Source organism: Mesoplodon mirus, assembly GCF_964341445.2.
Source record: "Mesoplodon mirus genome assembly, chromosome: 17".
Classification (NCBI taxonomy): Eukaryota; Metazoa; Chordata; class Mammalia; order Artiodactyla; family Ziphiidae; genus Mesoplodon; species Mesoplodon mirus.
Genome location: NC_138993.1, coordinates 7,151,191 through 7,295,369, shown reverse-complemented (window position 1 = coordinate 7,295,369; position 144,179 = coordinate 7,151,191). Strand labels below are relative to the sequence as shown.

At 41.6% G+C, this 144,179-nt stretch overlaps 1 protein-coding gene across 4 annotated transcripts; it reads left to right on the top strand.

Moving 5' to 3' along the window:
- Window positions 1-67,433: 67,433 nt before the first annotated feature.
- KATNAL1 (katanin catalytic subunit A1 like 1) lies at window positions 67,434-131,909 on the top strand. 4 transcript variants are annotated; one of them, XM_082602489.1, is made up of 11 exons: window positions 67,434-67,829; window positions 80,128-80,300; window positions 82,111-82,271; window positions 97,167-97,335; window positions 114,013-114,140; window positions 114,537-114,642; window positions 119,053-119,211; window positions 119,946-120,072; window positions 121,367-121,501; window positions 127,400-127,526; window positions 128,905-131,909. In XM_082602489.1, exons 2-11 carry the CDS (start codon window positions 80,139-80,141, stop codon window positions 129,101-129,103), a joined length of 1,473 nt encoding a protein of 490 aa, XP_082458615.1. In that variant the 5' UTR covers window positions 67,434-67,829; window positions 80,128-80,138; the 3' UTR covers window positions 129,104-131,909. The 4 variants fall into 4 exon arrangements, with proteins under 4 accessions (XP_082458615.1, XP_082458618.1, XP_082458616.1 ...); XM_082602492.1 differs by lacking the exon at window positions 67,434-67,829 and adding an exon at window positions 68,157-68,203; XM_082602490.1 differs by lacking the exon at window positions 67,434-67,829 and adding an exon at window positions 68,303-68,376.
- The last annotated feature ends 12,270 nt before the right edge of the window (window positions 131,910-144,179 follow it).

Below are 144,179 nucleotides of genomic sequence, written 5' to 3'. Positions count from 1 at the left end.
TCTGAGACTTTTTCTATTATTTAAACATCACACTTACAGGACTTATCCTCTATTTTTCTTTTCTCTAGCATTTTCTGTCCTTTTGCTCTAGTTTCTGGGATACTTCCCACCCACTTTTTTTTCCAGCCTCTCTATTTAATTTGTCATCTGTGCACTCATGTTTTTAATTCCCAGAGCTCTTTCTGCTGTTGTTCTCTACACGTCTCTTTTTTTAATAGCACTCTGTTCCTTTTGCATACCTCCTCTGTCAACTCTCTGAGGATATTAATTATTTGGGGGAAAGTTTTCTTCTCCCTGCATAAACTCCCAGTTGCTTTTTTTCTCTTGTTTGTTTTCTATCTGTCTTCATGATAGAGTTAGAACCAAAAAACTAACTGGAAGCTCTGAGCTCCAGGCAGGATTTGTTGAGTGTGAGCTTCCCTGTGGGGCAAGCTGGCTGGGTGGACCATTTGTTGAGCATTCCCTAACTTCAGTATCTTGGGCCTGTTTTTCTTGGGCTGGTCAGATTCTCCATAGCAGAATTTTAGCCTCCTGCCTGGAAGCTTTAGACCTGACTACCCGTGTTCTGGGAGCTAAGCTGGGGGAGGCGGGAGGGAGGTCTCAGCACTCAGCGTTCATTGTGTGTACAGTCATTTACGCTTCTTGGTTTTCACATGATACTTTCAACTTCCCAGCCCACACACTTCTATCTTGCACTCTTAAGAGCGTGAAATCTCTACACTCTAGTCGGATGGGGAAAAGCTGTCTCTCAGTGGTGCAGAGTGGGGAAAGCAGTCTAGAGATCTGTGTCTCCGGGGTTTTCACCCAGGCCTTTAGCCACCCTCTCTGTGTCCACATCTCCAGAGGCACCTGCTGCTGTTGGTTCCTGGGCTTCGTGAAGGTTCTGGAGTGTGAAATGAGTTCGTCCTTAGCTTTATCTACTGCCGGCTCCAGGCCTGTCGACCCTTCATCACTGACACGTCCGCCTCCCGGCTTCTGTAATGTCCTTGCTATTGTCTCTTCTCCTGTCCTGCCTGTCCTTGTGGATATGTCTTTAAAACATCTCTTTACTATAGTTTTAGTGTGTTTTGGGAGGGAGCAAGTTAGACGTATATATACTCTCGCATCCGAAAGTGGAAGTCTAGAATGTTGTTGTTGTTTTTATCCTAGCCAAGATTTAAAATTTCTTTTTTTTTTACAGTCAGACGGTCCTGGGAATTCCAAAATGCTACTTTAACAGTTTACTAATTAGCAATTATTTGCACAATTATTAGCAATTAGCAATTATTAGCAACTAGCCACAATTAATCAGAACAAGTACAAATCATGTCTGCGATCACAGAAACTTCTATTCCAGTGTTTTATAGAAGAAAGAATATAGGTTGGTACCCAGCCATCAGAAGTTCAGATCCCAACCTGGTCACTTAAAAACTCCTATAGAAGGTATTTTTTTTAACAACAGGAATGATAACTCAAGGCTCAAATGGGACTTGGACAGCATCTGGACTTTGCCAGGCCTCAGGTGGACATAGGACTTACACAAAGCCACACAGAGCAGTTGTTGAAGAGCAGCTTTAGAGCCCGGGACCCAGGTTCCGTTTGTTCTGTACCACAGTGCCCTTACTATCATTACCAAGTAACATTTAAAAATACTTTATTTTGAACTAGATAAAGAGTCATAGGGCTTCCCTGGTGGCGCAGTGGTTGAGAGTCTACCTGCCGATGCAGGGGACGCGGGTTCGTGCCCCAGTCCGGGAGGATCCCACATGCCGCGGAGTGGCTGGGCCCATGAGCCATGGCCGCTGACCCTGCGCATCCGGAGCCTGTGCTCCGCAACAGGAGAGGCCACAGCAGTGAGAGGCCCGCGTACCGCAAAAAAAAAAAAAAAAAAAAAAAAAGACTCATAAAAAGTTGCAAAATAGTACAGAGAAGTCCCACGTACACTTCACTCAGCTTCCCCGACAATACAATTTTATATAACAACAGTCCATTGTCAAAACCAGGAGCCTGATGTTGGTACAGTAATCGAGTCAGATGCAGACCTTTAAGTCACATTTTAAAGACACACGTGTATTCTGCTACACAAAAGCCAGACAAAGACCTAGTCTTTTCGTATTAAGGAGCTTATATTCTAAATAGACATACAAAGATAACTCACCAAATAACACTCAAGCACAATCCAAAATATATTTTAAGACCTTTTTTCGGAAAAGTGAGAGGTGGTGGAGAAGCAAGAGGTGGGCTTTGAAATCAGACAAATCTAGGGCTGAATTCAGCTTTGCTGCTTAAGATTTGTGTGTCCCTAGTCAAGGAATTTCTTTAAACCTCCTTTTGTTGATGTAAAAATGGTGAATATTATTACTACTTCTTGCTATGGTGAGAATTAAATTATATAATTATCGTCTAGAACAGTGCTTGACACACAGCAGATAATAAATGGTCACCATAATAATTATCAATAAAATCATAACCCTTGATAATCATAATTCTCTAGTTGCCCACTTGATCTTAAGTCCAGCTCAGATACCATATTAAGGTCTTCCTGCCTCTTAATTTACTCTGTGAGGGTTTAGGTAGAAATCAAAGAATCAGCAGCAGTTCCTTGTGAAGAAAGGAGGCCTGGAGAGGGCAAAATGAATCCCCCAAATTGGCAACACAGCTGGGTCCTCAGATCCTCCCGTTTCCCCCTCAGCGTTGGACTAATGTATGGGAGGGCTGTCAAACATGTAACTAAACGAAGTCATTTACCTTTTCTTTTAAAAACATCTCTGGAAAAGGGACTATGATGCTTTTGGGTGTAGTACAAGGTAGGGGTGCATATCTGACAGCCAAAAGGATGATGTTTATCTCTCACTCACGTTATCAGTTTACAGGTAATTCAACTCTAGCCCAAGGTAAGATATTTGCTCCCCGATTCCACATACAAGTCCAAGGGTCTCACACCAAAGGGAACATTTTCATCACACGTTCAGTAAAAATGCTTTGAAATCTAGAACCCCATGCAGATTCTAAATCGAACTTTATTAGCTCATCTGAACAATAACACAGTTCAGTGTGTGAACTAGTGAGCCAGGGCTTTTCAAAGGCCCACGCTTGGGCCTCACTCAGCAGGTGGTTGTCCGCTGGGTATCCTGCTTCACATCACACCTGATCTCCCCACCTGCCTGAATTTCTGGCTTGAATTTCCTGCCCTTGGCATCTACAGAAAGGGGGGCTCACAAATGCAGCAGCTGCCAGTTTGGCCTCACAGCAAGGAAGGAGCTTTGCCTGGAAATGTGGCCGTTTGTTCAAGTCGTAAAGTCACGATTTTCCTTTGGAGGTTGCGGTGTCTCTCCAGTTACCTGGGACTAATAGGCCTCAGACCAGACTAGACAGAAACCTCATGTGGGTCCATCCAGGCAGACTGATGGTAAGCCAGGACCTGAGATAAAGGGAAACGAACTTTGTGATCCTGTCTCTTCTCATTCCTACTGGATGTCATTGGAAGGAATAACTGCCAGGCCTTCCTTTATGTCTCCAACCCTGTCTCCCCCACCAACCCACCTCCCCAAAGACCACAGTTCCTCCTGCCTGTTTATCTCTTGTCTGTCTGGGGTTTTTTAGAGGCTCAGGTACAGCTTTTTGTAGTTTAGTAGAATTGCTGATTCAAGAAAATCTCTCTTCTATGAATCATGCAAATCATATAACCAGAACATCCTAAAAGAAGTTAGGCCACGTCTAAATGAACTGTGCGGTACGTGCTGTAATAGCAATGGAAACATGGTTTATTATGGGCTGAATCGTGTCTTACTCCCCAGTTCATATGTTGAAGCCCTAACCCCAGAACCTCAGAACATGACTGTATTAGGAGACAGAGTCTTTAAAGAGGTGATTAAATTAAAATGAGACCATTCGGGTGGGCTGTCATCACATATGACTCATGTCCTCATGAGAAGAAGTGGCTAAGACACAGACATGCACACGTGCAGAGAGAAGACCGTGTGAGGACAAGGAAGAAGGTGGCATCTACAAGCCAAGGGGAGAGGCCTCAGAAAAAACCAACACTGCTGACGCCTTGACCTTGGACTTCTAGCCTCCAGACTGTAAGACAATACATTTCTGCTGTTTAAGCCACCAGGTCTGTGATGCTTTGTTATGGGAGCCCTAGCAGACCAATCCACGGTTTACTCATAGCTGCACTGTGATTTTCAATCAATCAATTCACAAAGGTTATTGTGAATAACCTTTTTTTTAAAAAAATTACCATGTAAATTGAGTGACTTTTTGTTTTATTTTTCCTTTTTAACAGCTTAATCGAGGGATAATTAGCATACAATAATCTATGTATACTTTAAATGTACAATATGATAAAATTTGACATCTATCTTCACTCATGAAAACATCACCATGATCAGGATAATGAACGTATCTGTCATCTTCAAAGTTTCCTCCAGCTCCTTTGTAGTCTCTGTCCCTCCTCCTTCCCTCACTTCCAGGCCATCACTCAATCTCCTTTCTGTCACTATAGATTAATTTGCCATTTCTAGAGTTTTATAGAAATGGAATCATATAGTATGCACTCTTTTTTGTGTAACTTCTTTCACTGTGTATAATGATTTGGAGATTCATCCAGGTCGTTGTGTGTATCAATAGTTCATTCCTTTTTCATGACTAAGTAGTATTCCTTGGGATGGACACACCACAGTTTATCCATTTACCTGTGAAAGGACATGTTAAAGTTTGTTTTCAGTTTCTTTCTAATAAAAATAAGTTTTCATTTATTAATAGGAATATAAAGTGATGAAGTACCACATTGTCTTTACTTACTGCCTTATCCATGTTATTTTATTTTAGAAATATGAAAATAATTATAACTTTTCTGCTGATGATAAATTTCCCTATTGTTTTCCTATAAGGGTTTAATTTCTTAATGTTGGAGTATCCTAGAACGGGGGTTTCAGGAACATGATCTTGATTTTAGTTGATGCTTGACTGTACCAAGTTATTATCTTCAACCATAATGGTTTTATCTCCTTTTTTCACCTGGTTTAATCAATTTTTTTGTTTATAATTTTTTGAGACTCTGAATAGAGCTGCTGTAAACATTTATGCACAAGTCTTTGTATGAACACATGCTTTTCTTTCTTTTGGGAAGATACATAGAAGTGGCATGGTTGGATTATATGGAAGGTGCGTTTAACTTCTTAAAAACTGCCAAACTTTTCCCAAAATGGCTACACCATTTCGCATTGTCAACAGCAGCATATGAGAGTTCCAGTTCCTCTCCATCTTTGCCAATACTTAGTATGATTGGTCTTTTTGATTTTAGCCTTTCTAATAGGTATGTAGTGGTATATCATTATGATATTAATTTGCATTTCCCTAATGATGTTGAGCATCAATCGCTGCCATTCGTATATCTCCTTTTTAAAATTATTTATTTACCTATTTATTTTGGCTGCTCCGGGTCTTAGTTGCAGCATGTGGGATCTTTGTTGTGGCATGCAGACTCTTAGTTGTGGCATGTGTGCGGGATCTATTTCCCTGACCAGGGATCGAACCTGGGCCCCCTGCACTGGGAGCACGGAGTCTTACCCACTGGACCACCAGTGAAGTCCCCATCATGTATCTCCTTTTAAATGATGTGTCCACTCAAATCTTTTGCCTATTTTTAACTTGCGTTGTTTGTTTTCTTCCTATTGAGTTTTGAGAGTTCATTATGTATTCTGGATACAGGTACAGATACATACTTTGCAAATATTTTCTGCAGTCTGTGATTTTTATTTTCATTCTCTCAGTAGTGTCACTCAAAGAGCAGAATTTAAAATTTTGATGAAATCCAATTTATCAATGTTTTCTTTTATGGAATGTGCTTTTGGTGTCATATCTAAGAAATCTTTGCCGAATCTCGTCCCCAAAATTTTCTCCTATGTTTTCTTCAAAACATAGATTTAGGTTTTACATTTAGGTTTATACCCATGTTAAGTTAATTTTTATATATGGTATGAGGTATGAATCAAAGTGCTTTTTTTTTTTTTTGCATGTGGTGGTTCAGTTGTTTCAGCATCTTTGTCATATGTTAAGTTGTGTATTGGATAGCTCCACTGGGATATCTCATGGGTACCTCAAACGTCAAAACAAAACTTATCATCTTCCCTCTGGAATTCTCTGCCCCAGCCAATGGCTCTACAAACCACACAGTAGCCCAAGCCAGAAACTGCCAGTAGAAAGACTCAGATTTTGGGTTTAAAACCCAGCTGTGCCTCTTACTAGACAGGAGACGTTTGAGCCTCCATTTCCCAACCTGAAAAATGGAGGTAATAATTCTACTTCATAGGGTTGCTTTCAGAGCTAAATGACAATGTTATTTGCTCAATAATGTTATTTATTGTCATCATCATCATCATCATCTCTGGTTACCCCCTCCTTCTTTACAGTCACTGTTGTCTACTTACATTTCCACACATGCATCATTCACCGTCTTTTACATTTCTTTGATTCTGCTATTACTTCTGCTGGAAGGTTTTCCTACATTCTAGACCAGTGATCACTAAAAGTGTCACCCATAGGGGTGCAGGATGAAAACATTAGAAGTTTTGTTTTTTGTTCATTTAAAAATCTCATCTGCTAAGGTTCTGTTTATATGTGTTTTATGATATATTAATAGAGTATTTATAAAATTTAGGAATAAGTGTAACTCTTGAGGGTAGATGTTCAAAAATTTTGAGAAGGCTGTATAATAAAAGAAGTTGGGAGATCACCATTTTTGACTGGGTGAAGTGAGTGTATTTTGTTCTTCTCCAGAACATCCTGCTGTTTTGTCATAATTGATTGTGTTCCTTATGGACAACATGAGAGCAGGAACTGTGATTCAGTCAGGGTTAAGTTGCAGACAACAGACTCCACTCTAGTTGGTTTCAGCCAAAGTGGATTTATTGTAGGCTGTTGGCTTGTAGCACAGGTTCTTAAACTTTACATGCGTCAGAATCACCAGAAAGGCTTGTTAAAGCCAAGATTACTGGGCCACACTGCCAGAGCTTCTGATTCAGCAGGTCTGGGGTGGGGCCCAAGAATTTGCATTTATAACTAGTTCCCAGTTACTGATGATACTGCTGGTCCAGTAATCTCCCTCTGAGAACCACTGGGTTACAGAATGGTGGCTGGAGAAGGAGGCTCCAGGCAGGGCATCCAGGTCCAACTCCCACAGCCATGCTGCAAAACTGGCCTGGGCAGGTAGTGGCTGCCCAGGCCACACGTGCTTCTGCTGCAGACAGGAAAGCTGCTGAACCAGGAAGCTGTGTTGGTGCTGCTCGGTACCCATGAGGTTAGAGATTGACTAGACATTAGTGCCTTTGTCACCCCTGCTGGAGAAGCTCCAAAGCACGCCCACCTCTGTGCTTCCGGAGGGCAGTGTGGTAGCCACGAACAGTCTCACACTACATCCTGCACCTGGAGCAGGGAGTAAGCCTGGAAAAAGATGCTATTGTTCTTATAATTGACCTGGGAGGTTCCTTACGGAAACCCCAGGGCAGGGGAGTTGGAAGATGGCTAGCGTTACGGACTTGAGCGCATAGGAAGTCTTGCTAGAAGGAGGTTGGAGTGGTTTCGAGTGAGGCAGACCAGTATTCTTCATATTGGTTCAGGGCCTGACCCCTAGGACTCGGCACAGTAAATAACAGCTCCCTCCTCTCTCCTCCTCCCCTGGTCTGCTAGCCTCAGGCGCCCCCCTACAGCGTGCTGCCGGGTCTTGGCTGGGGGTTTGCCTGACTCCTGGCTGGGGACTTCTCTCTGCCTTTTGCAGCAGTGAGGTGGGCTCTTGGAACACGCTAGCTGTCCAGGGGGAGCAGGGTGCTTGCTGCAACAAGGCGGCCTGAACCTCTTCCCATCTAGGGGTCGGTCCTCTTGGCTCACAGGGACCTAAGTCACTGCGTCCTTCCCCAGAGTGATCTCCGCAGCTTCTCCCTCCACAGCCCCATCCCCAGAGCCTGGAACCCCAGTGTGCCGCCTCTGTCCTGAGAGTCTCCGGGACTGACTCCATCCCTAGGAAGCAGGCCAGATATCCTGTCGTGGGTGAGTTACAAAGGGGTTTGGAGCAAACCCTCTCTCCCAGGGGCTTGCAGATCTTACAGTTGTTTCCAGGGTGCCTTTTGGGCAATCGATGCCAATAGTCAGGTTGCCTGTTGACTAGGTTCGGCCAGGGTGTCTCTTCGGCAGCTTCTAAGGCTCCTGAGTACGAGCCCGGAGGTGCGGGTCGGGGGTAAAGGCAGACGTGAGCAGGGCTCGGGTATTACTTTCTCTAAGCCTAAGTTCCAGCCTCTTCCTTTAAGGCCACACTGCAGTGTCTGCCACAGCCTTTGCCGCCCATGACATCAGCAAACTGTTTTAAACTGTTGGCAGCGCTCATCAGGTCAGAAGCCAGGCTTTAAACAGAGAGGCAGCGTGACACAGCGGGAGGAGCCCGGGCCTTGGAGAGAAAAAGTCCCCGGGACCGAATCTTCTCTCATTATTGATTGTGTGACTCTGGACACATTTCTTAACCTTTCCTTGCCTTAGCTTCTTCACCTGTGAAAGAGGAAACTCTGCTTTAGAGACTTGTGGAGATGTAATATGAAGTGCTTGATACGTACATCAGATGGCAGCAATTATTAATATGATTAATATTTAGAGCAAAGCCCTCTGAAGGTGGTCGCAGACCTCATAGCTTACTTGATGTGTTCACAAACCCATGTGGGCACATCACATAAGCTAGGGGTCAGTATATTTACCGTCTGAGTGAGATGGAGATTGTATTTGTAAACTTTACTCATTTGCTGTAGCTCAAATCCTGTCTGGACTAAGGCAGGGCATACACATTATTTTTTAGGTTATAGATTCATTTAGTTAGGGAGCTCTTCCCGTGTAAGGCGCTGGTGGTCCCGATCTGAAAGAGACAGGGCCTGCCCTCAAGGATCTCGCAGTGAAGGAGGTGAGGCCGACACACACACGTCTAATCACAGGACAGTGAGATGTGTGTGGTCACCGGGAAGAAGAGGGGTGGCCGAAGCCCAGTCCTGCAGGTCTTTGCACGCCCTGCTGAGGCGCTGGGACGCCATTGTGTGGGTGGTGAGGAGGCTGCTAGGAAGGCAAGTTGGTTGGATTTGCATTTGGAGCCCTCACTGCCGGAGCCGCGCTGGAGGGATGGGGAAGGCAGGACTGCAGCACAGAGACCGCCGGTCCAGGGGGCAGGGGTGAGGAGACAAAGCCCAGGGGTGGATTCCAGGCTGGCGAGAGGTATACTCAACAGCACGAGGTGACTGACTGCACGTAGGGACAAAGCCAAGAGGCGAGGACACGGGTGACGTCCGGGTTTCTGGCTCATGTGACGAGGTGGGTGGTCGTGCTTTAGTCCACATTGTCTTCGAACACAACAACAACAAAAGTCATGGGATATCTCGGTAACTCTGGTTTCCTGTGGGTTACTTTTTTGTTTTTTTTCCCTTTGGCTGTGCTGCCCGATCAGGGATTGAACCCTGGCCCTCTGCAGTGAAAGCACGGAGTCCTGACCACTGGACCACCAGGGAATTCCCGGACTGTGGGTTACTTTTGGGAAACAGAATTTATTTAATTGTCCCATCTTTTCTGATGAAATTCTATCCCATAACTAGTAGAGCCTTTGAATAAGAGCAGATAAGGGCAGGAGTCTCCGCCTTTTTTCTCCCCCCAGGAGGAAACACTTCAAGTAAAGTATCTGCTGTTGACTCACAGAGCTTTCTAGAGAACAGAGGGGCATGAGGGATTGCTTGGGCAAGGGCGGCACCACGTGAAGCTTAGACAGCTCTCGCCAAGCCACTGTGCCAGGTGCAAACCCCATAGGTTATGAAATATTTCATACTTAAACAGTATGGGAGAAATACAGTGAAGAGAGAGAAATGTGTTTTTAAGGGGGTCTGACCAGATATTGCTCAACTGATTGGCTTAGAGACCAGGGACAATTCTGGCCAATGCATTTAAGGAAAAGCAATGAAAAGAAAAACAATCAAATTGTACTTTTCTCAGATTTGGTTAAACTTGGAAGCTGTTCTCTCAGTTTGAAAGAGAATTTCTTCCAACTAAGATGAATGTTGAGTTTAATTACAAAGAGCCCAGGTAAACTAAATATCTACTGTCCTGAATTTCAAAAGGTGAGGGAATCCATGTTAGGAGAAGGAGGCTCTGGCTGAGTCTGAGACAAATGACTCAAATGTCTTTTGTATTGTTGAGCCTGAGATTTTAAGCTTCAGAGCATATATGCTTGCTGTTTTGTGTGTGTGTGTGTGTGTGTATTTATCTCACACCAAGGACTGAAATCACAAAGAAGCCCCAGTTAGCAGGTGTAATGATTATGCTACAAATGCACTGGCATACTGTGGATTGTTGCCACGTGGTTATTTTCTTCAAACATATCTTTCAGGTATAATGTTCTCTTCCTGAAAGCAAACAACTTCTAATAGTGGATTCTTGAGTGTATCATTAAGCCTCTCCAAACACAAATATATCTACTACATTTTAATGGCCCGCACAGCTCTTTTTCTCCGTGACTGGTGATACGTGTAGCAGTGGGATCTCAGAAGTGTTAATGAAGTAACTATCCCTGAACACTGAACAGTCAGAACCAAGCCTTCCAGTCGACACCAAAGCGTGCAGTGAGGGGAAGGAACGTTGCTGGTCGAATCCCAGCTCAGTGTCTTGTTAGCGGTGCTCACACGGAGCACCCTGGGTGCGGGTGTGTCTCCGGGCTCCGGGGCGCCTGGAACTCCACAGCTGGTAGGTTGAGAGATGTGTGCGCACTCTGTTCAAAACAGGAGGTGGAACGGGACAACAGTTGAAAGATGACTTGTAATTTGTAACCGACGCGCTGTGCTCGAGGAGCCCCGTGTATTTACAGTCTTTCAAAGCCGAATGCACAGGCTCCCAAGCCTCCTTAATCATCCAGCTGCCACGCTCCTGTTTATCATGCTGTTTGTCACCACAAAACCTGAACTCCGGTCGGTTTTTCCTTCCCGAGTTTTCCCTTGCATTAGAAGGACTACTTTTCTAACTTAGAGCAACCAATGTCTGTTTCACACGGCTGGTTCCCGGGGGCTGTAATTGCAGAAGTATAACCTGGCAGTTAGCTCACGTGGCCCCAGAAACCGCCAGGGCACCAACGTGCTTCCTGCCAGACAACCTTCAGCAGCTGAAGGCACGGGCGCCCCACCTGCAGCCACAGTCTGTGTGCACAGGTCTCTGGTGGTCCCGGGGCACCGTGGAGGCGCCCGTTGAAGACATGGAGTCAAAACTCAAAACCCTGAGCCCCTGCTCTGGCACTCCATCATCTTCCTGCTAATGGAGTGGCTTGGTCAGGTTTTAACTGGCAAGGGTTCTCGTTTACATTTGCTTTGGTTTTCGTAAAGAGAACTGTTTTTTAGTATGAGACATTCCCTACTTCCGAATTAGCTTAGATCACGCTTCCTACTAAAAAGATAAGCAATATTTGTATAAGGCTGCAGAGCGTCTTGCCCAGTTTAACCCTTGGGAACAGAAGCCTGGCTCCGTGGCTGAGGGGATCTGGGCCGTGTGCAGCCTGTGCGGTTGAGGATGTGGAGGCTGGGGGCGCTCGGCTCTGGCCTGGCTCGCGTCTCAGTCCTTCCTTATCTGTAAAATGAGGTTGTTGGGAGGAGTTGCTGAGATACACACATACGGTGTGTGACGGTAGCTGGTACTTGGGTAACCCTCACGACATCCCCAGCGCTGTTGTTTGTTAGCTTGTTGATTCCTCAGAGCGATCCTGTGATGGAGACAGTACTGCTCTCATTCCCATTTTACAGATGGGAAGCTGAGGCACAGAAAGGCACAGAGAGTGACTTGCCCAAGGTCCCACAACCACTAAGCGCCAGACCTGGGATTTGAACCCGGACCCGTCTATGGAGCCCATATTCTCACCCATGACATTAAATTGCCCTTTGTAAGATGGTTGATGAGTGCCACGCACTTGGTAAATACCCAACTAAATATCAGAAAGGGGGAGCAGAACAGATTTCCAGGTCAGAAGCCATGTTCCTCCTCTCTGACACTGTGCTAAGAGGCAGGGCCGCCCTTTGAAGCCCCAGCAGTACTCTCTGCTTCTCAGAGGGTCAGGCTGGGCAAGCAGAAGTCCGGCAGGGTGCCAGGCCAATGGTCAGGTGGCTGCTGAATGGGGCCAAGCCAGTGGTGGGGCACTCAGGCCATGGAGGAAGCCAGTGGGGGGCGCATGAGAGCAGAGCTGGGCAGGGAGGGGACGCCTGACCTGTGTGTGTGTCTAGGGAGGTGACAGAACACCTCAGAGGGCTTCCGGTCCTGGGAAACAGAGCTTGGTGGGGTGCTGGGTCTTGGCTGATGTCTCTTGTACGTCCACACGTGGAGACGGAGAAGGATCATCAAGGCTGAATGAGAGAGAAGGCACTGTGCGTCCTCCCCTCCCCCAGGCCTCCGTTTTAGAGACTAGGGGAGATGTCTTAATAGTCAAGAGACACCCACAGGATGGACACCAGGTACAGGTTTGTGGGTGGTCACGACTTTGATACTTCCTGGTGGAAGGCCGGGGAGGCCAATGCTTCTGTGCTGCAGTTTGCTTTACATTTTCACCCTCTGTGAAATTCTGCTCTGTGACTGGCCATTCAGAGATAGTAGAAAACACAGTCCCTGCCCTCAAGGAGCTCACATTCACTGGAAGAGACAAACATAAACAGGCAGTATAAATCGATAGGGTGACCTGGGGGCAAGCACTGGGGATCATGGGGACTTTGGGAAGGGCATCTAACCCTGGGAGGGGAGAGGTGGGATCAGAGGTGGCTGGTGGTATCTGTTGAACGTCAGCCTTCAAGGCAACAGGAGGTGGTAGTATGATCAGGTTTAAATAACAGGGAGGCAACAGAGAAACAGTTTTGTCTTGATGGGGCTTAAAATACCAGGCAAGGCGAGGTAGGGGATAAAGGTGGGGAACACAGGGCTTGTATATGTGTGAAGGAGCTTGGGCTCTGTTGGCTGTCCAGCATTGATGGCGTCATTGGTTATGTGAGTTGCTTTGTAAATATATAGATCTCTCTGACAGCATTACGGAGGATGGCATTCACGGGGGGAAAAGGCTGAGCCCAGGAGACCTGTTGCAGTAAATCCAGATGGGATGATGAGGACGTGAGCTAGGACTGTGATCATAGGAAAGCCAGGTAAATAAAATGAGCAGGTCTCGATGTTTGATCAGCTATGGGTGAAGGGTCGTGGGAGAGAGAATGAGAATTCAGTGATGGCGCCCAGGTTCCTAGCTTGGGCAGCCCGGTGGATGGTGGTACTGCCCACTGAGTTTGAAGTTATAGGAGGAGAGCTGGGTTAGAACAGGAGATGACGAGCTCAGTCTTGAGTATGTTGAGTTGGAGGTGCCTGGCGGGTGTTTAGGTAGAAGGTCCAAGGGGCAGTTCCAGAAGCCGAGGCTGTATCATCAGCGTCTAGCACCTGGTTGAAACCTCAGAGGAGAGACGGGCTCAGCTGGGAGCAGACGGGGGACTCTGGCAGGACCAGCGATGTGATGGCATCAGCTCCAGGCTGAGTAGCTCAAGGCACTGGTGCCGACCAGGCTCCAGTGGGCAGAGATGCTCTGGTCCACACTGGCTTTGCTGGAGGATCGGTCACAGGGGCCTCTTTCAGGGCTTGGGACATCGTATCCCAATGCTGGTTGTCTTGCAGGGCAGGGGAGAAGGGTGGGCTCGGGGAGGAGACGAGAGTCACAGCCCCCTGCTGGCCAAAGGGACTGTTTAAAATGGGAACATTTCGATCATTGGTGAAACATCATGAAAGGTCCTGATCGTGGGAGTCTAGGTGGAGGTTCTTAAAGCAGGTGAAGGGGTGGAAATCACCTGTGAGGCCCTTTCATACTGTGCGTGGCCTCCTCCTCCCATGGGCCTCTGAGACTCTCACAAGCCAGAGGCTTGAGACAGGCTTGGGGGTGAGCTGTCCTCAGGGGAGGTAGTGGTATGGGTCCATTTTGAAAAAACTCCTGGGGTGATTCCGATACAGCCTCATGGGTGAAGGGTCCCTGCTGTGGGGGAAACACAGCTAATGGGAGAGAAGGCTTGGCACCTCCTTGTATTGTATGTTGTATCTTTAAATGGAACCATTTTCCACCAACCCTTCAAAATGTCCTCCCCCAGCCTAACTGTACGTCCCACATTTGGAATTTCTACACTTCTATTATTATTTTTTTTTAAAGAATCAATTTTATTTATTTTTATTTTTGGCTGCATTGGGTCTTCGTTGCTGCGTGCGGCTTTCTCGAGTTGCAGTGAGCGGGGGCTACTCTTTGTTGCGGTGCGCGGGCTTCTCATTGCGGTGGCTTCTCTTGTTGTGGAGCACGGGCTCTAGGCACGCAGGCTTCAGTAGTTGTGGCTCTCAGGCTCAGTAGTTGTGGCTCACTGGCTTAGTTGCTCCGTGGCATGTGGGATCTTCCCGGACTAGGCATCGAACCTGTGTCCCCTGCATTCTTAACCACTGCGCCACCAGGGAAGTCCCTAGAATTTCTACACTTTTATCCACACTGCAGTAAAATAATTATATAATCATCACTCAGCCACACGGCACATTCAGAAGGCAAAGGAGAGCACCTGAAGCTGTGGTGCTCTTTGTAGAACACCATGAAATATTGATGTGTTTGTTTCTATTAAGTGATCTAAGAACAATCTTATGGGTGGAAGGGATGACTATAATATATGTATGCAATCTAAAAGTACCACCAACTATCCTGAAAAAAAAGCAAGCTGTCACACCAAGCCTAATTGGTTATTTCTGTGTTTTTCTGCTCATTTTTATTAGCTCTGCTCATTTATTTGTTTTATTGTGTCACCGTTCACTGGCAGATAAGGGGTAGCAGTTGCCAAAGTTTGAAGAAAAATTTAAGAGACAAATTTCAAATGAATCTATTGAGGTCAAGATGCCTTTGGGACACCCAGACGCTTCTACCGCCCCTGAAAATTTGTAATAACTGCAATTATTTAATTTTACCTGTAGAACTCCTGAGTCTAGCTTATGGAATAAATTCAGGAGCATAGTCTGAGAATCACTGGCTTAAATGATCACATTTATTGCTTCTTTAACTGTCACACAGCAATTGTGTTTACGTATATATATATTCCTGACCCAAGTAATGCATGAGCTTTGTGGGGACTCCAGTCAAAATGAGAGGTGCACCTCGTGTGTTCTGACTCTGGAGATTTGGTCCCTGGGTTCTTTCCACCCCAAACACCTTCTCCTCTCAATCCACACCAAACAAGAAGCCTTCCTTCCAGGCTCAGCTTATAGGCCACTTGCCAAAATCATCATACCAAGAGCTGAAGGACTTACAGAGGCCTCTTCCAGGTGCTGGCGTGCACCCAGAACGTCACAGATGGCTCCAGCTTCTGCCTGAGTACCCGGGGGCCAGGGAGCCCAGTCCTTCCTAAAGAAAAGGTTCTCATCTAGCACTTTTGGTTTTTATCTCATCTTCTAAAACCACCCAGCTCTTAAATTCTGTTTTGGCTTTGCCGTCAGCACTTTCCCTTCTCATATTATCGCTACTTGGTACTTACCATGTCACACAGTGGTTAGGGCTCAGCTTTTGGAATCATTTGGGCTAGAACTCCCAGGTCATAATTACATTCACTATTTACCAGCTGTGTGACTTCAGCAAGTTACTTAACCTCTCTGAGCCTTAGTGATCACATATGTAAAGTGAGAATAACATTAGTGTCTATTTCAAGGATTATTATGAGGCTGAAGGTAATGGAAGGAAATGTCCTGACAGAGAGGAAGCTGTCAATTTTGCTTAGGTATTATTATAAGTATCCCCTCTCCTAGATTTCAGAATCGTTGAGGGCAGGGACCTCTTCTTGGATATCTTTGAATCCCTCCATAACAGTCAGCAAAGTGCACGTATGAGGAATTTAATGACCGTATGACATGAAAGAGGCTGGGCTGAACCGGAGAGACAGGAAGCTGAGACAATTATTTGAAATACGTTAAAGTCATCAGAAGGCTTAAAAATGTAACACAATGCTCCTGTAAAAGAAATGTGCAGAGCAGAATGCAAAGAGCAGGGACAAGTTGGGACAGGAAGTGGAGGGGAGATTGGGAAAGGTCATGCAGAATCAGGTCAAGTTCTGGAGGAAGGAGCGAGCGCTAATTAAAGGGGTGAAGAGGCCGCGTGATGCAGCGAATGCCAGCAAAGTGGGAGCTGGGCTGCTTGGCTGACCTAACGCATGGCGATAAAAAAGGAACACAGTCTTTCCACCACACAAACTGTTTTATAAGCCTGCAAATATCCAAGGGTCTTTTCTCCTCCTCTCATCGCTTTATAGGTGAGGAGTGTGATGGCATGCTTCCTTCTGTGAATTAACCTTAGAACTGGCTTCTGGCCGCAGTTTAGGCTGCAGCGCCTTCCTGCAATCCCTTCCTCTCTGCAAGCCTGTAGATGCTCATCCGGGAGCAGGAAATGATTACATGTTTGTGCTTTTCTGCGATTAGTCTTCTAAAGGGAAGAACAAAACAAAACAAGAAGGCTGGATGTTTAGGGAGAGTCTAAAAACATTTAAAGACTAGCTAGTAATTCAGGCAAAGGAATCAAAAGTAGAGGCCGGTCACTCAGGTTCTCTGGATTGAGGATTTGTGGGAATTCATCTCGGGCTGGCTTACGTTTATTCTGCGCTTCAAAATGACTTTGAAGGCTTATTTGGGAATTCCAGCCCAGGTGAGGCGTCCCTTGCAGACCCTTGACTGTACAGTATATCTTCTGGAGGGAGAAGACTGCTGTGGGAGAGCCTGGGACAACAGGCAGAGGGGACAGGGCCACCCACAGATCACTCACCCTGGAGATGGCTGATGAGCCTGGCGGGGCCGCCCTCCCGCCAACCCTCCCGCCACTCCCAGTTGCCTGTGCTGCCTGTGGGGGAAACGTGTGTTCAGTCAGTGGAAGGTGTTACGTGCTTTGGTGGGTGCAGGAGCCTGATCACACAGCCTGTCGCACTGGCAAATGCTGCAAATCAGGCCTACATTTTCCCCTCGCAGAGAATCAACTGTTAAACATTGACCAGCACACCACTGTGTGTAAACAAGATCCAAGAGGAACCAGTTAACCTGCTATGGTGAACAAAGAGTTTGGCATAAAACTGTGGACAAATAAGCAGATAAGGTTAATTGTATTATGTGTCCCTTCATTAATGGAAGCCTGATAGGAATTTGACCTAAAGTGACTCAGCAGTTAGTTCCCTTTACTGTATTGAATGGAAGTAATCGAATGGACTTTTGTTATTTCTTTTTTCTTTCTTTCTTTTTTTCCCCCCTAAAACAGAGGCCTCCAGTTGCAAAACTCCCAGTTGACAGATTACACATGCCTGATGGTCATGAAAAGTCCATGAGTCCAGTGTAAAAATTCAGAGCATTGCTTGTCACTGGTGGCCCCAGACACCTCGTTGGCAGCTCAGGGGGGTGGGGAGGTCCTGGAAGTGTGCACTGGAGTCTGGTGTTTTTGATCTTGAAGCAGAATCTGACCTCTCTCTTTTAAACCTTTTCCTTCAGTAACCCTCCGTATGTAGAAGTGCTGTTGAGGCCCGAGAGCAGTGAGTTGAACTTCACGGTGGACTTTGGGGAAAGGGCCTTTCTGTGGTTTTGGGATCGCACTCCCTACGTACCCCGAATTGCAGACCTCAACGTCCACTCCACCAGCTGACCTACTTTTTCAGCTGAAAGACTATGGCCTGGCTTCCTACAGTCCTGTGTCTATAGATTCCAGCCAGGTAGGTGCTGTTGAGTTCATTTCAAAGACACGGCATGGTATAACCGAAAAAGGACGGAATGTGGAATATGGAGTTTGCTGTCAGAAGACAGGTTCAAGGCAAACTAATGTAGGCTATAGCAGCCAGAAAGTGGTGGAGGGTTTCCTGGGAAAGGGCACAGGGCTGGGGAGGATGGGGACGGGTGCTACAGTTCGCTGGGTGAACTCCGGAATAACCTTCCTGATTTCCCACCCACCCAGAGTTTGTGGGTGATGGAAATGTTCTAGACCCTTTTCAGGTGGTAGTTACCCAAGTATATACATTTGTCAAAACTCATCAAACAGCCCCGAAGATCTGCGTATTTTACGAATGTAAGTCATACAGCAGTTTTTAAGAGGGTCGGTTCAACTCCTGGCCTCTCTCTCACTCCCTGTATAGACAAGTTCTTCACCTCTCTGAGCCTTGCTTTCCTACCTGTAAAATGGAAGGACCACTCATCCCCGCGCTGTGGGTGACCGTGGACCTTAAATGAGACCACGTGAGTCCAAAGTACTTGGAAATGATGCAAAGCCTTTACACCGGTGGCCACTGTTGTTATTATGCTTCCCTTCTGAGAAGATTATCGAGCTGGTACAAATCTGTGGCCTCTGCTTGGCCACTTCCCTTGGAGAGTAGTGTTTAGCTATTTTCAGGAGACGCTGGCGATATCAAAATGCTGCAGAAAAGCAAGTGGAATATGGATTTGCCAGGGAGAGGAGAGAGGGCTGGAAGGGAACAGCTGGGGAGACAGCCATCAATCCAGCTCGGCAGCAGGGCCAGATGGATGCCGAGAGGGAGCTGCTAAATGCTTGTGAGAGAGTCGTGACCAGGAAAAGCAGCGCGAGTTAAAAAAAAAAATCACATCTTGCCAAACAAACTGGGTCAAATTCGTGACGGAGTTAGTCACTGAGCAGAGATGGGAGAGCACATTCCGGGGGAAAAAGCAAAAGGTTCAGGGACCGTGGTGACTCGGCCAGAAGTGACAAAAGCCGCTTTGGCCTCCTGGCCTCGTTTGGTCGTTAAGTGAAGGATTCTTCTTGTGGCTCCCTGCAGTGTGTCTTGTTGGTATTTGGGGTTTGAACTTGATCTTTACTCTTAACAGCAATCGCAAACAACCTTCACATTGGAAGCAAGAGCACAGCACACATTTTAAAATGGAAAATCTTAGCAGGCAAGTGAAATGGAGACAGAGAAGCTATTCCGGAGTTCACCCTGGGAATTCAAGTGGGAGGGGACCACTGCCTGAATGCAGCCAGGCTCCGGAGGCAAAGTCTTTCAGTTTAGAAGCTTTAAAGTCAGAGCAAAGGGCAAATGCCGTTTGACAACCAAATCCTATACGATGAATGGATAATGCTGAAATCAAATTTTAAATTGTTAGCCACTAAAAGTTAAAATAGGGAAAGATTGAACAGGAAGAAATAGTCTACAAGAGAAATCTGATGTGTGAAATTTTGATTTTATCCTCATTATAAAAATTTGGTGCTTTCTGCTAGAGATTTCTGCCAAGAAATGTGATATGTTGAAAAAGAAGAGGAAATGTACTGTAGATGCTGTGACTATAAAAGGCTGTTTAAAGTGATAGGAATCAGTCAGGGTTCTCCCAGTGACCAAGGTTATCAAATTAGGATCTAAAACTACCAAATCTGGGTGAGAAACAAAACAAAACAAAACAACAAAACAAAACAGAACTTCAGTAAAAGCAACATCTAAATCTACCTTAATATAACTTACATTTCCCCACAATGTTTTTCTTGTCTTTGGACATGTCAGGTCTCTCCTGTTGGTAATTCCCTCTTCTAAGAGCTGTCCCTCTTGCAGCAAGGCAGGGAGTAGGGGAGAGGGGATGGGGTGAGCAGGTACTGTGAGGGAGCGGGGGTGTCTTTCTTGTGACCCCCGAATCCAAAAGAGGGCGCCATGAGATGCCGCCACACGCATGTGGGGTGCATCAGTATGTTGGTCCATTGCTCAGGATGCAGAGCAAGCTAGGCGGGAGGAGCCTTTCCACCCAGGCCTCCATCTCACGGGAAATCTGATGCCTTAAGCCTCCACCTCAACACTCAGTGACTTCAACCTCTAGCTGTACCACTCTGTTAATTAGCACATGGAATCTGAGACAGGCTTTTGCATCCTGAAGCAGGCTCCAAGGACTTCTTCTGCCCTTTTCTTCCAGGCCTTCCGAAATAGTTGGAGATAACAGCTTCTCCCCAGGTCACTTGTGGGCCGTGAACTCTGTGAGAATCCCTCATTTCTCCCTGGCTTTGGGGCTTCCAGACTTGGGTTTGAAGCTCAGGTCCATCGCTTATTGACCAGTTAGGAAACCTCCGTGAACACTGATTTTCTCGCCTTGAAGGGAGGCACAGAGTAAGTTAGCAGCCGATACACATGAGCTATAATCAGGTGCTTAACATTTTTGCCAATGGATCTTCATGGTAAGTTAGCAGATCAGCAGGCAGTTATCTTCCATTGGATAGATGGGAACAAACGAGAGAGACCCATGATCCTCAAAGGCTGTGTTTTTGTCCCCAATCAACTTTCCAAGTACAGAACTGGGGGGCCATGTGATTTAATGGCAGCATCTGTGTGATCCTGCGATATAATAAGAAATCTGTATTTGGTCTTTATTCCCCAGTTCCTAGCACAAGAGCTTCTAAAACCCTTGGAATTTCCTGAGTAATAGGGCTGAGAGGAGCATCTTTTGCTACACATGATATGAGCCCCTTTCAACCACACCTGAGCTTATGCTATTGAAGTGACTTTTTCGGGGGAGGGGGCTTGAGAGCTTCAGGATGGGGGTTGGTTACCAGAGGAACCAGCTAAGTGGTTAGAGGGCTGGAACTTTCAGCCCCACCTTCTGACCTCCAGGGAGGGGAGAGGGGCTGGAGACTGAGTTAATCACCAAAAGCCAAAGATTCGATCAAGCGTACTTAGGTAATGAAAGTTCCATCAAACCCCCTAAATGATGGGGTTTAGAGAGCTTCTGGGTTGGTGAACACACTGAGGTCCTAGGAGGGTGATGTGCCCAGAGAGGGCATGGAAGGTCCACCTACCCCCCTCCCCTGTGCATCTCTTCCATTTGACTGTTCATTTGTATCCTTTAGAATATCCTTTATAATAAACTGCTACTAGCAACTAAAGTGTTTCCCTGAGTTCTGTGAGCTGTTCTAGCAAATCATTGAATCTGAAGAGGGAGTTTTGGGAACCTCCGACTTTATAGCTGGCCGGTCAGAAGTACAGGAGGCCCTGGGACTTGCAATTGGCATCTGAAGAGGGTGCAGTTTTGTAGGACTGAGTCCTTAACCTGTGGGGTCTGTGCTAACTCTGGAGAGTTAGTGTCGGAATTGAATTAAGCCATAGAACACCCAGGTGGTGTCCAGAGAGTTGGAGGATTGGCTGGTGTGGGAAAAAAACCCATACCTCTGGTGTCAGGAGTGTGAATAGAAACAGCTCGTAACCTGTGAAATAGATTTAGGTGTCTGGTTCACAATGTGCCCGACAAGGTAATCTGATGGTGTCAGGGTTCTTTAGTTGTAAGCGATGGAAACAGACGTTGACACTCAGTGGAAAAGGCCTTTGCTGGAAAGGTACGGACTAGTTGTTGGATGCTGAAGAACCAAGCCTCAGGCAGAAGAGGATTGGGCCATCAGCAGGAAGGAATGGACAGCCTTTGTGTCTCCTCCTACCCCGTTGGAACTTCTCTGCTCTACTGTTTTCTGCTACATCCTTCTCCCCAAGGCTCAAAACCCTAGGAACCAGAGTCTGAATGGCTTAAAGTGGGTTTTCTGTGCCCCCTCCCACCCCAGCAGGAGGGGGCAGGGAGAACCCTGACGGGGGTGCCCTCAAAACTTCTCAGAATAAGGGAAGAGTAATTTCCTACTGGGAAGTCAGGGTGCTTTTACCCAAAACTGTGGAAAGGCATGTTTGACAGGCTGAAGAAGCAAGAAACCTCTGGCAGGCCATTTTTAGGCTTCATTGTTTAAAAGAAAAGGACCACAGGAAAACAAGGAAATGATTCCATCTTATCCTTCCCTGGCCAGGATCAGGCCCGATTCTGGGCAGCACTCTTTCAGAGGCCTTTGACTGCTTGGGTGGTGTTCAAAAGAGTAAGTAAGATGGTGAACATCTGGAAAACACGACACCTAAGAAATGGGTAACGACTTGAGGAGACTGAACCCAAAGAAGAGAAGACCGATGGGCATCTGACGGCTGTTCTCAGGTATCTGAAGGTCTGGAATGTAGAAGAAGAAGCATTTTGTATTTAATGGCTCTAAAAGGAAGAAATAAAACCAACAAACAGACTTTAAAGGGGGACAGATGTCAGCTCAGTTCAGCATATATAAGAAAGATCTTACCAGGGCTTCCCTGGTGGTGCAGTGGTTGGGAGTCTGCCTGCCGATGCAGGGGACACGGGTTCATGCCCCGGTCTGGGAAGATCCCACATGCCGCGGAGCAGCTGGGCCCGTGAGCCATGGCTGCTGAGCCTGCACGTCCGGAGCCTGTGCTCCGCAACGGGAGAGGCCACAACAGTGAGAGGCCCGCGTACCGCAAAAAAAACAAACAAAAAAGATCTTACCAAAAAAAAAATCTACAGCTGGAAATTAAATGAGCTGGTGCAAGGTAGGGAACTTTCCATCCCTGGGAAGCCTCAGTTCTTTAATTAGCAAGAGCAATGAGCACACTCCCCGCATCAGATGACAACACACCATGTCATGGCCCTGCTGCTGAGGCCCCTGACCAAAGGCTTTCACAGAAACAGCTCTCCCTGTTTGGCCACATCTACTACAGAGCGCTTTTTCGTATGTGGAGTTCCAGATGTGCACAGTGTGAGTGATGACAGCTGGAGAGGACACGAAGGGCCTCCAAATAGCCTCTCAGACCACCTGCCCAGGGACGCATGGTACAAGCATTCCATGTGCGAGTCCTTAATTTAGAGCATTGCTCACACAAGGGCCTCTTTTGGGATGGGTTGTATTAATGTGCATCCTTCATGTACTTTTCAGTGCGAATCAAGCCCACATCTTGCTTTATCACTGAACAACATTCAGCAAAAATACATGAAGTCTCTTGGGCTATAGTGTTTATTGGGAAATTACAATATCAGAGTGGGAAGGGACTTTGTGATTAATGAGTTTACAACGCTTGAATATATCCAATAGCATTTTCGACAAGTTGATTTGTAACCTGGTCTTGATTTCCTTAAAATACACAATCTCCTAAAGTAATCCACACCACTTTGGGCAGTTTTAGTTGCTAAAATTCTTTATTACTTTGGGGTAAAATCTACCCACTATGTGCCTATATCTATCAAAGTTTAAAATGCACAAAGCCTTTGACCAGCAATTCCACTTTTAACAATTTATCCTACAGATATAATCCCCATGGGCTCAAAGACACGTGTCAGAGATACTCACTGCAGCGAAGGGTTGGAAATCATTTATTTATTTATTTATTTATTTATTTATTTATTTATTTATTTAATTTTGGCTGCGTTGGGTCTTTGTCGTTGCGTGCGGGCTTTCTCTAGTTGTGGTGAGCGGGGGCTACCCTTCGTTGTGGTGCGCAGGCTTCTCATTGCGGTGGCTTCTCTTGTTGTGGAGCACACGGGCTTCAGTAGTTGTGGCACACGGGTTTAGTTGCTCCACGGCATGTGGGATATTACCAGACCAGGGCTCGAACCTGTGTCCCCTGCATTGGCAGGCGGATTCTTAAGCACTGCACCACCAGGGAAGTCCCTGGAAATCATTTAAATGTTTAACCAGGGGATTGATTAAACAAATTATGGAATGTCTATTCTATGGAATATCAGGCAGGTGTTAAACAAGCTGTTCTCATGTACTGACAGGGAAAAGTCTTTACATCGGTTCTCTGCTCCTGGTTATGTTGTTTAGTGGGAAAAAGAGATTGGCTCCATAATACATTTGACATTTATATAGTGGAAAAGAAGGATACACATGAATATATGTTTAGGTTTTATCTGGAAAGATACTGGCAACTGTGGTTGCCTCTGAGAAAGGAAACTGTGAGATTGGGTGTCGGGGTTGAAGGGAGAATTTTATGTGTGTATGTTTATGAATTTATGTATAGGTACACATATACATATGTTTATATATATATACATATATATGTATATATATATATATATCTTTCTTTTTTCTTTTGACATTTTTTTTACCCTGCACATGTATCACTTTACTTCTTTAAAAATATGCCTTCAGGCAACAAAAGCAAAGATAGGCCAATGAGACTACAGCCAACTTAAAAACTTAAGTGCATCAAAGGAAACAGTCAACAGAGTGATAAGGCAACCTACAGAATGGGAGAAAATATTAGCAAATCATGTATCTGATAATAGATTAATATCCAGAATATGTAAGGAACTTCTAGAAATCAACAAAAAACCCAAAAAACAACCCAGTTTTAAAATGGGCAAAGGACTTGAATAGACCATTCTCCAAAGATGATATAAAAATGACCAACAAGCTTATGAAAAGATGCTCAACACCACTAATCATCAGATAAATGCAAATCAAAACCACAGTGAGGTATCACCTCACATGCATTAGGATGGGCACTATCAAAAGAGCAGAAAATAATAAGTGTTGACAAGGACGTGGAGAAACTGGAACCCTTGTGCACTGTTGGTGGGAATGTAAAATGGCGCAGCCATATGGAAAACAGTATGGAATTTCCTTTAAAAATTAAAAATAGAATTACCATATAATCCAGAAATTCCACTCCTGGGCATATACCCCAAAGAATTCAAAGCAGGATTTCAAAGAGATAGTTGCACATCCATGTTTATTGCACCGTTATTCACAATAACCAACAGGTGGAAGCAACCCAAATGCCAGTCAACAGATGAACAGATAAAATGTGGTCTATACATACAATGAAGTATATAGCCTTAAAAAAAGAGGGAAATCCTGTCACATGCTACAATATGGATGAACTTTAAGCACACTATACTAAGTGAAATAAATCAGTCACAACAGGACAGAGACTGTATGATTCCACTCACATGAAGTATCTAAAATAGTGCAAATCATAGAGACAGAAAGTAGAAAGGTGGTTGCCAAGGGCTTGGGTGAGTGGGAATTAGTGTTTAATGGGTACGGAGTTTCCGTTTTGCAAGATGTTGTACAATGATGTGAATATACTTAACAATACCAAATTGTACACTTTAAAATGGATAAGATGGTTAGAAAAAAAAAATCTGACCTCTTAAATGCTAGCACTGGGCCCACCTGATTCCACCTCTCTAAGCTGTACAGTGCACTTTCGTCTTTTTCCTACAACACGTGCATTTGAAGACTCCTACCCATGGCCCCTTGGACCAGCTGCTCTTCTCCAGGTGAAACAAGCCACATCTTTACATCATCTCTTCCGCTCTGGCCACCAGATTACCTGGCCCAGCTGGCCCAGAACCTGCAGTGGTGTAGCAGGACCATGGGCATCCTTGACAGGCTGAAGCCCATGCACGGTGGCAGAGGGTAGACCCTGTCTGGAGCAGCTAGTGCAAGCAGAGTGGTTACGATTTGCTGGAATAGGAGAGAAAACCAGTACCCTTAAATTGGCAATTCTACTTTACACTTTTTTTTTTTAACGTCTTTATTGGAGTATAATTGCTTCACAATGGTGTGTTAGTTTCTGCTGTATAACAAAGTGAATCAGTTATACATATACATACATCCCCATATCTCTTCCCTCTTGCGTCTCCCTCCCTCCCACCCTCCCTATCCCACCCCTCTAGGTGGTCACAGAGCACCGAGCTGATCTCCCTGTGCTATGCGGCTGCTTCCCACTAGCTATCTACCTCACGTTTGGTAGTGTATATATGTCCATGCCACTCTCTCACTTTGTCACAGCTTACCCTTCCCCCTCCCCATATCCTCAAGTCCATTCTCTAGTAGGTCTGTGTCTTTATTCCCGTCTTACCCCTAGGTTCTTCATGACATTTTTTTTCTTAAATTCCATATATATGTGTTAGCATACGGTATTTGTTTTTCTCTTTCTGACTTACTTCACTTTGTATGAGTTTCTAGGTCCATCCACCTGACTACAAATAACTCAATTTCATTTCTTTTTATGGCTGAGTAATATTCCATTGTATGTATGTGCCACATCTTCTTTACCCATTCATCTGTCGACGGACACGTAGGTTGCTTCCATGTCCTGGCTATTGTAAACAGTGCTTCAGTGAACATGGTGGTACATGACTCTTTTTGAATTATGGTTTTCTCAGGGTGCATGCCCAGTAGTGGTATTGCTGGGTCGTATGGTAGTTCTATTTTTAGTTTTTTAAGGAACCTCCATACTGTTCTCCATAGTGGCTGTATCAACTTACATTCCCACCAACAGTGCAAGAGGGTTCCCTTTTCTCCACACCCCCTCCAGCATTTATTGTTTGTAGATTTTTTACTTTATACTTTTTAAGGCATTTTACAAACTGGATTAAATTTACTACTCACCGCGACCCTTCGGGGCAGGCATTTCAGGAAGAGAAGGCCTCGGTCAGAGAGATCAGCATTTACACTGGTCCTCTTAAGTCCTTACTGGGTGGGCCCTGTCCACTCTGCAGCCTGCCTTTGATTTCACATTAAAAACAAACCCAAAAACAAATAAGCAAAACAAAAACAAAACCGAAACGATCATTTGCCAAATGGTCCCAAGTCTTATAATTTTGACAGATTGAGAAAGTTTTCTATAGAGGTAGAAAAACAGATTGAACTGTTCCCCATATCACAGTGCACATCCGTGAGGGCCAGAGGCCATTTGTGGGGTGCCCTTGGGTACCTAGCCCTCCCTGAGCCAGGAGAGCTGGGGCCTTGTCTTTGGCTCTGCCGGCAAGACCTGAGCCTGCCTCCACCCAAGGGTAAGACAGCCGTTAAACCTCCATTCTCCGGAAAGATCAGCTCCCTTCCCATGGCTGCCCAAGGAGCTCAGAGCATCCTTAGGGAAATCCTCCGATCTGTGACCTGTGCCCTGCCCAGGGCTCAAGGGGATCCCTCTCTTTCAGGGGCTGGAAATGGAAAATGGTGGCTGAGAGAGGGGGGACGGTGATGGGAAAGAGGGCCCCTGGCAGCCAGGACGAAAACGTGTGGTACCCAGAGGCCTCCAGCAAGCCTGGCTGGGCTGGGCTGTGCACACCCCCCGGGCCCTGGCTGTTTTCTTCCCAGTCGGCACGCGCCCCTGAGGCTGCACATTGGCCACTACTAACTTTATCTTCCCCTTTTAGGACGCTGTCCCTGGCCATTTTAACCTAATTTCATCAGGATAAACAAGTTAGGGAAGCAGAAGGAAGAGGCACATAGGAAAAGTTCCTTGCAGTCTGGAGTATCAGGGTCCCCCAGGGAATGAGAAGAGGGCGTGTCTTCTTGAACGTAGAAAAAGACATTTTTTACTGCAAAAGATACTCCCCGGTGTCCTAAACTGGCAAACGCTGGGCTAGGGAGAAAGGAGGCGGGGAGAGGAAGGTGGAGGGGTTTCTGCAGGAAGTCAGCTTTCTGGCCTCTCACTGATAGATCTAGTTACAGAGGGAGAGATTTAAAATATTTAACACGCCAGCCCGACCAACCAGAGCAGCCGTCCGCGGGGGGCCTCCGCGCCAGCTCCTGGAGGCCCTCTGCTGGGCCGTGTGTTCCCCGCTGGCTGCGCGGTGGCGGAGGGTGTTGGGCGAGCGGGCTGCGGCTGTTTACCGACCGGTGTGAAGTGTTTGCACACGAACGCGTGGTGTGGCCGCAGCGTCTTACAGCAGCGGAATGTCGGTCTGGGGGCCCCCGCATCAGAGACGCTGGCCCCGAATGCCTGATCGCCGCCTCGAGCTCCCTGGGTGCTTATTCCAAATCACTCCCAGCATCGGTGGCCGCACCCCGTTCCCTGGCAGAACCGTAGATGTTTGTTTCCCGCCCACCCCCCACCCCCCACCCCGCGCAGAGTCGGGCAGTGCCCGGATGTCCTGGGGAGCAGCTGGGTGCCTCCTGGCCTGTGGGACTCGTGTGCGTGTGGCTGACATTCGAGGAGCCGGCAGCTTTTGCTTGACCAGGAGGGATCTTTCTCTTGTTTCCTCACCCTCTCCTTCCAGGCTGACGTGCAGCTGGCACCTCCTCGCAGCGGGAATCCAGGGTTTTGTCTCTGGAAGGAGGAGGGGCCCACGCTTCCAGAGCCACTGACAGATGTCTGCGGGAAGGGGCCTCCACACCTGCCAAACCGCCAGCTTCCTTTCTCAGTCTCAAGGGCTCTGGGGAACGGGCGCATTTGGAAAATGTGTCGTATGCCCCACCGTTTCCACTTTCTCGGAAGACAGGCTATCTCATCTGAGAGTGAAAAATCAGGCAGCCAGAGCTTCCTGAGATGGGAGGCGAGAGGTGGCATGTGAGACGATGTACATGTCACCCAGGAGCCTCCCTTCCTGAGACCAGCCTGGAATGGGGCCCGGGGATGGTTAGACGCCTTGTCCTGAAAGAGGAGACCATAAAGATCCGTCTTCATTTTCACGATCTGAAAACTTCTGCCGAGGCTTGAAATGGAGCGCTGCGTTTTATTCTTATTTCTATGCATATTACTTTTCCTTCTAATGTATATCGTTTTAAAATTCACATGTTTATGAGGCTTACAGAAACGTCACAGCCCAGTGCCTCCCGCCTCACCCATTCTTACCTCCGGTTACCGTTCCCCAGAGCCAACGGCTGGCTGCGCTTTTAGTGGTACTCCTGTTTAGTCGTTCTAAACAATATGTTTATAAAGCTGCATCTTTACTTTCATAATTTTAGAAATGTTCTAAATTTGTTATTAACATTTCTAATGTTATTGCTGTGGAAGATGAGGGTTTAGCTTTCCTCCCCCCTCCTAGACACAGGTGTTCATACTTCTCCCTCACTTCCCCACAGAATTCTCTTCCCATGTTAGACGCCATCCATTATAAGATGTACCATTGTTTATGAGTCACTACAAAAGCATGAACGTGCTCCCAGTTAAACTTAGAAACAATACTTTCTTATCACATTGACCATGAGGTGCAGTCTGACTTCCAAGATGTTAAAATGTGAGAAGTATGTGCATGTTAGAATATTATAAATTATGGGACGGCGCAATTTTTGATTAAATCACTCTCAGTATTTGCATTATTTTGACTGTCTACATCGTACACTATAATTACATTTTGGTTCTTGTACATCTCCCCGCCCCCCCCCCGAGTTAATAATTGCCTTATCTATTTAATTGTGTAGTTTTTTGGGTGTTTATGAGTAATTCATCCCCAGACGCTCCTCAGCGTGATGATCACGTTAGTAATCTCTCAGTTGTGTTTCCCTCCCTGTGGGGATGTCTTCCTGGAGCTGTCTTCCTGCTCCAAACTCGGGACTGGTTTCCCCTTGGCCCACTGCAGTTACCAAGTCAGAGCTTCCCTTTAGCATCATCCTGGGAATCCTCTTTCCTTCTCTCCTATGTTGGATCCTCTGTTTCCTGGGGCTTCTCTCTTCTTTCTTAGGTAATTCTTTGTTTCGTTGAAGCACATCCTTCAGTAGATTCCTGAGAAAGGGTTCATGGCAGGTAAATGTCTGGGGACCTTGTAAGTGTCTTTATTCGACTGTTGCACTTGATAGCGTGTCTGGATATAGAATTTGACTTTGCAAATAATTTTTCTTCATGTTAGAGGCTTCCTGCCAATGTCTGGTGATTTAGTGCTCACAGTAAGGGGATGTGTGCCTGGGTGACGTTGATGAACCAGTGGGCTCCGGGTTGGTGATTCTGCAGCAACCTGGATGTTTCATTGGAGGATCCTGCTAGGCCAGTCTCTGTAAGTCTTTTCTCTTGGACTTGCCAGCTTCCCTAGAGATGAATCATCTGATCTGCCTGTGGGGTATAAGCCTCACTGCCAGCATTCTGGGAGCCAAGAGGGGGGAAGAGACTGCAGGGTGTTATAATCCAAAATGCAGACTGTCATTTAATCCTGTTTCAGCAACAGGTCACATGCCAGCTCCCAGCTGTGCCCGCTGTCCAGATGATCTCTAATTCACCCTTTTCTCCCAGGGCTGGGCAGGGGCATGGCCTGGCTGCACAGGTTTGTGGGAAGAAATAGGAGTCTCCTCGTTCCTTGCAAAAATTTTCAACACATTTGTTTTCAGTGCACCTGTACCTATATTCTGCACAAAGGGAACCAATTTCTGTTTCTTTCTAAGGTTCTGTGGAAGCTGGCTTGCTTCTTCCAGGCTTCCCTCCCTATGGGCTTGGGTTTTGGCTGTATCTTCTCTGCTAAATTAATTAACGCTCATTCATCTGCTTGTCTAGTTTCTACAATATTGTTGACATTTTTTTTTTGTCTCCTGTTGTCTCCATTCCTGTTCTCTCTTTGTCCTTATGGGGCTAGAGAAGGTGTGTTGGTAAACGTTTGACAAGTGACTCCTGGGGGGAAGGGGAGCCCTGATTTGTAACAGTCCAGTTTCTGCAGTTAAATGCTCCTACTGTGGCTATTTCAGGCAACCAAGAGGATATCACTGAACAGGCAGATGGGAAGAGATACAGAAAAGCACATCATTATATAATATTTCCACCATACAGATACGATAGACATGAACACTAGCTATAAATAACCTCAAGAGAATATATAATCGTAAAATTACTATGAAGTGATAAGTTTTGAGAAATTATTAGCTTTGTTTTCAATGTAATTTTTAAAATTGTAAGCTTATACAATTTAGCTTCAAAAATAACTGTATTTAACAACTGGTTCAAAAAATTCCTAAAAATTTAACACTGAGTTCTCACAAATCAGTATCAGCTGGCCCCAGCATACCACTGGGTTAATGCCTTTTTAACAGTTTAACTGTCATTTCAGTACATTATGGAAAAACTGTTTTTCAAATGAGAACACAAATTCAAAGAGATACATGCACCCCAGTGTTCATAGCAGCACTGTTTACAATAGCCAAGACATGGAAGCAACCAAAGTCCCATCAACAGATGATTGGATTAAGAGGATGTGGTACGTATACAGAATGGAATATTACTCAACCCCCAAAAAGAATGAAATAATGCCAATGGCAGCAACATGGATGGACCTAGAGAATATTATGCTTAGTGAAATAAGTCACACAGAGAGAGACAAATACTATATGATATCACTTATATGTGGAATCTAAAAAATAATACAAATGAATTTATATGCAAAACAGAAACAGACTCACAGAAAACAAACTAGTGGTTACCAATAGGGAGAGAGAAGGGAGGATGATCAAATTAGGGGAATGGGATTAACAAACTACTATATATAAACTATGTAAGCAACATGGATATACTGTATAGCACAGGGAGTTACACCTATTATCTTGTAATAACCTGTAATGGAATATAATCTGCAAAAATACTGAATCACTGTGCTGCACACCTGAAACTAATGCAATATTGTAAATCAACTATACTTTAATTAAATAAACTTTTTCAGTTTGCTGCTCTATAGCATACAATTATCTTTCCTCATATATTGGGGGTTTCCCCCCAGTTTTATTGAGATATAATTGACATATAATTCATATGATGTTAACACAATGGTAATTCATCCAAAATTCACATTATCTAACTATAAATCTCCAACTGTGGTGAGGGAAGGATGACACCTCAGTGGAATGGATGATGCTTGACTTGAGAGTAAAGAGAGGAGTTACAATGAGGAGGGGTAGGTAATCAATGCTGGTGGTACTCAGGGGAAAGGGCTGTCAACGAGATGGGGCAGGAGGTCCTGCTAGGACAAGGCGGTAACTGGGCCAAACTTTCTGTTTTGATTTAATCTCCATTTTTAAAAAGACCGTTTAGTGGATCTGTGTTTCTTAGCAGATCTCTGAAGTAGCGCCAGCCAACTTCTCACTCCAGACACACCTGACCGTGTCACAGCATTGAGTGACTGCACAGAGGGTTTCATTAGCGAAGCTCAAAGCATTTAACCCAAAGCGCCTCATTAAGTCTCACCACACCCCAGTGTGGGAGCTGAAGGGGAACATCATTATCCCCATTTTACAGAAGGAAGAAACAGAGGCCTTAAAGCAAATCAACAATAGCTGAGACTGGCTCGTCAGCCTGCAAATCCAGTATCATTTCATGATAACAGGGTCTTAGGCACTAATTTATGTTTTCTGCCTCTATAAGTGAGGGTGCAAGTTTTGTTCTCTGAAATATCAAGAAGTTCTTTTAAGTCTAAATTGTGTGATTCTGGTTTTGACCTTTGTTGACCCTCTCACACGTTCCTACATGCATGATTTTATAGTATTTTATGTATATTATTCAACATAACTCCAGTCTGGCTGTAGGAATAGGGGCAGGTTGGCAAGAGCAGAAGGCTGTGCCATTTGGGTAACAAGTAGAAGAGCAGATACTGTAGTTTGGTCTCCATACTGCGCAGATCACAGAGCATTAACAACGGCCAAAATAGACAATAGGCTGTTTGAGCATTTACTGTGTGCCACATATGGAACTTAGTACTTTACATGTGTTATCTCATTTAAATTAACTTAATCTTCACAATAACAATTTGTGGGTGGTGTTAATATTACCCCTACTTTACACACGAGGAAAGTGATGCTTACAGAGTTTAAGGAAACACAGCTAGCTTCTTGGCTACAGTGATTGGTGTAGACATGGACCTGTCACCCAACAGAGTCCCAACTCAGGGTATACTGAGCTGGACCCAGAAGAAGAACCCTTCCTTCTCTGGTCAAAGCGTCATTTGACTGGGAACCCAGTGAGGTGGGCTCCCATATCCACTGCTGTGTGAAGAAAGGTCTCTGTAGGAGGAGAGAATGAAATCCACGCACAAAGAAGCAGAGACAAAACGGGGAGAAAGAATTCCTGCGGAATGAAAATCCTTGCCTCTGAGTCCCTGCCTCCCTTATCTAAGCTAGTGTAAGTTCAGTTTGTCACTTGGCCCCTGCGAGAGCCTGACCAACACAAGTGTTTAAGCCCCTGCTATCCCCTTGCGAGACATTACCCTATTTACCCCTTTGGACTTACCCCAATCTCTGTCAAATCTGCAAGCAGGTAAACTTTCCTCACAGTACAACCCTCCTTCTACTTCTAGACACATTCTGCCTCTCCTCCATAAGATTCTTCTCCATCTCTTGTTACTTGTCTGAAGACTCCTAATGCAAATACGCTATATTGTGATAACGTGGTCAGCTTAAGAGTCCATATGCGTGACTTTGTCTTCTGACCTCAAGAGGCAAGAGAAAAGCCATGGTACTAACAATACAAAGGTACGATGGCCCATTGGCCAGAATTTCACAGGCCAGCCTCTTCTTTGATAGGGTGAGGTTTGGGGGAACATAATAGAGTAGTCAACTTTTCATTCGGCCAGATCAATTTAGAAGGCTGAAATGTATCCTTCTCCAACTCTTCATTCATTCATACATTTATTAACAAGTCTAGTAAATACTCTGCTGTAAGCCCTGAGCGTATAAAGCAACCTTACAGTCAAGTCACTAGCTGACTATAAAGGTCACACTAATTCTTCCTAAAATTCCATTCTTCACTTCACTTGATACCTCTGGTTACCTTCCAAAATTCAGGGCAGAGTGTAAGCAGATTGTCGGTCATTCTTGTTGGCAATAATTTAAAAAACGGGTTGGGAACCAGGAAGGGAAAAGGAGGTGAAGAGGAAGCCCTGGCAGTAGAGACTGATGTAGTGCAGCCTTGGGCCAGGTGTGGGGAGCAGTGCAGACAAAGGGCACAGCCTGCCCTACAGGGGTGCCAGCCCAGGAGCTAAGGGAAGTGAGAGGCCTCTGTGCTCTGGCTTTGGCATGAAGTAGGTAAGGGTGATGTTGAGGCTTTATAACCCCTGATGTTAAGCCTTGAGGGAATGTACTCATTCTCACCTTCATGTAACTGAATAGTAAACTACATTTGGCCAAAGTTGTGCCTTTAGGATTATAGCCAAAGCCAGACTCAGAGCAAATCAGTGAGAGAGGCCCTCACATTGCACAAAGGACCAGACACAGAAAAAGCCTTCTTGGTGCACATAGTATCTGCATCCAATGAAGCAATATAAATTTGTAAGAATCTCCTTAAAATTGCTGGCAAGGGAATCTGAAGAAGATTCTAGTAAGCAAAGCAGAGTGAAATGGAAATTAATTGTGCAGTACCCATTACTTTTTTTTTTTTTTTTTTTTTTTTTGCAGTACGCAGGCCTCTCGCTGTTGTGGCCTCTCCCGTTGCGGAGCACAGGCTCCAGACGCGCAGGCTCAGTGGCCATGGCTTACGGGCCCAGCCGCTCAGCGACATGTGGGATCCTCCTGGACCGAGGCATGAATCCACGTCCCCTGCATCGGCAGGCGCACTCTCAACCATTGGGCCACCAGGGAAGCCCCCCATTACTTTTAATTTAATATGCCCTTGATAAGCTCTTTGTATACTATATAGTCTAGTGTTTATTCAATGAAAGTAAAAATTACCTATTAGAAGTTTGTAGATTTTTATTTTATTTTATCTTATCTCATCTTGTTTTATTTTATTTTATTTTATTTTTTGGCCATGCCGCGCAGCTTGTGGGATCTTAGTTCCCCAGCCAGGGATCGAACTCGGGACCACTGCATTGAAAGTGCCGAGTCTTAACCACTGGACCACCAGGGAATTCCCTGTAGATTCATTTATAACCATGGTCCCCCAGCTTTACTTCTTCTAGGTGGCTTTTAGTTTCTGAGCCCCCAGTTCTCTGGCTGAGGGGGTTTCAGTGATGTAGCACTTGGGTTGGGGAGAGTGGTAGGCAGCCTCCAAGAAGACCCTTCCTGATGTTCACACTCCTGCCTGGCCCCTCCCACACTGTATCAGAGTTGGTCTGTGTGACCAATAGGATACAGAAGTGACTGGAGTTTATTTCCAAGATTAGGTTTTAAAACACACTGCAGCTTCCATGTCAAGGGCTTTCTCTCTCACTCTCTCTTGAATCCCCCGTTCAGGAAGCCAGCTGTCATGTCACGAGGACACACCGTGTACGGAGAGGTGCATGAGGGAATGAAGCTGCTAGCTGAGAGCCAGTGAGGAACTGAGGTCCCCAGCTGTTCCTGACCAGGGTTCTTGGCCTCCTTAATCAATAGAAATTGATCAGAGCCCAGACAAGAAATTCAGGCAGGGCCTTATCGGGGCCCCTGCTGCAGCAGTGGGGAGCGAGAACAAACCACAGGTTTCCTTGCTTGCCTGCTCCCCAAGGGGACGGCGAGCTGGTCCCTTACATGGGGGGAGGGGAGGGGTGGGTCCAGGGCTCGGGCCGGAGGGCTGGCTTAGGGGGTCTGCCCACCCTTTTGGTGGTGGTGTGTGCAGGGGGCATGCGCAGTCCCCTGCTTTTGCTCCTGGCTCCTCAGAAGTGGCAGTTGGATTTTTGGTCTCTTTGTATCTTGTTGTCCATAACTTGCCCTAACTGCCTTGCACGCAGTTAGTTTTAGTCTCTTATAGTTTCTTTGTATTTTGTTACTCAAGGAGACCTTTGTCCAGGTGCAAGTATTGCAGCACTGCCGCAAAGGGCCCCAGGCCCCAGGTCCCAGCCTGTCTCATAACAACTGTGTGGTGCCCTGCAGCGTGGCTCCTCCAGCCCCAGTCGAGCCTCACGATGACTGCAGCCCTGGCTTGACTACAGTCTCGTGAGGCGCCTGAGTCAGAGCCACTCTGTGAGCTCACTCCCAGATTCCTGACTCTCAGAAACTGTGAGAGATCATACACGTCTGTTGTTTTAAGCTCCTGAGTCTGGGGGTGATTCACTGTGCAACAATAGATAATTAATACAGAAAGGGGAGACAGTATTTATTCCTGCTACCCTTATTTTCTCAAGGAGTCCCTCCTTACTTCTGCAGGGAGAGATGTCCAGGTCCCTGATTATAGGGGTCGAGGCGTCCTCATTTCCTTTGCTGTCATTGTTACACCTTTGTTATCCCCTGGATGTTTGGACATGTGGATGAGGAAGTACACACAGAATCTACAAGATGACACAGACAATTCTTCTTGTCCCTGTCCCAACTGGGAGGAGTATGAAAAGAATTTTTGTGCTCATGTAGGCTTTAGAAATGGGTATAAATAAGAAAAAATAAACTTTATTTCTTATTACAAAAGCAATAATATATGTGGTATAAAAATTTTTTTAAAGCAAGACCATTAAGCAACCATAATTCCAATATGGAGGTATATCCAATAACTGCTGTTAATAATTGAAGCATTTCTATAACTATTTCATCTCTATACATTTTACACAAAGAATATAATAAGTGCTAGTTTGTGACTTGTTTTTTCATTAAATAGATTGTGAACCTGTGTTTATGTCATTAACCTATTAGGTCATCTACAATTATATTTTTTTTTAAAGAAAGGGAATTTATTTATTTTCACTTACTTATTTTTATGGCTGCATCAGGTCTTAGTTGCGACAGGTGGGATCTTCATTGAGGTGTGGAGGATCTTCTGTTGCGGCGCGCGGGCTTCTCTCTAGTTGTGGCGTGTGGGTTTTTCTCTCTCTAGTTGTGGCACATGAGCTCCAGACCACGTGTGCTCTGTAGTTTGTGGCATGTGGGCTCTCTAGTTGAGGCACCCGGGCTCAATAGTTGTGGCTCGCAGGCTTAGTCGCCCCATGGCGTGTGGGATCTTCGTTTCCTGACCAGGGATGGAAGCCGCGTCCCCTGCATTGGAAGGCGGATTCTTTACCACTGGACCGCCAGGGAAGCCCGTACAATTATAATCTAAAATGACTGCATAACACTCCATTATACAGATACCATAATTTTTTAAGCCAATTCTTTTTGTTGGACATAAATGTGTTTCTACTTTTGCTCTCATACGAAATGCTATAAGGAATATGTTTGTAGCTAAATATTTGTACCTCTCCTTGACTCTTCCCCTGTGGGATTAAATTATTAAAGTAGAATGGTTGGCTTAAATTAAGTATACATTTTTAGAGCTTTTCCTATGTATTGCCAAATTGCCTTCCAGAGAGGTCTACCACTTTATAGCTTATTCATGTGTCTAATTCTTCATACCCTTGCCAGCACTGAGCAACTATTTTTATCTTTCTGGCCTGGTATCTGAATGGGTAACACAAGGATTTCTGGAGAAGACTAACTCACTTACATTCCGAAATTGTCCGCATCCACGAGTGAGAGCAGACCCCACTCCAGCCTGATGCCTTGTCAAGTGCGAGGGGAATGAAGCGATGGACTGAACGTCTCTCCCCGATTATGCTTAGAAGATGAGGAGGGGAATGCTGGAACTCATATGTATGCATTCAAGATGTAAGAAGGACAGCCAGACATAAAATATTCAAACCCTCTGGTCTGGTAATTATACTTTTGGGAATTTAGCCTAAGGAAGAATCTCACTGAAAGGAAAAAGGGTATATACTTGAAAAACGTTTATTGTAACTTTACTTGTAGTAGGAAACATTATAAACAACAGAGGAGAAATGGTTTGAGAAATGGCTTAAGAAATTGGGGTCTATTCAACTTGATGGAATATTATGCAGTTGTTAAATTAGCAATTATAACAACTATGTAGAAACATGGGAATGTATTCATGATATAATGTTAAATGCAAAAGAACGTTATACATTTTTAGTATTTGAAACGATACACTAGTTAAATCCATGTAGGCGAAGACTGGAAGAAAGCATAGAAACTGAAAATAGTTGTGAGAGAGAGCGGTACCCCGCGTTTGGAATTTTTCTTTTCTTTTTTCTTTTTTTTTTTTTTGCGGTACGCGGGACTCTCACTGTTGTGGCCTCTCCCGTTGCGGAGCACAGGCTCTGGACGCAGCCGCTCCGCGGCATGTGGGATCTTCCCAGACTGGGGCACGAACCCGTGTCCCCTGCATCGGCAGGCGGATTCTTAACCACTGCGCCACCAGGGAAGCCCTGGACTTTTTCTTTAAAGTCATCGTTGTGCAATTACAAGGAAAAGTAACAATTTTGAAAGAGGTGGGAAAGGGTTCATGGAAAGAGGTAAGTGAATGTGCTAGAGGGACAGTCACGGAAAGTGCTGAGTCAGTCAAATATGTTACTTAGTGAGGCTTTGCTGAATATTGGAAAGAGCGAGGCGCTGCCGGCCAACAGAGCTCGGCTGGAAGCCAGGCTCCACTTCATACCAGAAATATGAGCCCAGACAAGTTAACTTCCTGCAGGTTAGTTTACGTAGCTGTAAAAATGGATGAATGATGCCTACTTGTGCAGATGTTGGGGGGGGGGGAGGCCGTATTCTGGAGGCAGCTCTGCAGTAGGTGCTTGATGAGGGGTGATGATTATCGAAAGCGATGCTGCTCTTCTTCTGTATTCATCTTTTCATAATTATTGATACCACAATAGAGAGAAGGAAGTCCAGCCAAGAGAAAATATTTGCACATCTATTTCTGGCAAATGTAAACCACACGATTCTGTCCAGGACAGAAGGGAGTGAGTGAGTGCAGACTCTTAGCTCAGCTGGATGGTTATGGAGCTAACTTAGCAGTGTCTCTACAGCCTCCCTGTTAAGTGATTTATCTGGACACTTGGACGGATGATGACATAGTATAAAAAATACCACAGAACTGCCAACCTTCTGCTGTGTACCGCGGCAGCAAAACTGATCATGAAAAGGTGACGGACAGAGAGAAATTTCGGAAAACCTTACATAGTATCTATCCCTGCGTTATTTTAAAAAAATGGATTATACAGTCTAATTTGGGGTGGGGGGGGGGCTCAGTGCTGGCTCTTGTTAACGCAGCGGTTTGAAATCAGCCCCAGAAGAGCAAGCAGCATTTTGCTCTCTGTGATGTCAGGACCGTTTGCCAATCACATCTGGGGAGCAGCATCTCTAGCACCAGGGAAAACTCAGAAGGTGGAGAGAGAATGGCCTGACTTACAGACACTCAGCAGAGAGACTCAGGGGCCACCTGGTGCAGAGAAATCTGTGACGTGAAAAGGTCCATCTGTCTCTCTTCAGGGACGGCGACAGTTCCTCCACTGTACCCACCCCTCTTGTAGGGAAAAAAATCAGCACCTTGTTTGTACCGAGTCCTTTCCGACAAATTCCTTGTCATCGTGAGCACGCTTTTCCTTCCTCCTCCTCAAAAATCTTTCGGCAGTAACAGCAGCTCAAATAACTGGAGTTATTTCGGCATTAAAATACAGGCTTTGTGGACCTCTCACGCAGCCAGACGCAATTTCAAAGGAAACTTCTTTTGCTGGGTATTCAGTGATACACAGGGATTTGGGGAGTTAATCTTCACTGTTTCTGCTGTCGGAGAAAAGGAAAGAAGAGCTGCTCTTTCTAACCGCTCCTCCCTGTAGGCCTCTGTCTCCTTTTGTAGCCTGGAATTACGGAGATGGAGGAAACTCCGAGCGGTTATCCCCACAGCCCCCGAAGGCGGGATGGGCCCTCCTTAAACCTCCAGAACAGATGGTTGCTGATCAGAGTTTTAAAGCTCCCGGGATAGACATTCTGCAGCCTCCCTTGTTAACTGGTATCAGCGCTCAGCCTGTTTTCATCTGAATAACTTCTTTTTTGTTGTTGTTACACCAACAAGAGTGGAAAATTTTAAATTGCAAAACTCTGCAGAAGCTCCCATAAATCACCTGCAGCCCTGTTGCTACAGTTTACATTTACTGCAGAGACAGCTGGAGTTCAAGAGACGGGGGTTTTTCTTTGAGAGAGAGTTACAAGTACAAGTCAGTCCTATTCCTCCTGGGGCCACGGCAGCTTCCCCAAGGGTCCTGCCTTCAGAGCCGCACTGAGGAAGCAGGCCCTTGCCTTAGGCACCACGTGTGTCCTCAGCCTCCAGAGGACACACTCCCCGCTGTGCTCTCCTCCTCTGGGGGTTGGGCAGGAAGCCCTGTGGCTCATCAGGTGTCTACTGGGGACCAGGCGCACCAGGGTCTGCAAGACTCTCTTGGATTAAGGGTTGGCAAACTACAGACCAGGGCCCACAACTGGCCCGCTGCCTGTTTTCACAGAGCCTGTGAGATACGTTTTTTTTTTTTGTTTTTGCGGTACGCGGGCCTCTCACTGTTGTGGCCTCTCCCGTTGCGGAGCACAGGCTCCGGACGCGCAGGCTCAGCGGCCACGGCTCACGGGCCCAGCTGCTCCGCGGCGTGTGGGATCTTCCCGGACCGGGGCACGAACCCGTGTCCCCTGCGTCGGCAGGTGGACTCTCAACCACTGCGCCACCAGGGAAGCCCTGTTTGTTTGTTTTAAACTTTGAAGTGGTTGGAAAAAATCAAAAGAAGAATACTATTTTGTGATGTGTGAAAATCATAGGAAATGGACATTTGTGTCCATAAATAGCTTTATTAGAACACAGCCTTGCTCCTTCGTGTGTCTTATTCATTACACCTATGGCTGCTTTCACTAAAATGGCCGTGTTGAGCCGCTGGGACAGAGACCACTCCGTACGCGCAGCAAATCCTACAGTATTTCATCTGGCCCTTCACGGAGAAAGTTCACAGACCTCTGTGTCAGAGCCTCCCATATCACCTGGGGGTCCATCTCCTTGCTTCCCCCGTGGTAACCTGCCCTCATCGACACTGCAGCTGCCGCTCCAGAGACAGCACATCCCGGACGCCGTGGCTCCTTCCCTAGGCTGCCAGGTTGACCTCGGGGCTGGCGGGGAGCACAGAGCAGGAAGTGGGGAGGTGTCTGCCCAGCTGTTTGCCGTCATCTTTAGACTGAGATTATCAGGACTTGCTGCTCCTCAGCTGTAGGGTCTAATCCTCATTCTGAAGCATGAAAACCAACAGGACATGGGATGCAGGAGTCAAGGACAGCTCCTCTTGTTTCGGCTGTCTGCTGCCGTGTGTGGAGCGGGGAAGGAGAGGTTTGGGCAGGGACAAGGAACCCTCGAGACTCCGCTTCCCATGGACCAAGTTTGTGATCCGTTGAGAGGACAGTTAGACTACTGGTCACCTGCGTCTGGGATGGAGGTCTGGATCCGTGAGTCATCAGCAGGCGGATGGTGCGGAAAGACTGAGTAGCGGACGACATTGCCAAGGGGGTGAGTGCGGAGAGAAAGAAGAGGTGTCAGGACTCATCACAGGCCCATCAACATTTAGAAGTCAGGTCGGGGGAGAAGAAGGCACGAGGGCAGAATTCTGGATGTCTTGTTCGCTGCCCCATGCCCAGCAGCGGATGCAGGGCCTGCACACACCACGTGCTCCACAAATTACGTGTTCACTCTGTAAGCGAATTAGAATTCCAGTCAACTAGGATCATCCACTCCCTGTCTCTTTCTCATCCCGCCCCGCCTTCCCTTTCCTTCTGTCTTCTGCTTTCTTCTCTGTTATGTGTTAACGCATCGGGAGCACCCAGGCACCCCGGCCACCCTTGGGCATCCTTGCTTACCTTGCTACAGCTCCGGGTGAAACAAGTGATGCTCCGGTGAATTAGTCAATAGATATCCTCCTTTTTGTCTACGTAGGTTGTTTAAAAAAAATGTCACACTTGTTCGTGTTGAGCCTCACCCTCTTCATGAACTCTTTGTTCGGTTAATGCTATTTTGACTTCTGTTCTGCCTTTTTACTAATGCCTCACAGCTTGGTGTCATCTGTGATCTTACTTAGGAAGTTCTCAGTTACATCACTGGGGTAAAGATAGAGAGGCTCCGCATGAGCTCCAGCTCTGACATGAGTGCGATCACGCCGGATGCTTCCAGGTTGAGGCTGAGTCATCGATAAGCCACTTCTTGGGTGATATTATTCAGCTCTTAAGAAAGAAAAGAGTCTTATTTCTTTCTGCCTCATTGATGAAAAGTCATTGGCAATGGAATCTAAGGTCATACTTCAGCACAGAGAGATGACATCTCCTGCTCATTCCTTATCCACACGGCCTGTCGATCATGGAAGAAAATTAAATGGGCCTGCCGAGCTTTGATCTTCACATACCATTGAGGTGAGTGCAAATTGATTGCTTGTTGCTGCTGAACTGACTCTTGACACCGAAGAGAAGTGGACTTGTATGGTGACCTGCGTGGGCGTTGCATGGGGTGGGGCCAGGGGAATCAGAGAGACCTAGCAAGGCTCAAGGTCATACTTTGCACCAGGCATTATGCCAAGCGCTTTACAAAGATTTCCTTGTTTAATATTTGCAACAGCCCGGAGAGGTTGCTATGGTTGTTCCTGTTTTCCAGTTAAGGAAACTGAGGCTCGGAAGGTAGAGGATCTTGTGGAAGGCTACACAGCTGGTTGGCAGCACTGAACTTGAACTTGAACTTCAAGTCTTTCACACTCGCTCCCAGCAGTTATACACTTGTGGTCACCTGAACAGGATCACATTGTGGGAAAGACTATCTTTAAACTCCTAAGGCTTCAAACATCGCCCGGGCACAAATGACTTCAAAGTTTATAATCTGCCCTCTGCAACCTAGTCCCCATCTCCAACTGCCTCCTGGACATCTCCACTTGGATCTCATTCTAAAAACTACAGCTCCACGTGTAAACTCAAGCAATGATCTTCTCTCCAAAACCCAGGACCTCCCCACCCCTGCCCCCACTGTCCTGTGCTTTTTAGTGGTACAATATTCGTTCAGTCTTCTCAGAATCAGAGTTATTTTTAAGCCCCTCCCTGCAGATTCTTTCTCTGAAATAGTTCTTGCCTCCATCTCCCGTTTCTATTTCCACCATCATTTTTGCCGTGATTGCCGAGGGCTTAGATTACTGCAACAGCTAAATACATCGTTCACCAGCTGTTAGAGTTAAACTCTGTTTAATCAAGTCAGTTCCTTCCTGTGAAAGTATGGCCCTCGATTGTGTTTGCATACTGGAATTACCTGGGGAATTTTAAAAGTACTCAGAATTTTATATGTTTTGGGTCTTCAGCATTACAGCACTGAAATATCAGCATTGCAGGAGCCACATCAGGATTCTGTGTATCTCTGAGACCAAGGATGTCCTAAGGTTCTGGGGATCAGACACAGTCCCCAGGCATTAAGGAGTTGTGACTCTAATCACACTCTTGTCTCTTTGGTCTGGATGAGGGCAAGCAGGCTTGACTGCCGATAAAAAGAGTCGAGTAGGTAAAGCTTAGCATTACTGCAGCCCTACTTTCCAACAGTTCCTCCAATAGGTATCTGCTGTTTTCCAGTGACTGACTCAGGTGAATGGTGCCTCTGTGAGGTCTTGGACCCTCCCATTAAAGAGCCATGCTTCAGACTTGACAGTTTCACAGGTTACATATTACATATTTTCTAACCAACTGTCACAGAATTCTCTGATGGAGGAGAGTTGGTTAGCAAATCTGATCAATTAATCCAGAATATAATGGCTTAATGCAGTGTTTAAAAATCTGTGTTCCATATAACACTAGCACTATAAGGTGCACAAAGAGAGAGAGAGAGAGAGAATTTCATGCCCACACAATCTTAGCAAATCTCTTGAGATGCACTTTAGCATATTAAAGGCCCTGAGAAGGTCTGCATTCAAAACTTTAGCTTGAATTAGTTTATTCATTACTAATAAGTTCCCCAAACTTATTTGACCATGGAACCTTTTTATTTTCAAGTACCATATTCCAAAATTAAGACACCAGTGCCTATAAGATGCATTATGATCTCAGAGATATTAAAGAGAAAAATGGTCAATGATGATTATATGGTACATCGATTATAACAAACATCCTGATTTCAGAGATGTTAAAATGTGAAAGACTGTACATCTTAGTCTTAAGTAAATCCAGTAATACATAGTAACTTTGCTTGAGACTAGGGTTTTGTGGAATGCCTTGTGGGGAATTACTGGGCAAGAGAGCTCTATTTTCCCAGGGGTGTTCTGATTATGCTCCAGTGGTAGAATGTGGTCAGTGTGGTAAAGTCCAGTAGAGGAGGCATTTGAGGGGAGAAGGGATTTCCAGAAGCTGCCGTTGGTCTATTTTCAGGAAGACTGGCCTGGAAAGAAAGGGACAGGGTCCTCACTGCCAGAAACCTAGGGTCTGACTGACTGGCAGAAGACGACGATGGTCCAGTGCTGAAGAGAAGAATGGCAGAGACTCCAGGGGAAGGGCAAATGCCTTTACCACCTGGCTTTCAAACACTGAGAGAGCCTCTGGCTTGCCCAGTGTATCATGGAATTGCAAAAGGTTCATCCATTGATAATCAAGTGGCAGGGGACGGGAGTAAGTGCTGGATACCAGCTATGCCTTATTCTGGCTGTGCGAATTGGCTGCGTTTCTTTACCTATCTGAACGTCAGTATCTTAAAACATAAGTCAAATTATCATAATAATAACAACTGTCTTGATTTGCATTTCTCTAATGATTAATGATGTTGAGCATTCTTTCATGTGTTTGTTGGCAGTCTGTATATCTTCTTTGGAGAAATGCCTATTTAAGTCTTCTGCCCATTTTTGGATTGGGTTGTTTGTTTTTTTGCTATTGAGCTGCATGAGCTGTTTATAAATTTTGGAGATGAATCCTTTGTCAGTTGCTTCATTTGCAAATATTTTCTCCCATTCTGAGGGTTGTCTTTTGGTCTTGTTTATGGTTTCCTTTGCTGTGCAAAAGCTTTGAAGTTTCATTAGGTCCCATTTGTTTATCTTTGTTTTTATTTCCATTTCTCTAGGAGGTGGGTCCAAAAGGATCTTGCTGTGATTTATGTCATAGAGTGTTCTGCCTATGTTTTCCTCTAAGAGTTTGATAGTTTCTGGCCTTACATTTAGGTCTTTAATCCATTTTGAGCTTATTTTTGTGTATGGTGTTAGGGAATGATCTAATCTCATACTTTTACATGTCCCTGTCCAGTTTTCCCAGCACCACTTACTGAAGAGGTTGTCCTTTCTCCACTGTACATTCCTGCCTCCTTTATCAAAGATAAGTTGACCATATGTGCGTGGGTTTATCTCTGGGCTTTCTATCCTGTTCCATTGATCTATCTTTCTGTTTTTATGCCAGTACCACACTGTCTTGATTACTGTAGCTTTGTAGTATAGTCTGAAGCAAAACTACAATGAGATATCATCTCACACCAGTCAGAATGGCCATCATCAAGAAATCTAGAAACAATAAATGCTGGAGAGGGTGTGGAGAAAAGGGAACACTCTTGCACTGCTGGTGGGAATGTGAATTGGTACAGCCACTATGGAGAACAGTATGGAGGTTCCTTAAAAAACTAAAAATAGAACTACCATATGACCCAGCAATCCCACTACTAGGCATATACCCTGAGAAAACCATAATTCAAAAAGAGACATGTACCAAAATGTTCATTGCAGCTCTATTCACAATAGCCCGGAGCTGGAAACAACCTAAATGTCCATCATCGGATGAATGGATAAAGAAGATGTGGCACATATATACAATGGAATATTACTCAGCCATAAAAAGAAACAAAACTGAGCTATTTGTAATGAGGTGGATAGACCTAGAGTCTGTCATACAGAGTGAAGTAAGTCAGAAAGAGAAAGACAAATACCGTGTGCTAACACGTATATATGGAATTAAAAAAAATGTCATGAAGAACCTAGGGGTAAAACGGGAATAAAGACACAGACCTACTTGAGAATGGACTTGAGGATATGGGGAGGGGGAAGTGTAAGCTGCGACAAAGCGAAAGAGAGGCATGGACATGTATACACTACCAAACGTGAGGTAGATAGATAGTGGGAAGCAGCCGCAGAGCACGGGGAGATCAGCTCGGTGCTTTGTGACCGCCTGGAGGGGTGGGATGGGGAGGGTGGGAGGGAGGGAGATGCATGAGGGAAGGGATGTGGGAACGGATGTATATGTATGACTGATTCACTTTGTTATAAAGCAGAAACTAAAAAAATTATAAATAAATAAATAAATAAATAAATAAATAAATAAATAAATAAAAGAGATGGGGAAAAAAAATAACAACTGTCAGATAGTTAACATTCGGGCTGTTTGTAACAGAAGGCTGACTATGGTGGTTTAACCAAGTAAGGCTTTCCTTTTTTTCACACCTCTCAGGAATTCCAGAGGCAGGCATTTGGGGGAGGGTTGGTGACACCAGGAAGATCGCTTTTTTCTTCCTGCTGCGCGATCCTCAGTGTGAGGCTTTCGTCCTCACGTTCATGTCCTCACAGCTACGAGGTAGCTGCTGTACCTCCCACTCAACTCTACATCCCAGGCAGGAAGGTGAAGGAGGGAAAGGAAGAAAGGGCAGCCCCGCAAACTGTCTCAGAAATCCCCAGCCGACTTCCAGCTAGAACCCGGTGGTCAGCATCCATCCACACGGTCACTCCCAGCTACGAGGGCATCTTAGTGAGCAGGTGGTAGCGGGCACTTTGTGAATAAAATTGGGATTCTGTTAGAAAGAAAGAAGGCGAATGCAGATACTGGGTAAGTAGCTAGTAGCATTTGCCACAGACGCTGACCTCTCAGGTGTGCATTAGATACGCATAACAGAGAAAACACTCCGTGCCCGCCCGGGAGTAGACGTGCAATAGATATTCTTCTTCCTGGATTCCCCGCAGCAGTTGATGGTTGATCTCTTCTTCCCTTTCTTCACGGTTGGAAAATATGTTGTGACGGGTGGTCGTACCACAAGGCAGCATGTCACATGTAACAGAGAGGGAGGCAGAAACCTGGCCGTGAGTCCTTTGGCCCCTAAAACAGTGGAGAAGGATGGACAGGATGGTTTGCAAAGGAAGCCCGGGGAGGGGGGGATGCCGACTTGTATCTGGGACTACAGAGCTGTCATCAGTACAATATTCTGTTTCGGTTAGAGAAGCCAGTGTCTGGGTCACAGTCCTTACCTGGTACGTGCCTCCTCTGTACCCCGCAGCGGGGGCGCTGCGGGAGCTATTTGTACCACTTTATGACACTTCTTTTATTGTTACTTTCCTGTGCTCATGACAACCACACTGTAAACTCCTTTGGTACAAGGCCTGCCCCTTGTTTATCTTTGTCTGCTGCAGTCGCCACCCTAATCCTCCCGAAAGCTCAGGGCCTTTGTGAGCCAAGCCAGGTAAACTGTGAAGTGTGAAGCGGGCCTGGGGTAAAAAGGAACAGCACCCTGGCTGGTACCCACCACCTGCCCAAAGGGGCTCATGTTTCAATACAAACCAAACATTAGATCAAGCAGTGGCTACGAACCTGACTAAAAGAAACACAATTTATCTGGTGCTTTCTTATAGAAGCACTCACCTAAGAAGAATTCTTGTCAGAAAGTCAAACCTGAATCTGATCAAGCTTCTAGATATAACTACCAATTTATAGGAAAGAAAGGAGATAGGGGAACACGTTGAAATGATACCACAGGAATGCAGTTAGCAAGATGCAGACTGTGGGAAGCCCTACAGGACAAAATGACTCCGTTTCTGCAACAGAAATTGCAAGGAAAGTAAAACATTGGGAGGGCAAACGTATAGACTAAGAGAGACTTATCAACCAGTTGCAATACACTTTATACGGTTCCTGATTCAAACACACTGTAAAAAAATATTTGAGACAATTAGAGAAATTTGAACACTGAATTGCTTAGGGAATTATTATTTTCCAGGTAATGATATTGTGGTGTGTTTCTGAAAGAGCCCTTATCTTTTAGAGATGCATACTGAAATGTTTTAGGGATAAAATGATGCTAGAGATTTGCTTCAAAATAACACTGTGTGTGGAGGCGGGTGGATGGGACTGTGGATGAACTGATGCTCGCCAAGGACTGCTCGTCGTAGAAGCAGGATGGTAGGTGCATAAAGATCATTGTCTTCATTGCTCTAATTTTTGCTTCATTTGAAATGTTCATAATAAAAACAGGGGAAAAAAGGCTAAAAGAGGAAAGATCACTGGGCCAGCCAGCACAAACACATGGCAGACAGAGGTAGATTTACCATGAAGCTGATGAAACCCCGTTTTCAGACCTCTCACCACACAGGCCCTTCCAAGAGAATTTTGCATTCATGCTTTTTCTTAAAGAGGGGTCTCCAAATTGTAAGAGCTTCAGGCCTCACAAATCTTGGATCTGCCCCTGATAGCAGGCAACCACTTAACCCCTGTTGTAGGCATTCAGTAAATGGTCACTGATAAAATTTTAAAAACACTTCTTAATGAAGACTTTCAAACTTACACAAAAGTAGAGATACCATATAAAAACCTTATGTTCTGGGGCTTCCCTGGTGGCACAGTGGTTGAGAGTCCGCCTGCCGATGCAGGGGACGCGGGTTCATGCCCTGGTCCGGGAAGATCCCACATGCCACGGAGCGGCTGGGCCTGTGAGCCATGGCCCGTGAGCCATGGCCGCTGAGCCTGCGCATCCGGAGCCTGTGCTCCGCAACGGGAGAGGCCACAGCAGTGAGAGGCCCGCATACCGCAAAAAAAAAAAAAGATATACACAGAGAAGACAAAACAATTACACTTCTGATGCCTTGGCCATTTTCTCATAGTGTAAAGCTGGGAGGAATCTTAAAAGCTATCTGATCGTACTTGCTCATTTTATAGATGTGTAGGGTTCTGTTGTCAAATGAATGCAGGAAATACTGTTTAAAAAGTTAAACAGGTGCAACCACTTTGAAGAACTGTTTTGGCAGTTTTTATGAAGTTAAATATATCTACCCTATGACCCAGTCATTTCTCTCTTAAGTATTTATCCAAGAAAAATGAAAGCATATGACCACAAAAGAACTTGAACAAGAATGTTCATACCTGCCTTATTCATAATAGGCAAGGCCCGGAAACAGTCCAATTTCTGTGAAAAGGTGGGTGGATAAGCAGATCCTGAGATATATGTATTTATCCATACACAATGGAATACAGTTCAGCAATTACAAAAAAGAGGATGAGCTGATATACACAATAGCTTTGGTGAAAGTAAGAGATCTCACACTGAGCAAAAGAAGCCAGACCTGCCACCCACACACAGAGAAATAAATCCATGCAACGTGACTAGATTTTTGTGAAGTCTAAGAAGTAGCAAAGCCAGACTATGGTGATGATGAGAAGTCAGACACTGTTTACTGCTGGACCAGGAGAGGGGATGGACTGGAACGAGGAGACTTCCTGGGGTGATGGAAACATCTTGTATCTTGTTTTGGGTGGTGGTCGATTCATTCAACTTTTAAAACTCAGTGACCTGAACACTTAAGGTGTGCGCTTATGCTAATGATACCGCAATTAAATCTTTCAAAAACTTCAACATACTTCTTGTTGTTGTTTGTTTTTTTGTTTTTTGCGGTACGCGGGCCTCTCACTGTTGTAGCCTCTCCCATTGCGGAGCACAGGCTCCGGACGCACAGGCTCAGCAGCCATGGCTCACGGGCCCAGCCGCTCCGCGGCATATGGGATCCTCCTGGACCGGGGCACGAACCCGTGTCCCCTGCATCGGCAGGCGGACTCTCAACCACTGCGCCACCAGGGAAGCCCTCAACATACTTCTTTATGGTGGGGCTTTTCAGAGGAGTTAATCCAGCAAATATGTATTATAAATCTTTAAGAAGGAGACACAGGACAGTGTTTCTTAACCATATTTGAAGACGGGCCACACTTTGAAGGCCCATCCAGGGAACAGAAAATGATTTAGAGGACGGTGGGGTTTGCACATTGACTTAGTGCATCTTATCCGCTGACTGTTTTCTGATGCTTATTTCCTTCCTCCTCGACCCAGAGGGGGCAGCTCATGCCAGTGCCTGGGGCTGGATGGTGAGTCACCTGCTGTGGTCCAATTCTCCTGCCTCCCCCTGGCCATACTAAGCCCCTCTGTTAGACCCTTGTCTCTCCTAGGCCACCGGATCACCACTGCCCATCACCTCCCATCAGTGGCAAGAGACAGGGTTGGACGGGGGAGCTCGGCCCCTGATATGTTTGCAGGACTTGTCCTCTATCAGTCACGCAGCCCATTTATTCCATCACTTTTGTATCCATCACCAGCTTGCAGCCCACATTGATGTGAGCGCCCCTGTCTGTCACTGTGTCCATCTCTGGAGATACAAGACTGAGGAAAGCACCATTCCTGCCTTAGGGGGAGAGAGTCACATTAAGACAACTTTTAAACAATGCGGTATCCGCGAGGTGCTCAAGACTTTGCTTTCATCTTACCTCTTCCCCTGCAGATGTGCAGATTTCCTCTTCCTCAGATGGGTCTGTCAAAGGCAAAAATGGTGATACCAACCACCGAACACAAAAGGAGGATCATTACTTTGACTGAAAGGGTATGTGTCCTAAGAGAAATACTCTACCCTGTTGGCCAAACACCGGAGTGGTGCAGTGGGGGAGGGGCTCCGGGGCCCGCGGGGTTTTGCTGCACTTCTGTGGGTGCAGCTGCTAAGAAGCAGCCCCAGAAGCCTGTGCTCCAACGATGAGGGGTCATATAGATCCATAAGCCCTGATGCTGATGAGTCCAGTGGGTTTTTTCTTGTTTGGGGGCAGGGATGGGGGGAGGTGAGCTTTACAGTTTTTGTAGAACTCTAATGCTGTCAAAATGACTCCTGACTTCTTATTCACTGCCCAGTTCAAGCATGTGATACACTCTTCCCTTGAACTGGTAGCCAGGCAGGTGGGGAGGGTAAATCCAGCTATCAGCTGCACTCAAGGGCAGCAGAAACAGCCTGCAATTGACCATGGCCATGGCCTTATTGATTGCCCTTGCAAGCAGGCGTCCAAGGGAGGTGGTGAAGACTCAAGTATTATTCAAAGACCAGGCGGTTCTTGAGCAACATCTCTGTTTGTTGACTTTTTAAAAGAAATTAATATGGAGCAGTATTGACTTCGTATGTATGCGTCTGCAGAGTTCCATGCGTTTTACTGCATGTAGAGATCTTTTTTTTTTTTTTTGCGGTACACAGGCCTCTCACTGCTGTGGCCTCTCCCGTTGCGGAGCACAGGCTCCAGACGTGCAGGCCCAGCGGCCATGGCTCACGGGCCCAGCCACTCCGCGGCATGTAGGATCTTCCCGGACCAGGGCACGAACCCGCGTCCCCTGCATCGGCAGGCGGACTCTCAACCACTGCGCCACCAGGGAAGCCCACATGTAGAGATCTTTATAACCACCATCACAGTCAGGTTACAGACAGCCTGGTCCTTCCAGAATTCTCTCCTGCTACCCCATTTACTCACACCCTCACCCCACCCCTGACTCCTAGCAACCACTGATCAGTTCTCCATCACCGTAGCTTTATCCCATTGAGAGCATCATATACATGAAATCATTATAGTACATACCTTTTGAGTCTGGCTTCTTTCACACAGGGTGATTTTGTCTGAAGATCTTTCTTTATTCCTTTAGCAATTCTTCCAGAGCAAGTCTGCTTCGGATGAATTCTCTTATTTTTCATTCACCTGAGAAGGTTTTCATTTCACCTTCATTCCTGAAGGATATTTTCTTAGAATATAGGATTCCAGGATGACAGGTTTTTTTTTCTTTCTGTACACAAACACTGTTGTTCAACTACTTTCTCCCCTCTAGTTGTTTCAGATGAGAATTCCAGTTGTTCAACGGTTGTTCCAACATAATATGTTGTTTTTCTCTGAGTGCTTTTTCAGCAGTTTAATTATGATATGTCTGGGCATGGATTTCTTGGGTTTATCCTGTTTGGGGTCTGCTGAGATTCTGGAATCTATTGGTTTATGGCTTTTGATAAATTTGGGAAGTTTTCAGTCTATTTTTCATCTATTTTTCTACATCATACTTTTTTCCTATCCTCTGGGACTCTAATGCCACAAATATTAGACTTTTTGGGATTGTTCCATAGGACTCTGAAGCTCTGTTCATTTTTGTTTTCAATCTTCATGCTCGCTCTCTCTCTTTTCAGTTTTTTATTTTATTTTTGCCTGTCTTTAAAAAAAATTTTTTATTGAAATATGGTTGATTTACAGTGTTATGTTAGTTTCAGGTAAAGTGTACAGTAAACTGATTCAGTTATACATATATATATATATATATTCTTGTTAAGATTGGATAATTTCTATTGCTCAATCTTCAAGTTGATCAACTTTTCCCTCTGTTATCTCCATTCTGTTTTTTAACCCATTCAGTGAATTTTACATTTTTGTTAATGTAGTTTCAGTTCTAAAATATCTATTTGATTCATCTCCTATTGTTTTTTTGCTGAGGCTTTCTAGAGTATTTGTTTTTACTTCTTGGAGCATTTTTATAATTGTTGCTTTAAAGTCTTTGTCAGATAACTTTCGCATCTGTATCATCTTGGCACTGATATCCATTGGTTGCATTTTCCCATGTGAATTGAGATTTTCCTGGTTCATATGCCAGATATTTTTGGATCATATCACAGACATTTTGAGTATTATGAGATACTGGGTCTTGTTTAAATCGGGTAGAGAATGTTGTTGTTGTTTTAAGCAGACAATCGACACAGTTGGGCTCAGTCTGCAAGTTCTGACCAGATTTCTGTGGGTTGTGGTTCTCATGTCAGTTCCACTTTCAAAGTCTTTGCAGTGCTAGTCACATTTCTCCTGAATGCCCACCATCTCATGGTCAGGCTGGGACCTAGATGGTGATGTATCTGTTAATTCAGTTCTGAGTCTTTGTTACACTGTTTGTGATCAAATCCAAGCACGCGTGGCATGGCGGCGAGCCCAGAATTTAGCAGATAACGTCATGGTTTGTTTTCCCAAACTCCTTTCTCTCTATAATCTCCCTGGTATTTTCCAGTTTCCTGGGGTTTCCCTTTTTGGTTGTCCATGCAGAAAGCTGGGCTTTTATTTTCCCTGTTCTCCTGTGCAATTCTTGTGACTCTGCCCATATCCAGGGCCAAATGGTGGGGGCACTGAGAGAGGGAAAACCATACTCTTTAATTGGAGAGGAAGTGTCCCCTTCCCCAGCATTCTCCATGCTGCATGCCTTTCATGCTTGTTAGAGGAGGTGATGGAGAGGATGTGACCTCCAGTTGACCCACGAGCTGGACCGGGGCAGGCAGAGGCTCCTAACCCCCTCCCCTCCCCTGAATGTACATTCTGCCCACCATTCCTGCAGTGGGAGCTGTTCCAAGGACACAGCCTTGGGAGTCAGGTGTTGCTGAGACCATCTGGACAGTATACGTGACTGGACCCCGGTAAGGCTTCTTATAATCTTTTAAGATTCTGGCGGGCGGGTACAGTGATCCGTTTGTCTTGCGGCCACTCAAGATGAGCATCTTATGTAAGTCCCCTTGCTTATTAAACCTGCCACCTACCAACCTGGAGGAGTCTGTTTCTTTCCTCTGTCTCTCCCTGCCCTCTCTGTACAGGGGCCGGTTTCAGATTTCATGCAGGAAGCTCCCGAGGCTGTGAACTTACACTGCTGTCTACACGGCCAGAAGACTCCTTTCTCACACCTGGAGGCTGAACTAGAAAATTTCTGCTGGAGTGTTCTCGGTCCACGCCGATGCCCACTTCTGGGCTTCAGGCTGCCTTGCGTCCCTTCCAGGGAATTCCAGGGGGAAAATGGTGGATCCGTAGACAGCTGATGATACTATGAATTCATGTTTTCTCTCCCCATCAACCTGCTTGGTCCTCAGATAGCTGCCCCCTGCATCCTGTCCCGGAATTCAGTGGGTGAGCCAGGGTAGAGAGAAGGAGCTTACTCCATCTTACCCAGATCTAGAAGCTGTTCACTGACTTTTGCTGAGCCATTTCTCCAGATCTCTTTGGTCTGAGAACTGGGGACTCTTTCCAAAGGGAGAATGGACATGTCATCATAGGAGTGTATGAGGGCAGTTGTCAAATACGTGAGTTTGTGCTACTGAAGTGCTGAGAAAAGACATTGCAGCCTCTCGTGGGCAACATGGAGCCTCTAAAGAGCCTCTAAACAAATCCTTGTCCCAGGCTGGAGGAGCAGCCACCCTCCTCTTATTCCCACACACGGCTGACGGGAGCAGGGCCTGCCCTGCCTGGTTAGCGTGATGGTACCGCAGGCAGCTCTCTTCCTAATGGCCCATGGGGTGCATATCGTATTCCAGATGCACAGCCGTCAGCCTTGCATCTCTTCCCAGGTCCCTTGTGAAACTTTCTTTTCTTCTCTTTTCTTTTTTCCATTTCTTCTGCCAGCGCCTTTTATGGAATAATGTGACTGTAGGAAGGAATGAGTAGATCTGGCCAACCCAAGGGGACGGGCGGAGCGTTTACGCGAAGAACTGAGGTTCTCTGGTGTAGTAAACACTGTGATCTCGGCTGGGGCAGTCTTTTGTGAGGAAGGAAGCTGCAGTGCAGAAAACTCTTGATTGATAAACATATACTTGTTCTTGCCAATGTCACCCAAGGGATAAACAGTTTGCCCGCCATAAAATCTCATTAGTCCTGCCAGGCGAATGAAGAAATGTAAAGATTTGTGGCCCCAGTCTAACTAAAGCCATTATCTCAAGAATGTCTCAGCGATGCGTTATGGGTCTATTTGAAGATTCCAATTTACCTGTAGTAGGATTTGCTTGCTTTTCTTCTACTGGAGGAAAACATTCAGCCTGTTTTATTGTTTTGGATTCATTTTTCAGAGAACTGAAACTATCATAGCTAGCCCTCCCTCCAGAAATAGTTAAAAGCACCAACCACTTGCCTGTTGCCCCCCAGCAGACGCAATCATAGAGGAGATTTCTGTTTGTGCAGTGACAGGTGGGGTGTGTTTGGTGCGTGCACAAGTTGGAGAATATGATTGACACAGTCGTGAATCCATTTGTGCTTGAAAAACAGGCTGAGAATCTAAGAAAAACTCAGAGTCTCTCTGAAAAAGAGACATTATGAGTGTTGCACTATTTTCCTTTTATATACATAAAAGGAAAATAGTGAGTATAGGAAACGTTAATTCTCTCAATGAATGTTTACTAAGTGTCTCTGTATGAGGTTTTGTGTTAAGAGCTGTGGGAGATGCAAAGAATACGCTAAGATCCTTGTTCTCCTCGTGAAGATGAGATGCACTCGTAGGTGGTGGTGGCCGAGCATGGGATCCTCCCGGACCAGGGCTCGAACCCGTGTCCCCTGCATTGGCAGGCAGATTCTTAACCCCTGCGCCACCAGGGAAGCCCTTTATCAACTTTATTGAGGAATAATTTAGGTACAATAAACTACATCCATTGAAAGTACATACTCTTCTAACCTTTTAAACTACTAACTAATGACTTGTTAATTAAAAATTATTCAGCAATTCAAATAAAAAATAATTTTAAAACCCTACACAATTGGGAAATACTATATGACCTTCAGAGGGAGCAAGACGAATATGATCTTATCTTACTGTCTGGAATCTATGTGACACACACATACGACAGAAGGGCAAGAGGAAGCAGATGAGGATCAGGACGGGAGGGTCCACCAGGACGCTGGAATTGTTTCCTGGGGGCACCTGGTGTGCTCCGGTAACACAGTCTAGGGAACACTTCAGCTGCGAGAATGAAGTGAAGGGGACAGTTATGCCTTTCATGACCGTCCCTTCCTGTTCCCAAGGTCCCCGCCTTGGTTCAGGACCTCATCACCTCATGTTTAAATTATTATTAAAAGCCATCCAACGTTTCTCCTTGCTTCTGGTCTCTCCCCACATTAACCTGTCTTGCATGTAACTGTGTTTATGCCACTTCCCAACTAACACAATTTCAGGACCTCTTGGGGCGAAATCAAACGCTTCAGTCTGGCCTTTGAAGCCCTCAGCCATGCAGCCTGTACCTGGAGTGGCTTTGTCAACCCATCTCACCTAATTCTAAGCACAGGCCATCTGTTTCAGGTGGGCGGTTCCATTCACTTGCCCTCATCTTCATGGCGTCCCTCCTGTTGGAACATCCCTTCATCTTCCTTACCTGTGTGTCGTGCTCCACGTGCTATTCTCTGTCAACTTTATGTACACAGTGAAGACTTTGTACCCTCCGAGTTCTTTCTCTTCCATATTTTTGTAGCTGTTATGGTCTGAACTACTCACTTTATACACAATCACGAGCTGCTTTTGACTTTTAAGGAGCGTTTCATGAGCCTATATTCTCTTTCTTAAATAACCAGTATAAACAGGTTGAGATCAGGGATCACATTATAGAATACTTCCTGGGCTTTAGGATTATATGTAAAAAAAAAAAAAAATTCTCTAAATGTGTAATTCAATGGTGTGTGGAGACTTTCAATGCAAGCAAATCCAAGAATCTGAAAACAATCCTTTGTTAGACCATGCATCTTTTAAAACATATGTATATATCTTAAATATTTTTTGTAAGCACTAAGGAAATGCAAAGTGTGGTGATAACAATAGCAAATATTTATTGAGCTCTGACTGTGTGTCGGACACTTTCCCAAGTGTTTTTCCATGGCATAACTGCTTTAATTCTCCTGACAACCCACTGAGGCTGTTATTCCCATTTTACAGCCAAGGAAACCAAAGCACAAAGTGGGGAAATCATTGCCAAGGTCAGAGAGTTTGGGCCAAGCAGCTGGGCCTGGTGCCCAAGCGTTTAACCACAACACACAATGCATCTCATTCATATGAGGAGCATATGAAATGTAGACAATGTTGAGGAATAAGAAACAGAATTGTAATTAGAGGTCAGAGGAAAAGATCTTGACCATGTCAAGATTTATGCCTGAGAGATGGTGAGATGGAACGTACCGCCTGTATGATAAAGGTGTTGGATTCTAACAAACTCTGGAGAAAGAACAGCTCATTATCTGTAGAGTCTATTTTTAGATTCTTTTCCTTAGGTCATTGTAGAGAAAATATAAAGTCTCTGATTACTCTGTATATGATAGGTATGATCTTAATTATTATTATTTTTTTAAAGATGTCATAAAAGTCTGCACTTTGCTGAGTTTTTCATTAAAAATCTCCTTTTCAGACTTAGCAGATGCTAATCTTTTCCACTTAAATAGTTGGAAATTCTCCCCTGGGTGTCCTAGCTCTTTAAGTATTTTTAGGTTGCCTGATTTCTTCTGTTGACTCTCCGGGAAGCCAGTTTCATTCCTAAACCCCAGAGAGTAGCCCTGCTCCATCTTTTGCACCCTCACTGCATCAGGATAAAGTGCTGCCTAATTACTGCTTTTGTGGGGTCACAGAGGCCGGAATATTTGTCTCCAGGCCATTGCTCTGGACCATAAACTCTTCTCAGATGAGAGATAAATCTCTTTAGTATTTAAATCTCCAGGATTTGTAAGAGGAGTTTACTCCAACCAAATTGTTTCAAGTCTTATAAGAGAAGTGATCAAATGAGACCATGTAACTCAGCCTGAGATAGTTTCTAATGGGACCAGTTTAAGGGTAAGGATGTCCCCCACCACCCGTAAAAGTATCAAAATCTGGTGCCCACATCTAAAGGGGGATCCTGAAAAATCAAATCATTTTATTTACTTTGTTTCTCCATTTCTGATATGAGAAGGGAATTCAGAAGTGAGTATTTGAGGAAGTGTTACTTTGTCTCCTATGAAGACACAAAAGCAAAGTTCTGATTATAGTAATACCCTGGCTTTTTGCTGGATATTTTCTTCCAATAATGGAAATTTCTTTTAAGAAATTTGAACCAAACAGCTAAACCTGTGTTTTTACTAGAAACTAAATACTTTTAATAGATATGAAATATATGACACTCGTAATTTTATGCTTATTTGGTTAACTCTATAATGAAACATACAGAACATGTTAATTTGCAAGTGCATTGGAATTGAGTGGAAGAAGTTAACATTAAATAACACATGAGTATTTCCTTATTATCGGTGGAAAAAATTATAGGATTGGCCACTTGTAGAATATTTGCTTATTTTCTGAGATTTCTTTTTTAAAATAAATGTATTCACTTTTCCAGTCCTTATGATGTAGGGAAGTTACTGTGGAAGCAGTAAGTTACTGAGAAGCAGACCTTAATAGAGGAACAGTGATAAGGAAGGGTACTCTGCGCTGTTCAGGCTTCTCCCGTGTGTTTAGCATCTTTCCCACCACACACATTGCCCAGGCTTTCCTCCAAAGGTCCCAGTCCAGAAAGGAGGTCTGCTGCATATGTGATGGTGGCACTTTAGGATCTTTGAGGTCCGAGGTCCAACTTCTGGACCACTTTCCCAAGTGACCTCGGACATCCTCAGGTTACGCGCTTCCTTCTCTGGAACAAGTAGACAGACTTGTAGTCTCTACAGCGGTGGGTCCCAAGCTCAGCAGCAAATTAGAATCTCTTGGGGAACTCTATTTATTTATTTATTTTTAAAACTTTTTATTTTATATTGGAGTATAGTTGATTAACAATATTGTGATAGTTTCAGGTGTACAGCAAAGTGATTCAGTTATACCTATACATGTATCTATTCTTTTTTCAATTCTTTTCCCATTTAGGTTGTTGCATAATATTGAGCAGAACTCCCTGTGCTCTACAGTAGGTCCTTGTTGGTAATCCATTTTTTTTTCTTTTCCATTATGGTTTATCACAGGATATTGAATATAGTTCCCTGTGCTCTACAGTAGGTCTTTGTTGTTTATCTAGGTACTCCATTTTAAATATAGAGGTGTGCCCATGTCAGTCCTCTTGAGGAACTTTAAAAACTCCTGATGCCCAGTTCCTGCCCACCCCCAGATTAAAATTTAATTGGCCTCAGTGTGAGGCCTGGACGCCTGTATATTTAAATTTCTCCAGGTGACACTGCTCTAAATTCATTCTAGAAGAAAGAAACTTCCTCCTCCCTCATTGGCCAGTTGCCGGCATACCTGTAGAGTGGTAGCAACAGGGGTGTTGTATTGGTAATAATATGCTGCAAAATTATTGAAAGGCTGCAATGAAAGGCCCTGTCAAAGTAAAAAGATGATAACAACTATTACTCTCCTTATTTTGTTAGCAAAGATTGCTGAGACCGGACATCTGTGGAACACCCTCCCAGTTATAAAGCACGTTCAACATACCACCAGCTTTGTCCTCAGAAGGACCCTGTGAGGCAGCCAAGGAAGGTATTATCATGTACATTTTTTACAGGTGAAGAAATTAAGTTCAGAAAGGCTGAATGACACGTCCAGGATCACACAGCTAAGTAGCTAGCAGCGCTGGGGTTAGAATCCAGGTTTCTGATTGCTATTCCCTTGTAACAAGTGGTCGTATTATGACTTAGAATCCCATATAGTTCTAGTTATTCACTCACTGTGTGACTGTGTGTGGTTGTGTGACCTTTTTTTTTTTTTTTTTTTTTTTTTGCGGTACATGGGCCTCTCACTGTTGTGGCCTCTCCCGTTGCGGAGCACAGGCTCCGGACGCGCAGGCTCAGCAGCCATGGCGCACGGGCCCAGCCGCTCCGTGGCATGTGGGATCTTCCCAGACCGGGGCACGAACCCGTGTCCCCTGCATCGGCAGGCGGACTCTCAACCACTGCGCCACCAGGGAAGCCCAGGCCATACATTTTATAAAGTGGCAAAGAACTGAATTGTGTTCATGTTCTAATGTTTTTTGGAAGTTAGAACTTGCAAGCAATGAATTTGGATATTTAGCTGAAGCAGTTTCTAAGCAAAGAGTTGCAGAAGTAGCCTGATTTCTTCCTGACTATTTAGGGTAAAATGTGAAAAGAGAGAAATGACTTAAAGATGAAATTGTTACTAAAAAAAGGAAACAGAACTTAAAGATTTGTAAAATTCTCAGAGTGTCCATATTGAAAAGAATGAGAAGGGCTCTTTGGGAGAGAACACTAAGTATGTGGCCAAGCGAGCATTCGATAAGGAGGTGGGTATGGATCCGCCATCTCCATAGAAGCCAGGAGGTCTTCTCCAAGACAACGGAAGAATGACCCTCCTTCCCCCTCAAGGTGATTCAGAGATTGTCAGGGCTGCCACTTGCATCACAGGCCTGTGTTCAGGGCGGGAGAGAGCAGGAGGGGCCGCTGGCGCTCTCAGGAGCTCAGGGATAGCTGGCAGCACTGCTTTACCTCACATGTCTGCAACCTGCACTCAGGCAGGATGCTCCTCGGCTGCCCCAGGTGCGGCTCGGGCAGCAAACTTTGGCAGCATCCATACTGTCCAAAGAGTGTAGGAGCCCTGAGGGCATGGCTGCCTCCAGCTAGGTTTCAAAGGATGGGACCAACAAGCCATGGAGCCACAGGGGTGGGACCTGTCTCTGCTCTCTCCTTTCCCATTTCTCCTCTTTGGACTGGGAATATCTGTCCTGTGTCCATCCTACCACTTTGTATTTTGGAAGCACAAGGCACATTTGCTTTCACAGGCTCACAGCTGGGGAATTTGCCTGAGGATAAATCTTACCTTGAGTCTCACCCATATCTGATTTAGATGGTATTTGGAGGAGATTTTGGACTTTACACTTTTGAGTTGACATGTGAGTACAACATAAATTTTGGAGGGCCAAGGGTGGACTGCTATAGACTGAATGTTTCTGTCCCACCTCCCCAGTTCATATGTTGAAGTCCTAACCCCCAATGTAATGGTATGTGTTTAGAGGTGGGGCGTTTGGGAGGTGATTAGGTCATGAGGATGGAGCCCTCGTGAATGGGATTATTGCCCTTTTAAAAGAGACTCCAGAGGGCTCCCTCTCCCCATCTGCCATGTGAGGACACAGCAAGAAGACAGCTGTCCATGACTAGAAATCTCACACCGAATCTGCTGGTTCCTAGCTTCCAGAACTGTGAAAAATAAATTTCTGTTGTTTATATGCCGTCCAGTCTATGTTTTTTTGTTATAGCAGCCTGAATGCCTGAAGACATCGAGGTTCAAAACGACCTAAATATCCATCCATAGAAAATGGACGAACTGTATTATATTGTTACAGCAATTAGAATGAATGAACTGGGCTTCCCTGGTGGCGCGGTGGTTAAGAATACGCCTGCCAGTGCAGGGGACACGGGTTCCAGCCCTGGTCCGGCAAGATCCCACGTGCCGCGGAGCAGCTAAGCCCACGAGCCACAACTACTGAAGCCCGTGCACCTAGAGCCCGTGCTCCGCAGCAAGAGAAGCCACCACAATGAGAAGCCTGCACACCACAACGAAGAGTAGCCCCCGCTTGCCGCAACTAGAGAAAGCCCACATGCAGCAACAAAGACCCAACGCAGCCAGAAATAATACACAAATAAAATAAATAAAATGAATGAACTAACTTTATGTTTATAAACATAGATCAACCTCAGAAACACAACTTTGAACAGAAAAAGGCAATCTCAAGAAAGCATAGTATAACATTTATATAAAGCTTGAAAACCCATAAAACAATGTTATAGAATGCTTACAACATAGAGTAATAGCAAAAAGCATGCATCTGAAAAATAATCAAAATGCAAATCAGGATGTGGTGGGTACCAGGTGTTGTTGTTATGCAACTCTATGCTTTTCATGTCTGTTTTACATGTTAAACAAAACAAAACTGAAATGCTTATTGGCCATGAGGCTGTAAATCCTGGCACAGATCAAGAAGACACTTTACAAAACTTGTGTAATTGCTGTCCTACTTCATGTCATTGTAACTTCACTTTCAGAGAGCGGGAACAGGTAACCCGTGAGTTGGGGGAAAAGGGACAGAGATGAGGTTGAGTAAGGGCTGTTAGAATTCTTTTTTTTTTTGCTCTACGCGGGCCTCTCACTGTTGTGGCCTCTCCCGTTGCGGAACACAGGCTCCAGACGCGCAGGCTCAGCGGCCATGGCTCACGGGCCCAGCCGCTCCGCGGCACGTGGGATCCTCCCAGACCAGGGCACGAACCCATGCCCCCTGCACCAGCAGGCGGACTCCCAACCAATGCACCACCAGGGAAGCCCTAGAATTCTTTATCACAGCTCTTAGTGAGGGTTTTCTGGAAACATGAAATTTGAGGTGAGATTTGAGAAAGGAAGGCGGGAGCCTGGTGAATACAAGCAGAGAATACCAAGGAGAGATGGGATGATGAACGGTTTGCTTGAGTAGTTAACCATTTAGGAATGATTCATGCAGCCAGTATTTATGATCTCGTAGCATTTATGCACATAAATCACAAAGAAGACCTAAAATGTAGCAGAAAGACAAGAGCCAGAAAAGGAAATGGAATTTGCGCCTCCCAACCCCATCATTCTCCATTCTATAGTCACAGTAGAACAGGACACAGGAAACCAGGGGGGAAAAAGAGGTATTCCAGGAATGGGAGGGTCCCTCTAGAGTGGCTTGTATTTTCTTGCAATGGGAAGGAGGAAGGAGATCCCAGCTGAACTGTTCCGTTTTTCATTCAGACCTGCAATGTTTCATGGCTGAGGTTGCTTGCCACAAGACTGCCTTCTAAGAATAGAAAACCTGATCACAAGCTGCTTTTCCTCTGTGACACGCCACCTACATCGTAACATGCTTCAGTGGCTGAATCAGAAGGTGACGCGCTTTTCAATTCGCTAGAAGATATTCTGCTTGTCACAAACGAAGTAACTCTTGCCAGCAATTTCGAGTAATGCACATTTGGTTATGTATCCTTCTACTAAATATAAGGTCCTACAATAGTTAGGGGAAAGAAGCATTGCGAATGTATTAGCACCTTGCAGAGTATTCACAATGACTTACTGCAGTGCTCAAAGAAATCCCATGACTCCAGCTGTCACAGGGGACTACGGGTTCATTCATTGAGTTATGTACCCACAACACTCCAGAGTGCTACAAATCCACTTAACAACCTTGAATCCTGAGTTTTCTGTTCATATTTCTAAATTAGCATAAAGAAATACAGAATCACAAACAAGGAGAATCCCCATAGGCTACTGCCAAGAGGTTTTGTGTTTATTTTGGCACACATAGGAAATATTCTGAATCCCTAAAATGGGGAGCAGTTCTTTTCATTAGGAATATGTGATTAAGTGAGGCTGGTCTAAAATAGCTCTGGTCTTTAAAGAAAGTCTCCCTTCTAATGGGAGCACTGAAGCAGAAGTACAGCTCATGAATAAAACAGAGCAAAGCCTCATTTTGGCTGGATAAGACAGAAACACAGGTACAAGTTTCTTCATTTCCTTCTCTTATTATCTCCTCCATTACCTTTAAGAAAAGACAGCATCAGAGAGACAAAATTGCTGCCCTGAACATCTTTTTAATCCTTCCCTTCCATTCACCAAATTCCAGTTCACTTTACGAGGCCTCTGGTACCACTTCCTGGCTTTTTGCATCATTAGCTATTTGCTTCCTCCCACTTGCCAATGAGGAATACAAGGGTAGCAAGTGAAAAAGCTGAGTTTCCACATTCTGAGAGAGGTCAGATTCCAGACGAAGCTTGGGGTTCAGGCCAAGCTCTGGGAGAACACTGCAGGCTCATGGGCAGTGAGGCTCAGGGGCCAGATGAGGCCTGGCATCCAACAGGGACAGCTTCTGGGGAGGAGCTGGGTCTTTGCTTTTCGCAGACCTGAAATGCAGAGCACATCTACCTGTCAGGACTGGTCCCTCGACACGCAGGACACCTGCTTGTTTAGTGAAGAACCCCGACTCCTCTAAGGTAGTGTTCTTGACTCTTTTCCACCGACATTCACAGTAGGAAATATATTTTCCTTCATGATCCATATTGGTCACGGTCCACCAGTCAGGAAAAAAGAAACCAGAGTGTGTTTCAACAGAGAGAATTTAACGTAGGGAATTGGTTAAACAGATGTTGGAGGACTGAACAGATTAGCTGCAAGAAGCAGCTACTGCCTTGGGAGCTGGAGATCAGAGCAGAGAGGAGGCTGTGGTTATCAGAACCCAGCAGCTTTTTTTTGGCTGTGCCGTGCAGCTCGTGGAATTTTAGTTCCCTGACCAGGGATTGAACCCAGGCCCTTGGCAGTGAGAGCTCGGAGTCCTAACCACTGGGCCACCAGGGACCACTGGACCACCACCCAGAACCCAGCAGCTTCAAGGAGAGGCACCATGGAGCTGGGCCCCCGACTTCTGAAGGGGGCGCTGCCTGGCTGATGGGGGTACGTTGGGGGTAGAGGGAGAAGAGGCGGGATGAGGCTGGTTCTGGAAGAGCCGTAAGAAGCTGCAGACAGAAAACACTGCTGCCAGGCTAGAGGGCTGTCGGGGGCGGGGTGGGGGGGGGTTGCTGCTGGCAGGGACAGGGAGCCACCGGCAAGGAGCAAGTCCCTCCCTTTCCTCCGGCACAGGCTCTGCCTCCAGGGCCCCCGGCAGCCCGATGACAAAGGAGAAGTGTGGTTTGTGCAGTTCCAGCACCAGCAACTCAAAGCAGTAGAGGGTAGGTTTGAAGCTGAAAGGCTGTAGCTCAGTAACTGCCTCACAGCGCTTTGCTGGAATATGAGATACAGTCTGCATTTAATTTTCAATCACTTTCTATTCTATTTCGTCTTACCCGACGCTACCTTAGCCTAGCACATTTTACATATTAAAAAGCTGATGGGAGCTGCTAAATTCTGCTCTAGGACACCTTCAAGGGTAATGGTGACTTTGCACATTGGACTCAGTGCCCCTTATCTCCTGAACTCCTTCCATACCAAAAGTCTTAAGGGGATTGTCTCCCAAGGTACCTCTCCCCTGAATACATATGGGCGGCCCCACCTTTCCACAGGATTCAGGATGTATTAAGAGGCTGCAAGTGTCCTGTATAGTACTAGAAGGGGGAGGACCGCCAGAGAGGAGGTTGCACTAAGGGGACAAGCTAAGGAACCACCAACCAAAAATATCTGCGTCCTTTTTACAGAACAGGTTAATGTTATAAAGACGTTTTGGGGAATACCCGGAAATGCACATCAGAGGAGCCTGAAACATAGTGAGGAGAAAAGACAAAAGCCGATGAGTAATCAATACATGATCTGTCACGAGGCAGTATGGTTAGTTGTCCGGGGGGTGACATAGGTGGGAAATATTGTGAGTACAGGGCAGGACAGTAGGATTGTGAGCAGGAATGATCTGGAAAGGTTCCATGTAAAGGCCTGAGTTAGTTTTGATGGAATAGGTAGAATGTAGTGGAGGGGGGAGCATTCCAGGTGAAGAGAACATTAGGAACCATAGAACAAGCCCCTGCGTGCTTGGTGCAGCGCTGGGACCTGGGGGCCAGAACCAGTGAGGGAAATCTGAGCGTTGCCAGGGGAAGACATGAAGCCTTGTACATAGACAGGCTCTATGGGCTGAACGCTGGGAACCATTCCCATGTTTAAGGAGCAGGTAGGAGAGCTGGTGAAGAACGCAGTGACGATGCTTTGAAGAGAACCAAGGTAACGGAGCACAAAGGAGGGAGGGCGGTAAAGTCAAAGGCTACCAAGGCCAGGGGCTGAGAACTGAGGGAAAACTTCTGGCTTTGAACCAGAAGCGCCAAGTCTCTCTCTCTTTTTTTTTTTTTGCTGCTTTGTGGCTTGTGGGATCTTAGTTCCCTGACCAGGGATAGAACTCGGGCCACAGCAGTGAAAGCGATGAGTCCTCACCACTGGACCGCCAGGGAATTCCTGCAAAGTCTCTTTAATGAGGGCGGTGGCTCTTGACCATATTGTCTATCTTGGGAGATTAATCTGTTATTACTTTCAGCCCCATCTTTTGAATTTGCACAGTGTGTTTAACTATCACTTCAACTGGTAGAAAGTATCCAGTGAAAACACCCAACCAAAGTTTACAGGCAGTCCCCGTAGTTTCCCAGCCGTCCAGAGCCACGCTGTTTTTTAAGGCTGTGCTTCAGTGGCTCGTGGTCCTCCTGTGTGTGACTGCCCTCCTTCAGCTTCCTGCAAAGCAGCTGTTTCCTTTCGCTGCTGTCATCCACTCTCCTCAAGGGGCTTGTCCTGCTGCATGGAGGCTCTGGGATCCCAACTTCAGAAAACAAGGAGGGTTATGCGTTGGGACCTTGCGTTTGGAGACCTCTTCATGGTTGTAGGCTGCACTGCGACCCCAGCCAGCTGCTTTGCAAATGCAAGTGACTGTGAACACAGGAAACCAGGTGAAGGATCAGTGGATCAGGTGAACCTGTCACCCTGACTCAACGTGTTCAGCTGGGAGCTGATCAGTATCATCTTCCCCAGGAGTAAAGAAGAGTCTATTTATAGCCTTAAGATATATGCACAGTTGTGACCAAATTGCTAGAGGTGACAGGTCCGGGTGTTGCTTCTGTGATTGCTTCATACTCAGGTTTTGTTCTGGAGTTTCTTGTTTGAATGCTGTCATTTCTTCTGCACGATATAAGCTGTGATCACGAATACTTTGGTTTCTTTTCTTCCTCTTGGATATCAGATTCTAGCTACTATCAACTGCTTCCTCACTTATACTAAATAGTTCTCATAATTGAATCCACTCCGTAGGTAGCCTAAACACGTCATGTGCATAAGCTGCTTACTTATTGAGTAACTATACTGTGGGCTGAATCAAATAGAATACGCAGAAATATTCTGGGGTGAAGACAATTATTTTAATAGCTGGCATTACAGTTTCTCTTGGCAAGGCACTTTTTTGTGTGTAGGAAAATACTTTGATAAACAGTTTAGGAATGGAAGGTGACCCTAAGTATAGATTTGGAGACAGAGATAAGTTAAAGTACTATATAAGGAGAGAAAAGAGGAGGGGAGGGATGGGACCACAGAGATGATGGAGAGTGGGAAGCTGCGGTTCATACTGAAAGAGGATGGGGGTCGGTGGATACCGAGGCCGCTGGGATACTGAAGGACTTTTAAGAGCAGGGAATTTTAATTTTAGGTTATTTGCATCTTTCATTCAGAACGCTTTGGTTGCTCCAAACCTTCAGAAGAGTCTGCTATACGAACAACCACAGAAAAGAGTCTGCTTTCCACATGTGTGTCAGCAGGAGAAAAAAGCGTTGCAGGAGGTGAGATGTGAGGCAGTCTAACTATTTAGAGAAAACAAGAGCTCAGAGCCAGAAGTGACCTTGAAATTGTAAGCCCCCAAGGAATATGCAGTCTTGGAGAGAACACTGGCCTTCCACAAAATCTCTATGGACAGGGTGACCCCAACTGAAAACTGATGACACACAGCAGCTTGCTATTTTCAATCATAAATTCTCAAGAGGCTTTTATTACTAGAAAATGACAGGGTCAGTAATGCCTCCTTCCTCCTCCATTTATTTAAATCTGTAGGCCTCATTTTCCTCACCTGCATATTCTGGAGATTGGACCTAGAATATGTCTGTGGTCTCTATTAGAGTCTACAGCTCTAATAATAATAGCGGCTATTTTAATGTTCTTTTTTTGAGGTAAATTTACTTACAGTGAAATGTACAAATCTCAAGTGTAGCATTTCATGAGTTTTGACAAATGCATATACCCTTGGAACCCAAATCTAAGCAAGATATAGAGCTTTTCTATCACTACAGAAAAATTCCCTCTTCAGTCGAACCACACCCTTACCTCCAGGCGCCCACCCTTCTGGCTCTTATCAGGATGGATCAAAAAACTAAAATTTAAAAGTTACTGTTGAATGCCAGGCTTTGTTTTAGAATGCTTCATCAGCATCAGTGCTTTTATTTCTCACGAGCACTGTGAAATGGCTCTTATCTCCATTTTTGCAGATTAACCGTTGAGCACCAGACCAATTAAGTTGCCCCTGGTTATCAGCCACCCAGTGTAGCGGCAGGGCGTGAACGAAGAAGTGGGTTTTAGACACACGGCATCCCTGAGACGGCTCACGGCCAGCCCACATACGATTATTTAAGAAATATTATAGATCAATGTTCAAGTGAAATCAATGCCATTTACAAATTCTCAAGCCTCCCGAATAACCCTAAAGGCCGCATGCATTACACTTTACAAATGATTCGTTTCTATCCTAAACAGAAAATGGCAGAAAGGAGGTGTGAGAGGTTGCAAATTCGGTTTTACTGGTGAAAAACCCCAAAAGAGGTGACTTAGGTTCCAAACATGCCTCGAGGCAGGGCCCGCGGGGATGCCGAGATAGGCGGCGAGGGAAGGGCTGGACCAGCAACCTTTAAGGAGCCTGGCGCCGCTCCTTCCTCTGACGCCACAGGCATCCTCTCAGAATAGAGCAGGCTCGACGCGCTCGCCGAGAGAACGGACACGCGTCCTGCCACGGGGATTGGACGCTGCCGCGCAGGGCTCATCGGCAGCACTGGAGTTCAATTTCGTCACCCGTCCCCCTCAATGTCACCGTCTCCCTCCGCTCCTAGGCGCACCCTAGTGCCTCCCTGCCCCGGCACCTGGGTGGGTTCCCAGGCTCCTCCCCAGAGCTGACTTCGAGCCCCACGCCCTACAGGCCCACGGCTGCCATGGCAACCGTACGCCGCCGCCGCCGCCTCTACACGCACGTCGCGAACTAACGGACTCCGCGGCGGCGGCGGCGGCTTATGCCCCACCCCCACCCCACCTGGACCGCAGCAAAACGGTCGGTCGATCTGCGGCACCTAGGTAATGAATCCGAAGGAGACGGGCGCCAGCTACAGAGCGGGTGGTGGGGTATCCGGTTTGACAGCCCCACCCTACTCCCGCCGCGGGAGAGGCGGGGGCCGTGCGCGGCGGGGGAGGTAGTGCGTGCCGTGCGGGACGGGGAGAGCCGCGGGCGCGCATGGCATGATGGGGATTGTAGTTCAGTGGCTCCTTGGGCTCGCGGCCTTGGTGGGGCGGCCTGGACGGGAGAACTACAAAGCCCGGCGTCCCCGACAGCTGGGAAAGACCGATAAACTTGGAGCCGAGCGGGCAGAGACAATCTTTCTCTTTGTGTTGAGGGGGGTTCTGGGGTGGTCGCGGAACTGGGTTCTGAGCGCTGGGAAGGGGAAGTGGAGGTGAGACTCGGGCTTTCCGCCCCGCCATTTGGCCCGCCCCGGTTGCAGCACTGGCCCCACCCCGGCCCGGCCACCGCCCCGCATAGTCTCTGGGAGGAGCGGCCGCCCAGGCTGCAGGGCCTCGGGCCTTCGGCGCCTCTCCCCCCAAGGTTGCTGCCTCTCGGTGCAGAACCGTATGTATGGCACACGTTTGATGGGAGACCCGAAAAACTATATTTTAACAGGCGTTTCTCCTTTTCCCTGATTCCCTCCTTTATTTCTAGGTATTTGATCAGATTTGTTCTGAAGTAGTTAGGAGGTGTTTGCATTAATTAAACCCATTGATTAATAATTACTCAAAGGACATTAATGTTTAAAGGTTAAGTGTAGAAGTAGAGAAAAGATACCATGCTGTTATATGGTAGTATCTGATATTTTTACCGTTTTGCGTTTTGCATTTTACTTATTGAGGGTCAAGATCCACCCCTGCCTACTAGCCTGAACACTGCCGACACATATTTTGATTCTATTTGAAACCTCAGTTCAACTTTAAATCACTAATGTTTTTGAAATACAGACTTGTCTTTTTATTTCATTTTTTTTAGTAGTGGGTAGTAATAATTATTTTCTTTTTTATAACATTTTTCAGAATTTCTCAGGACCATTTTTCAGAATGAAAAGTGCCATGTTCTTTCTTTCTTTCTTTTTTTTAATGCTCTGGAATACACCTTAGCGCCTGAAGTTTGCTCAGGCCCTGGCGGTAAGGAAGCTGACACAGATTTAGAAAACCTGCCTTGTCTACCCTTTAACATTTTTCAATAGGTAGAATACCATCCTAGAAATTTGGCATTTTACAGTGGTATGTTGGAAAATTATTGATGTATTGTGGGCTTATTTTGTGTGTGTATGTTTTAAAACAAGAAAACAACATAAGGCCACTATAAAATTCCTTTTATTTCCATTAAATGAAGTTGGCCTCTGTGAACTATACTTAAAGTAGCAGTTTCATAGGAGGAGATAAAAAGTAGGTTTAGTAAGACCACTAGAAAAAAATCAAGACCTTATGGTATACAGTATAAGGATTTGAAATATCTTATTTATTCATTCAAGATTTGTTTATTCATTCATTCAAGATTTGTTAAGGACCTATTATGTGCCAGGCAATACATGCCAGGTGGTGGGAATTAAGAGATGATAGAATATAGTCTGTGTTCTGCGTGGGCACACATTCATGTCATCACAGTAGTGTGGGAGAGAGGTGCAAATTGCTCTGAGCCTCGAGTGGGAATATGTGGTAATATCACAGTGACGTGTATTGAATACTTACTCTGTGGGAGGTACTCCTTGGCATATTTTGCATGCAACCCCTTATTTAATCCTCACAGCTATCCTGTGAAGTCGCTGCTGTTATCTAGAGATGAGGAAACAGCCTTAGAGATCTTGCCCAAAGTCATAGCTGATAAGGTGTGAACCTGGGATTCCAACCCAAGTGGGTCTAGCTCATCTCAGTCATGATCTCAACCACTCATGCCATTCTCCACACCCTTTGGAAGAAAGATCCTGACTCTGTCTAGGGAGATTAGGAGAAGCCTCCAGAATGATGTGACATTTGACTTGTGTTAGGAAAGTTGCTTAAGCTTTTACTGGAGAGAGGCTGAGGAAAGTCATTCTAGGCAAATGGCATAACAAAAGCAAAGGAAAAATTGGAGTGCTTTGTGTTTGCGGAACCCTAGGTCATTCTGATGACTAAATCCCAGAATACTTGCAATATAGTGGGAGAGACCAGATCTCGAAGTACTTGGTACCATGACAAAGCGTTTAGAATTTTTCCTCAACATGGGGTGACTGTTGAAGAATTTCTGATAGAATAGTGCCACTTATTGGGTTTGTATTTTAGAAAGACCTCCGGCTCCAGTGTGGAGAATGGATCCAGGAGAGTGGTGATAGGAAAACCAGTTTTAGGGGGAAAAAAAAAAAAGTCCAGTAAGGAAATGAAAAGAGCCTAAAGTAAGCAGTTGGAGTTATGGGAAGAGATGGATTGCAGGAGTATTTAAGAGGTAAAATTGATAATGACTTGATAATTGGGGGCTAGAAAGATTTGGAATCCTAAGACAAATGATTCTTAGTTTTCTGGCTAGGATGACTAATGGGATAGTGAAACCACTGATTGAGATCAGGAGGAACAGGTTTTTATCTGGGGCAAAAGACAAAGATAAATCCGTTTACTTTTGAGTATTTGTTCAAGGTTCCTGTGGGATATTCAGGTAAGGAGGCATTTGTATCCAGAGTTCAGGACAGAGATCAGAGGTAGAGGTTGAAGTGTAGATAAGTAGTTATAGGAGAGAATGGACCAGCTCACATAGGAGGAATGTGTAGCTATGAAAAAAGAAGAGGTTTGGATGTGGAACTCTTGGGAAACAGCAGCATTTACAGGGGGGTTGAGTTTCTGGGGAGAGGGGGGTGTGTTTGAAAGGAAGTGGGAGCCCACAGATGAGGCTGAGAGGTCAGGAGGCAGAGAGCAAGGAGAAGAACCACAGAGAGCATCATAACAAATGAGGTAGGAGAGGAAAGTAGGAAGCAGGGAGGGAGTGATCCAGGTGCCTCGGAGAGGGTGAGTAAGGCAAAGATTGAAATGTGTCCAATGGATCTGGTGACTGCACATCATTTCTAAACTTTGCAAAAATGAAGAAGAGGAATCTGGGCATAGGCTACTTGAAAAGAGTTTCCGTATTAATACATATACAAAAGAAAACAGAATAATGAGCCCCATGAAGCCATCACCTAGCTTGGAGAATGAACACATGACCAATTTTGTTTCATCTGTAATCTCTGCCCGCAGTTGGATAATTTTATTTCTTTCTTTTTTAATTAATTAATTTTTATTTTTGGCTGCATTGAGTGTTCGTTGCTGCACGTGGGCTTTCTCTAGTTGCAGTGAGCAGGGGCTACTCTTCGTTGTGGTGCGTGGGCTTCTCATCGCGGTGGCTTCTCTTGTTGTGGAGCACGGGCTCTAGGCGTGCGGGCTCAGTAGTTGTGGCTCGCGGGCTCAGTAGTTGTGGCGCATGGGCTTAGTTGCTCCGCGGCATGTGGGATCTTCCCGGACCAGGGATCGAACAGTGTTCCCTGCATTGGCAGGCGGATTCTTAACCACTGCACCACCAGGGAAGTCCCATGGATTATTTTAAAGCTAGACTCAGATATCATATCTTTTTATCTGTAATTATTTCATTATGTATCTTTGAAAGTTAAGGATTCTTTAAAAAAATATAGAACTGTAGTATTACCTACTTAAAAAATTCAACAGTACTTCCTTAACATAAAATTTCCAGTCACACTTCTTTTTAAAGAAGCTTGACTGTGAAGAAAAAGAGTTGAGGCAAACTAAAAGAGGTTTGTAGGGTGTTTTATTTTTTTTTAAAGATTGATGACAAGCTATTAAGGAAAGAGCCAATAAAGAGGAAATGTGTGACGATGTAGGCGACAAAGAGCGAGGAGAGAGCTGATCGAGATCCCTGAGAAAGCAGGAAAGGAAGGGATGAGCAGGGTGGAAGAATTAGGCTAGAATGAATTTGGTACGTTTCATAAGTAGCAACTAAGTTCTAGCTGTGTTACTAGGCAGCATGCTAGTAACATGCATGCCAGTTACTAGCATGCTAGTAACAACATGTTGATAGGAGGGGAGAAGCTCTGAAAAAGGAAGAGATGCGAATAGATACACGTATTTATAGGTTGGGTGGTAAAAGGTGAGAGTTCAAAGCTTATGGCCCCTAAGAGGTGGATAGAAGTAAAGGTCAATTGATGAGAGATGAGATTGGGGTTAGGAACGGAGAATAGTGGAGATTTGAAATAGCCACACTGGAAGGGGACCTGAGCTAGGACAAGTAAGAATTGTTTCATTGATTAGATGACAGCAAAACACCAGGCGGTGTCATTTTTTTTTTCCTTAAAATTTGATTGGTTTACTAAGGGGAAGCTTAAAATATTGAGGAAACCAATATCCTACTGTGTTCCTGAAGAGAAGAGAATTCAGGCCAAGAACTTAGGATTGGACCATTCCTCAATAACTTTAGATTTATTCATTTAAACTGATCATTGCTGTCTATTTGTGTAAATATCACACTAAAACTAGAAAGGCCCTTACAGATCTTTTGGATCCATACTTTATTTTCTCAACATGTACAGTGATATTCTTTTACAGAGAACATTTCTCCAAGGATCATTTCCTGAGTGTGGTGCAGTGGGAGGGGTCAGATGGATCTGTTGTCCACTTCTGGAACTACAGCTTATTTTCCAGGTGATCATGCACATGTTTCCAGACCTGCGCCCACTCAAAAAAGATGTTCACACTATCTATAAGATTTTTGGGAAGATTGGACAGTTTAACGGAGGTAAACCTGAAGTGCTCCACAACCGAATGCCTTTCTCTTCCCTTTCCCCACCTTCCTCACCAACGACATGGCAGGATTGTCAGTTCTCTTTGACAAAAGGCCATGTTCTGTGACTTTACTTGACCATATTAAGCAGGTAGATCAGGTAGTAGTTACATTACAAAATGATAATTTGATCTATATAAAAAGATTCATCAATTATTCTTTTAAATGAAGCTTCCTTAAGTGCTATAAAATGTTATTTTATGTCGACCGTTAATAGTAACAATGTCTGGGCTTCCCTGGTGGCGCAGTGGTTGAGAGTCCGCCTGCCAATGCAGGGAACACGGGTTCGTGGCCCCGTCCGGGAAGATTCCCACGTGCCGCGGAGCGGCTGGGCCCGTGAGCCGTGGCCGTTGAGTCTGCACGTCCGGAACCTGTGCTCCGCAACGGGAGAGGCCACGACAGTGAAAGGCCCGCGTACCGCAAAAAAAAAAAAAAAATCCAAGTATGTTGGGGGAGAAAGCTGTGTGTGCACGCGTGTGCATGCGCGCGTGTGCGTGTGTTTTGTGCAGGATGGCGGGGGGAAGGGTGTGGTTGGAGATGCAGCTGGAGAGAGAGCTTGGAACCAGGGGTTTATTTGTTATGTTTAGATCTGAGTCATGAAAGAGACAAGTCATAGTTATCTAGAACCAAGTGAAGCAATATTTTTTTCTTCTTGGTCTGAGCATGAACTTGAACTGAGCTCTTCTTTTCATTCTGAGAATAGAACTCTCCTTGAAGATATTACTCGGATCGTTCTGTATAGGGCAACACGACTGGATCAATTCAGTAGTAAATGTTGCAAGAAGATGCTGATTCATTTTTGAATACATGATAAATTATACCTCAATAAGAGAAGTGTTGTCAAGTGTGCGACATTGCTAAAATATTTCATGCCTCCTTTACATGTAACCTGACCGTTTAAAAGTCCTAGAAACTCTTCTAACCTAAACTGAAGGAGACTTTTAAAAACCCTCTTATATTTCAAGATTATGGTTAAAAGTAATTAAAGTTGTGGTATAGCTTCTAGGAATTTATAATGAAAACTGGATCCGTTGATTTACTGTTATTTTTGAGGAAACATTAGCTGCTCCAAACCTCTGTTTTAATGTTGAGTGTGGAGTAAAATAGTTTACGTTGATTCAATGTCATCATACGCTAGGAATGATGCTAATGTATTATCACACTTAATTTTTACAATAACCTTATGGTGAGAAATATTATTCTCCCTCTTTTATAGATGTAGAAGTGAGAAATTACATGATTTGCCTGAGGTCACACTGAAAATTTGTGGTGCCTGGATCCCTACCTGGGTTTTTCTGTCTGAAATTTTTCTGTTGCCTGCACGCTTGAAGAGTTTAGCTTGGTACCCGATTCTAGGTTGGCGGCTCCCACCTCCAGCACATGCAACATACTATTCTGCTGCCTCCAAGCTTCCAGCGTTCTTTTTGAAAAGTTAGCTGTCAATATATTATTTTTCCTTTGTTGATAATATATCATTTCTCCCTATTGCTTTTAGGTTCCTCAGTTTTACTACACTGTCTCTAGATGTGGATTTATTTTTATTTATTTTGAAACAGAGAGTTACTGTCCTCTATAGATTTCGGAAATCTTTTAGCCATTATATATTGGATACTGCTCTCTCCTTTTTGCCTTCTAAAATTCATAATAGACATATGATGGATCGTATCTTTCTGCTCTCTGCATTTCTTATCTTTGCTTCCTTATTCTATCTCTATATGCTGCATTCCGGGCAGTTTCTATAGCTCTGTGTTCTGGTTTCTTGATTCCCCTTTCATCTGTGCCTAATCTGCCATTTTCTCAGTCCACTGAGTTTTTCATTTCAGTGACTATATTTTTTAATGCTAGAAGTTCTTTTCGATTCTTTTTCACATGTGCCTATTCATGTTTAAATGACCCTATGTTTTTAGATGTACTTATTTTATAGTAACTATTACATTATCAAGTGCTTTTGATAGTAGCACGGATTCAGCTATATGTTGTAGCATTTGACTCACCCTCATGATGGATTGTATTTCTTGTACCTTGAAATTTTGGATGTAACCTCAGTGGAAATACTGTGAAGCCTTGGTCAAGGATGTATCCTGTACTTTTGTGTTTATTTCTGTGAAGTGCCATATGGAGAACTGGTGAATGAATAAACAAATTTGATATATCCCTATAATGAGATACTACTCAGCAATAAAAGCATTAAATTACTGATATATGAACAGCATGGTTGAATCCCAAAAGTATGATTCTAAATGAAAGAAATCAGACACCAGAATATATACTGTATCATTCTATTTACGTCACATTCCAGAAGAGACAAATCTTTAGTGAACAGAAGAATGTATGCAGTTGTATGCATTTTTCAAAAGAAATCAAATTGTACTCTTAAAATTAGTGAATTTCATTGCATAAAAATTATACCTCAATAAAGCTTATTTTAAAAAAAACAGGCAGGGCTTCCCTGGTGGCGCAGTGGTTGAGAGTCCGCCTGCCGATGCAGGGGACACGGGTTCGTGCCCCGGTCCGGGGAGATCCCACATGCCGTGGAGCGGCTGGGCCCGTGAGCCGTGGCCGCTGAGCCTGCGCGTCTGGAGCCTGTGCTCCGCAACGGGAGAGGCCACAGCAGTGAGAGGCCCGCGTACCGCAAAAAAAAAAAAAAAAAAAAAAAAAAATTATACTGATTGGTTTTTTAATAGAAACCACCTTGAATGTTTGGTATAAACCCCACTTGGTCATAATGTGTTATCCTTTTTATATACTGGATTTGATTAGCTAAAATTTAAATATTTTTGTATCCGTGTTCCTGAGGGATACTGGTAGGTAAATTTCTTATAATGTCTGGTTTTGGTATCAGGGTAAAGCTGGCCTTAAAATATGAGTTGGAGGTTTTTCCACCTCTTCCTTTTTCTGAAAGAGTTTGTTTGGAATTGGCTTATTTTTTCCCTGAGTACTTGAGAGAATTCACTTGTGAAACCTTTTGGATTTGGAGTGTTTGGGGTTTTTTTTGTTTGTTTGTTTTGTTTTTTGGGGGTTTTTTTGGTGGAAAGATTTTAAATTACAAATTGAATTTCATTGATTGACAGAGGGCTATTCAGATTAATTACTCTGTTTCTTCTTGAGAAATAGCTTTGGTATGTTGTGACTCTCATAGAATTTGTCCATTTCATTAAGCCCTCTTTTGCCTTTTAATAGCTCTAAAGTTTGTAGTGATAACCCCTCCATTTCTGATTTTGGTAATTTGTGTTTTCTCTCTCCCTTTCTTGGTCAGTAATACTAGAGGTTTAATCATTTTTAATGATCTTTCCAAAGAACCAGCTTTTGGCTACATAGAAATTTCTTTTTTTCTGTTCTATTTTATTGATTTTTACTCTTAACATTATTATGTTCTTCCTTCTACTTCTTTTGGGTTAATATGTGTTAATTTTCCTAGATTCTTAAGACAAGCTGACAGCAGGAGTTGGCAAACTATAGTCTGGGGGCCAGATTCAGTCTGCTCCTTATTTTTATATGGCCCATGAACTAAGAATGTTATTTTCATTTTTTTTAATGGTTAAGTCAAAAGAAGAATAGTGTTCTGTGACGTGAAAATAAATGAAATTCAGATATCAGTGTCTGTAAATAAAGTTTTATTGGAACACAACCACACTCATTTGTTTACATATTGTTTACGGCTACTTTTGTGCAGAGTTCAGTACTTGGAGTAGAGACTGTGTGATGTTCTCATTGCTTTGCACTGCTGCTTGGTGTGCACTATGATCACAGTGTTTCACGTGCCCTGCACACCACTGTACTGTGACATTTTACTTCATTTATTGTCAGCGGATTCCCATCATGTCAAAACAAGAAAAGATGAGAAAAATGGACTTGACATATTTATACTTTTAAAGCACAGTGGAGTGTAGAATATCGAACTAAATGACAAAGCATTGTGATTATTATGCAATGACACTATAGCTGTGCTAAAGACATACAATTTACACTGACATTACCAGACTAATCCCTCGTCATGGTATTCCCAACTCATAGGAAAGCAGTGGTTAGAAAACTTAAAAAGGAATATCTTTTTAAGCAGAATTTCTTCACAAAATTAAAAAACGAAAATCAGGCTGCACCCCAGAGTAAGTTTCTGAGTGTCTCATTTGTTGGCCAAACAAGGAAGTCATTTACCAATGGTAATTTAAGTAAATCTTCTTTGACTGTAGCAGCCAAAGAAATGTGTCTGGAGAAAACAAACTTGCTTATGACTATTAGCCTTCTGGTGAGAACAGTTGCTAGAAGAGTTGAGGACATCAATAATCAATTAAAAAAAACAAGGCAAATGATTTTGATTGGTTTTCCTTGGCTCTTGATGAATTGACAGATGTTACCAAAACAGCTTAAGTGTTTATTTGAGAAGTCAATGCTGAGTTTGAAGTTACTGAAAAATTACACTTAATGAATAGTGTTTGTGGAATAGCTACAGACAGGAATACTTATAAAAAGTTGAGAAAACACGAATTCTGTATAACCTGAAGTGGAATCTGTTAAGATGTGTTGAAACTTGGGGTGGCAAAAAATATGTGTAGAACAGAAAAAGGCTTAGGTGAACAAATTTACAAAGCTGTGAAAATGTAGCATGGTTAAAGTTTTGGGCTCTTCACTGTTTTTTTAAAATTTATTTATTTTTTATTTTATTTATTTTTGGCTGTGTTGGGTCTTCGTTGCTGCACACAGGCTATCTCTAGTTGCGGCGAGCGGGGGCTACTCTTCGTTGCGGCGCATGGGCTTCTCATTGCGGTGGCTTCTCTTGTTGCGGAGCACGGGCTCTAGGTGCTCGGGCTTCAGTAGTTGCAGCACACAGGCTTCAGTAGTTGTGGCTCATGGGCTCTACAGCACAGGCTCAGTAGTTGTGGTGCACAGGCTTAGTTGCTCTGTGCCATGTGGGATCTTCCCGGACCAGGGCTCGAACCCGTGTCCCCTGCATTGGCAGGCAGATTCTTAACCACTGTGCCACCAGGGAAGCCCTTCACTGTTTTTTTTTTTTTTTTTTTTTTATCAGCAGGTGATTTGCAGAGAATATTTGAATCTATCATGTAGTAAGGAACCATTAGTGTCTTAAGGCTCGAGTGTTGCTCTTGAGGACTTAGCCATTGTCAGTTCCATGAATTTTTGTCAGAAATAGACTTGCCCCTGCCACACAGCAGTTTGGTGGCTTGTAGTGGTAAAGTTCTATTGTCATCATTTGAGCTAAGGGCTGATTTGAAATTTTTCTGAATGAGAGGAACTGCTCTCACCCACTATTACTGAACACTGAATGGCTTTGGAAATCAGTTTGGCTGCAGACTTGATAATGTTTCTTTATGAATCAATGGAAAATTACAGGGCCAAACAGTGCTTATATGCAAAACTAAAAGTTATTTCAGTGCCAACTAATGTTTGAATCGCAAGTAATACCAAGCTATTTTATATAGCTTTCCTTGCTGTCAAAAGTTAAAGCAAAGAAGTGAGATCTCCATTCCCACCCAGATTTTCAGTATATTTTTTTGAGCTCAAACTACTTTGATGCAAGTGCAAAGGAAATTTCCATATTATGAAATCCATTTAACTGTGTAATTGAGATACTTCCACTTACCCTTCAATTGCAAGTGATTAACATGCAATGTAATGACACGCTAAAAGACATATCAAGAGAAGAATAAAATCTTTAAATGCTTTCCAAACAGTGAATATGCTGGATGAAATCATATGCTTGTGATTTGATATCATTATGTGACAGTACCTATCTGGGTAAAAAGACACTTTTAAACATGAAATGCATAAGTATTATTAAAGAACATCATTAACATATGAACATTTGCAATTGATTTTGATGATAGGGAACAGTAACTTTGAATCTGAACTACATGAACTATCCCCCCGCAAAAGAGTTCCATTCTTATTAGTAGACCTGTTTTGCAAAACGTTGTACTCAACTATTACTACTATAATACTTTGAATTTTGTCGATAAAAATTGTGGACATTTTTGTCTCATTATATAGGTACTTACATGATATCCTCAATTTTGCCCATTGCCCCTCAAAACTAAAAATATTTACTCTCTGGCCCTTTACAGAAAAAGTTTGCTGACCCCTGCTTTCCATCGAGATATTTTCAGTCTGCATATTTGTGTGCCTGTACATACTAGCAGAATTAATGCTTTTGTCTCACAGTGACTAATTTGAAGAATTGTTCTAATTTGAAGAGGAAGCTTTCCGTGGTTGTCCTATTTTCTGTGGGTAGGTCTACTGAATGTTGACATTTCTTACTGTGAAACAGTAGTGGACTATTTGCTGCAGTGTGATTCTCAAGTAACATGGATGCCACCTTCAAGGAACCTATGCCTGGAGAAGGGGCAAATAATATGCCAAAACACATAAAGGCAACAATTTTATTCTCAAAAATGTACTGGAGTCAGCTGAAATGGCTAGAACTAGAGACAGTTAATTTTGAGGAAGAGTTTTTGAGCCCCTTAAGAATAGATAAGAAGTAGAGAGGAAGGGCCAAGCTACCCACATCAAAATTTAATTCCCTCAGGAAGGCATGGAGAAATATTTTGATTTTTCTCTACCAAGTGTATTCACTGGTTTACCGTTCCAGGAAATAAGAGTAGGTCAATTTGGACTCTTTCCCAAGATGTCATTCTCCTGTATCTCTGGACTTCCTACTCTTTGTAGTTTTTGGTGGAAAGCAACTTTGCTTAGAAGCCTTGGATGATCTTGGGAGACTTTAGAGAAGCCTGGAAGAAAAGCCAGAATTACTGGGCTGGAGGGCTTTGGCGGAAACCAGAGGCTCAGATGATCTTTTTTCCTAGCATCTTATAGAAGGGGAAAGATTATTGATAGCTATTTGCACAGACAAAAAGCTACAAATGACAAGGTCATAGAAGATTACAACATGAGGAGCAAAAAGAGCTCAGGTAGTTTAATTCACAGGTTTTTGCTTAGATTTAAATTGTATGGAACAATTAAATGTATACAAACGATGCATGGACAACTATAGGCTGTTCTTTTAAAATGTGTTCTTTAAGTCAAAAAGTTCCTTAACTTTTTGTTCTTGGGGCCAAATAGTTTTAGTGAGAAATAGTTTCTGCAGTTTTAATTGATGTCATTGGAAAATGTGAGATATTCATATATTTATTTTTACATTGTCAAGAATAAGTGGACTAAAATAAAACAAGTTCATCTTTACTATTATTGCAGCTTGTAGTAATTATAAATGAGCAAGGAGAACTAGTGTCTAATTTTTGTACCTGTAACATAAATCGATAGTTCAGAGCTGTTTAATTTGTCTCCTTACTATCTCTTTGTGTGTTCATTTGTGATCTCCTTTGTATTTCCAAAATTGGGAATTTTGTTCACTATTATAAGATGCGTTCAGATAACCTCAAAGAGTGAGAGAACCATTTTGACTTTCAAAGTAGTTTTAAGCAGATCTTTTAAATCATAATAAGAAATGCTTTAAAGTCAGTACTGAAAACTTAATAAAAAGTCATATTTTATGTTTAGGTCTCTGAAAGATGAATTTGGCTGAGATTTGTGACAATGCAAAGAAAGGAAGAGAATATGCACTTCTTGGAAATTATGACTCATCAATGGTATATTACCAGGGGGTGATACAGCAGATTCAGAGACATTGCCAGTCAGTCAGAGACCCAGCTGTCAAAGGCAAATGGCAGCAGGTAAGATCACGTTCAAGTATTCAGTGAATGAGGGCAGTGGTCTGTTACACTTGAAAGATAAGAGTTAGAAAATTAGCTTGAGATTTTTGTAAATAGCTCTTATTTGTCTGAATACTGAAATATATTGAAAATGTGCTCTGAATAATTTTCTTTCCCAGTTAATATTTTATATACTTTTGATAATATATTTTATGAGACATATTTTGAAGGTATTTAATTCAAATTGAATCTACTTTTAATTCTTTTTCCTGATTAGTTGACTAATTGTGTGTGATTACAAATTTTTGAAATAAGGTATTTCTACTTGCCCTTTCCCCTTTCATTTTACATGTAATTTTGACTCATTTCATAAAACTTTTCCTTTAAGAAGATTTCCTCTTCCTTTGAAAGACTCCTTATAAATACAAAGGAGTCAGTAATCTAATAAAAAACACTAATATATTTGCTGTGTCTCTTGACTATACAACTTGGTTATATAATATTACAGTTAATAAAAACTTGAATTAGAATTTCCCCACTTACTCTTAAAACTTAAAATCCTTTTAAAATTAAAAGTACAAAGTCAGGCATTTCTTTGAAGTTTCATTTATGTGCTAATGCCTTTCAAGTGTTTCTTTTAAGTTTTCCACTGGTCAGAAATTGATGTTTTACTAAGTTTTCAGGGTAAATTTGGCTTATTTTCCAACTTAAGTGTTAACCAAATTATGTTGGGTGAGAACAATACACTCGCTTTAACTCAAGTTGAAATTTTTAGTTGTGTTCTATCCTGCATCCTAGCCCCAGGCAAGAGTTGTTTATTAATCTAGCATGGAAATATTTTTGACCTGTTCTTAATTGTGTTAAATAGTGACCATTTCTGTTCTGGTACTTCTACTGTGTTTCTTTCCACTAGGTTCTGAAATTTCATTTCTCTAAGTGTAGCATATAATTGCATATATTAGTTGAATTTAGATTTTTCTTTGGTTCTGTGACTCCTTTATATGTTCCTTTCTATATATTATTTGAGATAAAGTTAAGGGAAAGTTTCTTATGCTCTGCTTTATAGGAAAGTGTGCTTTCTGGTTAAGAAAATTAAAATTGTTAAAATTAATTTATAAATGTAATTTTCAATCTATTATCTGCTTGTCTTTGAAAACTAGTTTGGGCTCAAAGTTTGAAAACATGAGAATTTCCACATAGTTGGTGCTCAATGAAGTTTTTTAAGTGTGGGAAAAATCTTGCCTTTGAGCTCAAAATAAACTTTAGCCAGGACTTGAAAGATTTTAAACAAGGGGAAAAGTACTCAGACTTTGGTGAGGCAGAATTTAAATTGGAAATGGGTAATTCTTAGTATCAATATTACACCACTTCAGGCTTTCAGATGCTCACGACAGGCATTTCGTATTTTGTGATATTGGGGGTAGGAAATGCTGATTTCCTATCAGCATTTGGCTGAGAATTTTTGAGGAAGTTATTTACAAATATATTAAAAGTATTTAGCATAACATTATGGATTTCTGGGAATGGTTAACTTCTTACTAACTTAGTTGCTTGTTTTAAATTGTCTTAATGGTCATCACATTCTTTGGTAGAAAGAATTTCTTCATGAAAGATATATAACGACTTGCACTAAGAAAAGATATATATTAAACGTATGTCTTCAAACCAATTCCTGGCCTCCTATGTAACTTTAAATAGTTGTCTTTTTAAACTATGTTTTAATTACTCATTTTGCATACTTTGAATGACAGTAAGAAAACTAGAATTCTATAGCAATTTGTTATTTGCAATTTATATAAATATTTTGTAGCATAAAGGCTATTTTTTTAAGGTTCGGCAGGAATTATTGGAAGAATATGAACAAGTTAAAAGTATTGTCAGCACTTTGGAAAGTTTTAAAATCGACAAGCCCCCAGATTTCCCTGTGTCCTGTCAAGATGAACCATTTAGAGATCCTGCTGTTTGGCCGCCCCCTGTACCTGCAGAACACAGGTAAATGGGACTTTATATTCTCTTTAGGTACTTCTATAGTTAATTGATATTCAGAGTGAAGAGAGTAAAGCTTTATTTGAACAAAGTATGAAAAACTGTTTGGGGGGGCATGTAAATTTAATACATATTTATAATTTTCACACATGTGTGTTTACAGGGTTTGTATTTGATAAAGAACAGAAGTATATCATTTGTCACCTATCTTGCTTTTGGAATGTTTTACTACTGTAATCAAAACAATAGAAATCTACTGCTAGTCCTAAATTTTAGTTTAACTGATAAATTTATCAGTTAAGCGAGTTCTTTTAGATTTCATAATGTCAGCATCAGAGCTTTTTTGCTTTAAAAGACTTATTCCTTTCCAATTTGGATGCCTTTTATTTCTTTGTTTTGCCTAATTACTCTAGCTAGGACTTCCAGTATTATGCTGAATAAGAGTGATGAGAGTGTGGGCATTCTTATCTTGTTGCTGTTCAAGAAGAGAAACTTTCAATTTTTCAGTGTTGAGTATAATGTTAGCTGTTGTTGTGTATGGCCTTTATCACGCTGAAGTATGTTCCTTCAATTTGTTGAGGGTTTTTATCATGAAAGGATGTCGTATTTTGTCAAATGCTTTTCTTCATCTATCGAGATGATAGTATGATTTTTATCTTTTATTCTGTTGATGTGGTGTATCATATTTATTGATTTGTATATGTTGAACCACCCTGGTATCCCAAGGACAAATCCCACTTGGTCATGTTGTATTTGAATTTGGTTTGCTAATATTCTGTTGAGAATTTTTGCCTCTGTATTCATTGAGGATATTGGTCTATAGTTTTCTTTTCTCATCGTGTCCTTATCTGGCTTTGGTATCAGAGTAATGCTGGCTTCATAAAATGAGTTTGGAAGTGTTCCCTCTTCCTCAGTTTTTTGGAAGAGTTTAAGAAGGATTGGCATTAATTCTTTTTTCAATGTTTGGTAGAATTTGCCAGTGAAGCCATCTGGTCCTGGGAATAACTTTCAGCATAGGAAGTACCTGTTTGTAATTGCTAGAGCACCATGATGTATTTCAGAAGGCAGTGGCCACAGATAATAACTCTAATATCTAATATCTGTGGCTCAGACTGAATAGAAAGTGTGGCTGGCATTTTCCCATTGATGAACACTTTCCTGAAAACTTCTCCTCATTAGAGAAACACCAGCGCAATTATTTCTTTTTCTTTGGCCTCCTTTAACTGCCCATAGCACAGATCTGACTTATTTTTATACTTGTGTTTTAATCGTTATTCTCAATGAAAGTGGAAGATGAATGGACCAGAATGTTTCTCCAAACCTCCTTCCTCCACACTAAATTTTTAAAAAAGTTTCCCTTGTGTGTAACCATTGTGTGTATTTTTTTTTTCTCTGTGGATCAGAAATCCTTAATAAAAGCAAATCTAAGACTGTATATTGCCTGGGGAAAAAAGATTCCCATTTCCACATATATCAACAACAATGGAAAAACACCCAACAACTCCACAGGGTTCTACCAGTGAAGGAATTCTGTTTAATACCTTGAGTAGTATCATGGGATTAGCAGTTTTAAACTTTAAGAATAAAATCTTTACATAAGCAAATCCACAGATCCTTCACCAAGTAATAACATCATAGTGATACCTATGTAAGGCAGATGTTAATGAAGTAAACTTTACACAGGTTTGTAGCACAGAATGTGTGCATGAGCTGATAGAATAAGCAAATATTAAGATTGTAAGTTTAGGGTTAAAAGTTATGGGAGGTTAAAATTGTATAATTTTTTCCTTTTATAATTTTGTTTCTTCTACAGGTCGTATAAAACAAAAGTAATAAAATTTCCACCTAGAGATAGTGAAAAGTGGATATAGTCCTTAGGTATTCTTGGTGTAATGGGAAGACAATTGACTGGAGCCCACGAGATCTGAGTTTGAATTCTACTTCTGACACCTCTTTGCTTTATGACCTTGTGCAAGTTATTTAACCTCTAAACATTAGCTTCACTGTCTGTAAAATGGGGATGTCTACCTCATGGAATTAATTAAGAAAATTTAATGTTTAGGACAGTAACTGGCATGTAATAAGTGAATCATCAACTCTGAAATAAAAGACTACAGCATTCTTTCAGATAAATAGTAAGAGATTAAAAGAATTTAAAAAATGACATAGCCTCATTTGTAAAATTCCTTAAGGAATTTTTTTCCTTCCTGTACATTCTATATAAATCCTTAGTTTTCTGAAACATTTTGAATAACTCTGGCAGAGAGAATATGGATTTTTAAATGTCCAAGTCTCATGAAGTGGGCAATCATTTTTAGGAAGAGCATGATAACTAGTTATCTGTCAATTTATGTTTTACAAGCACTATCTTATTTAAACCTACGGTGATCCTCTGAAGTAGCTACTTGTATTGTGTACCCATATTACTATTGCTGATCTATTGTTACGAATAAATCGTATGAAGCTGAGGAAATTGAAGCTTACAAAGTTTGTTATTTTCCCAAAGTCATCTGAACAAGAAAGTGGCAGAGCCAGGATTTGAACCCAGATCTCCTCAACTTCAGGAGTCTTATTTATACCCACTCTGCCATGTTACTTGGCTACACATACTTGGTGGTATCTATGGGTCTATTTTGATATTTATCTATATATCCTAATATATAATATATAGTTCTGTTAACCACTTGATTAAATTCTCACTAGAGGTGGTAGGAGAATAAAGAAGCTGAAAATGCTTGATGAAATAAATAATGTAATTAAAAACATTTCTCTTTGAGAATACCACCCTGAAATTGCAGTGTAGGCCAGTCGGAAAGTATAATTTACCTTGTTTTGTACAAAATGTTTCCAGGACGCATCTGTTGGGTTTATTGTTAGCCACTAATTTGGTAGCCCTGCTTGTGGGTCTGCCTTTTCACCTCATGGACTTTAACACAAAACTTCTCCTCTCTCCCTGTTACGGCACAGTGAGGTAATGTCCATTACCACTGGTGGTTTTCCGTGGTGGTTTGCCACGTTGTTCGAAGTTACACCTTATATGTCATGTGTCCTCTGGGTTTAATCATGATCCTGTTTACCAGCAGCTGCTTGGATATATCAGAACAACCTTTTAAAGTGAATTAGATTTATTGCCTTAAGTATGAGGAAATTGAGCTACAAAAGTAGGATTATAATGGGAGGTTCTGGCAGTATGAGAATTAAACTCCAAAGAGATGAAGCCTCCAGATCATTCTTAGTGTCCTAAGTTAAAAGGTATCTTGTATTAATTAAATTATTTTATAATATTTTCCATGTAAGTTTATTAACCACATTCTCTTTAATGAGGCCATTTAAAAATGATCTCTCCTGGTGAGACCTGAGGCCATGAAACTAAGATTTTCTGTATTGGAACAGTATTTGACATAGATTATATTCAATAAAGTATTCTTTATTCAACTTAAAAAATAAATGTGTTAGGTCTTTTAAAGTTACATCTTTTGGGAGATATGGCAGTAACAACAGGATACACAAGCCTGAAAATAATCATTTGGCTTATTCCATACAGGTTGAAAAAGAGAACTCTGATAGGCTCTCTAACGTTATTTCATCTGGAGCCAAGGGAAATGGCATAGAGTGTTTCTGTATACAGATAGATAGGATGATTGATTTTTATCAAATTTGTGCTATTCTGTAGCATTTCAGCAAGGAGGAAATTCTTGTTGACTTGGTATTAAAATTGTTGCTTTATGTTTTCTTTGGGTACCCTAATAGATTAAGTAACTGCTTGCATATTAAATCCCAGTTTGCACTGGAAAAAGATCAGTTAAGGTAAAGGTCAAGTACCGATAGATAGTAAACTGCCATCTCATCCTTACTGGTATCTCACCCAGGCTCTGGGAAATTTTCCCGGGATTGGGAGGTAGGAGAGCAAGCTTTTGTATCAGTTCCACCACTAATTGAGTGGTCCTCCAAGTTAATTTCACTTCTCTGTGCCTCACTTTTCACCTCTGTAAAATGTACATCATGATGAGATTGTTTTGTAAAATTGTTTTAAAGTCTTAGGAAGAAAAACACTATTATTGCCCTATCCAACGTATATTTTATGAGCATTCATCATATACTCAACTTTATTTTTGGCCCTGTGGAAAGTATAAAGGTAATAAAAAAAAAAAAAACCCAGCACAGACCTTGGCCTCAAGAAACCATCAGAAAAATAATCCAGACATTCTGGAAAGCTTAACCTAGGATGCTGGCACCTACTGTATACCAAATACTATGCTGGGTGCCAGTACTATGGTGGGGATATGGTGGGATGCAGAAACAGACACAATCCCTGCCTTCCTGAGCTTACAGTCTTGTAAAATGGGTGTGAGAGCCATTACTGAGGTAGAATGGACTGGATTTGGTGATTAATGAGATAAGAGAATGAGAGAATTGGTGCAGGTAATTAAATATCTAGAGGAAGCTGTTGAATAGGAATTGGAAATGAGAACCAGAGTTTAAGAGAGATTCGGATTAGTAGTAGTTACTTAGGAATCCTCAGCAAGTATGGAATTTTTTTTTTTTTTTTTTTTTTTTTTTTTGCTGTACGCGGGCCTCTCACTGCTGTGGCCTCTCCCATTGCGGAGCACAGGCTCCGGACGCACAGGCTCAGCGGCCATGGCTCACGGGCCCAGCCGCTCCGCGGCATATGGGATCCTCCCAGACCGGGGCACGAACCCGTATCCCCTGCATCGGCAGGCGGACTCTCAACCACTGCGCCACCAGGGAGGCCCGCAAGTATGGAATTTTAAGAAAGAACTTTTAAGGTCATTCTTCATAGGGTAGAGTAGGTTATTGCTGAGTATGATTGGCAGGTTGAGATTATACTCATTTCTAAACACTCTGGAGTCATATTCTCTTCCAGAATTCTGTTTCTGGAGTGTGGGGTGGACTCTATATTTAGACTATGGGAAGAATTAGGTAGCAGCCCTGATTAACCATAATCATTGACATTTATTGAGTCGTTTTTAACTGTGAACCAGGTACTATGCTAATAGACTCTCTACATGGTTTTTTTCTTGATCTTCACAACCACCCTCTAAAATAGGTACTATTAATATCATCCCTATTTTTTTTTAGAAGAAATCGAAGCTTAAAGATTCTAAGCAACTTTATCAAATGCTGCATGTAGATTAAGTAAGATAAGGATTGAGAATTGGATTGGATTTAGCAACATGGAGCTCACTGGTGACCATGATGAGTGGTTTTGGTGGAATGGTGGAGAATAACGGAGTGGGCTCAGAGAACGGGAAGAGAGGAATTGAAAACAGTGAACGCGTGCCGTTCTTTCAGCGAGTCTTGTTGAAAAGGGGAGCATGGAAACTGAGTGGTAGTTGGGGAAGTGGAATCAAAATTTGTTGCTGTTTCAGAGACTTTTGTATGCTGATAAGAACGCTGCAACAGGAAGGGGAAGATTGACGATGCCTGGGAGAAAGAGGTAGTGCTGGAGCATTGTCCCTGAGTAGACAAGAGGAGGCACAATGCAGTGTGCAGGTGGGGCGGGTGCAGGAAAGCTGATTCAGAGTCGCTGGAGGGGAGGCAGTTAGTTATAAAGGCTGTGGACGCAGATGTGGAGGCCGATGTGGAGGTGAGCGCTTGTGGAAGTTCTCTCCTGATTATTTCGATGAGGGAAGAAAAGCAAGCAAGATCATCTGAGAGTGAGGGCGGGGTGCAGGTGTTTTCCAGGGTTTAAATTCTCACCTAAGTGTCCCAAGAGGGGACGTCCGTTCCATTTGGCTATTTTGTTTCTTTTATGTAAATTTTCTAGGAAGCATTTGTCTTATTTTGCAGAACTCAGTAGTCATTCATTTGAAATCTTATTTTGGAATTCTAGGTATTTATTGCAATGAGTGCCTAAAAACTGGATATTTCTATTGTTTTTTTTAAATATATTACAGAAAAGACAGCTGAAAGATAGAAATTTTAATTCATTAGAGATAAACTAAGGAATGGGAACAAGATAGTGGTAAGTCAGAATGAAATCGTAACACATCTGTTTTGTTTTTCTTGAAAGCAGTCTTCGCCTTGCTGCCCTTGACCACTGTTTCCTCCCTTCTCCTTTCCTCTGGCAAACTGCCGTGGTGTGTACGCTCCCTGTTGCCTTTCACTGCTTCTCTTTCCTTAGTGAGTAGAAAGCCTGGATCTCTATTCATTGCAGTATGGGACTGACTTCTTGAAGACAGCTTCCTAATTTAAAATGCAATGCCAGATTCTCAAGAGTTAAGGTATTTCACTTTGGTAACAGTTGATAGTGTTTACCATCTTTCTTCTTTGGAATGCGCCTCTTCTTTTGGCTTCTGTTCACACTGTACTGTTCTTTTTTCCTTCCTCTTGTTTCTTTTTTTCTAACTGTGGCCCCTTCCTCTCTTCTCTCCTCCTCTTGTTCCCTAGTGCTGTCCCCCTGCTCGTTCTGTATTCGCTTCAGCTCCTTATATCCAGCCCCACTCTCTCTGTGCTTTGCAGATGACATTAGTGGTAGGAGGATTGTGCCTTCTGGTTTGCATGAGCAGACTAATTGTCGTTTGTAGATAACTTCTCTTTTCTCTCATTGTTTTATGATTTTATTTTTTGTCTTGGTGTTAAATGGTTTCACTACAGATGATCTGAATATGGATTTATTTTTACTTAACACTACTTAAGACTTGTGTTTCTTTCGTTTCAAATTCTTTTTTATGCTTTTAACCATTTTAAACATTCATTTTTATAGTTCATAACTGATAGTTCTATTATCAGAAGTTATTTGGAGCCTTATCTTTTTGGTTATTTCTGATGGCTCTTGTTTGTGGTAAAGTTGAGAATGTCCCTTCAAGGTTTGAGTCATTCTAATGTGTGGCTTGTTTAGGGGGATGTCACTCCTCAGAGGGTCTGTGTTGGGTTCAGCCAGGTGCCTTCAGGATGTCACCCGCCTGGACCACTTTTAGGTAAATTTCTTCACTTAACGGAGTGTAAAACTAAATCCCAAACCACAAGAGTGCAAGCCCTGGTTACTGTTTCTAGGGGAGACTTGTACCTTACTCCACACACATAGAACATAGGCTCAGATGGACAGACGTACTTGTTTCTTCCATGTGCGTGTTTAAAGTCTGCCCTTTGAGCGTCCTGGCTTCACTTGCCAGTCTCAGTTCAGCTTTGACATTTGTAGGCCTCAGGCCTTGTCTCAGGCCTCACTTTGTGCTCAGTAAATCTCAAGCCCTTAGGTGGCTGAGACCTGGAAACCCTCAAGGACTGCCATGCCGTCAACTGTATTTTATTTATATTTTGGCTGTTAGGTACTTCTCTTATCTTCTGGTAAGATCACCTATGTATAAACAGGATATTTGTTACATTTTATCCAGAATTTTTTTTTAATGTTACAGAAAAGAAAACTGAAAGATAGAAAATTCAGTTCATTAGAGATAAACTGTATCTATATATTTATCATAAGTTCTTGAGGGTCTTATGCTCGAGTTTGTTGTTTTTGAGGACTTTTATTTATAGTTTAGTTGGGAACTCTTCTTCAGCAAGGCTTTAGTTGCAGGATTTATATGTGGATAGAAAGGGATGTCCAATATAATACATAAAATATGTATACATTTTTAGCTAAACTATAAGCTTCTTGAATGCATGGACTGTATCATATTTTTTTGTATTCCAGTGTTTTGAAAATCAGTAGAATATTTTCAGAACTTGACTGTAAACTAGACAGAGAACTATGAGATATTTAAAGTTCAACTGATAGTATTTTAATACAATCTGTAAAAGTTGTGTAGTCCCTATACTCTGAAAGAATGCCATTGTCTCTCTAGTTTTAAGGTCTTTAGAGTTAGACATAAGATAAATTAAATATTTTAAGTTTTTCAAGTTCAAAGGTCTTTAGAGTTAAATGGAAAAGGCAAGGGCCTATCTTTAGATCCAAAGAAGAGCAAGGTAAAAGTAAATAACCTGCCTGGGAGTAGTGGCATTCTACCATTAGATGAAATAATTAGTAATGTTATCATCCCCTTCCCCTACCTTAGAAGTGATAGAATGACTGGCTTAGCAACTTTAAATAAGGATTAGTATGTCCCATCAGAGTCTGACAAGAATCTCGCCCCTGTTCTTGCTGAAATACCTAGTTGTGGGTAGCATCAAAATGCTAAGAGGGCAGCCCCCGTGATACTAAATGGGACTGTATAATATTTGGTGTGAGAAGTATGTCTGCAGCTCCAGATCTCATACCAGCTGAAATTTTTGGCTAAATATTACCGTGGTTAACTTGGATAATTGTCTTCTGTAGTGGGTAAGCATCTTTCAACTCCAGTGACATTTAGAATTAAGAGTAGAAATGTCTAAGAGACTCAAAACTGTAATAGTAGTATTTTTTGTTAAGGGATATGTACATATTTATTGATTATTTTTATGTACTTGTAATTTAAGACAATATGGCTAATGAGGGTGATAAGCATGCAATTCCAATTTTAAGTGTATTATGGAATAATTTAGATCTGTGATTTTACATGAAAATTTATGTTAAGTACTTTTGGGGAACATTTAGGAGAAATTAGGCTTACCTCATTTATAAGTTTAACTTACTAAGTTTATGAAAGTATTTATATGTAAGTTATGCTGTGTTAAGTAAAACAATTGAAGAACTAAGAAGGAAATAAAATATATTACATTTATAAACGTATGTTAAAAATTTTAGTGGCATTTAATTAGCCAGGTTTGTAAATGGCATCAAACATTATTCAAAAGCTTCTTAAAAGTGACTTCTAAAATCTGCTACTCTTGTACATAGAAAAAGATTTGTAAGTGAATCTAAAAGCTTTAAGGACTAACTGAATTTTTGCAGTTTTAACTTTAATAAATTGAATATTTAAAAAATCAAAGTAAACCTTTGAAGAGATGTTTTGCACAAAAAGTACCCTTGAGGATATAAAACAACTCGTATCAGCATGGCTTATAGTACTCCATGTGTTTCTGAGTGTGATTGATTTGTTTGTTAGATAGTGAGGGAAGACTTAACCCAGTATACGAAAAGCCTTTTCTATTATGTAGCGTAGTATCTTGCATTCATCAAAAGTTCAGGTATTTGTTGAAAAATTAATATTTTGAACAGACTCTGGAATATATCATACTAAAATATGTGTTTATAATTTTCTGATAGCAAATAATTAAAATTTCTAAAGTTCTTTTTAGAACTGGAACTTATTAAAGGTTAGATTCTATGGAGTCACTTGATTTATGAAGAGGCACCACTGCAGTTCAGTAGGGAAAGGTGGGTCTTGTCAGTAAATGCTTCTGGGTTAATTGAATGTCCATGTGGTGAGGAAAATCTTGACCCCTTACCTCACATCATATAGAAAAATTAATTTGAAATAGATCACCACCTAAAATGTAAAACGGTAATAAAATAAAACTTCCAGAAGAAAACATTGAAGGGATATTACCATCTTCTTGGGATAGCAAAGATTTATTAAACTGGACAATAAAGCATTAAAGATAAGAGATCAGTAAGTCAGAATTCTAAAATTATGAACTTCTTTTCATCAAGAGATACACCATTAAGACAAGCCATATACTGGTAGAAAGGCAGTAAAAAAAAAGGAAAGCCATATACTGGTAGAAGATGTTTGCAATGCATATGTATGACAAAGGACTTGTATCCAGAATATATAAAGAACAACAATCAATAAATCAATAAGAAAAAGTCAGGCAACCCAGTTGACAAAAAATGGACTAAAGACTGGAACAGATACTATACAAAAGAAGATATTCACATGGCTAATAAGCATCTTGTTGAAAAGGTGTTTAACATCTGTAGCCATTCAAGAAAGGCAAGGTAGAACCACAGTGAGACACCATTACACGCCCACCCCCACCCCCCCCGAATGACTAGGGTGGGACAATTGGCACTCTCGTACATGGCTGATGGGAGTGTAGAATGGCATCACTACTCTGGAATACCATTGGCTATATTTACTAAAGCTAATCTTACATACACTTTATGATGCAGCTATTCTGCTCCTGGGTACAGATCCCAAAGAAATGAATGCTTCTGTTTACCATGAGCATAATTCCCATATTCATAGAGGCTTTAATAATAAACCTCAAACAGAAAACAGCTCAGGTGTCCATTCACAGAATTGATAAGTTGTATATTTATGCAATAGAATACTCCAGAGCAGTGAAGAAAGATAAACGGCTATATACAGGAACATGGATGAATTTCACAGGTAATGTTGAAAGAGTATGTACTATAGGATTCCATTTTGTGAAACTAGAACAGGCAAACCTAATCTATGATAGGAAGGTCAAAATAGTGGTTACCTTTACCAGCTGATATTTACTAACAGGGGCCATGAAAAAAACTTTCTGGGGTATTGGGAAATGCTCTTTGTTCTACAGGTGGTTATACAGTACCAAAATTTATTGAGTTGTATACCTAATATATGTACATTTTACTGAATATATGATATACCTCAATGAAAAATAGATTTAAAAAATTCTGTTAAGTATTAATCATCCCCATTTACAGAGGAAGAGTATGAGGTTTGTAGATGTTAAGTGATACACTCATATAATCAGTAATTGGTGGACCTGGGAGTAGGAAGGCACCCAGGGTTTAGGATTCTAAATCTAATGCTAACTCCGGATCACCATGCTGTTTCTCTGTGAAGGGAGGAATAGTGTTTGCAACGTTTTTATGTCAACAGCCAGTATAGTTCCTGTCCTTATTAGATAAACATATATTTTCTGATTTGAAAAAATAGCAGTCATATATTTGATGAGAGTGGACATTAAAATTCTTAATTATTAATTTCAAATAACAAGTCCTCTAATTTCTGTTTAAGCTTTGTTTTCTTGCCTCCTGATTTCTTACCAAACAATTTCTCTTGGACTCAAAGTCTCATATATTGACTCCAAGTCCTTATAGTAAAACTATCAGTATGAACTACTTGGAACTCGTGTTTTTTTCCATTAGCTATAGAGAGGTATGTATTTTCCTGTTTAATTCATATAGATTAATGTCATAGCAAAGTAAGATTATTTTCCTTCCTTTTCCAGAAGTTTCAGTAATTTGATTTATGTTCTTGGGCATATATGGGACCTGTTCCAAATTTCTTATTCTTATACTAGAATTCTAACAATGTATGAACAAACAGATATAACCAAAGAATTTAGAATAATCATGAAACAGAAAGCTGGAAGAAATAGAAAGAGCTGAATAGATGGGAATCTTAAGAAGGTGCTTGTATAGCAATTGGAGAAAATTGTGATAGTGTCTTTGACCCTGTTTCTAAATATGGTGTGGAATGAAGGCATCTTCAGAAGAGGTCTCTTTCCCTTTGACTTCTGGAATCCTGGATGAGTGGTGCTGTCTGACAGACGGTTCTATTTCTGTTGCCCAATCTTTTATGGAGATCTGCCAGGCAGTAATACAGCAGGTTCAACTGAGGGTGTGTACTCTGAGCCCACATCACCACCACATGTGTGTTTCTAGAACATGCCAACAACTTTGTAGCAACCCTATAATTTCATTTTTTTAGGCGCTCAAATAATTTAATTAGTGGTGGTGTTATATCATCATATTTAAAGTTTATTAACTACCAAGTAAATAATATGAGTAATAAAATTTATGTAAGGAGTAAGGAGTTATAATACAGTAGGATCTATGGACCCACCATGGAGTTTAAGATAAAGAACATTAGCGTTACCTTGAAGGCCCCCTGTGAGCTCCTCTGCGTCCTGTTCCTTTCCCTCCTCTTTCAGAGTTAGCCACTGTCCTGGATTTGAGGTTTATCATTCCTTTGCCTTTCTTTCTACTTTTAGCACATACATTTTAATCTCCACACAGTATCCTGTTTTGCTTAGAATCATACTGTATGTGTTCTTTGAACTTACTTCTTCACTCAGCATTGTGGTCCTGAGATTGATCTGTTACTACTGCATGTGGCTGTAATTCATGTTCACGTGAATATAGTATCCCATTATGTGAATGTATAATAATTTATGCATCTGTTCTGATACTGGACCTTTGGGTTGTTTCCAGGTGTTTACTATTAAAAGCAGCGCTGTAAGAACATGTACATATAATATTGATATTTAATATTGCTTAGAAAGGGAGTATTGGCTTTTGGAGGAAGTCAGGCTTATTTGCATATGATAGGGTAAGGCATCTTTCTTCCCATTCCTGCGGGGAAATATCCTCCAGTAGGAGAACTGAGCTCAGTGTAGACATGCTGCTCTTTTATCTGCAGATCTCCAGTTATTCTCTATATTTGAAATGCTGTAAGCTAGCAGGGTGTCTGCCTGTGTTTGACCATTGGGGCAGAGGCTGACGATGCTGTGCAACCCTACTCATAAAGTCTCTTTTTAAAAAGAGACCAGTAAAAGAAGCCCTGAGACTTATTTTTTACAGCCTGGAAGCTGTCACTGAGTCCTTAACTTGAAGCCTGCCATTGGGCAGTGATGCCCTAAATGGAAAGAAGTACAGAACAGAGTCAAGGATGTCCTTTGGGAAGCTGACAGAGTCTGGTTCGAATGTAATATCACACTGCAGTGAGACGGCACTGAAGACCTGCAAAGCACAGGCCCACTTTCTGTGAGACGTGGGACTTGCCACAAATGCCACATCTGGCCTCCTGAGCAGTTTCATCCAGACCGTTTATGAGCCCGTCGGAATATCGAGTGGCAGGACAAGGTCAGCAGCAGCAAACGCTCGGAGTGCAGCCTCTGTACGAGCTTTGACGTAATTCTCGCAGCACAGCTTTACTGAACTGGATGTGTGTGCAGAACAGACTACAAGCAGGACTCCTCAGTGACCGCTAACCAGCCAGCTGAGGCGGGAAAGCACAAGCTGAGGAGGCAGAAGAAACGCTTCTAGAGTCCCTGCAATTCACCCCTCCTCAGCGAGGCCACCGAGCAGCCTGGCAGCGCAGCTGTGAAGGATGGGCCTGCTGTTTGTGAGCCAAAGCTTCGGGCTGGCTGTGCCTCCAGAAAGCAGGACCACAAACAAGGACAGACTATTTAAATAGCAGGCGCAGCTGCTAACAGAAGGGCAAACTTGACGTGTGTTCTGTGTGCAAGAGATTGTCAGTCGCTTTTTATTGTCTTTGGCCAGGAGTCCGATTCAGGAAGGACATTATACATACACAGATATGTATGTATATATATAACAGTAAAGTTCTGCTCTATGACTTTACACCTCTTCATCAAAACAAAACAGAAATTCATTCAAAAAACAATGGTTGCAATGAAATACTAGGAATAGAGCAACATAACGTTTTTAGTTTTTTATTCTTTACCTTATTGACAGAATACTTATTGACAGAATACTTAAAAGACTAATAATGCGCTAGAACCAAGAACATAATAATACCTTTAAATTTGAGAATGCCTTATAACTATTTCACTATACACGATTTTCAAGTTCCTTTCCTGTGGATTTTTCCCCCACAAGATTGCTTATTCATCTTTGTCTCCTCCTAGGGCCTAGCACAGTAGAGGATATATACCTCCTAACAGGTGTGGGTGTTCAGTAAATAACTGTTTAACTGGATTGGACTCCAAGGATTCAGATGTCAGTGTACGGTAACCTAGTAGAAAGACATACACTTTTCAGCAGCCTCTCTCATCCTCAGCACTTTCATGTAGTAGTCTAATTCCAGTAGCCTGAAGATGCTGCAGTATGTAAACTATTTTTTACCTTGAGTTTTCAACCTTCCTGGCTTTTCATCCATTTTCCTGTTTTGCTGAGTTCATTGAGTTATACACATGTGAGACCTTTTCTGGTACCAGGAAGAGAAACTCCGTGATGAGTTAGATGAATTAAAAGCATGAAGCTGGAAAAGGGATAAGAATAGATTTTGGCACTTGGGTGGAAAAGGAACACACATATGGGATGTGAAGGGCTGCAAATACAGGCAGAGCTGTAAAGAGAGTAAAGGTAGGAAAACAGAGACAGAGACAGTTCAGGGAGGAAGCACTAAGAGATTAGACACAAAGTGATGGAGTTTCCCCCAATACCCAGAGAGAGGCAAATAAATACTGTTCTGAGAAACCCCATAATTTCACTATTTGAAGAAGACATGTTTCACATTACATGAGACAAAATATGCCACTTTGTAAGCATAGTTATATGTATGTATTTATCAAAATTCTTTTTTAAAACTGCTGTATAATTGACATACATTACATTAGTTTCAGGTGTACCACATAATGATTCAATATTTGTGTATATTGCGAAATGATCACCACCATAAATAGAATTAACATCCTTTGCCACATATAGTTATCAAAATTCTTGATTCACATTTGGGGGCCTGTATAATTTGAATGATCCTGTGATTTTTGACATGCTCAAAGCATGAGTAATATTTTTACACATAAACTTTGCACATAAATTAAGAAGATTTCATTAAGCCCTGCTGTTTGTAATTTGATGAGTGAAATGGTTTTTCCAACATGGAAGCAGAGAAAATCATTTTGGTTGTAAAGGATAAACTAGTAAGCTATGCAAATAAATACATTTTGAATCCTTGTCCTTTCAGCTTTTAATAATTTTTTTTAAGTTACTTATTTGGCTTAGGACAGTAATGAATAAAGGAATTGATTTTCTGTTACACTATTAAGATTATTAGATGGGAATAGTCTGTATTGCCCTCTATTGGTGAATGTTATTTTTGACAAAATAATTGCTGCTGCATGTGTCATTTATATGTATTTAATGTTTGTATCAACCAGTATACTTTACAGAAAAGCACTTTAAAAACTGACCTGATAGTTGTGGCCATGAATTGGCAAAAGGGGGAAAAATTGACCTTGTGGCCTTATTGATTTAATAGTTTTATTGACTAAGGTAGTATTGAAATACTTTTGCCTTCGATTAATTTTAATTTTATGTATTTATTTTTTTGTCAGAGCTCCACCTCAGATAAGGCGTCCCAATCGAGAAGTAAGACCTCTGAGGAAAGAAATGCCAGGAGGAGGAGCCCGGGGACCTGTAGGCCGAGCACATGCTATATCAAAGAGCGAAAAACCCTCTACAAGTAGGGACAAGGATTGTAGAGCAAGAGGGAGAGATGACAAGGCAAGACTACCTCTTTGTAACCCACTCACTTTAAGCCCGTGACGTTTGTTGCTTTTCAGAGGACCCTGGTTTTGACATGGAAGAGATTTTTTAAAAAACTTTGAATCAAAAACCTATGCAGTCTTTGCATTTTGACGGCCATTCTGCACTGTCAGTAACCTCAGAGGTGTATATATTTCTTAATACACACACACAGAAATCTTAAGTAAAATGGAGCTTTTTATTTTTTGAATTTCAAAATTGTATTAAATATCATCACAATTCTGATAATTAAAGATAAAAAATGACAAAATTAAATAGGAAATAATTTTGAATCTTACATAGTAGTCCACGTTTACTTAGAGGAGGACGAGGAGGTAGTTTGATTTTTTTTCCCACCCCCCTGCGGCTTTCCCCCCTGGTGTCCATACGTTTGTTCTCTACATCTGTGTCTCAACGTCTGCCCTGCAAACCGGTTCATCTGTACCATTTTTCTAGGTTCCACGTACATGCGTTAATATATGATATTTGTTTTTCTCTTTCTGACTTACTTCACTCTGTATGACAGTCTCTAGGTCCATCCATGTCTCAACAAATGACCTAATTTCATTCCTTTTTATGGCTGAGTAATATTCCATTGTATATATGTACCACATCTTCTTTATCCATTCCTCTGTCGATGGGCATTTAGGTTGCTTCCATGACCTGGCTATTGTAAATTGTGCTACAATGAACATTGGGGTGCATGACTCTTTTTGAATTATGGTTTTCTCTGGGTATATGCCCAGTAGTGGGATTGCTTGATCATATGGTAATTCTATTTTTAGTTTTTTAAGGAGCCTCCATACTGTTCTCCATAGTGGCTGTATCAATTTACATTCCCACCAACAGTGCAAGAGGGTTCCCTTTTCTCCACACCCTCTCCAGCATTTGTTGTTTGTAGATTTTCTGATGATGCCCATTCTAACTGGTGTGAGGTGATACCTCATTGTAGTTTTGATTTGCATTTCTCTAATAATTAGTGATGTTGAGCAGCTTTTCATGTGCTTCTTGGCCATCTGTATGTCTTCTTTGGAGACATGTCTGTTTAGGTCTTCTGCCCATTTTTTGATTGGGTTGTTTGTTTCTTTAATATTGAGCTACATGAGCTGTTTATATATTTTGGAGATTAATCCTTTGTCCGTTGATGCGTTTGCAAATATTTTCTCCCAATCTGAGGGTTGTCTTTTCGTCTTGTTTATGGTTTCCTTTGCTGTGCAAAAGCTTTTAAGTTTCATTAGGTCCCATTTGTTTATTTTTGTTTTTATTTCCATTACTCTAGGAGGTGGATCAAAAAAGATCTTGCTGTGATTTTTGTCAAAGAGTGTTCTTCCTGTGTTTTCCTCTAAGAGTTTTATAGTGTCTGATCGTACATTTAGGTCGCTAATCCATTTTGAGTTTATTTTTGTGTATGGCACTAGGGAGCATTCTAATTTCATTCTTTTACATGTAGCTGTCCAGTTTTCCCAGCACCACATATTGAAGAGACTGTCTTTTCTCCATTGTATATCTTTGCCTCCTTTGTCATGGATTAGTTGACCATAGGTGCGTGGGTTTATCTCTGGGCTTTCTATCTTGTTCCATTGATCTGTGTTTCTGATTTTGTGCCAGTACCATATTGTCTTGATTACTGTAGCTTTGTAATATAGTCTGAAGTCAGGGAGTCTGATTCCTCCAGCTCCGTTTTTTCCCCTCAAGACTGCTTTGGCCATTCGGGGTCTTTTGCTTCTCCATACAAATTTTGAGATGATTTGTTCTAGTTCCATAAAAAATGCCCTTGGTAATTTGATAGGGATTGCACTGAACCTGTAGATTGCTTTGGGTACTATAGTCATTTTCACAATATTGATTTTTCCAATCCAAGAACATGGTATATCTCTCCATCTGTTGGTATCATCTTTAATTTCTTTCATCAGTGTCTTACAGTTTTCTGCATACAGGTCTTTTGTGTCCGTAGGTAGGTTTATTCCTAGGTATTTTATTCTTTTTGTTGCAGTGGTAAATGGGAGTGTTTCCATAATTTCTCTTTCAGATTTTTCATCATTAGTGTATAGGAATGCCAGAGATTTCTGTGCATTAATTTTGTATCCTGCAACTTTACCAAATTCATTGATTAGCTCTAGTAGTTTTCTGGTAGCATCTTTAGGATTCTCTATGTATAGTATCATGTAATATGCAAACATTGACAGTTTTACTTCTTCTTTTCCAATGTGTATTTCTTTTTCTTCTCTGATTGCTGTGGCTAGGACTTCCAAAACTATGTTGCATAATAGTGGTGAGAGTGGACATCCTTGTCTCGTTCCTGATCTAGGAGGAAATGCTTTCAGTTTTTCATCATTGAGAATGATGTTGGCTGTGGGTTTGTCATATTTGGCCTTTATTATGTTGAAGTAGTTTCCTTCTTTACCCACTTTCTGGAGAGTTTTTATCATGAATGGATGTTGAATTTTGTCAAAAGCTTTTTCTGTATCTATTGAGGTGATCATATGGTTTTTATTCTTCAATTTGTTAATATGGTATATCACATTGATTGATTTGTGTATATTGAAGAATCCTTGCATCCCTGGGATAAATCCCACTTGATCGTGGTGTATGATCCTTTTAATTTGTTGTTGGATTCTGTTTGCTAGTATTTTGTTGAGGATTCGTGCATCTATATTCATCAGTGATATTGGTCTGTAATTTTCTTTTTTTGTAGTATCTTTGTCTGGTTTTGGTATCAGGGTGATGGTGGCCTCATAGAATGAGTTTGGAGTGTTCCTTCCTCTGAAATTTTTTGGAAGAGTATGAGAAGGATAGGTGTTAGCTCTTCTTTAAATGTTTGATAGAATTCACCTGTGAAGCCATCTGGTCCTGGACTTTTGTTTGTTGGAAGATTTTTTTTTTTTTTTTTTTTTTTGCGGTATGCGGGCCTCTCACTGTTGTGGCCTCTCCCATTGCGGAGCACAGGCTCCAGACGCACAGGCTCAGTGGCCATGGCTCATGGGCCCAGCCGCTCTGCAGCATGTGGGATCTTCCTGGACTGGAGCATGAACCCGTGTCCCCTGCATCGGCAGGCGGACTCTCAACCACTGCGCCACCAGGGAAGCCCTGTTGGAAGGTTTTTAATCACAGTTTCAATTTCATTACTTGTGATTGGTCTGTTCATATTTTCTGTTTTTTCCTGGTTCTGTCTTGGAAGGTTATACCTTTCTAAGAATTTGTCCATTTCTTTCAGGTTGTCCATTTTATTGGCATAGAGTTGCTTGTAGTAGTCTCTTAGGATGCTTTGTATTTCTGCAGTGTTTGTAACTTCTCCTTTTTCATTTCTAATTTTATTGATTTGAGTCCTCTCCCTCTTTTTCTTGATGAGTCTGGCTAATGGTTTATCAATTTTGTTTATCTTCTCAAAGAACCAGCTTTTAATTTTATTGATCTTTGCTTTTGTTTTCTTTGTGTCTATTTCATTTATTTCTGCTCTGATCTTTATGATTTCTTTCCTTCTGCTAACTTTGGGTTTTGTTTGTTCTTCTTTCCTTAGTTCCTTTAGGTGTAAGTTTAGATTGTTTGAGATTTTTCTTGTTTCTTGAGGTAGGCTTGTATGACTGTAAACTTCCCTCTTAGAACTGCTTTTGCTGCATCTCATAGGTTTTGGATCATCGTGTTTTCATTGTCATTTGTCTCTAGGTATTTTTTGATTTCCTCTTTGATTTCTTCAGTGATCTGTTGGTTATTTAATAATGTATTGTTTAGCCTCCATGTGTATGTGTTTTTTATATTTTTTTCCCTGTAATTCATTTCTAATCTCATAGTGTTGTGGTCAGCAAAGATGCTTTATGTGATTTCAATTTTCTTAAATTTACTGAGGCTTGATTTGTGACCCAGGATGTGATCTGTCCTGGAGAGTGTTCCATGTGCACTTGAGAAGGAAGTATAATCTGCTGTTTTTGGATGGAATGTCCTATAAGTATCAATTAAATCTATCTGGTCTATTGTGTCATTTAAAGCTTCTGTTTCCTTATTTATTTTCATTTTGGATGATCTGTCCATTGGTGTAAGTGAGATGTTAAAGTCCCCCACTATTATTGTGTTACTGTTGATTTCCTCTTTAATAGCTGTTAGCAGTTGCCTTATGTATTGAGGTTCTCCTATGTTGGGTGCATACATATTTATAATTGTTATATCTTCTTCTTGGAATGATCCCTTGATCATTATGTAGTGTCCTTCCTTGTCTCTTGTAACATTATTTTAAAGTCTGTTTTATCTGATATGAGTATTGCTACTCCAGCTTTCTTTAGATTTCTGTTTGCATGGAATATCTTTTTCCATCCCCTTACTTTCAGTCTGTATGTGTCCCTAGGTCTGAAGTGGGTCTCTTGTAGACAGCATATATATGGACCTTGTTTTTGTATCCATTCAGCAAGCCTGTGTCTTTTGGTTGGAGCATTTAATCCATTCACATTTACGGTAATTATCGATATGTATATTCCTATGACCATTTTCTTAATTGTTTTGGGTTTGTTTTTTGGATCCTTTTCTTCTCTTGTGTTTCCCACTTAGAGAAGTTCCTTTAGCATTTGTTGTAGAGCTGGTTTGGTGGTGCTGAATTCTCTTAGCCTTTGCTTGTCTGTAAAGCTTTTGATTTCTCCATCGAATCTGAATGAGATTCTTGCCAGGTAGAGTAATCTTGGTTGTAGGTTCTTCCCTTTCATCACTTTAAGTATATCATGCCACTCCGTTCTGGCTTGTAGAGTTTCTGCTGAGAAATCAGCTGTTAACCTTATGGGAGTTCCCTTGTATGTTGTCATTTTTCCCTTGCTGCTTTCAATAATTTTTCTTTGTCTTTAATTTTTGCCAGTTTGATTACTATGTGTCTTGGCGTGTTTCTCCTTGGGTTTATCCTGTATGGGACTCGCTGTGCTTCCTGGACTTGGGTGGCTCTTTCCTTTCCCATGTTAGGGAAGTTTTTGACTATAATCTCTTCAATATCTTCTCTGGTCCTTTCTCTCTCTCTTCTCCTTCTGGGACCCCTATAATGTGAATGTTGTTGCATTTAATGTTGTCCCAGATGTCTCTTAGGCTGTCTTCATTTCTTTTCATTCTTTTTTCTTTATTCTGTTCTGCAACAGTGAATTCCACCATTCTGTCTTCCAGGTCACTTATCCATTCTTCTGCCTCAGTTATTCTGCTATTGATTCCTTCTAGTGTAGTTTCCATTTCAGTTATTGTATTGTTCATCTCTGTTTTTTTGTTCTTTAATTCTTCTAGGTCTTTGTTAAACATTTCTTGCATTTTCTCGATCTTTGCCTCCATTCTTTTTCCAAGGTCCTGGATCATCTTCACTATCATTTTTCTGTATTCTTTTTCTGGAAGGTTGCCTATCTCCACTTCATTTAGTTGTTTTTCTGGGGTTTTATCTTGTTCCTTCATCTGGTACATAGCCCTCTGCCTTTTCATCTTGTCTGTCTTTCTGTGAATGTGCTTTATGTTCCACAGGCTGCAGTATTATAGTTCTTCTTGCTTCTATTGTCTGCCCTCTAAAATGGAGCTTTTTTTTGGCCAGGTTTTAGTTCCCCGACCAGGGTTCGAGCCTGTGCCCCCTGCAGTGGAAGTGCAGAGTCCTAACCACTGGACTGCCAGGGAAGTCCTGAGCTTTTATAGAAATATTCAAAATAAAGTTTTAAAACTTAAAAGAGATTTTAACTAGTATTCTGAATTAAAATGAAAACATAATTGTAGGGGAAAGATTTATAAGGAAGTAGATGTGTCTACGGTGTTCACAGAATAAGATGATACATATGCTTTACTATTGATAAAAAATTTTTTAAACTTTGATTTATCTTTAAATTTTAGAGTAAAACAAGATTATTTTTCTTAATGAGAAAATTTCCTTTGGTTTGGGTTCAGTATGTACATTTACTTTATCTGGGAAATTGATTGGTGAATAAACATAATACTGGGTAGAAATTCTGTGCTGTCCTTAAAATGGACTTTAGGAAAATGTGCTGAAAATAATTTTTCAGAGTAAGGAGCCAGGATGACCTGACATTTCTCTTAGCCTTAATTTTAATGAAAAGACAAAAATAAATTTTTAGTGATAGCATTTCCTGTTTCCTTTATGATGTCATAAGTGAATGAGGATGTTATTGAATTGCCACAAAGAAGTTTTATTTTCCTAGCTAGGGGTTCTATATGACATCACATTTATGCCATGATATTTATCGTGAAAATACAGCTTATAACTAATAGCAAGTGGTTATCCTTAAAAATTACATACTATATTTGAATATTTTTACTATATATGATTTCAGTCAGTGGTAAGGACTCTACACAGACCAACTTCCTACACCTTGTGGTTTTTTAGACCATAATGGAATAAAACTGATGTTTTCTGAGTATTTCTATTTAGGAGATAGAGCCAAAGACATATTCTCTCTACCTCACTAGGACACTGAAAATGAATTAGATTTTTTTATGTTTGTAATTTGTTCAAGCTATTATGTCATAAAACAGTAAGTGATTCCATTTCAGATCCTTTTGGGATTAGTGAGGGGTACTAATAAATAAATAAATTTTCCTGCTGATGAAATTGAACTGGTTCTCCCCATTATCGAAAGCCGCATAATGGATACTTAAAAATCTGTATCTTATATATCATCTTTGTTTCTTCCTCTCTTCTTCATTTTTGTGCTGTTAACCTTGGTTTGCAGTTTAGAGAATAAAGTAGTGGCTGACGTCCACCCATCACTCTGCTAGTAGCTTTTAAGTAAACTTTTAGAACCAGGTAAGGAACTTTCAGTCTTTATCTTAACTTCACATAACACAAGAGAAGAATATTGGTCATGGTTTATTGGATGCTTCCCTGCTAGGTACCATTTGGAGTGATTATACAATAATTTATGAAATAATCCCAAGTAGTAGGCAGTCATTTTATCCCCATTTTGACAAATGAAGAAACTGAGATACAGCTAAAGTATCTTATCCAAAGTCATAGAGTAAGGAATGGAGCTTTGTGAATCACAGATCTTTTTCCTCTTTATTTTAGTATTTTTCATATTATGTAGTATCCCTACCAAACTAGATTAAAAGTCTGGTTGGATTTGAAAAGAATTCCAGAAAAATTAAATAAATGTTTATTTTAAAATGTGATTCTTAAGCAAAGAACAAAACAACCAGGCAGCATTTATTGAATGTCAGATAAATTTCTCTGGATATTGTAAATTGTCTTTTACTTAAAAAGTTCCAAATAATTTTGTAAATCTTAGTTGTTCTTCATTCACATGTAAGTACTCAGAATGTCACTGGAAAATAAGCCCTTTAATAAAAGAAAAAGAACAGTTGTTTGAAGATAAAAGAGACTTTCTGAGTCACTCTGGAAACAAAAGGGATTACAATTAAAAAAAAAAACCTCAGAGAAACTTCATTAGAATTTGAAAGGTGTGCTTGGTTCAGTTATGATCATTGTAAGCACTCAGATATTCATTAGAATACTGGAGTCCTTAAACTCACTGGAAGCGATGATAGGGTTTGAGGCAGTTTAGATGAAACTGACAGATATCCATTGCCATTGAAAGCTAATTTGAAATCAAGTACTGAAGGGTACTCAGTGTTGTTGGTTTTTTTAAATCAGTTTTGTGTGTTGCAACCAGCTTTAAAAAAAAATGAAATAGACTAGAAAATTCAGACTGCATTGCCCATTATAAGGACAGAATTACTTTGAGAAAAGAATTTGTTATATAAGTATGTAAAAATGTAGTTATTTATTTGTATATACTAGCTCATGATCTAAGATGAATTTATTACTTTGTGTCATGGTCAAAAGTTTGAAAGCTGCTTTTCTGCTCTAGCCACTTAACTTTATAGATGTTAAAAAAAGAGAGGACAGGAGAAATTACATGTTTTGCTTAAGACTCTCAGTATCTTTGGATTCTTAGTTTAGTCTTGTGAACTGTATGAGGAAGCAGCTAGTAATAAGAGCAGTAGCAACAGGTCTCACTCTGCCTTGAACATTCTTAACCTGTACCAGTCCTCCCTACAAATTCCTGTGAACTCAGTGTTATTTTCCCTGTACTGTGTATGAAGAAATTGAGACACTGAAGTTACAACTGCAAGTAGGTGGTGGAACTTGGATTTGAACTCTAATACCTGAGCTTTTAACCATTATGCTATGCAGCCTCTTAATTGAAAATGCTTGCTGTCTTATTTTAATGTATCACAAATATCTATTTCTTTTAAGAGTACCAGTTCACTTTCTGAGAGTGATTAAATCTTTTTCTTCTTTTTTTTTAAAAAACTGCTAACAGGCTTCAAGTTAGGTCCAATCTTAAAAATGCTATTTTTCAATAAATAACAGTCACTGTGTATAGATCTGTTATTCAAGCCTTACAGTTTTTTCCCCTGAGGTACAGAGTCATCATGAGGCCAGTTCGTTACACCATTTACTTAATGTACCTTTATTAAGTGCGTACTTTGTGTTAGTCATACTTCTAGGTACTAGGAAGGCAAACTTTAATATGTGACTCCTGGCCTCAACTTGATTGTTATTGATGAGAGGGAATCAAATGAATAAATTAACCTTTACAGCCATATTTTTTAGTCTTATTTGAATGTACCTGATAAAAATGGTTATTTTTATTTTACTATCTAAGTCTAGAGTCAGTGTAGAAATATACATAGAAATAACAAATGCATTTTTTAATTTAAGAAGGATAGTCTAAAAGTAAAATATTAGGTAGCAGAATAGATGTTTTGATATTATAAACCAAAAATAAATTTAATTAAAATTCTGATTCTCAAGTATTTACAAGACTATGGCTTTATGGTTAATTAACTCTTAGTGAAATGAGCAGTGCTTCCATTATGATCTCATGATTAAAGCTGTATGTGCTTTTAGATAGAATTCAGATTAAAGTATGGTAAATCATCTTCAGAGACTTAATTTAAAGCTATAAACTTAAAGGACTTCATTTCATTGAATTATAACAAATGGCCATTTTTTGAATATTTTCCTTCTCTGATTAAATGTAGGGATGTCTGATATGGAGAGACATTGTAAACTGGGTTGGAGTATTCTTTTAATTTTATTTATTTATTTATTTATGGCTGTGTTGGGTCTTCGTTTCTGTGTGAGGGCTTTCTCTAGTTGTGGCAAGTGGAGGCAACTCTTCATCGCGGTGCGTGGGCCTCTCACTATCGCGGCATCTCTTGTTGAGGAGCACGGGCTCCAGACATGCAGGCTCAGTAATTGTGGCTCATGGGCCCAGTTGCTCCGCGACATGTGGGATCTTCCCAGACCAGGGCTCGAACCCGTGTCCCCTGCATTGGCAGGCAGATTCACAACCACTGCGCCACCAGGGATGCCCCTGGACTATTCTTTTGAGAACTGTTGATCGGTGGTTATACAAGTGAATAGTGACTTAAAAAAAATCTTTTTATTGAAGAAAAGTGTATACATTATAAGGGTATATTTGATGAATGATGATCATCTAACCAGCAGTGTACTGGTAAATGTTTAATAACTAGTTTTCTGAAGGAAAAAAGTGTATGTGTATATAAACATGTACATATTCACACACAAATTTATTATAAACCTGACTGATATAAAGGATGTGCAGCATATAATTTACAAATAATAAAATATACAGTACTCTTTAGTGTAAACTTTATAGAGCCAATGGACCCTCACTGAATGCCTTTGCTGCTTTTTGCTTAACTCTTGCAAATGTAGGTACCTGTGGTTGTAGTTGACAGATGATTAGGAATGTAGTTCTGTTAGGATATTGGTTGATATTTTGTTTTTATTAATGAGTCAGATGAAAGTGAAACAACAGAAACATATGTGGGAACTTCACTCATTGATCAATCACTTGAGCAACTTTGATGAATCAGATCATGGTTTTCAAATACTGGAAAATTATTTCCTTCATCTTTTGTGCTATTTACATTGTAACAACTATAGAAATGACACACTTTTAAATGTAATATTTTCCCCATTACTTTAAGTCTAGACAGTTAGCAAAACAAGAAATCAAGCCCCGTTTTGTAGCATTTGCTGGTTTCTCTGGTATAAATACTTTCATTATGATGGATTTCAAGCTACCAACATGAGGTCACTGAACTCAGAGTCAAGATAAGATGGGTAGTAGCCTACCATTCTATAGTGTAGACACAGTAGACTTAAGTAACCTTAAGTGCATAGGTAATAGTTAAATAGCTAGAAGTGAGGAGTTTTGAGTAATTACCACTTTTGTTTTTAATATAATTTATTCTGTTAGTGTAATTTAATTTTTATCAATGGCTGTTTTTTATAGAAAAATTCCTGCAAATTTAATAATTGGCTCTTACAGACCAGTAAGAGTCTGCTTCGTCTGACTGCATTTAACCTCTGTAACTACCAAGTAATCCATGTAACTGTCACTCAGGGGTCAAGAATAGAATATTTAGCACCTCAGAAGCCATACTCAGGATCCCTTCTGATCCCTGACACTTCTTTCTCAAAAGTAACCACTATTCTGCCACTTTGTTTCCAAAGATAACCACTATTCTGATTTCTAATACCATAAATTAGTTACACCTGTTTTGAAACTTTACATACAGTAAGTATTCTTTTTTTGTCTGGCTTTTTTTGCTCAACATATGTTGGTGAGATTTTGCCATCCTGTTGCATATATCTGAAGTTTGTTTATTTTCGTTAATATACAGTATTATACCACAGTTGAATCTGTTTTACTATTAGTGAATTTTTGGATTGCTTTCAGTTTGAAACTATTATTAATAATGCTACCTTGGATAGTTTTGTACTTATCCTTTGGTATATATGTGAGCATATATACCTTTCTAGTGAGCATATACCTAGGAGTGGAATTGATGGGCCATAGGATATGCATATGTTAAACTTTAGTAGGTAACACCAACTAGTTTTCCAAAATGATTATACCAATTTCCACGTCTGCCTGCAGAGCACGAAAGTTCTAGTTGCTCCACATCCTCACCAACACTTGATATTGTCTCTCTCTTGTGGGTGAATCTCGTTGTGATTTTATCAGCATATCTACCATGTATGGTGTACTTATCTGATAACTTCTGAGGTTAAAAGTTCTTTCATGGGCTTCCCTGGTGGCACAGTGGTTGAGAGTCCGCCTGCCAATGCAGGGGACACGGGTTCGTGCCCCGGTCCGGGAAGATCCCACATGTCGTGGAGCGGCTGGGCCCGTGAGCCATGGCCTCTGAGCCTGCGCGTCCGGAGCCTATGCTCCGCAACGGGAGAGGCCACAACAGTGAGAGGCCTGCGTACCGCAAAAAAAAAAAAAAGTTCTTTCATATGTTTATTGGCCATTTGTATTATCAGTGACTTGTTTTTAAGAAATATCCTGTTCTGTCCTTTGGATATTAAATCACTCCACAAATTTTTTCTCTCATGGCAGCTGATTAATAGTGTTGGTTTTTGCTTTTATTTTTATTATTTTCAATTTTATTGCATTAGATTATAGTAAAGTAGTTACTTGCTGTCCTGTCCCTAAATGTTTTACTGTGTTTTACTTGTTTGTGTATTGTGTCCCCTAATGTGAGTGTATGCCTCTGAGGGCAGGATTTTTGTCTGCTTGGATCACTGCTATTTCCCAGTACCTAGAATAGTGCCTGGTACAGAGTAAGTATTCATAAATATTGCTGCAAGAATGCATTTATTGATAAGTAAGCAGAATGCTATGGATTCATTATTTCAACTTAAATGTATTTTGTATGAACACTCCAATGCAAGGCATGACACTGAAATTAGTAAGCGTTTTGCATTTATCAACATACTTTCCCTTGTAATTAATAAAGTCTTATCTCTAAAATATCAGTTTAGAGATCTTGTCTAACTTTTCCTGTGTTTGCTTCTCACACTGGGGTAGGAGTAGCCCAAAGTGTGCAGCCTTATGCCATAGTGTACAAAGGGGTTGAAAGCACTGGTTCTGAAGCCAGACTGCCTAGGATCTAGCTGTGTGTCCTTGGACAATTTACTCAAGCTCTTGGTGCCTCAGTTTTCTCATCTATGAGGTAGAAATTGTACGAGTACCTAACTCATAGGACCTTTAAGATTGTTATGTCAAGTGCTTAGAACAGTGCCTGGCATATAGCAAGCTGTAAACGAGTGTTAGCTGTAAAGGTAACATGACAGTGGGGAACTAACACAGGTATGATACAGAATAAAGATCACGTAAAAAAAAAGAGAGAGAGAAACAATGAGATTCCCAAGCAATTTTGCACTTGCCTTGGGCTGTTGAACTCAGGAAACAGATGAATAAGTGGACAAGTGAGAGGCAGTGGCTTTACCCAAAGAACCAAAGGTCAGCTATAATTCAGCTCAGACATCCCTGCGATTGGGGGCCGGTGGTTTTTATTACTAATTAGCCAGTGATTCTAACATCGGGTAGCTCACTACCTACAAGAGAGATGACTCCCTTGATGGATGGACTCATTGTTAGAAAATTCTTTCTTTTGTCGATCTGAAATATACCTCTTCTGTCACTTTGTACTGGTCCTGGTTCTTTCCTTTGGAGTAATAGAGAGTACATACAGGTAAGGAGGTCAGTGGGTTGTGTTGCTCCGTTAACATTTTCTTCTTCAGCTTAAATGTCTCTAGGGTCCCTGATCCTCCTCCATATGACATGGGTTTTGAGCCCTTTATCACTCTACTCTCAGTATAATTTGTCAACATTTTTCTTAAAATGTAAGACCCAGAGCTAGTAACTGAGCATGTTTGTCTTAGATGCCACACAATGAAATATAAAATCTATTATTTGCATTTTAGGCCAATCTGTGTCATTAATTAACTCTATAATATTGAGTTGGTCATTAATTTTAGCCTCATCTTCCTCAAATAGAATACTAATGAAAGATCATAAACAAACTTTTTGATATGGGTAGTTTAGACACTCGTAAAAAGAAGCTAATACTTTGCTTTAATGAGAAAAAGTATATCAGCCTTCATGCTAATAATCAAATTTTTGCTAATTAATTAATGTGAAAATTTAAGCAAAGATTTCTAAGATCATTTCAGTGATGTTGCAGCTGTTATTATAAACTGTACAGGTAATAATATCTTGGGTGAGGTTAGCTTTATTGCCTGAAAACTAAACTTCTTTTAGGTGTTGTAGTTAATCTAGTTGGTTAACTGAAACCAGAGCTACTAACTTATATTTGATATCCCTATTTAATTTATCTGAGTATTTGTTATGAAGGATAATTGTCGCCCATTTTGTTGATTTCCCAATATAACCAAATAAATTATTTGTTTTTAGTTTCCTTAATTTGTTGTTTAGTAACCTCACCATTTTGGTTTGAAAAAGTTCTAGAATCTTCTTTGTACTACTTAATTTGTATTCAGGTCTCATTTCTACCATTGAGAAACTTCGGGTGCAAGGGCAAGTCCTTTGACTAGCTTCTTTTTTTTAACATCTTTATTAGCGTATAATTGCTTTACAATGGTGTGTTAGTTTCTGCTGTGTAACAAACTGAATCAGCTATACATATACATATATCCCCATATCTCCTCCCTCTTGGGTCTCCCTCCGACCCTCCCTATCCCACCCCTCTAGGTGGTCACAAAGCACGGAGCTGATCTCCCTGTGCTATGGGGCTGCTTCCCACTAGCTATGTATTTTACATTTGGTAGTGTATATAAGTCCATGCCATTCTCTCACTTCGTCCCAGCTTACCCTTCCCCCTCCCCATGTCCTCAAGTCCACCTTAAGTCTTTGTCTTTATTCCTGTCCTGCCCCTAGGTTCTTCAGAACCTTTTTTTGTTGTTGTTGTTGACTAGCTTTATACACTATCCTCTTCTGTGAATTGAGAGCCTTGACCTTGACTACTGCAATAGGCCTTTGTTTTTCTGCTTCTCCTTCTCCCTCCAGCCCATCCTTTTTCCATATCGCAGCTAGCAGGGTCATTTTAAAATGTAAATCAGATCCTGTCATTCCCCTGCTTAGCACATTTCAAAAACTTCCCCATGTACTTAGAATAAAATCTAAATTCCTTCCCATGGCCTATAGGGGCCCAGTGAGCTGGCCTCTGATCATCTCTCCAACTTATTCTTTTTGCTCAATACCTTTTAGCTATAGTGACCATTCAGTTTTTTCATAGCACTTAACAGTTTATAATTATGTATGTTTGGGGTTTGTTTACTTAATTGTTTCCACCACAAGACTGGATGCTCAGTGAGGGCAGATAATGTATTTTCATTCACTGATCTGGAACTGAATGTGTTGGACATAGATGGTCACATGTTTATTGTTCTTAAAATCCTATGATTCCTATTACTTCCAGATAAGTGTGCAGCTTTTCCTTTCCCTTGGTAGTGTTATCAAATCCTTCCCCACCACATGGACATTCATATTTAAATGACGGTCTGCCTATATTTTTTAATACTAATTTTTTGGTAAGTCTAAAATTACAGTGTCAGGACTTCCCTGGTGATGCAGTGGTTAAGAATCTGTCTGCCAATGCAGGGGTCACGGGTTTGATCCCTGGTCTAGGAAGATCCCACATGCCAAGGAGCGACTAAGCCCATGTGCCACAACTACCGAGCCCGTGAGCCACAACTATTGAGCCCGTTAGCCACAGCTACTGAGCCTGTGTGCCACAACTGCTGAAGCCCACATGCCTAGAGCCCGTGCTCCACAGCAAGAGAAGCCACTGCAATGAGAAGCCCGTGCATTGCAATGAAGAGTAGCCCCCGCTCGCCGCAACTAGAGAAAACCCATGCGCAGCAGTGAAGACCCAACGCAGCCAAAAATAAATAAATAAAATAAAGTTACAGTGTCATATCAAAGCTTGTTAAGTCCCAGATATATCAGTGTCTGTTGCATTCTTTTTTTGATTTATTTCTAGAACAGTTTTAAAATGATTACACAGTGTTCCCAGTGATTTGTTTGAATGTGACTAGCCTTGGCCTACCATTATTATAAAATGTGATTCTAGGCTGTGCTTATTTTAAATTTGTTGATGTTATTTTTGTTGTGTAGGCATGCCAGAAGTTTATTCCTTTTAAGTGTCAGTATTGGGTTCTGTCATCTGAAATACAAGAATCTTTCTGAAAACTTAGCTTAATACCGTTGCCATGCTACTCAGGGACAGTAAATTATTCATTTTGGGGTCAAGTCACCAGAGTACTGTTTGGTCATTTACCTAGTGGCTTAAAGAGCTAGAGTGTTTGCCCAAAGGGAGCCATTTAGGCCTCTCTCAGCACTTAGGATCTAGTTTATGGTTTATCTCAGATGGAGTGTGGTAGGAGAGGTTCCTCCTGTTCTCTGTCTTCAGATTGAAGCTTAGGAAACTGACTCATTTTTGGACCATATTTCCTTTCATTTTTACATTAACAGTAACTGTGGAGCTGAAGCTCTGGGGAGGTGCTTGGCTGTGTCTGCTGAAGTAGTTCCAGTGGTTGAACTGTCTCTGGCAGCTAGCTGAGCGTGTTTCATTTAAAGCTCTTCAGAGCCGAGTAACTCTTGGCAGAACTCCATAGAAACTATAGGATATAATTCTTTTTTAAAGCTACTATATTATTAAATAAAGAATTTGGGGTAAAGTGTATTGCTTTAATGGTCCTAATGATACTATTTTAAAAGGTCCTTTTATCATTGTCATGACAGTGACTTTATGATGTGGTCCAAGGACCTTACTAGGAAGAAACCCTCAACCCTGAGTGGGTACTTACAGTGACAGGGAAAAGGCTTTGTAAGATGCAGTTCAGAGTCCCACCTCTTTCCTCATCTGCAGCCTCTTTCTTGGATGCTTAGGAGTATAGTTCTGCCATGCATAACCTAGTCTTTTGTTTTTTCAAATGAAGTATAGTTGATTTACAATGTTGTGTTAGTTTCAGGTGTACAGCACAGTGATTCATTATACACATTATATATATATATATGTATATATATATATATATATATATATATATATTTCAGATTCTTTTTCCTTATAGGTTATTACAAAATATTGAGTATAGTACTGTATAGTGCTATACAGTAGGTCCTTGCTGGTTACCTATTTTATATATAGTAATGTGTGTTTGCTAATCTCATCCTCCTAATTTATCCCTCTCCGCCATAACCTGCTTTTAAGCTTTAAGCTGACTCAGCCAGGCATGAGGTGGTCTGATACTGTGAAAAAGCATGGATCTGGGGAGTCAGGAAGATCTGAGTTAAAATCTGTACTCTGACATTTAATAATTGTGAACTTAAGTTACTTAACTTTCTGAGTCCCAGTTCCTTATCTGTAAAAATAGGGTTATAATACCTACCTTGTAGGGTAGTTGTATTAAATGAGATAATATATGTGAGATTTCTTGCCATGCAGTAGGTTTTCAATTGATTTCTTTTCTTCTTTTGTGTTAATACTCAAGTATTTTTTAGTGGTGGTAGAAATCCCATGCATCCACAAATTTAGAGGCATCTAGATCATTTCAGTCTTACATGCAACTGTCCCCTCAAGAATGTAAATTTGAAGTGTCTAATAAAGTTGGCCAGTTCATCTATTTCTAATGAACTAAATAGGGGAGGATGACATTTGGGTAATTAGCAAACAGTATTTAAAAAAATAGTAAGCCATTTAAAATGGTTACATTGCAATATTTTGAAAGCTTAATGATGTTAATTAAAATTATCTTGTTATTGATCAGCATTTTTTTGTACCTGTCCCCAGGGAAGGAAAAATATGCCAGACGGTGCAAGTGATGGTGAAATTCCAAAATTTGATGGTGCTGCATATGATAAGGATCTGGTGGAAGCCCTTGAGAGAGACATTGTCTCTAGGAATCCTAGCATTCATTGGTTAGTCTGTTAAGTTCTTGAATTACAGTAGTGGAGAAAACAAATTGTAGGTTGGCTTGGTGTGAGTCTTATCTTGTTATCCATTCATCTCCTGATGATGACTTCATCCATAATATGAGTGTGCAGAATTGGTAGGACAGTTCTTCTTCCAGAATATAACCAAGACATTTTCATACTAATTTGATGTTGACATAACTGACAAAGTTTGTTAGTTGAATGACATGTCCTAATTTATAATTGCAATGTGTTTTCACTGATCATTTTATACAGTAAAAATTAGAATAATGTTCTTAATGTAAGAAAAATTTCATAATTAAAAAAAATTAAAAGAATTAGTATTGATCATAAATCAAAGGTGTCCCTGAATAAGCATGAAACTTTGCTCTTCTTACAAAGGGATGACATAGCCGATCTGGAAGAAGCTAAGAAGTTGCTAAGGGAAGCTGTTGTTCTTCCCATGTGGATGCCTGACTTTTTCAAAGGGATTAGAAGGCCATGGAAGGTGAGAATTTATTGAAATAATATAGGTATAAAACTGCTGCTTGCATGGTAAAGAAAGGCAGCACTGTAGTTTCTTTGTGTATTTATTAACACAGTTTGTAAAGGTTGGGGGAGGTCGGGCATCCCTCAGATACCTGGATTTGGATTTGTAGTTGCGATGTGCTGCCTCTGCCTGGCAGGAGAGGGGCCTGGAGTGTTGGAACTATAGTCTTTAAGTCACTTCCCTCAGGGGCGCTGAGCTAGAGATGAGTTTTAAGAATTTTCTAGATGTCTGTTTTTGTAAATAAAAAGTTAGCAAGGGGCTTCCCTGGTGGTGCAGTGGTTGAGAGTCCGCCTGCCGATGCAGGGGACACGGGTTCGTGCCCCAGTCCAGGAAGATCCCACATGCCGCGGAGCCGCTAGGTCCGTGAGCCATGGCCTCTGAGCCTGCGTGTCCGGAGCCTGTGCTCCGCAACAGGAGAGGCCACAGCAGTGAGAGGCCCGCAAAAAAAAAAAAAAAAAAAAAAAGTTAGCAAGCAAATTAAATAGTAATAGTGCATAGTCATAGAATAAGTGTTTGATCAAATAAATTATCTTTTTAAAAGCCGGCGTATTTCTCAGTAATTAATTAGTTTGATCACTTCATCTAGGCTTGGTGTAATTCTCAGATGTTATCAGAATGTTTATATCTTTCTAGCTTGCCCAGGACTGGTTCCTCCTAAGTTCAGTGTTTCATTTTAGCATATTAGAAACCCTTCCAGCAGCTGCTGCCTGGAACTTTTTTTGGTCTTAGCCATAGGCAGAGTCTTTCTTTACTCTGACTGGTAGAGTGAAATAAAAGCATGATCTTACTTTGCCCTTCTGAATTAGCTGGGAAGGTCTTTTACCTTCGCATACCTCTTCCTTGTTTGATGTGCCTAAAAGTAGAGAGGAGGAGAAATTGTGTGTTTACATAAATGGCTTGGAACACCCATGGCATCTTGATTGCCTCTCACAACTTAAAAACTTTTATAGACTGTTTGTTATAGATTTACCTAATTTGGGGACCATATTATCATAAATTTCCCCTTTATTATAACTTTAAAAACAATGTTTAAAAGAAATAATAAGGCCTTGATAAAATAGGTATTTAAAGGAGTTTTAAAACAGCTGGAATGGTAGGTATAACCTATGTATCATGACGAGCCCTGTAAACTTTTAGCAAGAGGGTAATTTGCAAATGTGTGAAGATCGCCTTGGCAGCAGTGTGCAGGCTGGATTGGAGACGGGCATAGATAGATACCCGTCTGACCAGAGAGGAGTCTGGTCAGGAGGCTGTTGCAATAGTCTAGCCAAACAATGAGGACCTGAACAAAGGCATTCGTTATTTGGCCAATGAAGAATGAGTGGATTTGTGAGAGATACTTAAAAGGTGTAAGTGATAACATTATGACGTGATGGTTTACAGGGGTAGGAAGAGGAACAAGTTGTATGACTCTTAGATTCCAGGCTTGAATTGAAGGAGTGTGCAGTTGCTCGGATACCAACTACCCAAAATTGGGCCAAACTTCACAGGTTGAGGTTAGTTTTCCACAAGACTGCCCTCACTTCAGATGCCAACCACAAATGTGGGGGTCCCCAGGTCACCCTCACTCTGACAGCTGGCTGTAAATTTGGGGGTTCTCACTGCACCCTCAGGTTTGATAATTCTCTAGAATGACTCACAGAACTTAGGAAAGCATTGTACTTCCGACTATAGTTTTTGTTATAGCAAGAGGAGGCAAATCAGAACTAGCCCAAGGAAGAAATGCATAGGGTGAGATCTGGGAGGATGCTGAAAGTGTAGCTTCTGTGTTCCTTTCCCTTGCAAGCAGGATGCTTTACCCTCCTAGCGCATGGATGTGTGATAGTAGATACAGTACTGCCAACAGGGAAGCTCACTCAGGCTTCAGTGTCCAGAGTTTTGACTGGGGTTTCATTGCATAGTCATAATTGATTGAATTGTTGCCCATATGTCGTCTCAATCTCCAGTCTCCCTTCTCTCCCCAGAGGTGTGGTTGATATCACATGGCTCAAAGCCCCAACCTGCTAATCACATGGTTGGTTTTTTGGGCAAGGCCAGCCCCCATCCTGAGTCATCTCATTAGCATAATCTATATAGGGACCCACCATGAGCCACCTCATTAGCCTAAAATTTCAGGGCCCAACATGAACAACAAAGACACTCCTATCACTTGGGAAATTCCAAGGGTTTAGAGTCTGCCTCCCAGGAACTAGGGGAAAAGGGCCAGCCAAATTCTTCATTAAATAGGGTACAGTGAACTGATACTGGAAATTGAGGAGAGGAGCAGGTTTAAATAGAAACAAAATATATTGAGGTGAAAACTCAGTGGGTAATTGGAAATAGAGGTCTGGAGCTCGGGCTACAGTTTAAGTTTAAATTAAAATTGTGAGATATAAGTGGTGGTTGATAATTTGGGTATGGATGAAATCGTTCAAGGAGTTTTATAAAGGGCTTTCAAAAGAGCAGAAGATTTAGAATTGCTTTGGGAATATAAAGGGCAGGGGGAAGAGGAGACCTGAAAGCCACTGAAGATGGTCATGAGTAGGAGAAGCATCAGGAAAGAACCGTGTCATCGAACCAACCTAGGGAGAAGGGGTTTCAGGGAGAAGGGAATGAACACCAGGTATCGGCACCATCAAAGGTCAGAGAGAGGGAAGGAAGCTGTGAGTTGAAAAGTGACCATTGGTTGGGACTTCTCTGGAGATCCAGTGGTTAAGACTCCGTGCTTCCAAGCAGTGGGTGCGGGTTCCATCCCTGGTCAGGGAACTAAGATCCAGCGTACTGCGCAGTGGCGCAGCCAAAAAAAAAGAATACGTAAAACTCAAAACAGGAAAGGAAAGAAAAGTGACCACTGGATTAGTAAATTAGGTATTTTTAGTGTAGGAGTAGAGGTAGAAGTGAGACTGTAGCTTGTGAAGCACAAATAGTAAACATAAGCCATTTCTTTAAGAAGGTTGGCTGGGAAGGGGAAGGAAGAGGTAGATAGTAGCCAGAGGATTTGTAGGGTCAAGAGAGGGATTTTATTTTTAAAATAAATAGAGCCCACAGAGGAGGAGATACAGGAAATAGAGGGGATAATTGACAGGGTAATGTCAGGAGGAGGGGAAATTTATAAACGCTGTACTGTATCTATAAGCTGTGTGCGCGCACAGATGCTAACCCTGGAAATTATCTCCTGCTGGATGTGACCACATTAATGACATTACGGGAACTGAGAGGGCATTGAGAGGGGATAGTGGAAAGAGAAATAGGAACTTTTCCATAGCCGTGCCAATACCATTAGTTGTCTTTACAGTTTTCAAAATATCAATCTCACGTATAAAGGCTTCTTGCAAAGCAAAATTTTTCTTGTAAAACTAGTGTTTCAAATCCTAGTGATCCCTGGTTGTCCTGGGCATCAAAATTCTATAGCTAGAAGAGCGTTTGGATGGTTTCTGAATTTAGAGTTTATGAAATTTTGATATGCACATAGTTTTCAAAGTTTAAATCCCCCAAAGCTTATTGAATTAAATTAACAAATGGCTCCAAATTCCTCTTAAGATCACAAACTATTATGCAAAAGAAATGTAGTGTTAACTATATATCTGAACTCATTAAAAGTGTTAGAAGAAAGTAATAAGTATTTAAAAATCCGTTAGTCTTCAAGACTAGAGGATTGGTGTTCTTGGATAATTTTTACTTCTCATTGATTTATTTTTATGGAACATTTTTCTGTTTGTTTCAAAGGTGAGAAGTAACTAAAATTTATATATTAGTCTATGTTATATTTAGTGGCTTTTTCATTACTAACCCTATTTTATGTAAACTCTTAACTGCCTAGCACAGTTAAACTGATAAAAGGCTAGCTAATTTGATTATGTTTGAATCACCACTAGATTTTAGCTGCCTTATTTATTAACTGATGAATGGATCTTTATTTCTGATCAAAAGTGTATATTGTAAGTGTGTTGTAGAAGATAGGTTTTGTACCTTAGGAGGGCAAGGGATATATAATTCTGCTCCATGTGGTAGAAAATGTCACCTTTTTTTCATTGCTTAAACAGAGCAGTCACTCTTAAGCGGTGCTCAAGACCATACATATTTGTCTTCCGCCAGGTTCAGTAAAATCGGTGGGTTCTTTCTAAATGTACCAGGAGATTCCTTGTTGTCTAGGCCCTGTGTTAGCCCGTCTCTGAGTACCTGTGATTTGAGACATTTTGTGAAACCATTCTTCATTTTTGTTTTTTCTGTCTATGAAATGATATTCGTGCCAAATGCACCATGATTTTACTGTGACAGTTGAGCTTATCTTTTGATGGGAAGAGTTTCGTGTACATTAATAGTTGCTGATATTTTATAAGAAAGCACTTTAATCTGGTAAATCATTTCATGTGTCCTTTCGAATTTCAGGGTGTGCTGATGGCCGGGCCCCCAGGCACTGGTAAGACCATGCTGGCTAAAGCTGTCGCCACTGAGTGTGGCACAACATTCTTCAACGTCTCGTCTTCCACGCTGACGTCGAAATACAGAGGGGAATCTGAGAAGTTAGTTCGCCTGTTGTTTGAAATGGTGAGTGATGTTATATTCACACTTCAAGGCGCTGTTTGTAGGCACGTGGTATCCCTTTAATCTAGATCCGTTCACCCAGGGATCTTTTTAAGAAAGAGCAAGTGTACTTGTAGTTTCACAGTTCTTGACACACTGATAAGACGCGGGGCGGTGGGTTTTGTGGAGTGGTTGATGTGTCTTCAGCGTACCTTCCTCTCTGAGGTAAAAGCCCTTTGGCATCCCATCCAGTGAGGGTAGAAGAGACTTTGGAAATGTGTGTGGTTTGACTGATATTTCTGGATCTCTAATGAGCTGGTGAGCAGAAGTATATTTTAACATATATTTTGAAAATCAGTTAGAAATTGATCTATCGTTAAAGTTTGTTCCTTTTTCAAAGTAGTTTGCAGTAGCTACTTAAGACTGCATATTTGAGGATAGATTGATGATTTTCTTTAGAAACTTTTTGTATTATGGAAATTTTCAAACACAAAAGTAGAAAGAATAGCACCATGAATCCTCGTGTATCTGTCACCTGACTTCACCAACCATATAACTTATCTTTTATGTTTAGAAATTTTCCTGTTTCTGATATGACTGATTAATTTAACCTCTGTCTAAAAGCAAGTGATGGCATTAAAGCAGTGAGAAATTTCTGCTCTTTTTCACCATTGTTTTAGTCAGAGGAAACGTCTTTTAAAAACTTCAGATTATTTCAGGAGGTCACTAAATGATTTCTTTAAACTATTTTCACAAAGGCTAGGTTTTATGCCCCCACCACCATCTTCATTGATGAGATAGATTCTATCTGCAGTCGAAGAGGAACCTCTGATGAGCATGAGGCAAGTCGCAGGGTCAAGTCTGAGCTACTCATTCAGATGGATGGTAATTGATATTTAATTACTGTCTCTAAACTGTTTTGGTTCCTTTTTGAACTTTGTCTAGATTCATACTTTGGAAATTCTCAGCGACTGGACTAGAAGGCAACCTGAATGTATTTGTAATCATTTGTTCATCCGCGTATTTGTACATTTGTTCATGCACTCAGAAAGCATCTATTGCTTACTTGCACCATCTCAGGTTCTGAGGTTAAAGAGAAAAGGACTGTTGTGGCGTTCAAGGAGCTTACTGTTTAGAGCAAAGCCTTTAGAGATGTGGCTCAGGGTCCCAGGGGTCTTTAAGGCTCTTTTAAAAGGTGTGCAAAGGCCAAACTATTTTCATAGTAATATCAAGATGTTATTTACCTTTTTCACTTTCATTCTCTCACAAGTCTCATTTTTAGTTTTTAATAATAAATGTTGATATACTACATGCACACAAAGGCTCTTTGGAGGTCAATAGTCTTTAAGGGTATAAAAAGGATTCTGGGACCAAAATGTTTGAGAACCACTGATCTAGTTGAGAAGCAGGCACTTCACAGACAATTACAATACATTATGAGTTCTGTAGTAGAACTAAACTCTGGGTGTAGTGAAAACACAGTACGAGGGGTACCACCCGGACTAAGGGAGTCATAGAAGGGAATAGCTGACTTGGGCTTTGAAATATTGGTAGAAGTTATTCAGACAAAGAAGAAAAGGCTTTGGGGAGCCATTGGAGGAAGAGAGTGATGGGCCCAGAGCTACTTTTTAGAGATATATCACTGGTAGTTGTATGGTGAATAAGAGGCTATTTAAGCAAATTATGAGAAAACATAAAGTGTGTCAAAAAAAAGTATATATTTATTTATATGTGTGTGTATATATATATATATATATATATATATATATATATATGTATATGTATGTATGTATATCCACAGTGCATTGTTTTAAAATAGCTGTGGTTATCCACCAACCATAGGTACTAACTGAATACTTAAAACATGTGTTGCATACAGTGCCAGGCACTATAAGATACATAAAATAATGTAGTACCAGGAGTTCCTTCCCTCAATGAGTTAACCATCTTAATTTCTGTTAAAGTATAATATGAGAGAAAGGAGTGACTGTGTTGTATTTGTTCTATAGTTATCTGTTGATTTGTCTGGTTCTGACACCATCCAGAGGTCAGAAGAACTGCATCATGTTCGTCATTGAGCCTACCACCAAGCCTGTGGCTGATGCTTAGAAATGTTAGTTGAATGAAAGAATAAAGGACTGTAAGAAAAACACTCTTCTTTCCCCCTTACTGTATATAGGAGTTGGAGGAGCTTTAGAGAATGACGATCCTTCCAAAATGGTCATGGTATTGGCTGCCACTAATTTCCCATGGGACATTGATGAAGCATTGCGAAGGAGATTAGAAAAAAGGATATATATACCTCTCCCAACAGGTATGATGCCTTCCTTTTACTATATTTTGATCTTTCTTTTACTCTCTGTTACATTTTTCTATTTCTGTAGGTCTTTATTCCCTTGGCATTCTGCTTAAAGAAGTTTATAGCATCAAAAAACCCATTTGTTATTTATGGAAACAGAGGCCTCAGTACTCTGCTGAAGTTTCTTACATTCAGAGGAGTGGTTGTGTTAATAAGTTGATAGGACATCTAAGTTTTACTTTATTTATTTGTTTTTAATTAATTTATTTTTTTGGCTGCATTAGGTCTTTGTTGCTGTGCACAGGCTTTCTCTAGTTGCGGCAAGTGGGGGCTACTCTTCGTTGTGGTGTGTGGTCTTATTGTGGTGGCTTCTCTTGTTGCAGAGCACAGGCTCTAGTTGCGTGGGCTTCAGTAGTTGCAGCACACGGGCTCAGTAGTTGTGGCACGTGGGCCCTAGAGCACACAGGCTTTAGTAGTTGTGGCGTGTGGGCTCAGTAGTTGTGGCATGCGAGCTCAGGAGCTGTGGCTCATGGGCTCTAGAGCTCAGGCTCAGTAGTGTGGTGCATGGGCTTAGCTGCTCCATGGCATGTGGGATCTTCCCCAACCAGGGATCGAACCCCATGTCCCTTGCATTGGCAGGTGGATTCTTAACCACTGTGCCACCAAGGGAAGTCCCTAAGTTTTACTTTTAAACTTGAGTCTTCATTAAAACTTACGTGGGGCTTCCCTGGTGGCACAGTGGTTGAGAGTCCACCTGCCAATGCAGGGGTCGCGGGTTCGTGCCCTGGTCCGGGAGAATCCCACATGCTGTGGAGCAGCTGGGCCCGTGAGCCTGCGCGTCTGGAGCCTGTGCTTCGCAGTGGGAGAGGCCACAGCAGTGAGAGGCCTGCATACTGCAAAAAAAAAAAAAAAAAAAAAAAAAACCTTACGTGATACAAGTTTTTGTCCCTGTACTACAAAAAACAATGTACGTTGATAAAAATGTGAAAATTTTAAAACATTTTTATAATGAAAAAAACTTCAGTGATTAAAAATAAAGTTCTCTTGGGATCTTTTTTGAAGTATGCTGCTTTGAAAAAATATTTCATTCTGTTGATGAATGTTGACATTTTCATAAGTGAGTTTTTTCTTTTTATATTGAGATAAAATTTACATACAGTGTGAAATGTACAAATCTTAAGTGTATAGTTTGATGAGTTTTGACAAATGAATACTCTTGTTTAATCAGTACCCTACTCAAGATGTGCACATTTCTTTCGCCTCAGAAAGTTTCTCTGTGCCCCTACCAGTTGATTGAAACCCCTAACAGACATTCACCTTCCTGATTTTTATCACCATAGATTAGTTTTACCTATTATCAAACTTCATATAAATGGAATCATGACATATGTACTCTTGTGCATCTGGCTACTTCCATACAACATAATGTTTCTGAAATTCATCCATGTGATTACATGTATCAGTAGTTTATTTGTGGTGTGATTACATGACAATTTGTTTATTCTCTTTTTGATGGACATTTGAGTTATTTCTAGTTTTTGGCTATTATGAATGAAGCTATAAATATTTTTGTATAGATCTTTTTATAGATGAATGTTTTCAATTCTTTTGGGTAATATAGATAAGAAGAGAATAGGTGTATCATAGGGTAGGTATGTCTTTAACTTTATAATGCACAAACCATTTTCCTAAGTGGTTGTACCATTTTATACTCCCACCATCAATGAATGAGAATTCCAATACTTCCATATTTTTGCCAACATTTGGTATCGCCAGTATTTTAATTTTAGTCATTCTAGTAAGTGTGAAATGCTGTATTTTCTTTCAATTTGTGGTTTGCCTTTCAATTTTCTTTATGGTGTCTTTTGATAAGCAGAAGTGTTAATTTTGATTAAGTCCTCTTGTCAGGTTTTTCTTTTATGGATAGTGCTTTTTGTATCTTAAGAAATCTTTGCTTACCACAAGGAGTCAAAGGTTTTCTCCTATATTTTCCTTTAGAAATTAGAGTTAAATCTGTGATCCATATTGAATTAATTTTTTGTATATGTGTCAACTGGGGGTTGAGTTTCATTTTTTTCATATATATATTGAGTTGTTCTAGCATCACTTGTTAAAAGGAGTTTTATTTTTCCATTGAGTTACTTTGGCACCTTTGTTGAAAATTATTTTGCGGCATATATGTGGGTCTATTTCTGAATTCTCTGTTCTGTTCCACTGATTTAAAAAAAAAATTAGATATAGGGTTATCCTGTCAGGTTATCTATTTTTCATTGAGTAGGCTTTGGTAGTTTGTGTTTTTCAAAAAATTTGTCCCTTTCCTCTAGGTTGTCAGGTGTATTGGGATTTGACCTAATACAAACATGGAAGCTGACTAAATGGTTTGTGTGAGGCTGTTGATTTCATGTCTGGTTCTGGAGCCTGAAGTCAGTAGGGAGGGCAGTAGGAAGAGAAGATGAAATGGTGGAAACCAGAACAAACTGTAACCTGTGGGGATGAGCTGGAACTCATGAGGATAGACTGGAACCCACACTGGGCGCTCATTGCCTCTAAGAGTTACAACTTTGATGATTGGGGTGTCCTTTAGAAGAAGCTGGCACTCTCTGTAACAGTACTAAAGGTACACCTGGCTTAGGAGTCAAGCTGAAGGAGGAAATCTGACAGGAGCTGGAAAGAGTTGGAGGCCCAGGTGCTGCCCCTCACTAAAAAGATGAGCCAGGGCTTCCCTGGTGGCGCAGTGGTTGAGAGTCCGCCTGCCGATGCAGGGGACACGGGTTCGTGCCCCGGTCTGGGAAGATCCCACATGCCACGGAGCGGCTGGGCCCGTGAGCCATGGCCGCTGAGCCTGCGCGTCCGGAGCCTGTGCTCCGCAACGGGAGAGGCCACAACAGTGAGAGGCCCGCGTACCGCAAAAAAAAAAAAAAAAAAAAAAAAGATGAGCCGGCAGACAAGCGACAATAGGGCCTCAGCTGCAAATGCTCTTCAGGCCCTGAACTAACTTTATGAGTTGATTTCAGTTCTGCCTTTCACATCTCGTCCATAATGACTGATGTGGTCCCCACTAACCCAGAGCTGTGTAATGAAGAGAATTCTGAGAAGTGAAATTCTAACTTCACTAAAGTTGACACAGTACAAATCCACACACCTTATTTTCTGTTTCGTCTGTATGATCTATAATAATGGCTCAATTTTCATTCCTAGAAGAGGTAATTTGTGTTTTATCCCTGTTGTTCTTGATCATTCTTGCTAGACATTTATCAGTGTTATTAATCTTTTCAAAGAGTCAACTTCTTGCTTTGTTAATGTTCTGTTTTGTATTTCATTGATTTTTATCTCTTCTTATTTCTCCCTTATACTCCTGAGTTTAATTTTCTCTTTTTTTATGAAGTTAGAAACTTAGACTGTTGATTTGAAACCTTTGTTCTTTTTTTTTTTTTAATATAAACATTTAAGGTTGTATTTCTCTTAAAGCACTGCTTTGGCTTCATCCCACAAATTTTGTTATATTTTCTTTACTATTCAATTAGAAATATTGAAAAATTCTCCTTTTTCTTATTTTCTTCGACTCTTGAGTTATTTAGAAGTATGTGGTTTAGGGAATTCCCTGGCGGTCCAGTGGTTAGGACTCCGTCCTCTCACTGCTGAGGGCCCATGTTCAATCCCTGGTTGGGGAGCTAAGATCCCACAAGCCGTGAGGCAAGGCTGAAAAAAAAAAAAAGAAGTATGTGGTTTAGTATCCAAATATTTGAGGATTTTCTAGATGTCTTGTTGTTGATTTCTAATTTAATTCCACTATAATTAGGAACTACTCTGTAAGATGTCAATTTTTGAATTTTGTTGAGATTTTATGATTCAGCATATAGTGTATCTTGCTGAATGTTTCAGCTGCAGTTGAATAGAATATTTATTCTGCACTTGTTGAGACAATATTCCATAAATGTCAGTTAGATCAAGTTGTTGTGATAGTATTGTTTAAATCTTCTAGATCCTTAATGATTTTTTGCTCTGGTTCCTTCTATCAATTATTGAGAGTGGGTGGTTAAAACTCTTTAAGTATGATTGTGAATTTGTTTATTTTTCACTTTAATTCTGTAAATTTTTGCTTCATGCAGTTTGAAGTTCTGTCATTAGGTACATAAACAGTTATCATTATTATATCTTCTTGATTCTTCTACCTTTATGAAACGTCTCTTCACCTCTGATTAAATCCTTTGACTTGATGTTTACTTTGATATTAATATAGCCTCACCATCTTTGTTTTGCTACTGTTTGCATGATATATCTGCTTCCTTCCTTTAATTTTCACCTTGTACGTGTTTGTATTTGCAGTGCAGTTCTTGTAGACAGCATATCATTGGGTCTTGCTATTTGTACAGTTTATCTTTGCTTTTGAATTGGAAGATTTTGTCCATTGACATATAATGTGATTGTTGATATGGTTATGTTTATGTCTGCCATTTTGCTCTTTGCTATCAGGTGTCCATAGTATATCCTCTGCTCTGCTCGTAGGCTCTCCGTTCTGTGTCACAGATCTGCTTGTCTCTATGCAAGAGTGTTAGACAGATTTGAATCCTATTGCTTTGTAGTAGAGCAGTTCCTCCTGCCTTGCTATTGTTCTTCCAGAGTGTCTTGGTTATCCTTGGTTCCTTCCATTAACATCTTCATATCTGCCTGTCAGGTTCCACAAACAGACCTGTTGGGGTCTTCACTGGAATGCCTTAACTCTGTAAGATCATTTGGGGGGGCATTATCAATGGCATGAAAGACGAAACAAAGTAACACTGGGGAACTGTTTGAAGAAGACTAAAGAGAGACAATAACTTTAATGTGATGTGTAATGGTTTTTAAGAAAGTAATAAAGGCCTGGGACAAATGCGGACATTTTAATCTGGATTGTGTATTAGATGATACTAACGTACCAATGTTAAATTTCCTGTGAAGTGTGATGATTGTATGGATGCCTTTGTTCTTAGGAGATACATGCTGAAGAATTCAAGGTAAAGTGTTGTGTTGCCTATAGCTAGCTCTCAGTTCATAAATCAGAGTGGGGATGAGAGGAGAGGGCAAGGGAGTGATAATGGCAAAATGTTGACAATTGGTGAATCTAGAGAAAAGGTTAATGAGTGTTCACTATTTTTTTTTTACCTGAAGATTTAAAATTTTTCAAGATAAAAATTGGGAAAATTAAATTTCATTTTGTATATCAGGAAATCGTAGAGAGCTGGATCCAAGCTAATTTTGCATTATCTTAGTGTGCTGTATTAAGCAAATTTGTCACAAAAACTGATGGTGAAACAGCAAGCAAGATTGGTTATTAAAAAATTGTTTGTTTCAGCTTACTCGATACACATTTCAATCATATTGGAACAGCAAATGTCTGTGGGCCGGCTCTCCAAGTAAAAAATATATTAATAAGCGTTTTGTGCCAATTGCTGATTGCTAGGAAAAGAAAACTAGATTTTAAAAAAATACTGATTAGAGTTCTGGAAATCTTTTCCTATGTTATACTAAAAGGTGAGCAAAGTAACTCACAGGAGTTACACTCCATGCAATCTAGTTTCGTAAAGCTAGGCTAAATATTTTTTTTACAAAAGCATTTCTGGTGCTTGAATACTAATGTTTTTATTTTTCATAAAGAATCTCAGATCCTTTGTTCTCATAGCAAATATCTTCACAATCTATTAGGAAAACTCTGAGTTTTGTTTCAATTATTAGTTATTACAGCCAAGGCACACAGGAAGTTAAATGATTCCACTAGTCATGCAGTGAATTAGTAATATTAGTGGACTCACAGTTGTTGACTTTTCTTTGCATTAGACTCTTTCTTTTCCTGAAGGTTAAATAGGTGATTTCTTATCAAAATGATTTGTAAAGTAAAACATCTAATAATAACCACCAAAAAAAATCTTCTAACAGCAAAAGGAAGAACTGAGCTTCTGAAAATCAATCTTCGTGAGGTTGAATTGGATCCTGATATTCAACTGGAAGATATAGCAGAGAAGATTGAGGGCTATTCTGGTGCTGATATAACTAATGTTTGCAGGTATTTTTTTTTTAATGATCCGTGATGTTAGACATTAGTTATGGATTTATCAGGAGGACTTGTCTTAAAGTCAATGTGGAGTTGACCCTTGAACGATGAAGGCTTGAACTGTGTGGATTTTTTTCACTAAACAGGATCTGTGGTTGGTTGAATCTGGAATTGTGGATAAGGAGGAATCGCCCGTTCAGAGGGCTGACTATAAGTTATTCCCGGATTTTCAACTGTGCCAAGGGTCTGCAGCCCTAACCCCCGTGTTGTTCAAGGGTCAACTGTAGTTCACCTTTTAGAGCCTTTGATTTTTAAGAAATTGTTTTGCCTAACTTGGTAATAAATGGCTTTGACAACCTAAGGTTAATTTAGCCCTAAATTGGAGACTAGCTGCATCAACATAAAATAATATCATTTTGTTTTGGTTGGCATTATTTTACTACACGCAGATGAACAAAGGTGATCAATTTTATCTGTGTGTGTGTATATATATATATATAAATACAAATTTCACTTTCAATTTAGTGACATCATAACTTTTAGACAATTCACATCACTCAGTGAAGAGGATTTGTTTTTAGTACTTAACTTCCCTAACAATACTTAAATTGACATCGTAGCCTTTCCTTAAAACCATAACATCTGTGTTACTCATTTTTTCTACGAGTATTTGTCCTATACACGTGTAAGTTTAGTGGCACTCGATAAGCTCACAATAGCTTCTACTATTACTATAGTAAAATGTATAAAAATTTGAAGTTTTGGTTGGTTTGGCTGCCTAATAGCTTTTTCGTGAGCACTAGTTGAACACTTCTTCCTAACCTGCGTAACTATTTACAAGTGATCAGAATGAGCTGAAAATAGGATCCAGAGAAGCCAGATTTCCTCTCTTCACTTGCCCACAAATATTCCATGTAGGGAATTCCACATCCACTGTATTTAGATATATTCATGCTCCAGAGAGAGAGAGGTTCCTGGCTTTACCTCCTCTAATTAGGTTGTAGACAAACTGGTATAAGATTTGAGTTATCTTAACATTAGCTGTATGTTTATTTCCAAGTATGCAATTCGGTATTTCATAATTCTCCTTCAGTTTCCTAGACTTCTGGGCTGTCTTTGAGGAGCAAGTGGGGAAAAGAAAATTCAGTACCATCTGAGCCCAACCTAGACTTTTAGGATTCATTACAGTACTTTTCATGTTTAAGTCCTTTGCATCCTGTTTTAACCTTTCCTGAGCCCTCAGGATGTCTCTGAAGTGGAAAATTCTGAGCAGCATGGTAAAAACATATAAAATGATCTTTTGAATGCTTTCCCTTAACATTATCACAATTGAATATGTTTAAAACCTTTGCAACTTATTAAGTATTCACTGATTTTGGTATATTTTTAGGGATGCCTCTTTAATGGCAATGAGACGACGAATCAATGGCCTAAGTCCAGAAGAGATCCGTGCACTTTCTAAAGAGGAACTTCAGATGCCTGTTACCAAAGGAGACTTTGAATTGGCTCTTAAGAAAATTGCTAAGTCTGTCTCTGCTGCAGACTTGGAGAAATATGAAAAGTGGATGGTTGAATTTGGATCTGCTTGAATTTCTGTCAGCTCTTTCATTTCTGGTATTTTTGTTTATCAAATGTGAAGAAATTCCAGCAATTTTTTCAAAAAAACAGGTTTGGAACTTTACATTGGAGAGATTTTCTCTTAAAGAAAAAATTTAAAACACAAAAGAACATACATATACTTGAGAAGTAAGAAAAGCTTACATAGAGAGCCTGATATCCACATATCCATGCATTATAGTTGCACACCCTAACCAGAGTATCGGGGGCTGAAGAAAGCGACCAGTGTGCTATCGTAGAAACTTGTTTACAGAAAATGTAGAAGGAGCTCTGTTTCTCACTAGCGTTCATTGTTTTTTAGTTTTTTCTATTCTTTGCTCTGAACATGAGGGACCTATATCTGTTGGCTTTTAACATCAAAACTGCGTTTGTGTCAGGTCTATTATTTGTTGTTAAGAATTATGGTTTTGGGTTAAATAATGAATCTGCTAGTTAAACCTTTAGAATTCACCTACTACTGTTAGAGTCTATTATATAGTTTGAATTTTCCCTTCCCTTCCCTCACCATTCCCTCTACTAGCTATTTAATCACTTATTGAGCTTTATGGGGGAATAGCCTCATGCTTTGTGGTTTTTGAATCCTTTTGCCAAGTGGCTTCTCTGGTCTTCAGTATTTTTTTTGCTGGCAATATTTCACATTGGAAGGGTGGAAAGAACATCATGTTTGTGTAAGATGCTCTTTTTCATTCTAGACTTCTGAGTTTGTTTTCACTTTTCTTTCAATATGTTCAATAGATAAACCCTTGATTTTTCTTAGCTCAAACATTGGTTTTTGCTGCATTTGCCTTTCATATTCTAAATAAATGCTTCAGTATTCTACACAAGTCCACTCTCTTGTGGCTAATGCAAAACAAACAAAGCAAAATCTTTATGGTTTTGGAGACAGCTTGTTTATTAACAAAATAACATCGTGCATAATGAACAACGAACATTTAAGGATCATTCCTTGTCTAGGTTGAGTGCTTGTACACACGCTAAGATTAGGTTAGACATATGGCATGCCCATTCTTTTCAGCAGGAATTAGACCGTAGAAGGAGGCCAGAAAAGGAGAGGCCTTGTATCTAGTCACAAGTAGAGTAGCCTAGTGTTAGTTTTTAAAAATTACATTTATCCTATTTTGATTGGGCAACCTCTGCTTTAATAGTCAAGCTTTAAAAAATTTGTATTTTGGGCTTCCCTGGTGTGCAGTGGTTGAGAATCTGCCTGCCAATGCAGGGGACACGGGTTCGAGCCCTGGTCTGGGAGGATCCCACATGCCACGGAGCGACCGGGCCCGTGAGCCACAATTACTGAGCCTGCGCGTCTGGAGCCTGTGCTCCGCAACGAGAGAGGCCGCGATAGTGAGAGGCCCGCGCACTGCGATGAAGAGTGGCCCCCGCTTGCCACAACTAGAGAAAGCCCTCGCACAGAAACAAAGACCCAACACAGCCATAAATAAATAAATTCATTACTTAAAAAAAAATTGTATTTGATGATATCCTGAATTTTCAATTTTGGACAGCAACTACTAGTTTAAAACCAAAAATAACATACAGTTTTTTTGACAGTTAAACTCTTAGCAGCTTCCTTAAGAGATTTCTTCCCCCTACTTAGAACCACATACCACAGTATTTATCTAATGTTTTAAATTACCCCCCTTTCCTCTGAGGCATAGATTTATAAGAGTTAAAATCATGTTATCATGATTTTATTTTAATTGATTTAGTTCATCTTAAAAGTTGAAATGAGAGAACTTTCCTTTTATTCATGACCTTTTAAAATAAAGAAATAAATAATCCCACTAAGATAATCTTGCAGACTATTGCCATCCGGAGTAAGTTATTTTTTTCCCGAAGTTCTAGGGGCAGTCGTTAAAACCTTAGTGTTTTGATTGCCAAAACTTGTTTGCCTAGTTTAGTTGATTAGTCAGACCATTTTTCTAGATTTCGTGTTATTTGTCTTGGCTTACATTTCCATTTTTTTCTGAATTCTTCATGCATAATGACATGGTAATTTTGATTTTTTAAAAACTATCAGTTGAGCAGTATTTGGAGACTCAAGCCTCCTAGGAGCTTATCTTTACTGTGTTAAGTCAGTCGGTGTGCTTTTTTCTTTCCCTTGTTTCTCGTTTTGCTCTGACAGTGGATGGTGAATGCTTTGTATGTATTAACCCCTTAAAGGATCCTGAGGAGATCCCTAGGGCATTCCGTCCAACCTTTCCTGCACATGGTATGTACATTGTCTTTATTGCAAGACTGTGTTGCCTTACCCAGAATGAGAGCATTTGTGTGTTTTATTTTATTTTTTCTGTTGTATTATCAAATTAGAAAGATTTGGTTCCTTTAATTCATCTGAAAACCTGAGTGTTTGGGATTCTTCAACACAGTGATGTCGAGACTAAGTTTTCTACACTTCTGTCTCACAGATCATCTGATCAGATAGTCCTCCGTTTTAGCAGGCTCACGTTGGTTGCTTACTGTGTACCTGTCCCTTGGGTGGGCGCTCTGTGGCCACAGAGTTGGACCAGGCAGTGCAGTACCGACTGGATACTTCCTGTACTTACACCGTGTAGCTTCTGGCTCCCACTAATGAAACGATTTCAGTTTATAAATGGAAGGCACAGTAACCTGCGTGTTGCTTTGGAAAGATGACATATAAAAGTTTTTCTCTCTTTAAATTTGCTTTAAAATTAGAAGTGGTATCCATTTGCTTGAACAACAGAACTATTATAGATCTTGGCTATTTTCATGAACAATTTTTGTCATTTCCCAAGCTACATGTTTATTGTAAACACATACACATGCAGTTATGTCAACATGTAAACGTGTTGCATGTTTATTGCAAACATTTTGCTTGCACAATTCCTTTACTTTTAAAAGGAAATGAATATTAATGGAATGTGCCAGACAAATGGCTCTCTAATGTAGGCTGAAACCTCCTAGTAATCCACGTAGAAAATAGACGATGGCATCACAGACTTTATCTTCAGTCAGCAGCAGTGTGGGCATTCCAGAATGACCAAACACACTTTGGGCTTGGACCTCTACCTCCCAAAATGCCAAGACAGCTTGGAAGAGGTAACATGTTGTGGTCTAGCCGCCTAACTGGGGGTTTCATTTGGGCTCCAGAGACTGCAGTTTTTGTGATGTGATATTTGTCCAAAAGTAGGCTGAAATCACTAATTACTCAAAAAGTGAGCAAGCAAGTGTCTGGTGAATCTACCGTAAAAAACCATACATCTACATCAGGAAAAATGTGTGTATACAGCCCAGATTTTCAATATAAGTGTCACTCTTTCACTTTGCTACATGTAGCCTGACTCTTTTGAACAGAGAGTATTGATACTGTAGGTTTTGAACAGCTTGAGTTTGTTTGAATTCCCTCCTTGGAAGTTTCTGTATACACTGCCGTATCCATGATGAGAATCATAGACCAGTTGACGCAGTTCTGTTTCACTTTCCTTACCCTAATAACCTTGAGGTAAAGTGAAGGATGAGGCAGGTATTTCTTGTCATGTGGGCTTTGGCTCCTTCTGTGTTGTCTTGATTATTGAATCTTCTGGCATAATAGTAGATTCCCACTCCTCCTTTTCTCTTGTGAATGGTAAGTCACCTCAGGGTATTTCCTGTGTGACAGGCATAAATGTTAAGGATAATTGCTGGCCTTTTCCAAGAAGGGGCCACTTTAACCATATGAAGAAACAATAGTAATCCTTCTTTTAACATTTGTTTTGTGTCTTCTGTTCCATAATGGTTTTAACTGTGTAGTAGTTTTTACATACCACTTAATTTGTGATGTACATAATATTTATGTGAATCTAAGAATCTGTCACAATAGAAAAGGGTAGGAATTATAGTTGGAGGGCGTGTTAGGGGAATACAAATATTTAAACCCCAAATGTTTTATTCTTATCTCCGCTAATTATTTTTTTTTTTTGCAGAAAAAGCTAAAAACTGTAATAATTACTATGTTTACTTATTTATACTTTTAAATTAGGCTTTTCGTACTTATTTATTTGATTTTTTAGGACGTTTACTTTTAATATTGTTTTCTCTTGTGAAAACTATATGAATATTTAAAAATAAAGTCCCTAAGATAACACATATGTTTTTAAACATTCACAAATTAACAATCATTCTTTGAATTTTTATTAGGTTTTTTGGCTCCGGACAACTCTTTAACTTTAGGAATATTTCTCAGTTTCCAGATGACTTGTTAATAAAAACAGGAAAAATATTAAGGTAACATCATCAAATTTATTCTTTTTATTTTACCTTTCTCCTTTGTTGATTGATTTTATTTTATATGTATAGAAATAACCTAGATTCTGCTTTGTCACCAGCAGTGTGTAGGTTTCTGTACATATGGAAATTTGGTAGGGAATTAATGTGGAGGTTTTCCTCCTATGAAAGGACTCCCATTTGATTTTATGTTCAAAATTATAAAATGCACTTTTGTTTTACAACCTCTGAAGTGACTAAATATTGCCCTTTGGAAAACCTGAGTCTTTGCACGTGTTATTTCCAGAGTCTACCTCAGTCAAACAGGCTTAGTTTTAGGTGCGAATGAATTGAAACCATATTGAAATTCAGTTCGTCATCTACTATACCTATGTGTTCGTCTAAGCGCTTCCTTCTCTCTCCTCTCTCACTCACCTTTTTTAACACTGAAATTTCACTTGAAAATGTTTGTTGTTCTTCCTCTGGGAAAGCCATATATTCCAAGTGAAGCCTCTACGGAATGTCTGGGTGAGTCTTCCCCTCTTTGTTGGGACAGCTTCATCACTCGATGTGTCTCATGTCAAGGAGTGGTTTCAAACGCAGCACACCTCCTCCCGTTTTCTCATAGCTTCATAAATACAGACTCATGTGATAGCAGTAGAAGTCTCGGGACCTAAGTACTTCATGGAAACACAGCGAGGTGGACACGTGACACGTCTGTCCACACGGCAGCAGGGCAGCAGGCGTCGCCTTCGGTGAACATTGTGCGGACACAGTGTCCAGCGAGATCACTATGTACTGTAAGTGTTCTGTTAAGATTCTTGTTGCAGTGTCTGTCTCCCAGTATTTTGAACGTAATTTAAAGAAAAAGACGTTTCCAAATTGTATTTATTAAATGTGCTTTTCCTTACATTTTGTGCGGCTACATCACTAGCTTCATGAGCTTCGCTGTGTCTGTGCATAGGTTGTAGTTTGGTAATAAACTTCTAGAGTGTGGCTTGTCGGTGTTTTCTTTGTGGTTCATATTTGATCTACAGTCGCTGGTCCACTTATTGCCGCCAGTGGGAGTAACAGATCCCTCACTAGTAAGGGATGACTTTTTCCGGAGTTTCAGTTCTTATAAAATCACATATGGTGAACCTGACATTTTGTGTTTGCCGTGCATTATGCTAATAATTTCAAGGTTGATGCGGGTAAGATAAGAATGGCGTTTCAATGAATTCTAACTGGTGTAACAAATACACGTATTTGTGTAGCATCATTGCAAAGTGGATGTTCCATAAGGTGAAGTTTCCACATGACTGTGTCTTTTTTTTTTTCTTTCCTGTTTCCATTTTTTTTTTAACATCTCTATTGGAGTATAATTGCTTTACAACGGTGTGTTAGCTTCTGCTGTATAACAAAGTGAATCAGCTATACATATACATATATCCCCATATCTCCTCCCTCTTGCGTCTCCCTCCCACCCTCCCTATCCCACCCCTCTAGGTGGTCACAGAGCACCGAGCTGATCTCCCTGTGCTATGTGGCTGCTTCCCACTAGCTATCTACCTTACGTTTGGTAGTGTATATATGTCCATGCCACTCTCTCACTTCGTCCCAGCTTACCCTTCCCCCTCCCCATGTCCTCAAGTCCATTCTCTACATCTGCGCCACATGACTGTGTCTTATGTTATGAATTCTCCAAAACTATTTTTTTTTAGTTCACAGGCTTTATTTTTTGAGCAATTTTATGTTTACAGAAAAATTAACCTGTATATGAGGAGAGTTCTCATATACTTCTCCCCCTCCCCCACCCCCACCATTTCCCCTTTTATCAGTATCTCGCTTTAGTGTGATTTGCTTGTTTTAGTTGGGTCAGTATTGATTATTACTAAAGTTCATAGTTTATATTACAGTTCATTGGGTTTTGACAAAAGCATGATGTCATATATCCACCACTACAGTCTCATACAGAATTGTTTCACTGGCCTAAAATCCTCCCTGCTCTGCCTGTTCATCTTTGTCCCTCCTCTTAACCCCTGGCACCCACTGATCTTCCTACTATCTCCACAGTTTGCCTTTTCCAGAATGTCATATAGCTGCAATCATGCAGTATGTACCCTTTTAAGACAGGCTTCTTTCACTTAGCCATATGCATTTAAGGTTCCTCCTTGTCTTTTTGTGGCTTGATAGTTCATTTCTTTTCAGCATGGAATAATACTCCATTACATGGGTGTGCCAGTTTGTTTATCCATCACCTACTGAAGGGCATCCTGGTTGCTTCCAGGTTTTAGCATTTAGGAATAAAACTGCTGTAAACATTCCTGTGCAGGGTTTTGTTTGGACATAAGCTTTCAACTCATTTGAGTAAATACCTAAGCGTACTGTTGGTGGAATGTATGGTAAGAGTATGTTTAGTCTTGTGAGAAACTGCCAGCCTGCCTTTCCGAGTGGCTGCACCGTTTGCCTTCCCACCGGTGACGAGTGAGCGTCCCCGTTGCTCCACGTCCTCACCGGCATTTGGTGTTGTCGGGGTTCTGACTGTGCCACGCTGATAGGTGTGTCGTGGGTTCTCATTGCTGTTTTAATTTTCAGTTCTCTAATGACATGATGTTGAACATCTTTTCATATGCTTATCTATTTTTAATTGGTTTTTATTGAAACCTTTCTAAAAGGTATCACACTTGTTCTCTGACTTTGTAGAGAATTTGAACGGAACCTTTTCTTTGTGATTCAGAGTGATGTGCTGTGCTCCCCTCAGCAGCTAGTGCAGGGACAGCAAGGCTTTTCTGCCTGTCACTCAGTGGTCTTTGAGTTTTGGTGTTTGCTTCTGTAGCATTTTTACTCTTCTGTTATCAGGCTGTCAACCTTTATTTCTCTTCCAGTTTCTGACCTGCAGTCTTCAGTGAACCTAACGAAAAGAAACAGTTGTTAGGCATGTTAGAATTGTGGGTAAATTAGGAGTACAGCCATCTGGGGATGAGGAGTGATAGGGAGATCTGTTCTTTGAGCGTTCGTGTTTCTGTCATTTATCTAGGCCATCTGTGCCCTTTCTAGCTTTATCTTTAGCTCCCAGAGTGTTCCAGGTAGACCAAGTGTGAAGTAGATATTTATGCATCATTACTTTGTCATGCAGTTGTATAATATTTATAGCTGGAAGGCACCTATAGCAAAATTTAATTCCGTGGCTCCACTTTTTTGTCTTGCTGTCACCCTTGAGGTTTTGATCTCTTAAAGGATATGAAGGAAAAGAATGAGGTACAAAATCAATTAAGGACAAAAGCAGGACACATGTGTGGCTAGGGCCTTCCCTTCAGTCCTTCCTACTTTCTCCAGGTGTACGGCCGGTGCTGCCTTGAGATGGCTCACGGCAGAGCACACTGGAGTGCTGGGGGGCCTGCTCAGGGCCAGGAGTTCAGATGGAAACGCGAGGGAAGATAGAAGCGTTGCCTGGCCAGCGGCAGCTGCTGCCTTGCAAATGGATGGGTGGAAAGGCAGGGTGGGCTCAAGTCTCACCTGGCTGATTGCATCAACCCAGGCTCAGATTCAGGAGACTGGTGCACTGTGATTTCCTCCCTACCTACCTGGGTATCACCACGGTCAGATGCTCCTGGACAAGCAGACCCGAACCTGGGAGCAAATGACTTGGTCCAGTCCCCTCGTGTCACAGGTAAAGGAACTGTGCCCAGGGAGATTTTAAGATCTGTGTTCAAGATCACATTCTGAACTGGGAAATAGGACTTATATCTATTTCTGATCTTAACAAATGCTGCAGGTAAGGTATAAAGAAAGCAAGCCAGACAGGGGAACATTTATTAAGGACCTTAAAGCCTCTGCGACATGGTGCCAATACAGACTGTTCACCTAAGTTGATGATAGTTAAGAATAAGAAGTATCAGATAAATTAACATCATAGGACTGGCGCTAACATTTATAATGTTTACTATATGCAAGATACTGTACTTTTATTCCTTTATTAAATCCACACATTAGTTCTAAGGTGTATTTACTATTATTCCCTTGTTGCAGAGAAAGAAACTGAGGCTTATAGAGTGATTTGCTCTAGTCATTTGGCTCCTAAGAAGTAGAAGAAAAAATGGAACCTAAGTCAATCTAGTTCCAGAGCCTAGTCCTTTGCCATATTCCAAGGTTACTTTCAACAACGTTAAATGCAAAAGTACTCAATTCTTGAAATAAGTATATTAACATTCACCCATTTTTCTGAGGTTATTAATCACCGTTTTACCATCCCTTTCCTGTAATGCTTTTTTTTACCAGGAGACTTTTGGGCAGACTACAGTGATATATTCTGTTACAGTATTTATGTTTATAATAATAGGAAAAAATAATGGCTTGTGTTGTGGGATTAACATGACTTTGGGAATATTGTTGCCCTACGTTATATCAGAGTGTAAATATACAGCTATTTCTTTTTCAGGGCCGGTTTTATGAAATGAACTGATCATTCTAAGAGTTTCCATGAATCATATTTAAATCACCAACTTAAGTGATATAGAGCTCAGTCGTTTATTTTTACTAATAAGATTCCCAACCGTGTTCTGCATAGAGGGGGCGGCAGCTCCAAAGTCCTCAGCTGTACGTATGGTCGCCATCAGTTACCAGGAGAGCAGCCCCGTGTACTTGCCCTGGCTTCAGTGTCTGTGTTTGAAGAACTACCCCAGAGCTGAGTTTAGCTCTGAACGTTCAAAATGCTTTCAATCAGCACATCTTAAATAACTTCTTTCAACAAATAACTAATCATGGTATGACTACTGTATTCCATAACATAAATCCTAAACTATAGTGTTAGTAATTAGAGTTGTAATTAGAGATGGGTGAATCAAGCTTCATTTGGGATTTGTAAAATACCTCCAGCTATTTTTCAAACATTCTGAAATATATTTTATAACACTTCTCAAACATACTTTACCAAGCATATTTCCTTTAATTTTTAAACCCTTGTGTATTTCAAGGTGAATTCAATCCATAAGTTTATGATTCATTTGTGCTTAACTCGTAGAAATTACTTTTTAAGAACAACTTGGTTTCTAAGGCCTTGGGAAACCCTTCTCATGAAATCCGTAAGCCTTTAAAAGCCTTTTCCCCAATCAAACTTTTTTCCCTCAAAGATAAATGTGTGTGAAATGTTTTAGTTTGGTTTACAATGTGCAGAGCCCATGTTTCAAAATCTAAGCTAGTTCTGAATTTAGTACAAGTTATTCTGCCTTTACTGTAAGAACTGGCTTCGTTTGTGTCTCTCTGTAAAGAGCTGGTAATAACAGGGCTCTCTTGAAAACCCAGCACACCGACATTCCGTGCCATCTCCCGGAGTTGTAGCACAGGGGACAGACATGCGTTGATCAAACACAGCAAACCGAATTAGCTGTTCATCAGGGATCTGTCGTGTGCTGAATGTGTATACATGTTTGTACGTATTCAGTATACATGTACACACTCATTAAAATGCTTAAGTCCTTGTAGGTTGTCTTTTTTGTTTTGACCTCTATTTAGAAATTCTAACAAGATGATGATGTATTCTGGATTAAATTAATAATTTCCTGGGAAATGACCATAATTGTTCTCATCTCTCTTCGAAGAGAACTGTTTTTCACCTGAGATTTAGTTCACAGGTTTCTGTTGCCTAGCAGTGGGTCTTTGAGAACAGCTTTTTGTATAGTTTTAAATGAACGGGTTGATGGTGTGAAATCTTCTTAGAAAAAGTAAGGTTATTGCAGTGAAGGTAAAAGGAAATATGCTGACAACTAATTGGGCAAAATGTCATCCAGCAGAGCGGCTCTGGAAGAGATTTGCAGAAACTAGCAACCTAAGAATGGACTTTGCTCAAGGCAGCTAGAAACTGCATCCAGAAATATTCATGGTAAAAGAAAAGCACCATTTTCCTAGGTTCTCATTAGGGAATGGTATGAAATACATATTTGCTTCTCATAAGAAACAACCTCTTTAGTTCCTATTCTCAATAAAAACTCATTTTCCGCCTGATTTTTTTTAGTGTGGGATTATTAAACAATGAAAATATCTTTTCTGTGCGTTTCAAAGTATACCAGTTTCTTATATATTTTATTAGTTTGTACTGTAAATGAACTTTTAATATTTTAGAAAAATCTTTTATGATAGATGAATTCCTTTTGAAATTTAGCACCTGAATTTTTCTTTTATCAAACTAAAATGAAAAACCTCTTGCAGGAAGGGAGACTTTTACCTTTTGCTTTTATATGATAATTATTTTACTTTACAAAGGAAACATGCTTACAAATATATTAAGGTGGTTTTTGAAGAGCAGTATTTATAGAAATCCAGGCAGTGCTTGCCTTGACCTCTGCCTCCTGAAAGCCCTCGGCCTGAAAGTCAGTCGTGGCTCTTGACCTCATTGCGTGTGCCTTGTAGGGCAGGATTGTGCTGGTCATTTCGTGTGACCCGGGACAGTGCTGTACAAACTCCTGTGACGCTGCCTCTCCATCAGTAAGATGTTTGTGAGTTTTACACGATAGTTTACACTATATTACAATATATTTACTCTATTGATAATCTACAGAATATTTGTAATTTATAAAAATATGCACAAAATTAGAAAAGTTAAGGACTGTAAATATGAAAACATGAAAAATAATTTTATTGGCACAAAGTGCCCTCCAAAAATCATGAATAATATTTTTATCGAGAACCGTGAGATTAAATATGGTTCACTTTTTAAAAAACAACCTTGGACTAGGCTAACTAGGTACAGCGATTTAGTTAACTTTAGTGCTTAGTTTTAATGACTTTTGTCGATGAAAAAGTTACCTCACAAAAGTGTGTCGATCCAAGTGGAAGAAATAAATCATTGGCTGCGGTTATAAATCACGAGCTTCATTTTTTAATCACAGCCACTAATTATGCAGAACTTTTCATTTAACTTTGGCTGTTAAATTTGCATCTTCCCTGGTGTCAGTCAGTTCTTGCAAATTGATTGGAAGGTTGCATTTTGTATGAATAGTTTCAAAGCCCACTGAACCTCTTCATTTGGAAGATTTTTATTATTTTTTTTTTCACCATTAGTTTACATTTATTTTATTCTAAAGAACACTCGTGTGCACATTATAATGTGAATGGCTACAGTTCCCCTGGTGAGGAGAATGTAACCTGAACGTGGTAAGAGCTGGAACACAAAACGGGTTCCTCTTAAGATGAGTTTGCCCAAGATCTCTAAAATCTATCTTTGTGAATTAGCTTCATAATGTATTACACAGGCATATATGTGTTTCATAATTTGCACTGTGAATAACATAGCCTAGAAACACAAAATTCCAACTATTTTCTTTATATAAATATATTCCTTCCATTCATTTGATCACTATTTTTTGAATAATTGCAATGTGGAAGAGATTTAAATAGGGAAAATTGTTTCAAGTTTAAATTGCACATATTAGAGTTTCTAATCATAAACTCACTGCTTTCGGCAACAAAATCACAGATCAATGGAAACAAATCCTCGAGGTCAGGGCCTGGGAGTCTCCCCTCCGCCCGCCACCCTGACCCTCACCTGCCCATAAATTCCAGTTCATAGTCAGTGCCACTGATTGTTTTCCTGATTCTGCTTAGTCTGGAGGTGATGGTCCTTAAATGACTTAGGACAAGTTTACTTCCCGTCCTGGGTTTTCATTTCTCCTCAGACTTGGAATAATTCCTGATTTCTGGATATGATATGAATATATCACTGTCCATTTCTTCCTCTTCATTTATCAGGGATCCTGGGCCGCTTCCGCCACGGTTCCTCCACCACGTGTGGAAAGCGTGCCCTGGGCGGTGTGCTCGCTGCTTCCTGCACTGGGAACGTTTGTTCCTGTCCTGGTTGGGGGCACGTGCAGGTAGCTGTCGCTCCCAAGGAGGGCGCTGCTGGCCGACCTGTCCTTGTTCACGGAGGGATAGAGCTGGTCAGCTGAATGTGAGTGGGCTTGTTGGGGGACCAAGAGCAGGACAGAGGCTCTCGTTCCTGACAGGGAAGTGCAAAGGGGTGAGAGTCAGACTGGAAGGAAGAATCAAGAAAGGAGGAGGTTGAGTTTTCAAAGGGAAGGAATCTCCGTGTGTTCCGTGACTGGGTGAGGGAGGTTGGCCTGAACTGCCAATGTCTGGTCTTACTTGGGCCGTGCACACTCTGGTCATCGCACCGTCCTGGCCCTTTGGCTAGAATCTGTTGTTTTGGGAACAAGGATCTGTCCCAGGAGAGCACTGTGGGGCTGGGAGAGCTTCAGCTCGGGAGTCAGAACCGGGATTCCAGCCCCAGCTCCGCCGCTCCCCAGCTGGGTGACACGGGGCAAGTTGCTTATCCTCTCTGTGCCTCTGTCTTCTCACCTTCAGATGGAGATGATGATGGTGGACCTTCCTTACAGGACTGCTGGGAAGATGAAATGAGATACTTGAAATATAAAGTGCTTATCAGTTTCTGGCCCCATAATAAACCCGTAGTAAATGTGAGCCGCGCTGGTGTGCTCGAGCTGGCTCCTCACAGGCTTTCTCAGAGCCAATTTTTTTTTTAAGTTTTTTTATTTTTTTTCTTTGGCTGCGTTGGGTCTTCCTTGCTGCGCGCGGGCTTTCTCTAGTTGCGGCGAGCGGGGGCTACTCTTTGCTGCGGTGCGCGGGCTTCTCATTGCGGTGGCTTCTCTTGTTGAGGAGCACGGGCTCTAGGTGCTCGGGCTTCAGTAGTTGTGGCGCGCGGGCTCTAGAGCGCAGGCTCAGTAGTTGTGGCGTGCGGGCTTCAGTAGTTGTGGCGCGCGGGCTCTATAGCGTAGGCTCAGTAGTTGTGGCGCACGGGCTTAGTTGCTCCGCGGCATGTGGGATCTTCCCGGACCAGGGCTCGAACCCGTGTCCCCTGCATTGGCAGGTGGATTCTTAACCACTGCGCCACCATGGATGTCCCTCAGAGCCAATTGTTGAATATTTTAAAATGCTGCAAGTCTTTCAACCTGTTGATAGCTTGAAATTGGCTATAGTGAGAGTATTTACACCGTAGAAATCAGCAAACAGCACAAGTGAGGATTCCTCCACACGCCCCCTTGCGGAGCCAGTTCACAGCACATCACTGGTTAGCTCTTTTTATTTAATATGGGTTTTGTTTGTTCCTGCAAATAAAGCAGTTCTGGATGCCTAGCCTGGCTCTTTGTCAGTCCCTCTCAGATACGTAGATGCAGTGGTGAGGAAGACTCCTGACCCTGTGCTCAGAGCACATGGGGTCTGTTTGCTTGGCAGTGCGCCATTTGGACTCAAGGGGGGAATGGCTGCTTTGGATCTGCCACAATTAGGGACCACTGTCTTCCCTGAGCTAGAGTTTGCTCCGATACTTTTATTGTGATGTAACAGAAATTTTAGGACACCAGAAATAGACCAAAGTGTCCCACTACCCTTTCATTCCCTGACACACACAGCCTGAGCTGTGTCTAGGCGGTACTCACACTGCTTTCAGCCTTTCACCAAAGGTGAGATTCTGCAATCACCCCCATATTGGCGTGGCTTCCCTAGTGGGCATGGTAGACCCGTGTCCACAGAAGTGTTTTGCCAGATGCTTGTGAGAGCTCTTAGGCTATTTTTCCAGCAAAGGTAAGAGAGGCAGGATGAAGAGAGGGTCCTGTCCTCACTGCTTTTAGTACCTTTCGTGAACCAAAACACGAGCTGTAGTAACGCTCAGCTCGAACTCTCTTGCCTCATTTAGCAGACCAAGGCTCAAACTTCTCCCTCTTTACAATAGGAACCAAAAAAAGCAAGCATAATTTCTCAAAAAGAGGCACTTTGAATATGGAATTTACAAACCACACTGTGTCTCACTGTCTTTCCTTACTGCAGATACATGCATATGCCCTAGAGAAGGTCACACAGGTAGAGCTTCGTGTACTCTGCTTAAGAATCACAGACCAGAGTTTCAGTTTGTTAGTCCCATTTGCTTTTCACAGAAAGAAAAAGCATTACATGATGTCAGAGGGTTTCAGTTTCCATAAAGGGGAGTTTTCCAAGGTTTTCTGGGTAAGGAAGTTTTCTGTGTAATCCATGGGGGATTGTGCACAAAGGGCGCCTGGAAAGGTCTAGCCAGGACTTATTTCTCCAGGTTTTCTAATTTGAATCTCATACAGATATGAATTGATTTATTCAGGTCTATTATTTAGACCTATATAAAGTCAGTTTAACTTATTGAATGCCCAGTAGATTTGAGGCACAGCCATTGCCTTAAGGAACTCGTCCCGGTAGAGAAAGCCCTGAAACAAACCATCACCGAATCCTAGATGCATCAGCCACTGTGAGCATGTGACTGAGCCGTGGTGTGGAGGAGAAGCACAGAGGAGGTGATGTCCTGAATCACGAATAGGAGTTTACTGCGTGGCGAGAGCGGGGATACTAGTCCCGTAGCGGTGACGGTCACTGTCTTCCTGCTGACTTGTGTTACAGTTATTAGCTGCCTTTTACCAGAGCAGGTTCTGTTACACACTACGGGGAGCTCTGGGTGGGCAGGGAGCGGGGGTCATCGCCGTCTCCCCCGCAGGACTCCGCACACAGGAGGGGCTCCGTCCCCAGCAGGCAGTGAGAATCCTACAAGAAGACTCTTTCTTCACTGTGACCCCGGAAGCCAAGCCCTTGTGAAGAACCCTGACACGAAGAAACATTCACTGTGTGATGATGGCAAAGTTGGATGTTGGTCTGTGGACCTGGCCTTAGTAAACACAAAACTTCATTTCCGTTCATTTGTACGTAGCTTAAAGGTCCCTTATCTTGAGCACTGATTGTGGAGTTGTCACGAGACTGCCTTGCCGGTCTTCTCAGGAGGGGCAGTGGCCCGGCCACAGTCCCTGCACGTACAGGCCCCACAGCAGCACGCCTCGGGTG

Coding starts and splice junctions, on each gene's coding strand:
- KATNAL1 (XM_082602489.1), top strand. CDS start 80,139: ATGAATTTGGCTGAGATTTGTGACAATGCAAAGAAAGGAAGAGAATAT. Junction 114,141..114,536: donor AGGAATCCTAGCATTCATTG/GTTAGTCTGTTA, acceptor CTTCTTACAAAG/GGATGACATAGCCGATCTGG. Junction 127,527..128,904: donor GATATAACTAATGTTTGCAG/GTATTTTTTTTT, acceptor GTATATTTTTAG/GGATGCCTCTTTAATGGCAA.